The 144179-nt window shown below is 39.0% G+C and overlaps 1 protein-coding gene, 1 long non-coding RNA gene and 1 pseudogene across 9 annotated transcripts; 2 read left to right on the top strand and 1 right to left on the bottom strand.

Annotated features, from left to right (window-relative positions):
- Positions 1-602: 602 nt before the first annotated feature.
- LOC101961803 (general transcription factor IIH subunit 5 pseudogene) lies at positions 603-830 on the top strand (annotated as a pseudogene).
- A 34084-nt stretch (positions 831-34914) lies between these two features.
- LOC120886547 (uncharacterized) lies at positions 34915-37416 on the bottom strand. The gene is made up of 2 exons (XR_005729558.2): positions 36333-37416; positions 34915-36221 (listed from the first exon to the last, which is right to left on the bottom strand). It is a non-coding gene; the product is annotated as an uncharacterized LOC120886547 (long non-coding RNA).
- An 86-nt stretch (positions 37417-37502) lies between these two features.
- Positions 37503-134984, top strand: Dcaf5 (DDB1 and CUL4 associated factor 5). Of its 8 annotated transcripts, XM_078050118.1 has the most exons (11): positions 37650-37776; positions 66247-66366; positions 67619-67762; positions 70352-70388; positions 71272-71411; positions 73472-73601; positions 93402-93615; positions 103610-103642; positions 110431-110497; positions 123157-123284; positions 130354-134984. In XM_078050118.1, the coding sequence occupies exons 3-11, from the start codon at positions 67651-67653 to the stop codon at positions 132103-132105; spliced, it is 2613 nt and encodes an 870-aa protein (XP_077906244.1). In that variant the 5' UTR covers positions 37650-37776; positions 66247-66366; positions 67619-67650; the 3' UTR covers positions 132106-134984. The 8 variants fall into 8 exon arrangements, with proteins under 8 accessions (XP_077906243.1, XP_077906240.1, XP_077906238.1 ...); XM_078050117.1 differs by lacking the exons at positions 37650-37776; positions 66247-66366 and adding an exon at positions 37503-37597; XM_078050114.1 differs by lacking the exon at positions 66247-66366 and having other exon boundaries at positions 37506-37776; positions 71275-71411.
- The last annotated feature ends 9195 nt before the right edge of the window (positions 134985-144179 follow it).

Below are 144179 nucleotides of genomic sequence, written 5' to 3'. Positions count from 1 at the left end.
AAGACCAGCCTTAGAAACTTAGTGAGGCCCTAAGCAACTTAGTGCCTCACTGTCTCAAAAATAAAAAGTAAGGGCTGGAGATGTGGCTCAGCACCACATACAAACAACGATGTTGTGTCCGCCAAAAACTGAAAAATATATATTAAAAAATTCTCTCTCTTTAAAAATAAATAAATAAATAAACATAAAGTAAAAGAGGACTTTTATTTGGCTCAGTGGTTAAGCACCCCTGAGTTCAATCCCTGGTACTAAAATAAATAAATAACACCTGCTGCCCTCTGAAGAATCAGGATTGATTTCCTGAAGAGGGTAAAGGATGCCTTGTCAAGTTAAGGAGAGAGTCCTACTGAAAATGAGGATTCAGTGAAAATCATTTACTCTTAAAACTCCTGCCTGACTCCCCTAAATCAGCAACTAATGTCAGAAGCCAACTGTTACAGAAAAAAAAAATATTTGATAATATTTTGTTTTGTTATGAACCTGAGCCTGAATCAAAAAATCATTGCTGCAATTTGTGGGCAACACCGAGGCTCTGCTGGATCTGTGGGCGGAGGTCTGCTGGGGAATGTGTGGATTATTGAGGTCATCAGCACCTACTGACTGGAAAAAAATGGTCAACATCTTGAAAGGAGTGCTTATAGAATGCGATCCTGCCGTGAAGCAGTTTCTACTGTACTTGGATGAGTCCAATGCCCTGGGGAAGAAGTTCATCATTTAAGATATCGATGACATTCATGTCTCCATAATAGTAGAGTTTGTTAATGAATGTTCTCCAGGAGCTAGTAGGTGCATTAATGGACCAAAATGCTTTTTCTCTTACCCAGAAATAAAATACTAAATATTGACTTCTTAGGAATTGTAAGCAACAAATAGGAAAGACTGTCCCCGTTCAGTGGCTTATGTGGCTGTGGAGCCTGCTGTGGGAAAGACTATAATCATTTGTTCAGACAAAAACCCCAGAACTGATTTTTGTTGTATTTCAGTATTAAAAGGAAAAAAGAGAGAGGGAGGGAGGGAGGGAGAGAGAGCACTCGAGAGAGCGCTTTAACAGTTGGCTGTAATTTGGCTTTTATTATCCTTTAATAAAATAAAAACATAAAAAAAATTCATTGCCATCTTGCAGCAAAGGATGAGGTATATAGGAGGATGTAAGTGAAAGTGTGAACAACTTTTAAACGGACCAAAAGATTATTGGGAAGTGCTGACAGGTATGGTAGTGTATACCTGTAAACCAGCAAATGGGGAAGCTGAGACAGGAGGATCACAAGTTCAAGGTCAGCCTCAGCAATTTAGCAAGACACTGTTTCAAAATTTAAAAAAATAAATAAATAAAATTAAAACAGAAAAGAAAATTGATTTCAGAATTTCTAATAGATTTATATATTAGTCTGGTCATTGGATTTTCCTTTGCACTGATTGTAATAGCATTTCCTCATTAATTAGGGCATTAAGTAAAAAATCTTTGACCCATATTCACTTCATATCTGCATGAGAGTCATGATTTTACCGCTTTAAAAATTTTTCTTCCTTTCATAAGTTCAATTCAAATATTCACTTTTGAAGATATGTTTAGGGAAAAGAGATTGGTTAGAAAATCATAGTTAGATTAGATACAAAAATGAAAAGAATATTTGGTAAAAAGTTACTCACTACTCTCAACTGAAAGATAAATTAATGAACGATTGATTTCTTAGAAGTCTCAATCCCCTTAGTTTACTAGAAATTTGTGCTTGAATTTTATCAGAAATTCTAATTTCTTCCTAGAAGAAAACTGTCACATCATGCAGAAAAATTCATTTTAGTCCAGGTTTGAAATTTGTTTTCTTTTATAACTCCCAAGTCTTTAGCCCAAAGCTGTATCTCTAAATACCTCCTCTACAGTTCTGCTTAAAGTTCTAGAAAGAGCAAATCTTCCCCCAAAATATTGAGGGCACTAAACATGGTTGCTTAGTGACATAATTGCTTTAGATACTGGCACAAGCTTTTATCCTGTTGATGACTGATAAAAACAAATTGCACAAAACATGGTCCATACATAACAATAAGTCTCGAAATGTAAAGGGGCTGGGGTTGTAACTCAGTGGCAGAGCATGTGTGAGGCACTGTTTTTGATCCTCAGCACCACATAAAAATAAATAAATAAAATAAAAGTATGTGTCTATCTACAACTAAAATTTTTTTTAAAAAAAAAGGTAGCCCATGATAATTTTTTTTCAAAAAAGGAATGTAATTTTGACACATGCTATAATATGAATGAAGCTGGAAAACATTACACTAATTGAAATAAGCCAGACACAAAAAAAACCAAATATTGTGTTTCTACTTATAGGAGGTATCTAGAATAGTGAAATTCAAAGAGCCTGAAAGTAGAATAGTGGTTACCAGGGCCTGAGAATGGAAATAATGGGGAATTAGTATTTAATAGGTATACAAAGTTTCAGTTAGGATGATGAAAAAAAGTCATAGAGATGGTGGTGATTGTGGTACAAAAGCATGAATGTACTTAATGTCACTGAATTGCCGATTTGAAGTGGTGAAAATTGGAAGTTTTATATTATGGGTATTTTCCCCACAATTAAAAAAGGATTAAAATGAAAAATTTTATGAATATAAAATTATATCTATGTTTTAAAATAAATATTTGAATTATATAAGTATATGTATATATCTGGATCAGGAATGTCTCTCAAAGGCCCACGTGTTGAAGACTTGGTCCACAGCTCAGTGCTATCAGAAGGTGGTAGAACCTTTAGGTGAGGCCTAGTAGAGGGAAGTGAAGTCATTTGTGACATGCCCTCAAAGGGAATATTGGGGCCCTCTGCCTTCCCTTCCTCCCTCTCTCTCTCTACTTCCTGGCTAAACTGTGGTGAACAGGCTTCTTCTGGCCTGTACTCCAACTGTGATGTACTGCCTCACCACAGGCCCAAAGGTAACAGGGCCAAGTGACCATGGATTGAAACCTCTGAAACCACTGTAAGCCAAAATAAATCCTTCTTCCTAATAAGTTGATCATCTCAGGTATTTAGTCACAGTAGTCACAGTGGCAGAAATCTAAAACATGCACAGGAGTACATGCATACCCTTTTTTTTTTTCTTTTCTTTTTTTTTTTTTTTTGCATACCCTTTCTTAAATCAAAATTTTTTAAAAAAATTACAGACTAGGGGCTGGGGTTATGGCTCAGGGGTAGAGCACTTGCCTCACATGTATGAGGCACTGGGTTTGATTCTCAGCACCACATATAAATAAATGAATAAAATAATGTCCATCAACATCTAAAACAAATTTTTAAAAAATTTCAGACTGGCCAGTCAAGAGACCACAATTGTAGTACAATTGTACTATATTAGACTCTAGGTTTCTCTAACTAAATTTCTCAATCTCAGCAGATCTTACATGCTATAACTAGTTCCTTCCAGCACCCCTCTCCATATATATTATAGCTCTCTCTCCACTATTCCTTTAGATACTAAGGCTAGAAGCTCATGAAATCTTACTCTGCTGCCTCTCCTTCATTATATATATATATATATATGTTGTAGTTGGCACAATACCTTTGTTTTATTTATTTTTATGTGGTACTGAGGATGGAACCCAGTTCTCACATGTGCTAGGCAAGCATTCTGCCACTGAGCCACAACCCCAGCCTCTTTCCTTCATCCTTTTGTACATAATCTGAACGATGATCAGTGATCATCTAACCGTGCTGATTATGAAGAAATGTTCCTCAGCCTCACACCCACTCTTCTACAGGCTGTGCTGTGGAGCTGAAACTGGAACTCTGCAATCCAAGATTTCCCTTTGCCAACCTGGCTCTCTGTTAGGTTCTGCCAGTCGTGGGAGATCAGAGGCAGAAAGAAAGGAGAAGGGACTTGCTCCTTCCTGTTTGCTTCCTGTTTCTTTTAGTGTCGCCCAGGCAACAGCTCTTCAAGCCAACAGCTCTGGATTTCTCTCCACACTCTCAGAACAAACCTCATTACATTCCCTCAGAGACTCTGGCACCAGCCAGGCCCCCGCCCTAACTCACTTTTTTTTTTTTAGTTGTAGATGCACTACCACTGAACTACAAACCCAGCTCATAGGGCTCCTTTATTAAAAGTGTTTGGTCCCAATAATATCAATGTTATTTTTTTTTCTTCCCTTCCTCACCTACTTTTTTTTAAAAAATAGTGCTAGTAGAGATTTAACCCAGGAGTGTTCTACCTCTAAGTTATATCCCCAATCCTGTTTTAAATTTTATTTTGGGACAGGATCTTGCTAAATTGTTTCAGCTAGCCTTGAACTTGTGATCCTCCTGCTAAAACTTCCTGAGTTGAAGGCATTACAGGCATGTACCACCATGCCCAGCCCCCATCTACTTCTTACAGTTACCACCTCTTTGTTTAGTTTCCATTTTTAGTTCTCCAATACATGTAATATCTCCAGCAACACCATATATATATTTTTTAAATGCACATTTATTTATTTATTTATTTATTTTTATATAGTTGTAAATGAACCTTTATTTTTATTTATTTATATGTGGTGCTGAGAATCAAACCCAGTGCCTCACACATGCTAGGCAAGCACTCTACCACTGAGCCACAATCCTAGCCCTCCAGCAACACTTTATATTAGTTTTCTCAGTTAAGAATCTGCAATGGTAAGGTACTTCTTCAAAAAGTTAAAAAAAAAAAAGAATTATCATATGATCCAGCAATTCCATTTCTGGGTATATAACCAACAGAATTGAAAGCTGGGTTTTGTACATCCATATATATAACATCATTCTTCATAATAGCTAAAACATTAAAGTAATCCAAGTGTCTATTAATATATGAATGGATAAGCAAAATGCCATATTATTCAGCCTTAAAAAAGAAAAAAAAATCTGACATATGTTATAATGGATGAAATTTGAAGGCATTATACTAAGTGAATCAGCCAGTTACTAAAAGACAAATATAGTATCACTCTACTTATAGGAAGCAGTTAAAACAATCAGAATCATAGAGATTGAAAGTAGAATGGTGGTTTCTAGGCACTTGGAGAAGAGAGCAGTGAGGAGTTAGTGCTTAATAGGTATAGAGTTTCAGTCTTGCAATATGCAAAAAGTTATGAAGATAGATCGTGGTGATGATTACACAACATTGTGAATGCATTTAATACCACTGAACTATACATTAAAAAATGGTTAAAATGGTACATTTCATATTATGCATACTTTTACCACAATAAAAGATGGATTTTTTTAAAAAAAGATAACTATTATAGTTTCTGCCTGTGTTATTCCCCATTCCCCATTAAATCCTGATTAATACAGAAAATGGTTCCAGGAGTGGTTCTGGGAAACAGACTTTCAGATACTGCATTTCAAATTGATTTGTTCATACTCAGGGGTGCTCTACCAAATAAGCTACATCCCATTCTTTTTTATTTCTTATCTTTTTTTTTTAAAAGAATTTTAATATTTATTTTTTTTTTAGTTTTCGGCAGACACAACATCTTTGTTTGTATGTGGTGCTGAGGATCAAACCTGGGCCGCACGCATGCCAGGCTAGCGCGCTACCGCTTGAGCCACATCCCCAGCCCCTTTATTTCTTATCTTGAGACAGGGTCTCACTAAGTTGCTGAAGCTGTACTCAAACTTGTGATCCTCCTGTTTCAGCCTCCCAAGTAACTTGGATTACAGGCACATATCACCATGCCTGGCATGATTTTTGGCATTTTCTTAAACTTAAATGCAGGGCTTAAGATGCAGCACTGTGGTAAGCGTTTACCTAACACATGTGAGTCCTTGGGTTCAATCCCCAGCACCACAAAAATAAAACAAAAACTAAGAAAAGCCACAAATGCAATGCTGAGCAATCCATCAGTAAGAAGGAGAATGTAGTTGGGGTAGAGGCATCACCTTTAGTCGATTGCAGTGAAGTACTTACTAAAGCAAGTGCTTTGGAGCCATATTTGAATATGTCAACTGTTTGATAGTAATGCTGTCTACAACAAATGTTGGCTTCCTTTGAAAGCACTGAAGAACTGGAAGAAATTAAAAGTTCAGGTCTTGAAGCATGCAGTTCAAGTCGCAGTCAGTGAACAAAAACTTCCACGGTTGCTGATTATGGTGGCACATGCCTGTAATCCCAGTACTCTGGAGGCAGAAGGATCGCAAGCTGGAGCCCAACCTAGTAACCCAGTGAGACCCTGCCACAAACCAACAAACCAACAAACAAAAACTTCCATGTAACCCTTTAAAAAATCATTTATTTCCTATCCCTGCAGACTAAAATCAAACATAAAATTTAATTGTTCAGGTTTCAGAATGGCAACGTAAGTTGATTTGACAGCCTTACCAAATCTAAGACAGGACACTGCTGGGAACAGTATGACACTGAAACTTAGAATATTAGTGACTTGAAAAAAGGTAAGATTCCATAATGCCCAAATCTCTCCAAACTTCCAATGGCAGAGGAAGCAACTCTCCTTCCTTTGCTTAAGCCACTGTAGTGGCATTATGTGAAGGATGTCCATTTTCCTAATGTTTTATTCCAACACGCCACTGTTACCTGTAGATCAGAATTTCTCAACACACTGGGCAGGAAAACCATTGGGAAGGCTATCCTGTATATTCTAGGATATTTATCATCACGTTTGAACTGTCTCCACTAGATCCAGCAGCATCTTCCCATCCAAGTTCTGTCAACCAGAAATTTCTCCAGACTTGTACAAAGGTATCCTGAAAGACAAAGCCATCCCCATTTGAGAAGGACATAGAAGACAAAAATTAACACTGAATTTGGTTGAATTGTTGATATACATGTTCTTACAAATTCTGAATTTAACTTTTTCCTTTTTTTTTTTTTTTTTTTTTTTGGTCTTGTTCTCACTAAATGGTGTGGCTAGCCTCAAATTTGCAATCCTTCTGGGGATGGGGTTGTGGCTCAGCAGTACAGTGCTTGCCTAGTGCATGAGAGGCTCTGGGTTCAATCCTCAGCACCACATAAAATAAATAAATAAAATAAAATAAACAAAGGTACTGTGTACAACTAAAATAAATAAATATTTTTAAAAAATCATATTCTGTTTAAAAAAAAATTTGCAATCCTTCTGCCTCAAACTCTTGAGTAGCTGGTATTATAGGTGTGTGCCGGAGCAAGAACTCCAAATTCTGAAATTAATGTGTTTATGCAGCTGGAAATGGTTCTAACATTGTTTGACTGAAACTTTGTTTCAATAGTGGGCTGTTTACTTTCATTCTTTTCCTTTTTCATTTTGTAGCTGGAGTTGAAAGTAGGAACCTTGCACATGCTCAGCATGGGCTCTACCCCTGAGCTACATCTCTGTCCTAATAGTGGGCAGTTGGAATGCAAGAACTTTTTGATCTTTTTTTAAAACCCTGGCCTTATGCATGCTAGGCCTCTCTCTACCACTGAGTTACATCCCCAGTCCTTTTTTTTCCCCCTTTTTTCTCTTGCTGTAGTGGAGATTACACCCCCTGTTGCTCTACCACTGAGTTACATCCTCAGATCTTTTAACTTTTTATTTTGAGACAGGTTTTCACTAAGTTACTCAAACCAGCCTAGAACTTGTGATCCTCCTGCATCGGCCTCCTGAGTAGTTGGCAGGTTTGTGTCACTACACCTGTCTTTGACAAAAATTTTGGAGAATTCAAAACCTTAAGGAGATAGATCTTCATGTAAGTTTATCATTTATAGATTGCCACCATCTCCTTATATCACCTAAGAAATCTCAGAGGACACTCCCTTCTCTAAGGCATGAGAAAAACATTAGTGGATGGATATGGGTATGCTTGTAAACTCTGCAGTGACTGTTTTCTGTAGATGGATATAATGAAAGATTACAGTTGAGATGGGCTCCCTAATTCCAATGGAGATAATAGGATCCAGGAGCAAAGATAATATGGATCAAGAGACAATGTGGGGACTCCTTTCAGGGGATTTTATGGAAAGGAAGAGGGAAAAGAGTAACTTGATAACACAGACTCTTGACAAATGCTTCCTCAGTCAGTGGTCAAAGTGGGGTCATGCTGACAGTATGTAGTCTTCATGATTTGAAGAGAATGACATTTTGCCTCTGGCTTTCTGACCAAAAGCAAATAACACTAGTCTAATCATGAGCTAAATATCAATCAAATCCCAAGTGAATGTTCTACAAAATGCTAGACCAGTCAGTGTTCTTCAAAGCTGTCAAAGTCACCAAGAACAAGGAAAGCCTGAGCAACTTCCACAACCACAGGAAGCTCAGGAAACCTGATGACTAATGTGATGTTATCTTTTTTCCTTGCTATTGTTTTTCTTTTTAGATATACATAGAGTGCAGTGCTGTATATCCTTAATATCCTGGAGCAGAAGAAGGACATTAGTTAGGTAAAATGTAAGGAAATCTGAAGAAAGTATGAACTTAGGTAATAATAATAATGCAGCAATATTGGTTCAGTAATTGTGACAAACGCACACACCATACTAAATTGTTAATCAGAGAGGAAATTTGAGTGTGGGGTCGATGAGAACTCTATGCGATCTTCATAATTTTTCTGTAAGTTTAAACCTATTTTAAAATAAAAATCTCCAAAGAACATTAAAAACACAATGTGGGCACAATGATCACCATGAGTCATAGGACTAAAGTCAGAAAATGTTAGTAGGTAAGAATCTTTGGCAATGCTAATTGATCCTGGTGTCCCTAGTAACATAGAGAGCTTAATAAAATGTTCCTGGAGTTCTTCTTATGCTATGTCCTCAGAAGCCCTTGGTAGACCAGAAGTAAACTCTGCACAAAATATTAAAAAAAAAAATTCTCTGAAGGCACAGAAGAAAGGAACAGAAGCACATAGATTTTGACAGGGAGTTAATACCTAGATGGAAGCAATAGCATGTGGTAAATTCTCCCATCTTTTATAATCTTTGGCTTGAGGGCGGACTTCAGTCAGCACTACAGGAGTGCAAAAATACTGATAGAAAACCCAGAGTCATTCCTGTCTTTAAAAAAAATATATATATATATAGGGGCAGGGATTGTGGCTCAGCGGTAGAGTGCTCACCTAGCATGGGTAGGACACGGGTTCCATCTTCACCACATAAAAATAAAGGCATTGTGTTAAAAAAAATGAGCTATTAAAAAAAAATAGAGGAGAGACTTGGGTGAACCCACAGCTGCCAGACAGTGAGAGGGAATCAAGAAATGAGAGACTCAGAGAGGGGAAGACATATTATTTGTGTTGAAATACTGTTCAGCTTTCTGGAGAAGCCCTGAACCATATATAGGGTAGATATGTGTAGGGTAGACTGCAAGCAGCCTAATCAAAGACTCAAGAACTAAACTGATGTTTGTTCTGTGGCCCAGAGACAGACATTGCAGATTGAATCTACTCAAATTAATGGCATGCTTAAAACAAATAAACAATCAAATGAACACTTTAAAGAATATAATAGAATCTGGGGCTAGGATGGTGGCTCACAGGAGCACTTGCTTAGCAAGTGTGAGGTTGGATTTGATTCTCAGTATGCATATAAATAAATAAAGGTGACTGCCAACTAAAAGATATCAAGAGGAAAAAAAGAATATAACAGAATGTATCTCTACAATTTAACAGCCACATTGTCCAAGAAACAATTCATAATTATTTGACATGGAAAGAAACAAAACTATGTGTCAAGAGAAAAGATGATCAACAGTAACTGATATGATACAAGCTGTGCAATTAGCAAGATTTTTAAGACAGATAATACAACTATATTCAAGTTGTATAGGAAAAATGCGCATGAGTAAAAAGGAAATCTCAGCAAATTGAAATGACAGAAAAGAAGCAAATGGAAATTGCATGAATTAAATGTAAAATTAAATTAAATTTTATGTGCATTTAAAAATATACTAGGTGATATTAATAGCAAAATGAAAATAACAAAGCAAAGAATCAATTAAACTTGGAGAGAGACTAATAGAAATGATCCAATATGGCCAGGCATGATGGCACACACCTATAATTGCAACGATTTGGGAGGCTGAAGCAGGAGAATTGTAAGTTCAAAGCAAGCTTCAGCAACATAGTGAGGCCCTCAGCAACTTAAGACTCCATCTCTGAATAAAACATAAAAAGGGCTGGGGAGGTGGCTCAGTGGTTAAGTGCCCCTGGATTCAATCCCTGGTACCAAAAGAAAAAAAAAAGGAAGGAAGAGAGAAAGAAAGAAAGAAAGGAAGGAAGGAAGGAAGGAAGGAAAGAAGGAAGGAAGGATTGATCCAGTATGAAAAACAAATAAAAATTCCAAAAAGAAGACAAACATCCCCAGCACCTCCACCAAAAAAAAAAAAAAAAAAAAGCCAGTATCAAAAAAATAAAACAAAGCCTCAGAGATAAGAGACAATTCCAAAAGATATAATGTATATCAAATTGGAGATTCAGAAGGATAAAGGAGAAAGGAACAGAAAAAATATGTAAAAATACAATGATAAAAAGATTTTGCAATTTTTTTGATAATCATGTCTTTACATAATCAGGGATTTCAAAGACTCTCAGCTGGATAAATTCAAAGAAAACCATGCCTACCACAACATATTCAGACTGCTGAACACCAGACAAAAAGCATACCTTGCAAGCAGTATGAGAAAAATGATTTCACATATACCCGAAAACAATAAACCAAAGATCTACCAAATTTTCATCCGAAACAAAGGAAGACAGAAGACAGTGGGCTAATATTTTTAAAGTGCTAAAAGAAGAAACTGACAAACCAGAATTCTATATACAGTAAAAACATCCTTAAAAGGTAAGGTAAAGTTGGGCTTCATGGTGCATGCCCGTAATCCCAACACTTTGGAGATTGAGGCAGGAGGACTGCTTGGGTCCAGGAGTTCAAGGCCAGCCTGGGCAACATAGCACACTCTGTCTCTTAAAAATAAACAAACAAGAAAATCAACCAGTGTATCATGTCTGATGTACAGATAATTCTGCAACAAGCAGAAAAACCTACTACAGCCTTACAGCCTCTATCAGGGATATCCTTTAAAGACAATGTGAAGCAAAAAGCTCCCAGTAGGCAGATCTTCAAGATCTGCTACCCCTTGCACCCCACAAAGGCATACACAGAGGTTTTGAAGTAGATACATATTCAAGGGAGAATATGATCTATCTCAAGAATAAGAAAAAGCAAGGAATACACATTCAAGGAAGAATGTGGGCCATCTCTAAAATTATTGTCCATTTTTTCTACATTGAGAAGTTGCTAGAAGAACAGATCTAACTAATCACTGGGCTGGTGCTAACAGTTTTATTGTATCTTCAGGGAATCTGAAAAGAAAGACAGCTTCAGAAGATCAGTAGAAAGGATCTAGGGGTATGGCTCAGTGGTAGAGTGCTTGCCTGGTACGTTTGAGGCACTGGGTTCGGTCTTCAACACCACGCAAAAATAAATAAATAAAACAAAGGTTAAAAAAATTAAAAGATCAGTAGAAAGGAGATCTGGGAAAAGGTATGTGGCTGGATCTCTCAAACTGGCAGAATGAAATAACAGTTGAGTCCATAAAAATGCCTTCAAAAGGGCATCCACTGCAGAGGAGGCTCTCAATTCATCAGGCATAGAGTACAAATGTCACTCTGCCTCCCTCTCCAGACACAACAGTGTTTGCTCAATAAACTCAAGCATAAGGTGGCCCTGTTGCAGGGATGGAGACTAAGTATAGACCCAACAATGTGGATTTCCACAATGTGGACTTCCCCTCAATAAGGCTGACAGGGCTAAGAGTACACAGTTGTCTCTCCATCTCCATGGAATATTGCTTCTAGAACCCTCCCATACCAAATTCCACAAATTGCAAAGTCTTCTATGTAAAATGTTGTAGTATTTGTATATAACCTCAGCACATTGTCCTATATACTTTAAATCATGTCTAGAATACTTCTAATACCTAATACAGTGGAAAGGCTATGTAAATAATTCTTATGCTATATTGCTTAGGGACTAATGACAAGAAAAAATTCTGTATATGTTAGTACAGCATTTTTTCCCCAACATTTTTTGGAGGTATTGGGGATTGAACCCAGTGGTATTTTATCATTGAATCATATCCCCAGCTCTTTTTATTTTTTTTATTTTGAGACAAGGTCTCACCAAATTTCTTAGGGCCTCGCTAAGTTGCTGAGGCTGTGGGGATTTTTTGGTTTTTGCTTTTTGGTACTGGGGACTGAACCCAGGGACACTTAACCACTGAGCCACATCCCCAGCCTTTTTTTTTTTTTCTTTTTCAGTGAAAGGGTCTCACTAAATTGCTTAGGGCTTGCTAAATTGCTGAGGCTGGCTCTGAATTTGTAATCCTCCTGCCTCAGCCTCCTGAGTCACTGGGATTACAGGTAGGTGCCACTGCCCCCAGCTTTCCCAAATATTTTTGATCTTTATTTGGTTGAGTCTGTAGGTATGAAATCCATGGAACCTGTGGATACACATGGTTATATGTACTGCCAGGTACAAATCCTCTGTCATTTCCTGAGGGGATCAGTTGGCCAATTCGCTAGCAAATTGTTTACGCTGGACCTCTTACATCACAAAGTTAATAATTTGATTCTTACTGGGATATACAAAATTTTGGGTGTGGATTTGCCATCCTGCTCCTATGTTATGTTTCTTTCAGCAGTAACATCAATGGACTGAATCAGTTTTCTTTCTTCATTTTATTCGCTTGCAGTACTGGGGATTGAAACCAGGGGTACTCTACAGTGGAGCTACATTTCCAATCCCCACATTTTTTTCTTTTCTTTTCTTTTTTTTTTTTGGTTCAGGGAATTGAGCCCAAGGGCATTCTGCCATTGAATTACATCTCCAGCCCTTTTAATTTTTTTTTTTTTTATTGTGAGACAGGATCTCCCAAAGTTGCCAAGGCCAAGACCAGCCTTGAACTTGTTTGTGATCCCCTGTCTCAGCCTCCTTAGCTGCTGTGCCACTGCACCTGCCCCACACTCTCTTTTTTTATTATTTTTTATTTTGAGACAGTATCTCACTAAGTTGCCCCGCAGGACCACAAACTAGCAATCTTCCTGTCAGCCCCCAGAATCTCAGGAATTATAGGTGTGGGCCTCCATGCCCAGCTGGAATGCCTTATTTTCTGTAATGGTATTACCCATGGTGTTGCTTCCCATCAAAAAGTGTTACAATGAGCTTGTGTGGGGGGAATTCATTGATCTTTCCACATATCTCATTACCCAGAAGCCACTGGGCTGATGGAATGAAAATAGCCTACTGGTAGCTTGGTTTCAGCACCAGCGCCAGTGGGAGGATAGCATCCTAAAAGACTGAGATTCTTTCTTACAAAATTCAATATATATATTTCCATATATGTTGTTGTTTCTCCCACAGATTACATGGATCCAGAATCAAAGGTTGGAAATAGAAGTGGGATTTCTTATTCTTACATTCAACAACCTACTTCCAGGATTCTTATTTTTCACTGCTGTAACTCAGAGGTCTGCTGGTTTGAAGGTTTTAGTTCTCAACAGAGAAATGCTTCTAGCATGAAATACAACAATAGTTCCATTGAATAGGATGTCAAGATGCTACCTGGCTATTCTGGGTTCCTGATACCACTGAACCCATACCCAAGAAGAAATTGTTAAACTGGTTGAGATGATGGATTCCAACTACTATGGGGAAATTGAGTTTTTGTTGTACAGGGAGAACTGGACCCAAGAGTTTCTTTAGAATGAAAGACATTCTCTGGGAAACCTCAGAGTACTTTCATGTTTAATAGGAGAGATGAATGAGGAATTAAAGAAATCAGAAAAGGGCAATATGCTAAAAGGGATTTAGATCCTTCAGGAATAGGTATTTGGTTCATATAATCTAGGCCAGTAAAAGAGATTATAGTGGAGAACAAAAGAAATAATGAGTGGCCAGGCAAGGTGGCACATGCCTGTAATCCCATTGACTTAGGGAGGCTGAGGCAGGAGGATCAAAAGTTTGAGACCAGTACTCAGCAACTTAGTGAGTCCCTAAGCAATTTAGCAAAACCCTGTGTCAAAATACAATATTTTTTAAAAAGGTCTGGGGATGTGGTTCAGTGGTTAATTGCCCCTTGTTCAATCATTGGTACAAAAAAATAAATAATGTGTGGATAGTGGGAAAAAAATTTATAAATGCAAGTTTGATCTTCCAACTTCTTACAGAAATGAGCATGTCAATAGTTAAGCATGCTTCTTCTGACATTTTGTGTATATGGAGAGCAAAAAAGAATTTCTCTGGTGATTATTCTTATTTTATTTGTCATTTATTGAGTTGGACTTTTTGGAGGGAGAACTAGGGGTTGAACCCAAAGGTGCTTTACCACTGAGCTATATCCCTAGCTCTTTTTATTGTTTTTATTTTGAGGCAGGATCTCCCTCAGTTGGTAAGTGTCTTGCTAAATTGCTGACGTTGGTCTTCACTTGTAATTCTCCTGCCTCAGTGTCCCGAATCACTGGGATTATAGGCATGTACCATTGCATCCAGATTCTCTTACGATTTTAAAGAGAGGATTGCTGGTGATGATTGAATTTACAATTTGTCTTTAAATTTCAATATACTCAAATAGGACCTTAACTAAATTTGAGAAGTAATTACCATTGTTCATATATGAATACTGCAACTATAACTTAGTGACAAATATTCTGTCTCAGGACATTTGTACTTGCTGTTTTCTCTGTTGAAGACTGTTCTTTCCCTAGATATCCAAAAGGGCTTTTCCCTCACCTTCTTTAAATCTTTATTCAAATACTACCTTTTTCAGTAATACATTCCATGACCACTTTATTTAAACTCCTTAGTATTTATCATTATCCAATATATTGTATATTTTACTTGTTTACCTTGGTTACTTTCTGTGACCTCACACTTTGGATAGTGAGTTCTTTAATGGGAGAGAATATTCATCTTGTTCACAGCTCTATCCTCAGTGCATAGAATGGTGTAAACATTCAAAAAATATTTGAGGACTATGAAACTTTATGCCATGAAGACATTTAAAATAATGAAGGGTGTCACAAGCTGTCTGTGGGCGGTGTGTGGACTATATTGCACATAATAGCCCCTATGGGGTTAAGTCTGGCACTGGGAACTCCCTGGGGCACCCCCCACAGGGATTGACCACCTGATGCAGGTGAACTTCCCTCTCAAGTTCTACCTAAAATTCCACACAGCACCTGAGATGGGTATGATTTGCTGAGATGTCAATTAACCTGCTGATTGCAAGATATCACAAAGCAGGACTCTACCTCTGAAACTTTATCCCTGCTTTGATGTACCCCCTTAAATAAACCACCAGAACCATTTTCTCTTGGTGAAGTTCAAGAACCCATGAGGACTAGATCTATCAAGGGCTTTGCTGTTTTTAAATATATTTCTAAGTGTTTGTATCTTATTATTTGTTAATTATTTGTGATATTAAGATTTAGGGTGGCTTGGAAGAACTACCCAATGAGACACTGGCCATCTTTGATCTTGAAAAAAGGGGTTCTGTAAATACTAATCAAACTGTTAATCATGGTATCCTCTTGAAGGTTATAAGTGGGATTGGGTAAAGGGATAAATATAAAATATAACCTATTACCTATTTTTTTTCAATATTGGGAGATATTTGAATATACTTATCAGCTTAGGGGAAAAGGCCAAAAGAGCAGTGGAGTGGAATAATATACAGGAGAAAGAAGGGGTGATTGATGGAACCCGGCCTGCGAGGAGATAAAACAGGATGGTTCCTGGACATGATGGTGTTTGGATAAGAGGAGGTTTGCAGTGGGAAGACCTGAAGTTGAAGGAGTTCTGAATGAAGGCTTCCAATGATCCTTGTGAAGCTGATGGGGGAGTTAAGGTTGAGGGCAAGGGCTTGGGGACTTAACTTATGAGGGTTTAGAAAAGACATTATGGTCATGTTAACAAAATTCTATTATTTCATCCTAGCTCACCTGGTGTGATGGCTTGTGCCTGTAATCCCAGCAACTAAGGAGGCTGAGGCAGGAGGATCACAATAAGTTCAAGGCCAGCCTCAGTAATTTAGTGAGATCCTGTCTTTAAAAAAAGGACTGGGGATGTAACTTGGTGTTAGAATGCCCTGAGTTCAATCCCCAAGTACCACCAAAATAAAAAGGGGAAAAAATCCTAGTATACTCCCATGAGATGTTATCATATCATCTCCATTTTACAATAGTATTCCACATTAAAATGTGGACACAGGAGCATAGTAGCCACTTCATTTGCACAAGAACTGTATAGCTGATGAATGACGGAGCCATTTTTGGAATGTCTAGCCCAGTTCTCTTTGATGTCAATTTACTGACTCTGTCTAGAGTTCACATTCCTTTTCATCAAAGTGGAAACGGTCCCAAGCTACTCAATCCCCCTAAGGTGGATTGGGAAGGCACATCATGGTGTGCCTGATGATCCATCAGTGTTTTGGAAGACAAGGTTAGATTTCTATTTATATTTTTTAAATCTAAAAAAAGAAAGTGATTCCGCTTTGCTAATACTTAATGTACAGATAGATGCCAGCATTCTTATTTTGACTGGATGCCAGCTGGTTATGAGTCATTTTGATGTCTTGGGAGAGATAGGAGTTCCATGGCACAGATGGAATGATGATAGTGCTTCCCATGTTAACTTTTTTTTGCCTAAGAAATGATATCAAGATGTTAATTTTTGTAGAAACAAGAGCTTTACATAGTAGAATCTTTTTTTTTTTTTTTTTTTTTTTTTTGTGGGAGGAAGTACTGGTACTGGGGATTGAACACAGGAGTGCTTACACTGAGCTACATCCTCACTAAATTGCTTAGGCTGTCCTTGAACTTGTGATCCTCCTGCCTCAGCCTCCTGAGTCACTGGGATTACAGACATGGACCATGCAGTCCAGCACGGAATCTTTCTGATACAGCCGGCCGTGATGAGATGGTGATTGATGATGAAGATATTCAGCTGCACTCAGAGGCTCACTAGGAGTTTTTTATCAGAGTATTACAATAGTTGTCAGAATTCATAAGTAACTTGCACTTTTCTTTTACAAAAAGACAAACATTTGAACTTTGCTGACTTTTTCAATGATAATAAGATAGCTGACAGCAGAATGCTACTTTATAGATGCTAACAATATTTTAAAATTCTGTTCTTTCAAGGTAGAATTGGTATTTTGACAAGCAAGAAAACGACTGCTTCTTGAAAATTATTCCAAAAGAATATTTTGAAAAATGATATTCAGAGTGTTTCCATTATGGTGTGATGTTTTTGGTGAAAAATATAAATGACATTTATAAAAATGCTCATATTTGGGACTGAGGCTCAGTGGTAGAGCACCTGCTTAGTATGCAATCCTCAGCATGTGTGGGATGCGTGCACTCGTCCACACACACACACACACACACACACACACACACACACACACACCACCTAATATTTATACATATAAAACCCTGGAAATGTTGTCAAATGATTGTCAACTGTGTTTAAGAATCTCCCCCACCTCTCCCCTGAGCCAAAGAGTGCTATAATTCCCATCTTAAATATTCCCCCGAAGGCCCATGAAATGGGCTTGTTCTTCAGGGTAGCAATACAGAAAAGAAATGGGGCCTCAGAGGATGTTTTCTGGTCACTGGGGGAAAGCTCTTGAAAGAGCTAGCTAGACCCCCACCCCTTTCTGGGTTAGTTAGGTTTGTTTTGCTGTGCCCAAAATGTCTGCCAAGGGCAACTTAGAGGCGAGAAAGTTTATTTTGGCTCATAGTTTTAGAGATACAGCTCCAGGTGAAGCAGAACGATGGGGGGAGGGGAGGAGCCAGGAGGAGGAGCATGGGAGAGAACTGAGGGGAAGATGCATTCTTAAGGGGCACCTATGGGGACCCACCTGTGCCATGTATGCCCACCTGCCTACAGTTATCACCCAGCCAGTCCATTCAAACAAGGATGGGCCAATCAGGTTACAGCTCCCACAGTCCAATCATTTCACCTCCAAACATTCCAGCATTAGCATGGAGATTTTACCTTATATTCAAACCATTGAATTCCTCTTTGTCTCTTTTTTGCTTCTCAGTCATGAAATCCACCACAAGCTCCCACCAGGATGTTTGGCCATGGGCTGAAAACTGTGAGACAAAGTAAACTTGCTTTTTATAAGTTAATTATTTCAAGTATTTGTTACAGTGATAGTCATGAAAAGGAGGTGGGGGTGGGGGAGAGGGTCAGTGGATTTTAAATATATTTGTTAAAAATGCAAAAATTGCTGGGCTTGGTGGTACATGTAATATGTATATGTAATCTCAGCCACTTGGAAGGTTGAGAAGGAGGATTGCAAGTTTGAGGCCAGCCTCAACAATTTAGAGAAACTTTATCTCAAAATAATAAAGGGCTAGGGATGTCGCTCAGAGATGGAGCATTTGCTTGGCATGCATGATGTCCTGGTTCAGTCCCCAGTGCCACAATAAAAATAAATAGACAAATATAATATATTCTGATTGCAAATACAGTAGTTTGATATGGAAAACAAAATGCGAATGAGGTAAATTCAACAAAAGCCTTCATAAAACTGGTAAATGAGACCAAAAAATTAATTTCATTATTGAGTAAGCCCAGCCAACTGTTATTTTGGTTTTAATTGGTTCTTTATATATATACATGACAGAAGAATCTATTCTGACATATTTACACAAGCATGGAATACTCTGATAAAATCCCAGCATTGTGAATGTACACCATGTGGAGATTCACGTGGTGTCTTCATATATGTACATAAGAAAGTTATGTCAGATTCATTCCACTATCTTTCCTATTCCTATCTCCCCTCCTTTCCCTTCATTCCTTTTTTTAAAATGTGTGTGTGTGTGTGTGTGTGTGTGTGTGTGTGTTGCTGGGAATTGAACCCAGGGCCTTATGCACACAAGGCAAGCACTCTACCAACTGAGCTATATTCTCAGCCTTATCTTCTCTTTTTCTAATCCACTGAACTTCTATTCTTTCCCTACCCCGCTTATTGTGGGTTAGCATTTACATATCAGAGAAAATCTTTGGCTTCTTGGATTGGCTTATTTCACTTAGCATGATAGTCCCTAGATTCATCCATTTACTGGCAAATGTAATAAAGTCATTCTTCTTTATGGCTGAGTAATATTCCATTATGTATATATGACACATTTTCTTTATCCATTCACCTATTTATGTGTATTTTGTCTCTGTCTCTTCTATTTTATTCCATTGGTCTTCATGTCTGTTTTGGTGCCAGTGCCATGCTGTTTTTGTTACTATAGTTCTGTAGTATAATTTAAGGTCTGGTATTGTGATGCCTCTTGCTTTGCTTTTCTTGCTAAGAATTGCTTTGCCTATTCTGGGTCTCTTATTTTTCAAAAAAAAATTCATGAATGCTTTTTCTAATTTCTATGAAGAATGTCATTGGTATTTTAATAGGAATTGCATTAAATTGATACAGTGCTTTTGGCAATGTGGTCATTTTGACAATGTTAATTCTGTCTATCTAAGAACATGGGAGTTGTTTCCATCTTCTAAGCTCTTCTTCAGTTTCTTTCTTCAGTGTTTTGTAGTTTTCATCATAGAAGTCTTTCACCTCTTTTATTGGATTGATTCCAAAGTATTATTTTATTCCTTTTTTGGCTATCATGACTGGCTTAGTTTTCCTAATTTCTCTTTCAGCTGATTCATCATTGCTGAATATGAATACAATTGATTTATGGGTATTAATTTTGTATCCTGCTACTTTGCTGAATTCATTTATGAGTTCTACAAGTTTTCTGGTGGAGTTTTTGGGTCTTCTAAATATAGGATCGTGTTGTTGGCAAACAGAGTTCTTCTTCTCCTATTTGTATCTAGAGGCCAGCCAACTATTCTTACGTTTGGATCCTTTATATTTTTGTCAGGTTTATTTATGAAGTCAACAGAACATAGAAACAAACCTTTGAAATCACAATATCATAGCATATGATAAAGTATAATCAATTGAATTGCTTTTAAGAAAAAGTGAGAGTAAAAAATGTGATTTTCATGTACACATAATAAAATAAGAACTTTTAATATATTGTGTTTATTTCAGCATTATCTCATTTTTTAATTTTAATTTTTAAACATTTTTGTGATTTTAAAAATACACATAAACCAGACGCAGAGGCACACACCCCAATCCTAGCAACCTGGGAAGCTGAGGTTTACGAGTTTAAAGGCAGACTGGGCAACTTGTTAGACCCTGTCTCAAAATAAAGAATAAAAGTGACTAGGGATGTAGCTCAGTGGCAAAGTATCCCTGGGTTCAATTCCCCGTACACACACACACACACACACACACACAGTACATAATGTATTGGGACTGTGTTTATAACATGTAAGTAACACAGGTGCATGTTAAAAATGTTTAAAAAATGGTTTGTAATAAAATCCTTTAGACCATTGTTCTAATTCAGGATTTCTCAACCTGGGCAGTACTCACACTTTGGGCTGGATAATTCATTGTTGTGAAGAGTTAACTGTCCTGTGCAGTGTAAGATGTTTAGCTGTATACCAGGCCTCAACAGTAGATGCTAGTAGATTTCCCATACACATAATGTGAAAATAAAAAATGTCTCCAGATATTGACAAATGTCCCTTAGGGTGGGGATGTCAGGTTTAGCAAAACAAAACAAAAATAATAAATAAAAAGACAAACTTATGAAAATAAATTATCTGAAATGCAAATGTAACTGGGTGTTCTATATTTTATCTAATAACAATAAGACAGGAGGGCAAAGTGATCCAAAACCTGCAAAAGTCTCTGTCCTTCACAAGCATTTTTCTTTTCTTTTCTTTCTTTCTTTTTTCCTTTTTTTTTTTTTTTTTTTTTTGGTACCAGGGATTGCATTGAACTCAGGGGCACTCAACCACTGAGCCACATCTCCAGCCTTTTATTATATTTTATTTAGAGACAGAGTCTTGCTGAGTTGCTTCGGGCCTCACTAAATTTCTGAGGCTGGCCTTGAATTTGCAGTCCTCCTTCCTCAGCCTCCCAACCTGCTGGTATTACAGGCAGTGCAACCGCGCCCAGCTCCAATTTCTTTTCTTTATTAAAATCTGTCTCTCTTTAAGACACTGTTTTTCCTTTGCCCATATGTTATATAGTGTGAATATGAGGTGTCCCTTGAAAGCTCCTGTAATATTGCAGAAATGTGCAGAGGTAAAATGACAGGATTGTGAGAGCTGTAACCTAATCAGTCCATCCTAGTTTGAATGGATGGGCTGGGTGGTAACTGTTGGGAGGTGGGCGTGGCTGAAGGAGTAGGGTCCTTGCTTTTGTGTCCTGGAAAGGTGCATCTTTCTTGTGGCCCTCCCCCCTCTCTGCTTCCTGGCAGCAGCATTCCTATACCACACTCTTCTCCATTAATGTTGGGCTTCACCTTTGGCTCAGGTATTTTGGTTACAGCAACATCCAAATGGTGGCTGTTTATGCTGTCAGGTTCAATATACCTCAGGGAGGAGAAATACAAGAAAATTCAGAATAAGTGAAAAATATAAGTGGTATTTCCAATAGAAATTCATAAATTCTTTAGAGCAGACCTTTCCGATTCTAGCCTTTTATTTCTTTTGAGATGTTTTAGAACTCTGTAAATTGCGGATAACTGAGAGCAGTGAGAAATTATTCTTGTTTATAGACATGCAAATAAATTCTATGCATTAGAAGTTCAATTGAGGGGATGTGGCTCAAGCGGTAGGGCGCTCGCCTGGCATGCATGCGGCCCGGGTTCGATCCTCAGCATCACATACAACCAAAGATGTTGTGTCCAAAGATGTTGTGTCCGCCGACCAAGAATGTTGTGTCCACCGAAAACTAGAAAATAAATATTAAAATTCTCTCTCTCTCTCTCTCTCTCTCTCTCTGTCTCTGTCTCTCTCTGAAAAAAAAAATTAAAAAAAAAGAAGTTCAATTGACTTGTTTCTCCATGGTGGAAAGAAACAATTTCAAATTTGTTTCAATATTTCTTTTTCATTATTTCTTTTTTCTGTTTTTGGCACTGGGGATTGAACTCAGGGACATTTACCACTGAGCTACATCCCCATCCCTTTTTATTTTTTGTATTTTGAGACCGAAAGTCTTGCTAAGGCTGGCCTCAAACTTGTGATCCTCCTGCTTTAGCCTCCCCAGCTTTGCTAAGTTACTGAGGCTGGCCTCAAAATTGTGATCCTCCTGCTTCAGTTTCCCCAGACTCTGGGATTACTGGAGTGTGGCAACACGCCTGGTTTAGTACCCCTGTCTTTAAACTGTACTTTCAAGCTGGGTGTGGTAAATAGCTCCAGGGTTCAATCCTCAGTACCAAAAAACAAACAAACAAACAACAACAACAACAAAAACTCTATGAAGCCAATGTGGACTTCCAGGAGCCCCAAGGGGAGGGAAGAAGAGGGAATCAGATCCTGCAGCTGCTCAGAGATGTTGGAGCACTCTGAGCCAGTTGTCATTTTAGCTAATCTGCTCAACAATCTATGTTAAAGGAGAAGGAAACTGGAGTTGGTGTGGCAACAACTTTTCTATAGTCCTAAAGCTGCTAAGAGGCAGAACTTGTGATTCCTCTTGTCTGAGCCTCTAGAGTCCCTGGGATTACAGGCATACACCACTAAGTATTTCTTGTCCCTAATATGGATTCCCTTTTGGACATCTTACTGGTTCTACATTAATAATGAGTTCACTAATATCTTTATATGTTTCATCTTATATCTAAATGACAGATATAATTTTACCTTTAAAATTTTTCTTTTATCAGAGATGTCTTGCTATTCTTTGGCCTCCATCTGCTTCTTCCAAATTTTATTCTTTTACATGTATTAAAAAAGAAAAAGAATAGGGGCTGGGAATGTGGCTCAGGGGCAGAGTTCTTGTCTAGCACTTGTGAAGCACAGGGGTCTATCCTCAGCATTCCATAAAAATAAATAAATAAAATAAAGGTATTGTGTGGGGGGGAGCCAACCCTGAGCTATTTGAGTGTCTTTATTTGGCCTTGGAGCCAAGGAGATTATGGTTTGGCATTGCAAGCTATTTTGTGACTCCTCCCACTTAATGAATTGCACAATGTATGTGACCTCTGTTGCATGACCTATTGGGAACTAGACAGCCCACCTCCTATCTTAATTGGCTAAAAACATTCTGTAGAAAGTCTTTGAAGTTTATAAATAAAGCAAATGCGGGCTCTTGCTCTCTCTTTCCAGGGAAACTTGACTCTTAATTGATAGCTCTTAACTTGAAGTCCTCCTTCCTCAGCTTCCCAACCTGCTGGTATTACAGGCAGTGCAACCGCGCCCAGCTCCAATTTCTTTTCTTTATTAAAATCTGTCTCTCTTTAAGACACTATTTTTCCTTTTCAAAGAGTTATCCTGCCCCTCCCCTCCTTTAAAACTATTTTCTGTGTCATGTGATTTTTGGCTGTATTTCTTAGCCAGCCCACTCCACACAGGGGAACCCAGCTTCTGTTGCCTGCGTAGGCCTCTGGGGGAGGACTGTGCCTAGTGGCTTGGGGGGCTGAGGGAGGAGGACTGCAAGTTCAAAGCCAGTCTCAGAAACTTAGTGAGGCCCTGAGCAACTTTGTGAGACCCTGTCTCAAAAACAAACAAACAAATAAAATTAAGAGGGCTGGGGATGTGGCTTAGTGGTTGAGCGCCCCTGGGTTCAATCCTCAGTATCAAAAAAAAAAAAAAAAAAAAAAAGGCCAACTTCTTTGAGGCCCATGCCGCTCACCTACCCGTTTGCTTCTATCTACTGCTCTCCCTGTAACTTCCCAGTCCGTCCAGCAAAGACTCCTCTCCATCACTCTGTCACAAGCCCTGCCATTATCCTGGGTGACTTCAACAATCAAAAGGGTGAAACCATGCACTAGTGATTCCTCCAACCGCTCAACATCCTTCTCTTTAGCCACTCCTTCCCTCCCTCCTTGCACTGGTTATCATCTCTAATTGTGCCACTTTCAAAATCTCTAATTTAAGCCTTTTGACTACAAACTCCTCAGGACATCCTACCCCAAAATAGAACACCTTAGCATTCTGGATATTTTAGTTGAAGGAATTTGAGAAAATGGCAAATGTAGGAAAGTCACTCCCATTTTCCCCACTTTCCTCCTCCCCTGTCATTCCATCTAGAAAAGATGTGCTGACCTTCCCCTCAAGCAGGTCATAAGTCATCATTTGAGAGATGCCGTCCCTTTATCCAGAGAAAAGGAACATTCTTCTCTTTGAAGGCAAGGGGACATAGAATCTGAATAAGCAGGCCATGCTAAATTTACCCCCAGTTTATAGCTATGAGATTATACTACCTTTTTTCTAATTATATTTCTCCACTACTCTTTACTTTTCATTAAATTTAGCATAAGGCTGGGTATGGTAATACATACCTGCAATCTTATCGATTTGGGAGGCTGAAGCAGGAGGATAACAAGTTTCAGGCCAGCCTGGAAAATTTAGGAAGATCTTATCTCAAAATAAAAAATAAAAAGGGCTGGGATTTAGCTTAGTGGTAAAGTGCCCTAGGTTCAATCCCTAGTACTGAAGGAGGAAGAGAATAGAACAAAACACACAGGTTTAACTGTTTCTACGGGTCGCTTCATTATGTGTGCTTTTTGCCTTGTTAATATGCCTCTGGTTATGGGGGCCTCAGCCTAGGATGATGGAAGGAAAGATCTTTTCCATCCTCTGCACCTGTTAACTACTCCCGCAACAACTTTCATTGACCATTACCTCACTGGAACCTTCATTTGTTAACCTTCTTCAGTTTCCTTTCATTCCTCTCTTATTTTCCCTCCTGATCCAGCTTAGGTTTAATGGCCTATGATTTCAGTTTTTTGCCCAGAGTCTAAATTCCATCCTCCTTCCAGTTTTCCCTCTCACTTTATTCACCTAGAACCCTCCCCCTCCCCCTCCTTCTCTCTCTCTCTCTCTCTCTCTCTCTCTCTCTCTCTCTCTCACACACACACACACACACACACACACACACACACACACACACACACACTTTATTGCACCTAGTGCTCTGACTCCTTTCTTGTTTGATTTTTTGGGACTATGGATAGAGCCCAGGGGCACTTTACCACTGAGCTACATCCCCAGGCCTTTCCTATCCTTTTTTATTTTTTATCTTGAAATATGGTCTCACTAATTTGCTGAGATCTCTCTCTATTCTAAAATTTGACTTCTCCCATTACAATCCCCAGGATCAAAGGACTCTTTAGATCCCATTCTGATGAGTTTCTCTCTCTCTCTCCAGGGGCACTTAACCTCTGAGCCACATCTCCAGCCCTTGTTATCTTTTTGAGACAGGGTCTCCTCGCTAAGTTACTTAGGCCTTGCTAAATTGCTGAGACTGGCTTTGAACTTCAATCTTCCTTCCTCAGTCTAGTTTCATCTATATGTTTTCAACTTTTCCTTCTGAGTGGAGTCCTTCTCAATGGTTTTTAAGCCTTGTCATTTTTTGTTAACAAACCTTCTTGAATGGTATCCCCTCTTCCAGGTATTCATTTTACTCTTTCCTTTTCCTTCCACTCCTTGTTGAGCCCTTTGCTCTTTGGGGTCCTTCCCTATAATTTTTTTTTTTTTTTTGTATCAGAGATTGAACCCAGTGGCACTTAACCCCTGAGTCACATCTTTAACCTTTTTATTATTATTATTATTTATTTTGAGACAGGGTCTCACTAAATTTTTAGGGTCTCATTAATTTGCTGAGGCTGACTTTGAATAGGTGGTCCTCCTGCCTCAGCCTCCCAAGCTGCTGGGATTACAGGTGTATGCCACTGTGTCTAGCTCTTATCACACTCTTGAAGGAGTTATGATTGAGATCACTGGTGGGTGCCTCACTGATTTTGGTGTCAACAAATCCAACACTTTTAAATCATTTTACCAACTTTTCAGCAACAATTGATATAATTGACTACTTCTGCCTCTTGAAATACTCATGTTTCTGCTTCCGTGACACAATTGTTTTCCATTTTTTTTTCCATTCAGTATATTTTTCTTCTCCTGACTTCTTGGTAAGTATGTCTTCCTCCACCCCAGCATCAACCCTAAACATCCCTCAATGCTTAGTCCTAGGCTCGCTCCTCTTTCTTCCCACTAGATGCTTCCCCTGAATATTCTTATAATGCTGAGACTTCTTCCCCAACTATCTCTGTATTATTAAACCAAAACTCCTTGACCATGGGAAGTCTGAAATAAAAAGGCTTATTGAGCCCTTACAGATGCTAATCAGGTCCTGGGACAAATTTCATGACTCAGAAATATGTCCTCCAGACCTAAAAGCCAGAAACATGTTTAAAATGAAAACTTAGGAAAGAACAAATTATTTACATGAAATCTACATTGGTTATAGATAAGAAGAATGGAATAGGTGAGATGAGGAAAGTTTGGGAATAGTACTACCCTTAAGAAGAAGTGCTTCTTGTTTCTGATTAAAATAGTTCAGAAAGTTCATTCATTAGCCAGATACAGTGGCACCTGGTTGTCTACTGCCTGGGGTCAGAAGTCGAGGTTTCAACATACATTCAAGAATGTGGAACAGCAATAGTCTTTTGTTGGTGCAGCCCACAACTGTTAACTGATCATTTTCCTGTATCTTTCCTTCCCTTCATCCTCAGATCTTGCAATTAAATTGAGGACATCTTAGAATTTTTCTAAATTTTTAGTATCAATGACTCCAGCCCCAACCATGAATCTGAACTCAGGCTACCAGTCAATTATTTTTGAGACTCACAGGGGAACCTCAAACTCAATATATATGTTAATTGAATTCAAGGTTTGACCCTCTCAGTGCTGGGTCTTCCCAGGAGTCCTACTGCAGAGAACAGCTATACGAATCAGAAACCTGATTCCATCAGGTTTGTCTCTCCTCTGCCACTCTCTTTAATATATCACCAAATTCTACTTTTTTAAAGTCTTAAATCTGTCTACTCTTTTTTATACCTTTAATTGTTTTTATATGGTGCTGAGGATTGAACCCAGTGCCTCACATGTGGGAGGCAAGTGCTCTAGCACTGAGCCACAACCTCAGCCCCACCCCACTGACTCTATTACTCCACTGTCACTAACCTCATCTAAGCTACTCTTCATTGTACTACTGCAGAACTTCCTAATCATCTACCCAAATCACTCTCAGTACACTCCAATCCGTTCCCTTTGAAGTAGCCAAAACAATCTTTTAAGATGCATATCTGATCATGTATGCCCTCCGTTCAAAAAGACTAAAATAGATAGCCAGGTATGGGCACGGTGGTGTACACCCGTAATCCCAGTGATTTGGGAAGCTGAGGTAGGAGGATCACAAATGCAAGGCTACCCTGGGCAATCAGAGACCCTGTACCAAAATAAAAAGGCCTAGGTGCTCTCAATGGTAGAGCACCCATGAATTCAAACCCACACAGAGAAAAAAGAAAAAAAGCTGATATTGATCTACAAGTCAGGCCTGATCCAAGGGCTCTACCAGTAAGAATTCATTAATTTACCTTAACAACTCTATTCAATGTAAATGGAAACTGAGACAACACACATTTCTATATACCACAACTTCCATTTTCTCATATGCAAAATGGGATAATAATAATCTTTTCATGAGGTTTCTTCATAATTAACTCATTAATAATAGCTATTAAGGACTTAGAACAGTGCCAGTCTCATAGCAAGTACTAATTACATGATAGCAGTTGTATTATAGTAATCTTATATTTACTGTGCGAATCTTTGATTAAAATGTGTCTGTTACTGTCTTATAAACACCACAAAGCTGGGAGTGGTAGCATATACCAGTAATCCCAGAAACTTGGGAGGCTGAGACAGGAGGATCCTCAGGTCAAGGCTGGCCTCAGCAACTTAGTGAGACTCTTTCTCAAAATTAAAAAAAAAAAAATTAAAGGGCTGGGAATGTGACTCAGTGGTTAAGTGCTCCTGGGTTCAATATCTTTACAAATAAAATAAAATAAAATAATCACCATGAACTCTGCTTAGGGTCTCCTTTCTTTTTTTTCCCTCACTTTTATATTTCTTTTGTGTGGAGCTGGGAATGTAGCCCTGTGGTAGAGCATTTGTCTTACACAAGACACTGGGTTCAATTCCCAGAATCACAAAATCTAACAAAAAAGGGCTGGGGATATAGTTAAGTGGTAGAGTGTTTGCCTAGCATTCATGGAGTCCTAGGTTCCATTCCCTGTACCTCAAAAGAATTAGTAGGGGCTGGGGTATAGCTCAGTGGTAGAGCACTTGCCTAGCATGTGTGAGGCACTGGGTTCAATCCTCAGCCCCACATAAAAATAAAAATAAAAAAATAAAGACATTGTGCCCATATACACCTAAAAATATTAAAAAGAAAGAAAATAGTAAATGTTGTGTGTGGTGGCATATGCCTGTAATCTGGGGAGGCTGAGGCAGGAGGATTACAAATGGGAGGTCAGCTTTGGCAATTTAACAAGACCTTCACTCAAGATTTTTAAGAAGGCAGGAGAGGGGGTTGGGGATATAGCTCAGTTGGTAGAGTGCTTGCCTCACATGCACAAGGCCCTGGGTTCAATCTCGAGCACCACAAAAACAAAAAAGGCAGGAGAGAGGATCAGGATGTAGCTCAGTGATAAAGTGCCCCTGTTTTCTATCCTTTTTAGGTGTAGATGGACACAATATCTTTATTTTATTTTTATTTTATGTATATATATATTTTATGTATATATATAATATATATATATATATAAAACATATATACATACACACAAAAATAAATCCCTATCTATCTCCCTGTGTTTAACGAGTGCAGCCACACATAGTACATGCTCTGTTGAATTAATAAGATACAATTCATGTCTGTGGTGTAATAGGAAATATACTTGTCTTTTTGTTCCTGGTACCTGTCAGAAAGCTCCTAAAACTTACAAATTCTTGAGTGCTAGGAGTGCCTTTTGTTACTTCCAATGAATCTTGTGTGTGTGTGTGTGTGTGTGTGTGTGTGTGTGTGTGTGTTTCTGGGGGTTGAATCCAGGGGCTTGTACATGCTGGGCAAGTACTCTTACCACTGAGCTACCATCCTCACCTCAATAATGAGTCCCTCTTAATCCCACCTGAGTTTATACTGTTGAGGTGATTATAGTGGGGGATGCTGGAGAGCCTTGGGATGGGGCTAATCACCCAGAGACCAAATGATTAGAGGATTAGAGCACTGGAACTTTGAGTCCATTCACCTTCAAAAAAAGAAGGGTGAAGCAAGGCTGGAAAAGAAGCTTTATAAAAACTCTAGAACAGAACTGGGGCTGTGGCTCAGTGGTAGAGCACTTGCTTGGCATGTGTAAGGCACTGGGTTTGGTCCTCAGCACCACATAAAAGTAAACAAAGTGAAAAATCCATTGGCAACTAAAAAATAAAACAAAATAAAAAACTCTTGAATAACAGATTTTTTTGGGGGGAAGGTGGTACTAGGGATTGAATTTAGGGGTACTCTATCACTGAGCTACATCCTCAGCCCTTATAAAACTTTTAAAAAATGTTTGAAACAGACCATGAGGTGCTAATTTTCTGAAGTTGGCCTTGAACTTGCAACCTTCCAGTTTCAGCTTCCTAAAGCACTGGGATTGCAGGTATGGGTCACCAGGGCTGGGTTAACAACAAATTTGATGAGCTCCCAGGTTACTGAACAAACATGAAGGTGCTGGAGGGTGGTGTGAGCAGAGAGAGTGGGAATCCCACCTCCCATACCTTGCCCATGCAGTTCCTCATCTAGCGGTTCATCTGTATCCTTTGTGATGTCCTCTATAATAAACCAATAAATGTAAGTAAAGTGTTTAACAGAGTTCTGGGAACCATCCTAGCACAAAATTGAATTCAGGGGGTGGGATGGGTCACAGTAAACTTAATTTATAGCCAGTTGGTCAGAAGCATAGTCTTGTGGGACTGGCCCTTAACCTATAGGATCTAATGCTATCTCCAAGTAGATAGTACAAAATTGAATTGAATTAGAGGACACCTACTTGGTGTTCTCTAGAGAACTGCTTAATATGTGTGGGAAAAAACATCCACACATCTGATCACAAGAAGTGTTCTGTGTTGAGTGTAAGAAGAGAAAAATTTTGTTTTTTTTCCATTACTATGTCCAACCTGACAAGACTATATTTGTGTGTCTATATATGTAAACAAATATACATAAGCAAACATATGCCTTTTAAAACCACAAAAGGATATAGAAATGCTAAACATTTAAATGATTAAACTATGATGCTAACTGTAAGCAGGAGAAAAATCTGGAAAGGAAAACTGATGTGGTCTAGATTTGTTAGAGAAGGGGTTCATAGAAGGAGTGGATTTCAAAGGATGGATGTGTAGGATTTGGATGGATGGAAGGGAGATCCATTCTGAGCCAAGAGAGTAGTGTGAGCATAGGGGTATGTAGGCAAGAATGGGCCACCAGCCTTCTTGGTGGTTGTGATGAAGAGTAATGGAAATATAAGTATAGAAATGGTGAAGACAAAGGATATAGGGACTTGATAGGCAGGTAAAGGAGTCTGACCTGACATGACAGAACAAAAGGAAGAATCTTGAACAGGCGTATTTCAGGAAGACTCATTCACCCAACATGGAGAGTCACATAGTATGTTCCAGGAATTCTGCTTGATGCCGGAGGTGTAGTGGTGATTGAAATAGACCATGAAGAGTGAAGGAATTCAACCAGGTGATTTCTAAGATCTTCCTGGGTTATAACATTTTGTGATTTGAAATAATGATTACCTTCTAGAAAACTCATGGATCATCAGCTACACCATAGATAGCCACACACCAGCCCCAATTTAAGGGACATCTGAAGTCTAGTGTGCTGATTTGGCATACATTGTGAATTCATGTAGTTTATTCAGAAGGAAGGGGGAACAAGTTTATACATATATAATGTGGGGCTGTTGATGTAGCTCAGGCGTAGAGCACATGCTTAACATATGCAAGGCCTGGGTTCGATCTCCAGCACTGGAAAAACAAAAACAAAACCCAGAAAATTCCCACACTCACCCCCCAAAAAACTTTGTTCAGTTCATATTTCAGGAGCCTGTCCTGAATGATCATGGAGCCCATAAAGACAATATACATTTACCTCAGTAACACAGATCTGTTTGCTTCTCCATGGTCTATTTTACTTTGGGGAGTGGCATTATTCAATTTATTTTTAAAATGGTATTTAGGACACTGAAGATGCATTATGTATGCATGGAAAAGAAATCTTGCCTAGGTGACTATATGCCCAGTGCAAAAAACACTAACTCTTTTAAACAGTTTGCTATTCATGTGGATCCTAAAATTAAAAATAAATAAAAACAGCTGGCTCATGATGATTTTGTAAAGAAAACTTCAAATATACAAAACCCAGATGGTTGGCATTGAATAGTAAAGGTAAATATCACTGAATAAATATCAAATGAATAATCCTGGCCAGTGAGAATTTCTGCCCACTTTCATTCCATGAAGATTATTTTTAAAGTAGATTTCTTCATTCATCATGAAGAAATATGCATGACAAACTTGAACCAAATGCCTGAAAAGTTGAAATGTATTAGAAAATTCTAGTAGCAAATAATAACTGATTCCAACTATTTCATAGCCTGAGAACTCACTTCCAGACTTGTGAAAAATGTCTCCTTTAAAAAATAAATTAGAAATCAACAACAGGCAGAGATTTTGGAAATTCACAAATATGGGGAAATTAATACATATTTAAGTGAATGAATGAATGGAGAAATCATAGAATGATTGAAAAGAACAAAAAAAAATTAAAAAATTAAACATATCTTTTAAATTTGTTTTTAGTTGTGACTTATAGTTTTATATTATTGTGAGGTTGATTTGACATATTAATAAATGCATATAACATAATTTGTTGCATTTTTAATTCCCTCTACTGATTCCTTCTTTCCCCTCTTCTTCTTCCTGATCCCCTTCCTCTCCTTTATTGCTCTTTCTTCTAATAATTTTGTTTAATAAGAAAGTAAACTTTTTTTTAGTTGTAGATGAACACACCTTTATTTTTATTTATTTATTTTTATGTGGTGCTGAGGATCAAACCTAGTTCCTCACACATGCTAAACAAGTACTCTACCACTGAGCCACAACCCCAGCCCTAATAATTTATTTTTTAATTGGTACATTATAATTAGACATAAGAGTGGAATGCATTGTGACATAGTCATACATGTGTATAGCATAGTTTGGTCAATTTATTTCAGCAGTCCCTTCCCTTTCCCAGAAAACATCTATCTTAAAAAGGGAGAAGCTGGGTGTGGTGGTGCCACTACTATTTAATTCCAAGGACTCAGGAGGCTGAGACAGGATAATTTCGAGTTCAAAGCCAGCCTCAGCAATAGTGAGTGCTTAGCAACTCAGTGAGACCCTATCTCTTAATAAAATACAAAACAGGGCTGGAGATAGGACTCAGTAGTTGAGTGCCACTGAGGTCAATTCCTGATACCAAAAGAAAAGGAGTGTGTGGGGGGGGAGAAAGACCTCAGATCATTGGAAAAGATGATTAAATTCAAAGCAAGCAAAAGGAAGGAAATGAAAAGACTAGAGCAGAAAAAAAATTTTTTTCCCTAGGGATAAGAAAAATAGAATCAACAAAATCAGCAATGAAAAGACATGTCCACAGCTTGGCATGGTAGTGCAAGCCAATAATCCCAATGATTTAGAAGGCAGGAGGATCACAAATTCAAGGTTAATCTGGCCAATTTAGTGAGACCCTGTCTCAAAATAAAAATATAAAAGGGTTAGGGGTACAATTAGTAGTAAAGTACCCCTGGATTAAATCCCCAGTACCACAAAAGAGAGTCAGGGGAGTAAAAGAGGACATCACTATTAACCTTATAGAAATAAAATGGATTATAAAAGTTGGGTGTGGTGGCCCACACCTATAATCCTAATGTCTAGGGAGGCTGAGGCAGGAGTAATGCAAGTATAAGGCCAGCCTCAGCAATTTAATGAGTCCTTAAGCAATTTATAGTGACCCTGTCTCAAAAAATAAAAAGGGCAGAGGATGGAGCTTGGTGATAAAGCAGCCCCCTGACTGAATTCCCAGTAGCACCAAAAAAAAAAAAAAAAAGAAGAAGAAGGAGGAAGAAGAAAGAAGGAAGGAAGGAGAAGGAAGGAAAAGGAAGAAGGAGGAAGAAGGAGGAGGAGGAGGAGGAGGAGGAAAAAATGTAAACCTACCAACAAGTTAGGTAACCTGGATGAAATGGACAAACACCTAGAAACACACAAACTCTCAAAACTGAATCAATAAGAAATAGAAAATCTGAAGGAAATTATTCAATAGATTTAATCAGTAATCAAATACTTTCTCACTAAGAAAATCCCAGGCTAGATGGCTTTCCTAGTGAATTCTACTAAGTGCCCAAAAAGTAATTAATACTAATCCTTCACAAGCTCTTGCAAAAACAAACAAACAAACAAACAAAGAACCAGAGATGCCTGGATTTCCTAACTTATTCCAAGATACCAAAACTAGACAAAGCTATTAGAAAACCAAAGTTATCAAGAGAAAGAAATCTAGAGACCAAAACCCTTTAGGAATAGAGTCACAAAACCCCTCAACAGAATATTAGCAAGGTATGTCTAGCAACATACAAAATGGATTACATACCATGACCAAATGTAATCCAGGTGTAAGGTTGGCTTAACATATAAAAATCAAAAGGACTGTGTGTGGTGCTACATGTCTGTAATACCCGTGACTGGGGAGGATGAGGCAAGATTTCAAGTTCAAGCCCAGTCTTGGCAATTTTGTCTCAAAATAAAAATAAAAGGGGCTGGGGATGGGTTCAGTGGTAGAGAGTCCCTGGGCTCAATCTCCAGGACAATGCCCCCGCCCCCCAACAAAAAAATAAAGAGAGATTGTTAATGTCGATGGGTCTTCTTTTTCAATGATGAAAATGTTCTGCAATTAGATAGTGGTGATGGTTGCACCAGTTACTAAGTATACTAAATTACACACCTAAAAAGAGTAAATTTTATGGTACATTAATTATATCTCAAAGAAGGTGTTATTAAAAAAAATCTTGGCCAGGTGTGATGGCACACTCCTGGTAACCCCAGTGGCTTGGGAGGCTGAGGCAGGAGGATCTCGAGTTCAAAGCCAGTCTCAGCAAGGATGAGGTCCTAAGCAACTCAGAGAGATCCTGTCTCTAATTAAAAAATATAAATTGGGCTAGGGATATGGCTCAGTGGTTGAGTGCCCTTGAGTTCAATCCCTGGTATTCCCACAAAAAAATGTCCTGAGATGCTCAGTGACACACACCTATAATCCTATTGACTCAGGAGGCTGAGACAGGAAGACTGAAAATTGAAGGTTAATTTAGCAAGGCCCTAAGCAACTTAGCAAGACTATGTCTCAAAATAAAAAATAAAAAAGGGCTGGGGATGTGGCTCAGTGGTTAAATGCTCCCAAGTTAAATGTTAGATATCCAGTACTAAAAAATTTTAAAAAGGCAAAGTTCATATGATTATTAAAGATGATTAAATAATTGTTATATAGTCATTTTTTTGAGAGAGAGAGAGAGAGGGAATTTTTTAATATTTGTTTTTTAGTTCTCGGCGGACACAACATCTTTGTTTGCATGTGGTGCTGAGGATCGAACGCGGGCCACACGCATGCCAGGTGAGAATGCTACCGCTTGAGCCACATCCCCAGCCCTATATAGTCATATATATTATTAATTTGCAATAAACAATACAATGAAGCATGTTAAAATCTTAATAAAGGCAAATAGATACCATAGTGGTTTTCTTGATCATCTGAAGTTGGTTATATTATACGTTGCCAGATTTAGCAAATAAAAATATAGGATACCCAACACGATTTGAATTTCCAATAAACAATATTTAAGTATACCCCAAATATTGCATGAGACATACTTGTACAAGAATGTAATTATTTATCTGAAATGCATACTGACATATTTTATCTGGCAATCTTAATTATAGAAATATATTTTATTAATTCTCTTTACAAAAAGCTGCTCAGAATATCAAAAGAATATAAACAGAATGGGTAGTCCTATGTTTGTGTCTTGGTTGGTCACTGAATAGTAGGAAGTTTCCAACAAACTCCTAAAATTGGGTTGTCATGTGACCAGATCCTAGGCTATTTTTAAGCTGAGGTAAATGGGATCTTTTTTTTTACAAGGATTAGGAAAAAAAGTCATGTTTATTTAGGAGGGAGGAGAGGGTGTGATATATATTGCCTCAGGGAAGACCACTTCAAATACACCATTATTATACTTATCTCTCCCACCCCACGGAAATATATGATTGCTTATTAGATGGAAGAAGCCAGAGGGCTCTGTGTTTGAATGTGTGAGCTGAGTATGTCAAGGTGAGATGGGAAACTGATCTTGCAATGAAGAGGTTCATTGGAATGAAGCACAGATACTTCAAGCACAGCACATCCAAAACTCCAATCATTATCTTAGCCTCGAAACTCCTCCGTACTTTCTAAGTTCATTCATGTATTCAGTAAATATTGAGGTGGCCATTAATTGCCAGTATGTGCTGGCTCTTTATATTTTTTCTCAGAACTGGGGATGGAAGCCAAGGGTGCTCAGTAGCACCTTTTTATTTTTTATTTTGAGACAGGATCATGCTAAGTTGCCTAGACTGGCCTAGAACTTGGCAATCTTCCTGCCTCAGCCTCCCAAGTTGCTGAGATTGTGTCCAGCTATGTGCTGGGTCTCAAATATGCCCTTGAGCAGAACAGACAAGGTCCCTGCTCTCAAAGAGCTTACAGCAGAGCAGGGGAGACAACCATATAATCCCCCAAAAGACTAATCACACATTATTACTATGAAGGAAAGATGTTTGAGGCTATAAATCTTTGGTCAAGCTGGTATACTAATACTGGTCTCTACCTGACAACTATAATGATTAGACACTATTATTACAATATCCTAAGAATAAACCTTTTTAAAGAAAGCACTATGAATTTTACTATTTAGGGGTACAATAGCCCATTTAAACTCTAATTTCTGGAATTTGGTGAATTTATATTAAGTTTAGCAGTGTTTGTTACAATAGGGACTTTCAAATTCAACATTTATGTATTTGTTATTAGTATGGGTAATCTTATGTATCATTGTGCAAAAAAGTAGAAGCAGGTAATTTTGCTTGACAGGAAAACTTCTTCCATGTTCAGCCCATCTTTTTCTTTTTCCTTAAGTTTTTCTTCAGTCTATTTTTCCATGGTGATTATACTCAACTGCTCCTGTGCCATCTCTAGTCCAGAGGTCCTGAGAAGTTGAAGGGCAAAACTGACTTCAGTAGCTTACCGCTATTTAATGATGGGAGGATCACTTCTAGAAAAAGTACTATAATGAAAAAGGGAGTTCCACAGCACTTACCCAGCTTCCTCACTGGGGTCAACCCCTTGACTCCCATCCTGTTGAAGGACAGGCACTTTTGCCTGGTCTGCAGCTGCTGGTTAACAGCTGTACAACCTCAGAGCTCAACATTTTTATGATGAGCTCACCGCTCCCAATTAAAGAACGAATATCGCTGTGTTCCAACACGGCTTCTTGTCTTACAAATGTATCTGGAACTAATGGACAGAAGTACTTTCTACTTCACAGGACTTTCTCAACCTGATTTTGGCAATTTTCTTCTCACTTCTTATTACCCCCGCCCCCGCCCCAATGCTGGGGATTGAATCCCGGGGTTCCGCGCTTGCAGGGCAAGGGCTCAACTCCCGAGCTGCATCCCCAGACCCGTCTCACCAATCCCTTTCTCCCTCTTTTCCTCATACACCACTCGATTTCCTATCAGACCCAACAGTTTAGCCTTTTTTACTGGAGGGAGAATGAGAGAGCCGAACTTGAGGGATGAGGTGGTGTTAAAAATGTCTTGGGGTCGGGGGAGAGGGGGCAGGTGCACTAACAGGATCCCCGGACAACCTTCCTCCAAATGGTCAGTCTCAACTCTCCGTCCTCTTCCCTTGGACCCGGCTACCGCAATCCCAGGAGGAGGCGAATCGAGCGAGGAGGACCCGATCCTCGGCCCGCCGTTCTCCTCCCACCTCGGGCCTCATTCTCCCCCGAACTCGTCTAGGCGCTGAGCCTCCGGGCTGCTGAGGAGCCGCGGCGGCGGCCACTTTGATTGTTACGCTCATTCAACTTCACGGAGTGCAGGAGGCCGCCGCCCAGCGCCGCCCGAGTCCCGGCGCGCGAAGGAGCTGAGGCGAGCCAGGCGCAGCCGCCGCCCGCGGTCTCCAGGCAGCAGCCCGCGTTCTTCCGGCAGCCGCCCGCGGTGGGGGAGGGGCAGCGGCGCCCGCGTTCTCCCGGCCCCGGCGGCCGGCGGAAGGGCCGCGCGTCGCGGAAGCGCGACCGCAGCTGAAGATCAGCTGCTGAGGGAGGCGGAGAAGCGGAGGGAGGAGCCTAGGGGGGAAGGGGAGGGAGGGGACCGTCAGGAAGCCGCGAACGCCACCGAGTGTCTGCACACCTCTCTCTGTCTGCCATGGCTGGTTAAAGAACCATCCGGATCGCAGCGCGGGGGGAGGGCCGGGTGGGGGGAGCGGCGGCCGCGCGTGAGGCCGAGGGAGGGGCGGCGGCGCGAGCGGCGGCGGCGGCGGTTCCAGCATGAAGAGGAGAGCTGGCCTGGGGGGCAGCATGAGGTCAGTGGTGGGCTTCTTGTCCCAGCGGGGCTTGCATGGGGACCCCCTGCTCACTCAGGACTTTCAGAGGAGACGCCTGCGGGGCTGCAGAAACCTCTACAAGAAGGACCTCCTCGGCCACTTCGGCTGTGTCAATGCCATTGAATTCTCCAACAATGGAGGCCAGTGGCTGGTCTCAGGTAAATCAACCCCCTTCCCCTCCCCGCGCCTCCCGGCCCCCTTCCAGCCTCCCCTCTCGCTCTCCCTTGCCACCCTCCTCCTGCCCTCCGTCCCCACCCCCTCCCCTCCATCCCCTCTCCCGCGGTGGGAAGATTTGGTGTCAAATTAAAACCATTGCAGGGGGAGGGAGGGAGGGAGGGAGGAAGGGGAAGGAGAGGATGTCTTCTATATATATATATATATATATATAAAAGACCTAAAATGGTTGACAGGTCCTTAATTCGCTTTATCCCAAGTGCAAAGTGATCTCCCCTGACGACTGCCGCGGGAGTGTGGGTCGCGGAGGGGTGCGAGGTTACCGCTTGACAAAGTTTGATGGCAAACTCTTCCTCCGCGTACTTTAAATGGTGCGGGGGGCATTTTGGGGGATTTGGAGGGGGAGGAGGCCGAGGTGCGCCGGAGGCAAGGGGGTGTTCGAGCCCCCGTCGCTGGTGTCATGGAGAAGGGACCGAGGGCCAGGCGGTTACAGGGCCTTACGCCCAGGATCCAGGGGCTTCGACCTGGGGCTTGGTGGGGTCGGCCGAGGGGAGGTGACTGGCGGGTTCCTGTTAGCTGCCCCCCCCCCCCCCGTGCTCTTAGGGCCCAGCTCCATCTCCTGTGGTGCCGTGGTTGTCTCTTCCGCGACTTGTTTTTATTATGGTTTTGAGAGTGACGAGGGCTCTGGAGGATGAAGGACCCCAGTCTGAACTTGAATGCGCAACTCACTAGGCAGGGGGTCGCTGAGCGACCCCCGGGAGGCTAGTTGGCGGGAGCCAGACGCCCGCATCCCTTTTCCCCCCGAGATTGCCCTTGCAGGTGGTCTGTGCTTCTCCTCCCCCCCTGCCCAGCTGGGCCTGATTGCCCCCAAGTTCCCCCTCCGGTGTGGGGAAAGTGGCGAAATCGAGACCGGGGCTCCGGCCGGACGGTGTAGGCCTCGCTCTCCCGGGGCTCCTAGCGACAGGCAACTGAATCGATAGCCTATTGCTCCCGGGGAGGCCCCGGCCGGGCTGGCGGCGGCGGCGACTTCTGCCCCGGGCGAGGTGCGCGAGCCGCCGATGGGGGCGCTCGCCGCCACCGCCCCTTCCTCCTGGGGGTCGTGGCCCGAGGCGAGGCGGGTGGGGATGAGCTTACGCAGGGGAGGGGGCGGCTCCCCGAAACCCGGCTGAGAGGAGGAGGGCGGCCGGGCGTTCCTGCTCGCCGCCTGTCCTCTTCCGTCCCTTTTCCTACATTGGGAAGGATGAAGGGGGAGCCCAACGCTGGACGTGGCGCTTAGCTGCACCCAGGTCGATCCTCGATGGCTTTCTAATTTGCGTCAGTAGGCAGCTCGCCAGAAACTTCTGGGATCATGGCTTAGCATCAGTCTTAGTAAGTTACAGTCGGAAGTGACTTGGGGGGTAGGGTCCAGTTTGGGGGTACAGAGATAAGACTTCTGTGATGTGATCATTGCACGGTAAACTTGGAATTTCTCCAGAACTGACCTGACTTTTCCACCCCAGATCGTTTTCTCTTTGACTATGTAGACTTTGGCCCTAGAACATCAGCGGAAGAAACCTGATATTATGCTTCAAACAGACCCCCCCCCAAACAAAAGCTTCCTTCCCCTACACCTCCCATATAAATTTTTACCTAATTTCAAAACACAAACGGAGAGAAAATCTCTTTATTAAAAGAAGGAACGTCCAGTTTTCCCCCAGTTGTTTCTTCTGTATTCATAATACTCATGTCTTCTCAGACCGATGTATTTCAACAGAGGTGTTCCCAGACACAAGTCAACTTTTCTGCTGACCTGAGGGGAATATCAGGGTACTCTTTCACAGTCAACTGAACTAATCATGTTAATTAAATCATAACTACTCATACATTGCCCGGTTTAACACATTTTAAAAAATAAGTTTATTGAGATAATTTACATAACAGAATTTACCCATTTAAAATTGAACATTTTAAAGAGCACTGAAAAGTTCTCTCCAGTACTCTCGCACTGTGGCTGCCTGTAATCCCAGGGACACAGGAGGCTGAGGCAGGAGGATCACAAGTTCAAAGCCAGCCTTAGCAATTTACAAGACCCTATCTATTTATAAAAGAAGGGCTGAGGATGGGGTTCGGTGGTTAAGCGCCCTTGGATTCAATCCCCAGTCCCACCCCTCCCCAGAAGGAAGTTCTCCATATTCCACAGTTATTACCTCCCATTCTCTCTGTGTGTGCAGTGGGGGCGGCGGGGAGGGAACGGGAAGGAGGAGAGGACGTATTGCTGGCCATCAAACCCTGAGAGAACCTGGCGCATGCACGCTATATCTGTAGCCTCACTCCTCTTATCCTTATGTAGGATCGTTTTCTGTCTTATGTGAACCCCAATTTTTTTCTAGTCTTGGCTAGTTAACTTCCTTTAGCTTAATTTTAGCCTGTAGAAGAGAGGGGTCCTTTGCACCGGGCAGGCTCTTGTTCTAGGAATTCATTTCCTTACTTTTTTTGGTCTGAACTACCGGTTTTCATCAGTGCTTCCTGGGTTCCAGACTCCTTTGCCCATTGCTCCTCCCTCCCCCACTCTCCTCTCAGTTCTTCCTGTTTCCTTTTCATCTACTTCTGCCCTAGTTCTTAGTCCTTCCAGCAGGTTTTTCCACTGACACCTCAAGTTTGGCTCCAAAGAACATAGTTTTGTTTAAAGCCTTTTAAGCCATTTGCCTTCTATTATGAGTACAGCTTGTTAGAAAGTTCCTCCTATTTGCTTCAGATAAGGAATCCCCCTTTGGGAGTTGTAATACACCTTAACTTGGTTAAAGCCAATTAATTTTTTTTTCCTGGAAAGTCCTTCAATAATCTTCCCAAGTTTAAAACTATTTCACCAGCCATGTTTATGTATTTTTTCTTATATATCATTGTCACTTACTAATTCACAGTAGATTGGTGGGATACCAGATTCTGGGAGGTTTTAAGATTTCTTTTGTGCATTTTGTTCTGTGTCTTGCCTGGGTTAGTTAAAGCCCATTAAGGGAGGCAACTAAAATGATAGATTGTTCATAGTTTGTTCAGTGTTTTCATTTACTAATTGGGTAGCTCACTTTTTTTTCTTTTTTCTTTTGTAACTGACATATAGTATTTGATATAATTAACTTAGACCCAGGGCAAAAATAATATTTGTATGATTCTTGTGACCATATAAAATGCTATTAATTAAGGGTTTTATCAGGCCTGCAGTGTTTAAGAGTAAACCAGAGAAAATCAGGACCCAGAAAAGTGCTTTATTAGGAAATAAGATTATGGCAGTGACAAGTAGGAGAATGATTATTTGACACTTGAAAACATTAAAATATTTCAATATAAAAAGTGTTTTTCTTTGTTGTTGGGCAGAAAAGGGTGTCACTGTGATACCATGTTAAGGCAGTGTAATATAGTGGACATGTCATTAAAATCATTGTTGTCATTTAAAATGTCATTTTTTAGTTGTTACTAAGCATCTCTGAGCCCATTTCCTGAGGTATACAGTGGGAATACCAAGGCCTACCTGAAAGGCTGCTGTTAGACCTATGTTAGGCAGAGTATGGGTTGGGTTCAGCACAAAATGCCAGGCCTTTCAGAGCAAAAGCTGAGATTTTCTTTCCCTTTTGTGCTTATAACATATGGTGTCATTCATAGTTGGCACTTGTTCTTAGAGGATTGGTAATAGATGACCTGTGCAAACTGGGTAACCAGGATAGTTTTGTGACTTTTAGATGAGAAATAAAGAGGTACAATGTAGTGTGGAAAGCACCTGGGATTTGATGTTATTTGATTTGAGTTGGAGGCTCTTCTAGTCACAGATTGTATGAATTTAGGCAAACCACTTCATTTCTCATCCATAAAATGCTTGTAACAGATTGCCCTAACTACCTGACAGGATAGTAGTAAATGGTCAATGAATGTTATATGTGAAAGTGTTTAATAAGCTACTTGTAATAAATAAATGTTACTTTTTATAAGTCCAGCTTATACTTGATGATTATTGTCTTTTCTTAGACTATATGAGTATTAGTCCTTTAAAGGATGAGAGAACAACATTGTTTGTTGAAGTGCTTCTTACAAGAGATCTTAACAACATTAAGGAGGTTGGGATACTTTACATATTTTGGGGATAATTGTTTTACCTTTTAGGTCTTTGGTTGCATTTAGAATGTACTTTAATTATTATTGTGCTGGAGATTGAACCCAGGGCCTTGAACATGCTAAGCACATGCTCTATCATGGAACCACATCCTTAGCTTCTAGTATGTACTTTAAATTGCCTTCGCTGCCTCCTCTTATGCTTTTCCTTTTCCCTATAATGGGGTCCTTTATATATTTTCCTTTTTTTGCAGTACTGAGAATTGAATCCAGGGGTGCACTACCACTGAGTTACATCCTTAGCTCCCTTTTTATTTTTTATTTTTTATTTTGAGACAGGATCTTGCTAAATTGCCAGGGCTGGCCTTGAACATTAGATCTTTCTGCCTCTGCCTCAGCCTTCTGAGAAGCTGGGATGCATCACTGCACCCAGCTTATGTTTGCTGTTTTCTTTGAGGAGAAGATGAACATTTTGGGGGGGATTTGATTGAAAGGCCAGTCAGAAAGCAGTTCTGTGTGTATATGATTTGGAATATAAATTGCCTTCCTACATTTTTTAAAGGGTTTGTGCAAACGTGCATCTTAGAAGCAAACAAAAATAAAGATTCTGCTCTTTGGTGATGAGAGTTGTTATAATAATATTTCCCCTTTATTGAAGCTTAAGGCATTGGAACCTGTAGAGCTAGGAAATTAATAGCCCATAAGTATGAAGTTTTGAATTACAGTGAGAGATTATGATCTCTTTTTGTGCCTATGACTAAATGTAGGAAAAGTACCTTCAGAAGCTTTTCAATAGCAACTGTGCTGTTTTAGCAACTATGCTGTTTCAAAGTGTTAATTAAGTAGGAATTGTGAATGGGGAGAGACATTTAGTTGCTTGGTCATAATGTTTATAATGGAGATAACTATTAAGCCTCTATCTGTCTCACATGGGCCTCTGACTCGATTGATCATAATAGGTATTCATAATTATGTAAAGATTAAAACTATAAGTCTTGGAGTCAGACTGCAGGGATGAATACCAGCTCAACTACTTGCTTGGTAACTGGGTTACCTTTGACAAGTCTCATATCTTCTTTGTGTCCATGTAATAAGGACAATTCCTCACAGTGTTGTAGTGAGTAGAGAATGAAATAACCCAAGGACCTAGCCAGTGCTATTACTCTGTGTGCTACTGCATCTGTTATTGTTGTTTCAGTGGAACCTCACAAAAAGTTTTTAGGAAATTGATGTCGGTATCTAAAATTTATTGCACATGGCACATAGTACAATGTGACAAATTGAGATCTCCATGAGGAGAACTGTTGTATATGTTTCACAATAAAGTCATCAAAGAGTATTTTGAAGGATCAAGTAATAGCAATGATTATAATTATATGTTTAATTTGATCTATTAATTAATAGTCATTTCCTGTTGCCCAGTCATATTTTATGGAATCTGTTTATTTTATTTTGGGAGGGTGGGTAGATGAATTAGTTTATTTATTTCTTATTTTTATTTTTGGTACTGGGGATTTACCTAGAGGTACTTTAGCACTGAGCCACATCCCCAACCCTTTTTGTGTTTTATTTTGAGATAATCTCACTAAGTTGCTTAGGACCTCACTAAATTGGCCCTAATATGGATGCAGCTCAGTGGTTAAGTGCCCCTTGTTTCAATCCCAATATCAGAAAGAAAAAAAAAAGCACATTGTCTACAAGTAAAATGTTTGGGTTTAATCAATTAAATAAAGTCTAACTATCAAAACTGTTTCATATGTTTAATTAAAATGAATTATTTGGTCCAGAGTTATCAGGAAAAATATGGCCAATGATGTGGCAGATTTCAGCTTTTGAAAATCTGTCATAGCATACACATTTTGACAAAGTGATTGGGCAATTGATTCATTTTTTTTTTGTTTTAAAGATTTTTAGTTATAGATGGATGCAATATCTTTATTTTGTTTATTTAGTTTTATGTGATGCTGGAGATTGAACCCAGGGCCTCACATATGCTAGGCAAGCGCTCTACCACTGAGCTACAACCCCAGCCCCAGGGCAATTGATTCTTGAGTTTTTTTCTGGACTTTTCTATTTACTGATATCCTCCTTCTGTGAAGGTGTTACATTTTATTCTTTGATCTCTTAGTTCAGCAAATAACTTGAGTTTGTGAGATTGGAGCTTTGGAAAGAATGAAGATGATGAATCAGATTAAATTATGCTCTCAAAGCAGACATGATGACACATGCCTGTAATCCCAGCAATTTTGGAGGCTAAGGCAGGAGGACTGCAAGTTTGAGGCCAGCTTCCACAATTTAGAAAGATTCTGTCTCAAAAATAAAGAAAAAAAGAAAAGAAAGTGTGGGTATGTAGTTCAATGGTAGAACGCCCCTGGGTTCAATACCTAATACTAAATAACAATAATAATAATAGAAAGATGATTTTCTTTTAGGAGTGTTTAGTTCTCATTGTAATAATGCTTGACTCTTTTTAATTTCGCCCCCCTTTGCCTCATGGTACTTTAATTGGTATTTGATTTCTCTGGTGTGCAATACTTAATAAAGGAAAAATACTCTTTTTTATGGAATTTGGTGGGAAAGAAAGAGGGTCCAAAGAGATGGCCTTGGGGTTCATTGCTATAATAAGTCAAAGGAATCATGTTGTAAGGGTAAAGTAATATGAATAATCATGGATATACATTATTTGTTCCATTTGTTCTTCACAAAGATTGCTAAATTCAGAATTATATCAGGGTCTGTCACTTTTATTTTAAAATAACCAAGTAAGATGACCATCAGTCTTGTTAGACATTATTCCTTTTTTTTTTAAAGTATTTTTTGTTGTATATGGACACAATACTTTTATTTTCTTATTTTTATGTGGTGCTGAGGATCAAACCCAATGCCTCACACATGCTAGATGTACAGTCTACATCTGAGCTACAGCTCCAGCCCTAGACATTATTCTTAACATCAAAAAGTTGTCTTTGTGTTCAGTATTGTTCAAAGGATTGTTATGCATTTGGTTTTCACTAGTGTATTTTTGATTGCTAAGACTTCCTAAGGAGAACAGTTGCCCTCAGTAATATATCCTGAATATTACATTGAATGGAGGTATCAGCCCAGGTACTCATGTGTGCTCATTCACTGATGGTGATGATGATGATGGTTAATATTATATTTTTGGTGCTGGGGATTGAACCCAGGGCCTCTCCTATGCTAAGTATCTGCTCTGTCACTGATCTATACCCCCTGCCTAATTCACTGATTATTGATAGATTTGGTTGTAAATACAGTTGGAATCATTTAGATAAGGGAAACTTTATTGACCAGTAAAACTTGATGCACATATGGATACTGCTTTCTGAATTCCAAATAAAGAAGTGAGTATATTTATTTTCTCACACATTGAGTAAGACAAAGAGCATGCATGCTTGGTATATTAATAATTTTGGTACTGGGAGTTGAACCCAGGGCACTTTACCGCTGGGCTACATCCCCAACCCTTTTTATATTTTATTTTTAGGTAGAGTCTCACTAGGTTGCTGAGAGTCTTGCTAAATTGCTGGGCCTGCTCTGCCTTAGCCTCATCTCTGGGATTACAGGTGTATGCCATAGCACCCCGCTAAGAGCATCTTTATAAGAGCACTTCCATTGCTGGTGCACATGTCAATTTTTTTTTCCCCCTTTGGTACTGAGAATGGAACCCAAGGTTCCAGGCACTGTAGGCAAGTACTTTATCACTGAGCTATATATATTCCCAGCTTAAAAAATTTTTTTTTAAAACTGGAGATTGAACCAAAATGCTCTACCTCTGAGCTATATCCCCTGCTTTATTTTATTTTGAGACAGGGTCTTGCTATATTGCCCAGGCTTGAAATTTTGATCCTTCTATTTCAACCTCCTGGTCACTGGGATTATAGGCCTGCACTACCATGCTATGACCTAGCTTTTTAAAAAGTTTTATTTTGAGACAGATTCTCACTAATCTGCCCAGACTGGCCTTGAACTTGGGATATTCCTGCCTCAGCCTCGAAAATCACAATAATTGGAGATTGACATCTGCAGAAAGTATGTGATTGAGTACATTTGGCTGGATTTTAGCCAACAGTCTTTTTTAATATGATTATATGGATGAGAAGAAGCTAGCTTGTGCCAAAGGCTTAGATGAATTATGTGCTTTAGAATAAAGTGCCTTTTTTTTTTTATTACATCTCCAGCACTTATTTATTTTTTGTGTGGTGCTGGGGATTGAACCCAGGGCCTTGTGCATGCAGGCAAGCTCTCTACCAATGGAGCTATATCCCTAGCCCAGAATAAAGTGCCTTTTAAAAAAAGGTATAAATGTGTAACGTGGGCTTATTTGCTTAGAGAGTAATGATAAGTCATTTGGAAGTACTTTTCCACAGGTAAAGCATCATAAAGGGTGTTACTCCTAAACCAAATGATAAGCCTGTTTAATCCTTAATGAACTTGAAGCATAGTGTTCTTGCAGTGAAATTTACTTCTGTCAAGAGCAACTGTTCTATTTCTGTGAAAAAGCATTTCATTTGTAGGGTCATTCACTGATTAGGTGGGTAAGAAACATTGCTCTATATGTTCTGGTGTTGGACTCACTCTGGTCTTCACATCAATTTTCTTATACAGGGATTTAGGGAATGACTTGAGAATAGTTGTTTTTTACTTGTGGATTCCCACCTTTCCTTCTGCTTCTGCTTGGGCTCCTGCCCAATGATAAGGTGGAGGTAAGATTACGTTATAAAGGTGATTACCTTGTGCTGGTCCTTTATAATTACGTTTACCAAATATCCGGATTACTTGGGATTGTCCTAAGTTCTCCATTGCCCTGGTATAATTGTTATAAATAAAATTCTTATTTTTTAAGGAGGAGATTTCTCTCTTTTCATTTTTAAAAAGTTTGGGTGACAAATTATATGGCCACGTACTTATTAATTATCTGAGTTGTCTGGTATTCAAGTAAAACCAAAGTCCTAGTCTTTTTATCTCTCTGCATTCACCACTGAATGCTTCTGGTGGATAATCCTCCAAGCCATTCTCCACACTGCAGGTCTTTCAGTTACCACTTTTAAGGTGCCACACACAGCTTGACAGGCAGAGTCATTGCTTAACTATTTGTCCTCTCTTTACCTTATTATTACTAGGTTCAGAGGGTATTAAGTTTCCTGTTCCTTTCTATATACCTCCTCTTATATTTCTTGTTCTACTGTTCACTTGTGATACTTTTCCTTCTCTCTCTTTTCAATATTCCTGTGAGTTGCTGCTCTTACCTGTGTTGATTTTGAGGAATGACTCCACTGAATTGTTTTTTTTCCCCCTGAGGAGTTTTTAATCAAAAGTAGATATAAAAACATACTACGGTCTTAATTTTATGGAGTATCTGTCCAACATTAGGGACCATTTGAAATAAAAGCCCTCAAACAAATAGATTATCCCTGAAAAGGGTTTTCAAGAATTGTACTTTTCAGGTATATGGCCAGTTGATAATAGACTGTTTTTCATGTTGTGAAATGTGATGATTAAATATATTTAAAGAGATATGGTTAGAGTTCTGATTTTACCATTCTCACCTGTGAACTTATGCTTCTGATATTCTATCTCTGTAGAATCACAGAATTTCATTGCTGGAAAGGATGAATGATCAGGTAACTGAAGTCTGTACTTTTGCATACAAATTAAATGCCCCTAAACCAAAAACCTGAAGTCTGAAATGCTCCAAAATCCAAAACTTTTTGAGAGCAAACTTCAGGAAGGAAATTAGACACGTGACTTAATATGACAAGTCACAGTCAAAATGCAGATGCATGCTAGATGTGGTGGTGAACTCTTGTAATCCCAGCAAGTCAGAAGGCTGATGCAGTTTGAGGCCAATCATGATAATTTAATGAGACCCTGTCTCAAAATAAAAAAGTATGAAGGACTAGGGGTGTAGCTAAGTGGTAGAGCACTCCTGGGTTCAAGCCCCAGTACCAGGAAAAAAAATATGCAGGTATACTACTGGGGATGTATTTCAATGGAAAAGTACCCTAGATTTAATCTCCAGTTCAGGGAGGAGGAAAAAAAGATTGTAGGTATACTAAAAATATTGTCTACTATTACCTTAGGCTACATATCTTATGTATATGAAACATAAATGATTTGTTTAGACTTGGATTTCATCCCTAAGATATCTCAATGTATGCAAATATTCCAGAATCCAGGAAAAAAAAAATCTAAAATCCAGAGCACTTCTGGTCCCAAGCATTTTGTGTAAGGATTTTTTAATTTGTATAAGAAAATAAAGGCGCAGAGAAATAAAATGATTTGCCCAATAGTTTATAACTAATATGTAGTACTATCAGGATTAAAATTGAGGTCTTTTGACTTCCCTAAATAGAAAAAGTCATGATGTTCTGCATTTATTTATTTATTTATATTTTTATTTTTGGCAGTGCTGGGAATTGAACTCAGGGGCACTTTACCATTGAGCCACATAGCCCTCTTTAAATTTTTTTTTTTATTTTGAGACAGGGCCTTGCTAAGTTGCTGAGGCAGTCCTGGAACTTGTGATCCTCCTGCCTCAGCCTCCAGAGCTGCTAGGATTATAGGCTGTTTTGAGATTCTGCAAATAAAGAATTTGCTCAAGTTAAGTATTAAACTCCTTAAGTGGTTTACTTTGCTTGTACATTCTACTGTCAGTTTGTTGTCCCTAAACATAGTTGTTTTGATTAAATTTGTGGTGTCCCATTATTTTACAGATGAATAAATATTTTCTAGGGTGGAGGCAGATTGTCACTCTGGCCAAGCGTCCAGTTTTCATTCTTAGCCTGCTTAACTCTGTTTCTTACTTTGCAAAATCTTTTTTTCCTTCCAAGAAAGTTACTTAGGAGGAGGGATTCTTTACAAATCCAAATGCCTGTCAAAATCTTGTTACACAACTTCTCTCATTCTGAATTCCCATTCAAGTCTTATATCTAAATTCCAATCATATCACTTGGCTTTACTACTTAAGTATTTAGGGCTTGCTACTAATTAGAACCTCTGAAGTGTTTTTTTTTTTTTAATAGATGACTAAATTTTTTGGCTTAGTGCATATACTTTATTACTTGTTGCCATAGATGGCTGAAGCATGTGCTTTGCTTTAGACATACTGGCAAGAAACAAATGAAATTTTGATGTTTGGCAGGTACCTTCAAGCAACCCTTGACTGAGTATCATTGACATCTCTGTTTATACCTGTTGGTGGGTGTGTTGGTGTAGCGAGTTTTCCTAGGGGACTGTGAAAACATTAGAGCCTGTATTGATTCAATCTTTTTATAATTGCCCAAGAAGAGGGAAAAAAACTTTATTATTATGTCTTTTTTTTTTTTTAAAGAGAGAGTGAGAGAGAGAGAGGGGGACAGAGAGAGAGAGAATTTTAATATTTATTTATGTTTTCTTAGTTCTCGGCGGACACAACATCTTTGTTGGTATGTGGTGCTGAGGATCAAACCCGGGCCGCACACACGCCAGGCGAGCGCGCTACTGCTTGAGCCACATCCCCAGCCCTATTATTATGTTAATAATAATTATTGTTAATTTAATAATAATAATTGTTAATTTTGTTTATAAAATGAATTTTGCAAAAGTCTAGGCAGGCAGTTACTGAGGGCACTCTAACACTGAGCTACATCTCCATTCCTTTTTTTTTTTTTTTTTAATGTTTTTAAACTTGTTTATAGACCTTTATTTATTTATTTATATGTGGTGCTGAGAATCGAACCCAGTGCCTCACACATGCCAGGTAAGTGCGCTACTGCTGAGCCCCAGCCCCAGCCCTCCATTCCATTTTTTTAATTTTTAAATATTTTAGTTGTAGTTGGACACAACTTTATTTTATTTATTTATTATTAGATGGTTCTGAGGATCGAACCCAGCACCTTGCACGTGCTAGGTGAGTGCTCTACTACTGAGCCACAATCCCAGCACCCATTTCCACTTCATTTTTATTTTGAGACAGGGTCTTGCTTAAGATGCCTAGGCTGGCCACAAACTTGTGATCCTCCTGCCTCAGCTTCCCAAGTTGCTGGGATTACAGGTGTGCAGTACCACATCCAGCACAGGAAATGTTCTTATATATAAAAACCAAAAATTCAGAAACTTCACAGAATGAATGATGAATATCTGTAATATAATTAGTAAAGCAGATTGTCTAGGTTAGTTTCCTGTGTCAGAAAAAGTAAGACTAGAGATGAAGAAAACCTGTGATCCAAGAATACTTTACAATGAACTTACTGTGTTTTTTTTTTTTGTGTGTGTGTATGTGTGTGTACTGTGTTGAAGATTTAAACCTGGGGGCCTTGCACATGCCAGGCAAGTGTTGTATCATTGAGCTACACCCTCAGCCCCATCCCTATTTTTTAAAATTCTTTTTTAACACACACACAAACACACACATATGTATATCTATATATACTAATTTTTTTAGTTGTTGATGAACCTTTATTTTATTTATATGTGGTGCTGAGAATTGAACCCAGTGCCTCACACATGCTAGGCAAGCACTCTGCCACTGAGCCACAATCCCAGCCCCCCATCTCTATCTTAATAATTTTCCTGTGTGCCCTTAACTGTTGTTGAGGCCTTAAGAACCTGTTTTTAGTGTCCTAGTAGTTCTATTGGAGGAGCTTTTGTTCCTTGACATGTTACTAATTCTTTAGTTTTGTAAATGTACTATTGAATCTTACAAATCATCAGAATATGACACTTAGAAGACAGGCTCTTCTATCCATTCATAATTTTTTAAAATGTGATAATAACAGGAAATTTGATTTAAAGAAAAAAAAGAAGTAATTCTGCCTACTTGGGATGACCATTGTTAACATTTGGGACATATTTTAGCCTTTTTTAATATGCATATATACATATTTTAAAAATGAGATTGGAATTAGGCATCTTGACTTTTACAACTTGTTAAATTTATTATTTCTTTCATGTCATAGATATTCTTCTAAAACAGGGTTTTTCAGCTTCTACAGTATTGATATTTGGGGCTGGATAGATCTTTGTTCAAGTAGGCTGTCTAGTGCATTATAGGATGTTTAGCAGCATCACTGGTTTTTACTCAGTTCACCAGTAGTATCTCCCCAGTTGTGACAGCCACAGATGTCTCTAGGTATGTCAGATGCTCCCTGGGCAGTAAAATCATATTGGTTGAAAATTACTATTTAAAAGTAAAAGCTGAAGAAGTCAGAAGTCAGACATCTTCATACTCTTAAAAATCATTGAAGACCCAAAAGAACTTCAGTTTATGGGAATTGTATCTATGGTTTTTATTGTATTAGAATTTAAAACTGAGAAAGATTGGGCTGAGGCTAATTTAGCTCAGTGGCAGAGTGCTTGCCTAGCATGTGTGAGTTCTATCCTTAGCACCACATAAAAATAAACAAAATAAAAAGGCATTCTGTCCATCTACAACTACAAATTTTTTTCTAAAAAACTGAGAAAGCTTAAAAATTTACTTATTTAATGCTAATAATAATGAACTTTAAGATAATATTTTAATGGAAAAATATTTTTTCCAAAATAAGTGATAAGAATACCATTGTTAAATTTCCCAAATCTCTTTCTATTATGTCTGTCATAATAGATAACATTCATATATTAATTTGTTATGACATAGAGACTTAGAATATATGAAGAAAATTTAGCCTTAAACAGATATATAGTTAGAAAAGGAAAGAGTATTTTAGATAAATTCCCCTTATCAAAAACAAACAAACAAATGTCCTAAAATTCACTTGGAAGCATACAAGACCCAGAATAGCCAAAGTAATTTTTTTTCTTTTTGGTACTGGGAATTGAACTCAGGGATGCATAACCACCGAGCCACATCCGCAGTCCTTTTTATTTCGAGATAAGTTCTCTCTAAGTTGCTTAGGGCCTCACCAAGTTGCTGAGGCTGGCTTTGAATTTGCGATCTTCCTGCCTCCGCCACCTGAGCTGCTGAGATTACGGAAAAAAAGCCATGCTGGTAGTGTCACAATATCTGACTTCAAATTGTACTACAGAGTTGTTGTAACAAAAACTGCATGGTACCATCATAGAAATAGACGTATAGGCCAGTGGAACAGAATAGAAGATACAGAGACAAACACACATAGAATCATCTGACTCTTGACAAAGGTGCCAAAAATATGTGTTGGAGAAAAGAGAGCTCTTTTTTTTTTTTTAGTTGTAGTTGGACACAATAACTTTTATTTTATTTATTCATTTTTTAATGTGGTGCTGAGGATTGAATTCAGTGCCTTACACATGCTAGGTGAGCGCTTTACTGCTGAGCCACAACCCCAGCTCAAAGAGAGCCTTTTAAACAGATGGTACAGTGAAAACTGGATATCCATAGGTAGAAAAATAAATCTAGATCCCTGCCTCTCACTCTGCAAAAAGTAAACTTAAAATGGATCAAGGACCTGGGAATTAGACCAGAAACTTTGCAAATGCTAGAAGAAAACATAGGGTCAACATACAGATTCTAGCAATGATTTCTTCAGTAGGACTCCTAAAGCTCAGAAAATAACATTAAGAATAATGGACTGGGGTTGTAACTCAGTGATAGCTGAGGGTAGGGTTTGATCCTTAGCACCACATAATAAGTAAATAAAATAAGGTTATTGTCCCATCTACAACAATATTAAAAGAGAAAAAAGAATAAGTGGAATGGCATTAAATTAAAAGGCTTCTGCACAACAAAGGAAATAATCATGAAAAGAGAACCTACAGAATAAGAGAAAATTTTTACCAGCTACTCGTCCAACAGAAGATTGATATACAGTATATATAAAGAATTCAATAAACTTACCACCAAATCAAGTGCAGTGGCATACACCTATAATCCTAGTGACTTTGGGAAGCTGAGACAGGAGGATGGAAAGTTTGAGGCCAGCTTCAACAACTGAGCAAGAATCTGTCTCAAAGTAAAAAGGACTGGGGATATAGCTCAGTGGTAAAGGGCCCCTGGGTTCAATCTCTGGTACCAAGTCATAAACAAAGAATAAGAACTAAAAACAACAACAAACTTATCACTGAAAAGCCAAATAGCCCAATCAGTAAATGGGCAAATGAACTAAACAGGACATTTCTTGAAGAAATCTAAACAGCCAACAAATGTATGAAAAAAAAAATGTTCAATATCCTTAGCAATCAAGGAAATGCAAATCAAAACCACACTGACTTTTCATTTCACCTTGGTTTAAATGGCAAGTATAAAAAATATAAATAATAAATTCTAGAGAGAAAATGGGGAGAAAAGAACACACATTGTTGATAGGACCGCACATTAGTATAAACCATTTTGAAAAGCAGTATGAAGGTTCCTCAAAAGACTAGGAATGACCCAGCTATTCCACTCCTTTGTGTTTATCCAAAAGAGCTGAACTCAACATACTATAGTGATACCTGCATTCCAATATATTTTTTTTATTCCAATATTTTTAACAGTGCAGTTTATGATTATCAAGTTATGAAATCAGTTTAGGTTTCTGTCAATGAATGAATGGATAAAGAAAATGTGATATATATCTACAATGGAGTTCTACTCAGCTATAAAGAAGTATGAAATTTTGTCATTTGCCAACTGGAGAATATCATGCTAAGTGAAATAGACTCAGAAATTCAAGGGTCAAATGTTTTGTGTGGAAGCTAGAGAGGAATAAGGAATTGAAAAAGGCGGGAATGATCATGAAAATAGGAGTACAACAAAGGAGAAGAATGGGATAGAGGGAAGGAGGGGGTGGGAGAGGTGGAACTGCAGAAGGAAATTGACCAAATTATGCTATTTATGTGCATGCTTGAATGTCAAAATGAATTTCACTTTTATGTATAATGCACCAACTAAAAAAACAGTAAATAAATAGAAAACCAATAGAGCAGAGGAAGGAGATCAGGGGAAGAGAGAAAGGGAAAGTACTAGTGATTGAAATGGAGCAAATTATGTTTATGCATTTATAAATATGTCAAAATGAACCCCACTATTATCTATAACTATAATACACTAATAAAAACATAAAAATATATTTGATATATATTACATATATTACCAAATGGCCCTCCAAGCTTGTTGAACTAATTTATTTATACTTGTACCAGTTTATTATCTCCACATCATCTATTGCTAGATATTATTTCATATTTGCCAGATCAGCCAGTATATGAAAAATAGCGTCACTTAATAAATTTTTTATTACGTAAATTCTTATATAACTGGCCTTGATAACCAATGAAGCTGAATATTTTTGTCTTAAGTTGTGGTCATTTACAGTCTTCCTTTAGGCAGATTATAGCATAATTTAGTAGTTTGTAACTTTCTTTGTTAAAATAATCACATTGTCCTAATGCCTTCTGAGATTATTTCCTAGTTACCTTATTTGCATTTGGGTACGTATCTTAGCCTTAGATTAGAGGCCCTCTCTTAAGGAGGTAATAAAGGTATCTGATAATCTAGTCTCCAAATTTCAGAAGTTTGAGCCCTACTTTTTTTTTTTCTCCTTGTACTGGGAATTGAACCCAGGTTTGCTCTACCACTGAGCTACATCCTCAACCCTTTTATTTTTTGAGACAGGGTCTTGCTAAGTTGCCAGAGCTGGCCTCAAACTTTTGATCCTCCTTCCTTAGCCTCCCATGTTGCTGGGATTACAGGCATGTGCCATAGTACCTGGTTTATCCTTACTCTTAATATTGTCAGGTTCCAGCCAAGTTTTTACACAGATCTATTTCACTAATCCTAACAATAATACCATGAAATAGATAGTTTTCTCTATTTTTCAAGTGGGAAGACTGCAGTTTAGAGAGGTTAAGTGCTCTGCCTAAAGGTACACAGCTAGTAAATGGTAGCAATATTGGAGAAGTCAATCTGTATACTTCTGAGCCTGTGGTTTTGAATGCTGTGCTGCCTTGTTATACTTATTTATAAAACAGGTTGAAATATAGAAGTGTCAGGCTTGGGTAAATAGAGATTAGTGCTCTTGTTGTTTTAGTAATTTTGAGGACAGAATATATATAAAATTTCACAAATTTACATATGAAGTTAGTTTCTTTAGGTAGTGAATGCTTCCAGTGTGGATAAACTGTAGGTAACTTTTTGTTTGGGGGGAGTGAGCATAAAAATAGTAACTGAATTCCTGGTAGATAAATGTAGAGTAATAAAGAAAAATAACTCAAAGTCCTTGTAGAATGAGGTACTCCAAGATGTCAATAAGGACTTAATGGGCTGGGGATGTGGCTCAAGCCGTAACGTGCTCACCTGGCATGCACTGGGCGCTGGGTTCGATCCTCAACACCACATAAAAATAAAATACGATGTGTCCACCGAAAACTAAAAAATAAATATTAAAAAAGTTCTCTGTCTCTCTCTCGCTTAAAAAAAATAAGGACTTAATAGTTACTTAGGTTATTTATGTATTTATTTTTGCATTGTTGGGGATTGAACCCAGGGCCACTTTACCACTGAAATTACATCTCTAGCCCTTTTTATTTTTATTTTGAGACAGGGTCTAGCTAAGTTGTCAAGGCTGACTTTGAATGAATCCTTTTGCCTCAGCCTCCCAAGTAGCTGGCAGCATTACTCCTTGCTAGGCTATTTACTTGAAGGTCAAAAAGGCCAGTACCTATTAGGATGACAGAAAAGAACCAAGTGTTGCTGAGGATGTGGAGAAATTTGAATCATTGCGCATTGCTAGTGGGAATATAAAATGATGCAGTCACTGTAGAAAACCCTATGGCAGTTTCTCAAAAACATAAACACAGCCAGACATGGTGGCACATATTTGTAATCCCAGGAACTAGGGAAGGAGGAGAATCACAAGTTCAAGCCAGCCTCATCAATTTAGCGGGACTGTCTCAAAAATTTAAAAAAGATTGAGACTGTAGCTCAGTGGTAGAGTGTTTGATTCCTTGGTACTGCAACAAAACAAACCCCTTCACAGAATAATTACTGTATGATCCAACAATTTCACATCAGGATATATGCCCAAAGGAATGGAAATCAGGGACTTAAAACAGGTATTTGTTTTGGTTTTGGTTTTTGGTACCAGGGATTGAACTCAAGGTACTCTACCACTGAGCCACATACCAAGCCTTATTTTACAGGTATGCGCCATTGTGCCTGGCTCAAGTTATTTGCAGATCTATATTCATAGCTGCGCTATTCACAGTAGCCCAAAAGTAAAAGCAACTCAAGTGTCCATCAATGAATGAATGAGTAAACAAAAAATAGACTATACATACAATGGAATGTTATTCAGCCCTTAAAAGGAACAAAACTCTGACAAATGCTACAACATGAGTGAATTCTGAAGACATTGTGCTAAGCTAAATAAACCAGTCACAAAAAGGACATGTATTTATATGATGTACTGAGAGTAAGTAAAGTAAGGAGACAGAAATGGTATTTATAGAGGAAGAATGGTGATTGTCAAGGACATGGGGAGTGATTATTTAGTGTTTACAGAATTTCAGTTTGGGAAGATGAAAAAGTTTTAGAGACAAATAATTGTGATGGTTAGATAACAATGTGCTAATGTGAATATAGTTCATGCCACCAAACTCTACACTTAAAAGTCATCAAAATTGGAAAAAAAGCCAGTGAAGTGCGAGGCATTTCTAGAAAAAAAATTGTATACAAAACGGAAAATACTTTTCTTTTTTTGTATAAAGCTGCAGAACATCCTCATTTGGAATTCTAGGTGGTATTCTGGCCTCAGCATGATACAATGAATGAAATAACTTGGTTTTAGGCTCCAGGTCCAGCTACTTGGACTATTAGCAAGTCATTTTGCTTCTCTGGTCCTTATCTTTAAAAAGGACCTATATAATCCTTACCCCAGAAGCTAGGATTCAGTGACATGTATTAAAACCCTGGAACTAATTCCATGGTGCCATTTGCTAAAAGAAAATGATGTTTCGAATAGTTAATACAGTCACTAACACTTTAGATCATAGAGATCATTCCATGTCAGAATCAGGCTTTATTTATTTTTGGCTACATAGTACAGGCATGAAATTGTGGCAAGCTAGGTGCAGTGATTCATGACTATTATCACAGCAGTTTGGGAGGCTGAGGCAAGAGGATTATGAGTTCAAAGCTAGCCTCAGCAGTTTAGCAAGGTCCTAAGCAACTAAGAGAGACTCTCTTTCAAAATAAAACTTAAAAAGGGTTAGGGATGTGCCTCAGTGGTTAAGCACCCCTGGATTCAATCCCTAGTTCTAAAGAAGAAGAAGAAGAAGAAAAAAAGCTGGGTGCAGTGGTACATGCCTGTAATCCCAAAAGCTAAGGCAGGAGGATTGCAAGTTCAAGGCCAGTCTCAGCAACTTGCTGAAACTCACAGCAACTTAGTGAGACCCTATCTCAAATAAAAAAATAAAAAGTACTAGGGATGTAGCTCAGTGAGAAGGCACCCCTGGGTTCAATCCCTAGAAACAAAAACCAAAAAATTGTGTTTAAAAATAATGTATGTATATAATACAAAATTTACCCTTTTAACAATTTTTAAGTGTACTTACTATTCAGTGGCATTTAATACATTATTTTGTAACCATCATCATCTTAAGAACTTTTTCATCTTGAAGAACTGAAACTCTTCTCATTAAACAATCCCTCAGTCCTGTCATGGGCTTGGCTGCCTTTTTTATGTGTGGTACTGGGGATTGAATTTAAGGGCACTCTACTAGTGAGCTACATCCCCAGTCCTTTTTATTTTATTTTGAGCTGGTCTTGATAAATTGCCCACGATGGCCTCAAACTTGTAATCTTTCTGCCTCAGTTTTCCAAAGAGCTAGGATCACAAGTATGCGCCACTGTGCCCAGCTTGATTGACTGACTGAGGAAACTCAAATTCTTCTATGTCTCAGCTTTTCCAGCTATAAAATAAGAATACTTTTGTTACAGTATGGTATAAGGACTTTCATAGTTTCTGCTTTGAGCTCAGGACCTTTGGGAAAGGGCATGTTTTATTTTTTAAAAAAATTTTTGGGGTGCTGTAGATTGAACCCAGGGCTTTGTGCATGTGAGGCAAGCACTCTACCAACTGAGCTATACCCCTAGCCCAGAAAGAGCACATTTAAAATATGTATTTTGTTAGTTTTTTTTTTTCCTGGTATTGGGAATTGAACCCAGGGAATTGAACCCAGGGCTGCTTTATCACTGTATTATGCCTCCATTTATGTTTTTATTTTGGTACAGGGTCTTACTAAGTTGCTGAGTTCAGTCTTGAACTGGGGATTCTCCTGCCTTAGCCTCCCAAATAGCTGGGATTACAGGTGTGTACCACCATACCTGGCTATATAAAGGTTTTTGTAACTGCAAAACTGCTTCCACATGTGATTATAGTACTGTTTTTTGATGAATTAGTGATTTTAGTGCAAAATGAAATTAATCAGAATCAGAGTAGCTACGTTCTCTTGGCCTACCCAGATAAATTGAAGCTAAACAATTGTGAGAAAATCAGCTCTGAAAGACAAGCCTTTGCTTGTCCTTTGCCTAGCACTGGCCCCTGTCCCAGCACTAGCACCAGCACAGAGTTGAAAGGCCTGGCCTTCCTGATAGGTCTCCGACATGCTCTGTCTCAGGGACCCTGGAGAGTCTGGGACTGGGCTGTCTTTACTGAGGAAGGCCCCATAAGCACCCAACTGCCCAACTCAACAGCTGCCTTAATTTTGTCGTATTCTTCATTTGTACTATTTGCAGGTGAGTCTCTCTTTGTGGACCTTTATAATAATTTTCCCATTTTCTAATTGACTAGTGATTCAAAGGGGCAGAACTATAGAACTTCTTTTGCATCCTGTAATGGCTTATCTTTGCTTCAACAGCCCTCCTATGCTTTGTGGGGTTAGAGGTTTGGACACAGCTGTCCTGCTCCCTCTGCTGCTTAAAAGCAGCCCAGTAGTTTCAGTCTAGGTCTTACTTTGCACCCAGAGTTTTATTGCCAACAAATGGTTAAAAATGATTGTCTTTGCACAGGGCTCTTAATATCTTGCCTAAGGAAATGCAGGAAGGGTATGGGGAGATGTATCTTGTCTTCTTATACTTTGGAGGACAAAGTGAAGAGGTGGTTGCTGCCACAGTGATAATTTTTGCCTCATTGATTCTAATCTCCCATGGACTTGGGCTGTCATCATCATGTTAAGTACTAAGATCATGTCATTGTAAGTGATCCAGGGCATTCAACAAATAGCCATACATTTTGAATTACTAACTACTTGGTAAAAGTAAATCATCCTATAAATGCCTGGAGTGAACATTAAAGATAGTGCTGTTTGGGTGATGGAGGAAGATCTTAAGCTACAACTTTTGAGTGCAAATAATTATATGCTGTTTCTCATTCCCCCACCCCCTCATGGTACTGAGGATTGAATCCAGGGTCTTGCACATGGTAGGCAAGCACTGTACCACCGAGCCACATCCCCAGCCCTTTTTAAAATTTTTTAATTTTGAGGTAGGGTTTCACTAAATTACCCAGGCTGGCCTCAAATTTACAGTCCCTTTGCCTAAGCCTCCCAAGTAGCTGGAATTATAGGTATGTACCTCTGTGCCTAGTCTCCTTTTTTAATTGAACTTTTTTTTTGTACTAGGCATTGAACCCAAGACACTTAACCACTAAACCATATCCACAGCCCTTTTTAGTTTATTTTTTTAATATTTATTTTTTTAGTTGTAGTGGACATAATACCTTTATTTTATTTTATTTATTTATTTTTATGTGGTGCTGAGGATCAAACCCAGGGCCTCACATGTGCTAGGTGAGTGCTCTATCACTGAGCTACTACCCCAGCCCCAATACCTTTATTTTATTTTATTTTATTATGTGGTGCTGAGGATTGAAACCAGGGTCTCACATGTGCTAGGTAAGCACTCTACCACTGAGCCACAATCCCAGCCCTTTATTTTTGATTATGAAACAGGGTCTTGCTAAGTTTCTGAGGCTGCCTTTAAACTTGTGATCCTCCTGCCTCCCTAGCTGCTGGGATTATGGGCATGTGCCACTGTACTCTGCTGAACATTTTTTCTTCAGCTCCTCCAATTCAAGAAGAATTGTGCTGTTAAAAGTTTTACTGAATATGGGGCTGAGGTTGTGGCTCAGCGGTAGAGCACTTGCCTAGCATGTGTGAGACACTGCCTTCGATTCTCAGCACCACATATAAATAAATACAATAAAGGTTCATCAACAACTAAAAAATTAAAAAAAAAAGTTTTACTGAATAAATATAGAGATGTCCTTGGTTACTTTTTTCCATGGGTATCCAAAGCCTATTTTGCCGAGTCTTGTTTTATTTTTCTCTTATGGACATTAAAAATATCCAAAATATTTTATTATTGAAATCCTTAAGCATACATTTGTGTTAATCACCTATTCCTCTTTACTTTCTTTCTTTTTGGAACCTTTTAAAGGAAATTCTAAGTATATACAGTATCACTCATCTCTATATGCATCACTAACTGATAAGGACTTTTTTTTCTTTCTTAACCACAATGCCATTATTATAACTTATAAATATAGTGATATTTCCTTAATATGAAAGATTTAAATTAAAGAAGTATATATAGAGAGAGATCAGTCAAATTTGACCAAATGTTGATTTGTTAAATTTACTTCTAGTCTGTTATTTTTTTATTTTAGGATTATATAGATTTTTAGAGTGGGTTTAGGTTCACAACAAAATGAAAAGATACTATGGTTTTTCCATTTCTCTCTTTTTTAAAAAATATTTTTTTTGTTGTAGATGGACACAATATCTTTATTTGTTTATTGTATGTGATGCCAGGGATCTAACCCAGTGCCTCACGCATACTAAGCAAGTGCTCTGCCACTGAGCCACAGCCCCCTTCTATTTCTCTCTTATCTCCACACATACATAATCTCCCTCATCAACATTCTCTAACATAGTGGCACATTTCTTAAGATTTAACCTACATTGGCACACCATAATCACCCAGTGTCCATAATTTACATCATGCTTCATTTTTGGTGTTATGTATTCTATGGGTTAGGATAAATATATAATGACATGTTTCCACTATTGTAATATAGAGGATTTTAGTGTCCTTAAAAATCCTGTGTTTGGGCTGGGGATATAGCTCAATTGGTAGAGTGCTTACCTGGCATGCACAAGGGCCTGGGTTCTACTCCCCAGCACCACCAAGAAAAAACAAAACAAAACTGTGTTATACATATTCACACCGTTCCCCACCTAGTACTTGCTGATCTCTTTGCTCTCTCCATAATTTTGCCTTCTCCAGAATGTTGTATTCAGTGATATTATCTATTGCTCCACATTCCTGCTAACATTTGGGGTCATCCGTATTCCAGGTTTAGACCATTCTAAGAAATATATAGTAGTATCTTATCTTAATTTACATTTCCCTGATGACAGGGAATATGTGTGGAACATATTTTCATGTGGTTATTTCTCATCTGTATGTATTCTTTGGTGAGGTATTTGTTTAGGTCTTGGGACCATTTTTTTAATCCCATTGTTTGTTTCTTATTGTTTAGTTTTATAAGTTCTTTGTATATTTTGGATATCAGTTCTTTGTCAGTTATGTCTGCAGATATTTTCCCCTGCTCTGTGGCTTGTCTTCTCATTCTTTCAACATTGTCTTTATAGAATAAAAATTTTTAATTTTAAATAATCTAGCTTATCCATTCTTACATGAATAATGCCTTTGGTGTTCTTTCTTTCTTTCTTTCTTTTTTTTTTGAGAGAGAATGTTTTTTTAATATTTGTTTTTTAGTATTTGGCGGATACAATATCTTTGTTTGTATGTGGTTCAGAGGATCGAATCCGGGCTGCACGCATGCCAGGCGAGCATGCTACCTCTTGAAGCCACATCTCCAGCCCCTGGAGTTATTTCTAAAAAAGTCATCATCATACCCAAGGTCATCTAGATTTTCTCCTGTTATCATCTAGGAGTTTTGTAGTTTTGCATTTTATACTTGGTTCTATGATCCATTTTGAATTTTATGAAGGGTTTAAGGTCTGTATTTAGATTTAATTTTTCACTTGTGGGCGTTCATTTGTTCCAGCACATTTGTTGAGAGAAATCTTTGCTCCAATATTTTGCCTTTGTTCCTTTGATAGTATTTATGCTGGCAATTTTTGCCCTCTCAGTGTTGAAGTCAGGTAGTGTCAGCCCTCCAACTTTGTTGTTTTTCTTCCATATTGTGCTGTCTATTTCAGTCTTTTGCCATATAAGTTTTAGAATCAGTTTGTCAGTATTCATGAAATAGCTTTCTGGGAGTTTCATTGGGATTGTTTTGGGTCCAAAATCAAGTTAGAGAGCCAGGCATGGTGGCTCACACTTGTAATCCCAGTGGCTTGGGAGGATGAGGCAGGAGGATCGTGGGTTTAAAGCTAGCCTCAGCAATCTGGCAAGGCCCTAAGCGACTCAGCAAGACCCTATCTCTAAGTAAAATACAAAAAAGGCTTGGGGATGTGGTTCAGTGGTTAAGCACCATTGGGTTCAATCCCTGGTACCCCCCCCCCCCAAAAAAAAAAGGCCTGGGGATGTAGCTCTGAGTAAAGTGGTTCAATCTCTAGTACCAATAAATAAATGAATATTGTAGGAATTCTTTATATATTTTAGATAACCCATTGCCAGTTTTGTGCATTGCTAGCACCTTATACTTTCAGGCAGTCCCATCCAGGACCCTTATTTTACTCCAGTTAAGTCTGCTTCCCATTTTACTTCTTTGCTCTTTTAATCATACCTAGACATTTTTGAAGTGTGTTACAAGGCAGAGAATTCCTTCAGTTGTCCATCAGATGAATTTTCTTTGTCAGTTATGATTCATTTTTTGATCTGTAAGATAGTTAATAGTAGTGATGAAGAGTGAGGGCCTTGGAGTCTTAATGAACTGCTGGCTCAACCACTTTCCTTACTGGATGATCTTGGTAAGTTACTTAACTCCTTTGCACTCGACTTTCAATTTATAAAAATCTGTATGAGTACAAGAACTGTTATGGTCACCATTTTATATTTGATGAAACTGAGGTGTAGGGAGATTATAGAAACATGAACAAATAGAAAAAAACATATGGCCTCTCTTTAATTTTCCATTTTTGATAGAGACATAGGTATAAAGTATTTCTTTAATATAAAAAAACACAATAGCAGAAGTGGTAATAAGTCCCTGACTCGTGGCTACATTGTTGGGGGCAAGCAATAGGGATGTGGACTCTGGAAAACTGAAGTGTTCACAGCATGTCTAGATCTGTTAGTAGATCTATAATTTTCATTAAAATAAAATAAAACAATAAAGACTCCAAACCATTATTTTCATAATTAACTTGATGTTTTACACCATGGTAAATTTGTATGAGGTAAAGAATTTAGATTCTTTCCCAGGCCAGAGAAGTTGTAGTTGAAGTACAGAAGTCGTAAACACAGAATGCTGTGGGCCACACTTGAGGCATGAATCTGGTAGAAAATGATACTTCAGAGGAGAATATAGAACTTGATCTTGCCTGACAGTGAAAGGAAGAGAAAACTCATGAAACAAAGGAATTCTTTTTAAAATTTTTAAAAATTTTATTGTTTCTTTTTAGTTATACATGACAGTAGAACCCCCCCCCCTTTTTTTTGGTTAGAAACTTTATTTACCAATTCTCAACTTTTCTTTTTGGAGGTTGCTTCTTTTTTATTTTTTATTTTTAGTTACGGATGGACACAATATCTTTATTTATTTTTATGTGGTGCTGAGGATAGAATCTAGTGCCTCACATGTTCGAGGAAGCCCTCTGCCACTGAGCCATGGCTCCAGCACAGTTGAATCCATTTTAACATAATTATAAAAGCATGGAGTATATCTTGTTCTAATTCCACCCCTTCCTCTTCCCTTCCCTTCTTTCCACATTCTGCTCCCTTCCCTCTGCTCTACTGTTCTTTCTGCCATTTACTTATAGTTATTTTTTAATTAATTTTATTGTGAATGTATGCAATGGTGAGATTCACTGTGGTATTTTCATATATGTACATAGGAATGTTATGTCAGATTCATTCCATTGTCTTATCCCATCCCTCCTCCCTTTCTTTCATTCCCCTTTGTCTTTTCCACTGATATCCCTCCCCCACACATCTTATTATGGATTAGCTTTCACATATCAGAGAAAACATTAGACCTTTGGCTTTTTGGGGTTGACTTATTTCACTTAGCACGATAGTCTCCAGATCCATCCAATTACTGGCAAATGTCATAAATCATTCTTCTTTATGGCTGAGTAATATTTCATTGTGTATACATACCATGGTTTATTTATCCATCTGTTGAAGGGCACCTCAGTTGGTTCCATAGCTTAGTTATTGTGAATTGAACTGCTGTAAACATAGATATGGCTGGGTCAGTGTAGTATATTTCTTTTAAAATCCTTTGAATATATACAGAGGAGTGGGATAACTGGGTCAAATGGTAGTTCCATTCCTAGTTTTTTGAGAAATATCCATACAGCTTTCCAGAGTGGTCACACTAATTTGCAGTCCTACTAACAATGTATCTTCTTGGATGTGTGTGTAGTATGCTCTATTAATTTTTAAAAAATATTTTTCAGTTGTAGATGGACACAGTGTCTTTATTTATTTTTATGTGGTGCTGAGGACTGAGCCCAGTGCCTCATAGTATGAGGCAAGCACTCTACCATTGAGCTACAGCCTCAGCCCTGCTCTATTAATTTTTTAAAAAAATATTTTTAGTTGTAGATAGATAGCATACTTTTATTTTATTTATTTGTTTTTTATGTGGTGCTGAGGATTGAACCCAGCGCCTCACACTTGCCAGGCAAGTGCTCCAACACTGAGCCACAACCCAGCCCACCTTCTATTAATTTTAATTGTAAAAGAAAATATGTCTAAGAACAAGGTCAAGTTGTAATATAGGATGAAATAATGTAAAAATTAAAACATAAAAGTTTCCCATGCTGTAATCCCAGTTACTTGGGAAACTGAGGCAGAAGAATTGAAGTTTAAGGCCAGCCTGAGCAACTTAGACCCTGTCTTAAAATAGGAATTAAAAAAGGGCTAGGGATGTAGCTCAGTGATAGATAGCTTACTTAGCATTGCTTGGGTTCAATTGTTAATACTAAATAAAACAAAAGAAAACAAACAAACAAAAAACCCAAATCCCTTAATAGTATATATATTCAAAATAATTGAAAGCAAGTTCATAAGGAGATATTTGTATACTCATGTTCTAAGTAACACTAGACACAGTAGCCAAAATATAGAAACAGCCCAAATGTGCATCAGTGGATGAATAACTAAACAAAATATGTGTGTAAAAGCATATAAAACTCAGAATACTATTTAGTCTAATAAAGGTGTAAAATTTCTGATGCATGCTACAATAAAGATGAATATTTAAAAAGTTATAAGTGTTTTATCCTTTTGAGTCTGATTTATACATATTATGTACCTAGAGTAGTCAAATTCATAGAGACAGAAAGTAGAATAGTGGTTACTAGGGGCTGGGAGAAATTAATGTTCCTTAGAATTTCAGTTTGTGATGATAAAAGAGTTCTGGAGGTGGATAGTATTAATGATTGCACAACAACACAAATGTACACTTAAAAATGGTAAAAATCTTTCTGTCTCTCTAAAAAAAAAATTAAAAAAAAAAAAAAGGCTGGGGATGTGGCTGAAGCAGTAGTGCGCTCGCCTGGCATGCATGCGGCCCGGGTTCGATCCTCAGCACCACATACAAACAAAGATGTTGTGTCCGACGAAAACTAAAAAATAAATATTAAAATTCTCTTTCTCTCTCTCTCTCTCTCTCTAAAAAAAAATAGTAAAAATGGCTAAATTTCATATTATATATATTTGACTACCAAAAAGTCTCCCAATTCTGGCCTAGCAGTTATAATGCTCACTATAAACAATTTCTTTATAACCATCTTGATATAGCTATATAAATATAAGCATAGATACGCAAGCATAAGCCCCTTCATTCAATGTCTATTCTCTTGTGCCTTGATTAGATACTGGAGATTCCACAGTGAACAAAACTGACAAGGTTCTTGCTGTCCTGGAGCTTTTTTTTTTTTTAAAGAGAGAGAGAGAGAATATTTTTAATATTTATTTATTTTTTAGTTTTCGGCGGACACAATATCTTTGTTTGTATGTGGTGCTGAGGATCGAACCCAGGCCACATGCATGCCAGGCGAGCGCGCTACCGCTTGAGCCTCAGCCCTGTCCTGGAGCTTTTTAAAAAATTTGTTTTACAAAAGTAGTTGTAAAAAAATATACACTTATTTTTTCCTCTTAACAAAGACCTTTGGCTATCTCACTACATTAGCTCGTATCTACTGACTTAATACTTATGGTATACCCTTGTGTGATGTGCTATAATTTGTGGTTATTGTATTTATTTTTTTAGTGTGCTTCCAGGGCTGGGTGCAGTGGCACACTCCTGTAAATCCCAGCGGCTCGGGAGGCTGAGGCAGGAGGATCGTGATTCAAAGCCAGACTCAGCAAAAGCAAGGCGCTAAGCAATTCAGTGAGACCCTGTCTCTAAATAAAAATTCAAAATAGGGCTGGGGGTGTGGCTCAGTGGTAGAGTGCCCTGGAGTTCAATCCTCAGTACTGCCCACCAACAGAAAAAGTGGGGAGTGGGGTGGCTGGGATGTAGCTCAGTAGTATAGTGCCCCATGGTTCAATCCCCAGTACTGCACATACACAGACACAAAATATGGTGTCAGGGATGGAACCCAGGGCCTTATGCATACTAAGCACATTAAGCACATTATAGAGCTATATACCTAGCCTTGGTGGGTATTTTTTTTTTTAATCGAATAGAGGTGGAGAGGCAGAGGTACAGAGTTTGCTGATTTGCTGCTGTTGTCATTTACATTTTTATTGGAAAAAGAATATCTTGTTGGCTTATTTTAAAAAAGTCAAACAATGCCAAATTTTTAAAAATCAAGCTTTCTTCTACTTTCTAATTCTATTCCTTAGAAGTAACCATTGTTAAATATATTAATCCTTCCAGACATTTTTGACACATCTTCGAGTATAAATATAGTGGGATATATCTTGGTGGTAGAGTACTTACCTAGCATATGGGAGGTACTGTTCCCCAGTACTACCCCTACCCCCCGCAAAATAAAAAGAGAGAGAGAGAGAATATATAGACCATATGTGTTCTCATTCTCTAGGAGGTAGCTCATGCATTTTAATATTGCTTATTTAGTTCAGACTGTTGGGAATTTTGTGAAGGTAAGAGCCCATCTAAGGATCATGAGAACTGGGTTTTGTCTGGCACCTACTAGAGTCAGGTAGTTTTTTAGTTGTCATTTGTACACTGTCCTTTAGACAATGAAAGCATATCAAAAGTAGTTGCTTTGAAGGCTATTATGTTAGAAATATTACTTCAGAGTTCTTTGAGTGCAAGTAATAAAAATTACCTTTGATTCTGTTAGACCAGGGGAAAAAAAAGGACCTTATTAGAAAGATTCTAGGTAACAATTTAAAAAACTGGGTCTCCGGAAAGACAGAAACAGGATTGCTTTCAGGGTGAGTTTCAATATCAGAACTTATCCCTTTCAATTTCTATATTATTTAATATTTGATTCATGGGAGAGAGTGAGTGGCCTAGAGGTCATGTACCCATGGTTAAGTGGGGAGAGTGCTAAGGTACCATCAGAATCTTATGGAGTTGGGGAGGTGGAGTTTTGGAAAGAATGATATTTGAGACTGGCAAAGCCAAATGCCAGCTCTTTTAACCCTAGACTCTTAACTTCCTTCTCAAGGAGGAGATGACCGTCGGGTTCTGCTGTGGCATATGGAACAAGCGATCCACTCCAGAGTCAAGCCCATACAACTGAAAGGAGAGCACCATTCCAACATTTTTTGCCTGGCTTTCAACAGTGGAAACACCAAAGTGTTCTCTGGAGGTGAGAAGAAGGGAAATTCCTTTGTGGGAAATTCACTATGGTTGGAATTTTAGAGAAAAGAATTTAAGTAATTCCTATTTTTCTTCCTGTATCTTAATTGAACTGTGGTATTACTAGTTTACTCTAGCTTGTCTTTTTAGCAGTTTAGATATGTGATATAGGGTTTGTCTTTCTCCTTCCTTTCTTCTCTCTCTTTCTCACTGCTCTGGTACACAGGAACACATATCTCTCTCTTTGTCACACACACACATACACACATACTTTTGAAACATTTTATTTCATTTTTGGTACTGGGGATTGAACTCAGGGGCACTCAATCACTGAGCCACATCCCCAGCCCTATTTTGTATTTGATTTAAAGGCAGGGCCTCACTGAGTTGCTTAGCCTCTTGGGGTGGCTGAGGCTGGCTTTGAACTCATGATCCTCCTGTCTCAGCCTGCCGAGTCACTGGGATTATAGGCATGTGCTACTGCGCCCAGCCTTATTTTTTATTCTGTTTTATTAAAGATGTTGGCTGTTGGGCTAGGGTTGTGGCTCAGCAGTAGAGTGCTTGCCTAGCACGTGCAAAGGCCTAGGTTTGATCCTTAGCACCACATAAAAATAAATAAATAAAGGCATTTAAAAAAAAAAAAGATGTTGGCTGTGACTTAATTTGATGTCATGACCCTTGTTTGAAAGCATTGTGTTAGGGAACAATTGGAATGGCTGGTGCTAAAGTTAACCTCTTGGTGATGGCTTCATCAACCACCCCTCTCTGTTCCACAGTTTTAGCCCTGACCTTCATTTGGAGTTACATATTTTCCCATTGAATGTCTACCTATTTTCTAAAAGCAATTTAAATATTGGGCTGGAAATATAGTTCAGACTTGCTTACCATGTTAGGCCCTGAGTTTAATCTCCAGCGCTGAAAAAAAAAAAAAAAAAAAAAGCAACAGAATACTAAGATAGAAAAAACTACTGACTTTGGCCATATAAAAATGGCCTTATACAAATGGCAATTTTAAATGGTTCATTTGAAATTCATCCTCAAACCTGCCTTTCTTTCATTTGCATATATAGTCAGTCACAAAGTCCTGTCAGATCTATCTCAAAAGCTCTTTCTACTCATCCTTTAGTTTCTGTTTTTTTTTTTTTTTCTATACCCACTTCCCTGATTTAGATCCTCATCTTTTCTATTCCCACTGCTCTGATTTAAGTCCTCATCTTTGGCCTCAACAATTGCATTGGCCTTGTGTGATTTTTGCCACCAATCTCTACCTCTCCTTCTCATGCATTTCTTTTATAAATTTTCATTTAAAAATAAAGATTTGACCACGTGAATCCTTGACCTACAGTGCCCACCATTTACAGTCTAAACTCCAATCTATCCCTAGCCTATTTCCCTTGCCCATGAAATGTACTTGGTCCACTAAACTACTATGCATATGCACTATAGTATTTTACCTTTGTGCCTTTTGTTCATATTGTTCTTCCACCTTAATAGTGCAATTGGACTATCAGCTCCTCAAGGACTGGGCAGAATCTTAATCTTATAATTCTCCCAATACCTAGCATGTGCCTGGCACCAAGAAGGTACCAGTATGGGTTTATTGATTTCATGGTAGAATTTACAGCTAAGGCTTTGAAATTTAAGATGACCTGAGTCACATCTTTACTGCTCTTTGTGCCTTTCTATCTAAGTGACTGTTGGTTGTCTATTTAAGCATACAGTAGGATATTTTTTTACTCTCTGCCTTTTCATTTAGATTTTTATATTTTAGCTATATGAACCATTTGAAGATGTATAATGAATGTACTGTTTTTAGATCCTTTAATGGAATGAGGAGAACTGCAAAAGAAAAATGTTGTAGAGAAAAACTATCCCATCATTTAAAATCACATTACCATCAAATTTTAATGCTATAAAATATAAAGAGGATAGGAATAGTAGCAGACATTTATTGGGGACTTATCAAGTGTTCTGCCCTATTTTGAATGCTTTTACAGACTCATATGCTCACAATAGCCTTATGAAGTAGAAGCAGTTATTATCTCTATTTTCAGATAAACAGCTGAGGCATAAAAATGTTAGAGATTTCATTCCAGGTTCATAGTTAAGGAGAGTTTTGCTTGTGATGGGCAGGAAGCTAATTTGGGTGAATGAATTATTAGATCATTTACAATTTCCTTGAAGGTTCTTCCTAATCCACTAAATACTACATTTTGGGAACAGTTATTATGTTATCCTTATTATGCTTAAGTTTTTAAAAATCTCTATAAGAATGTCCTATCCTGGGGCTGGGGTTGTGGCTCAGCAGTAGAGTGCTCACCTAGTGTGTGCGAGGCCCTGGGTTAGATCCTTAGCACCACATAAAAATAAATAAATAAAACAAAGGTATTGTGTCCAACTACAACTAAAAAATAAATATTTTTTAAAAATAAAGAATGTCCTATCCTTAAATTATTATAAACCTTTTCTTAGTAAACACTCCTAACTTGTATTAACACTGACTGTTCATATTTTTACCCTTAGAACTTAAATTCTTCATGTAATGTGGATAGGGACCAACTAGCAGGAATTATCAGATTCTACTTTTTTTCCTTTACAGGAAATGATGAGCAAGTTATCCTTCATGATGTTGAAAGGTAAATATGTTGTTGGTGTGTGAAGGTGATTGACTATTTTTCACAGGAAGAGAGGAAAATATCTCTTTAGACCAAAATTGTTTTTATCTTTTGAAGAAAACAACATGAAACATTGGTCCTTTTCTAAATACATTCCATAATAATTTTGAAATAAAGTTTGATTTATAAGAAGAAAAAGGAATTTGCAGAGTTGGTATGAAATTAGTTTTTTTAGGTGAAAATTTTAAGGGAATGATTGAAAGAGGATGAAAAATAATATTTAATAATAATCACAGCTAATATTTATTGACTTCTTACTGTCATGTGCCAGACATCATTCTAAGTGCTTTGTAAGTATTAATTCATTTAACCCTCAATCATTTTGTGAAGGATAGTGTGATCTGCATTACAGAAGTGGAAACAGAGGCACAGAGATGTTAAGTCACTTAAAGTCAAGTGACGCTAGGATCTAAACTTAGGCAGTCTGGGTAGAGCTGTGCTATTAATCAACATGCCAGACTGCTAGAAGATTCTCTCCCACTTCTGCTATATTACTTCAGCCTGCTTTAAAGCTTTCCTTTGCTTTTTGGAAATCAAATACCACCCTCAAATCTGGACATAAACAGATGCATTCTGTAATAAATAAAAAAACAAAACTTCACCATCGAGTCACTTTTAAAATTCTTATGAAATCTATAAAAATAGTGCTTTGATAGTACTTTTTTTTTTTTCATTTGCAAGTTGAACATTTACCTTTTAGGAAATACAGTATCCTTTAGGTTTAGCTAGGCTGACTTTCTCCTAAGAAGAGAGACTGCACCCTAGGTGCCAGAGAGCTGGGACTCTGCTATGTTTGTGTGTATGTGTGTGCCTGTGTGCCTTTCTCTTGCTCTCATTTTCTCAGCAGCGAGACCTTGGATGTGTTTGCTCATGAAGATGCAGTATATGGCTTATCAGTGAGCCCAGTAAATGACAACATTTTTGCCAGCTCTTCAGATGATGGTCGGGTTCTCATTTGGGACATCCGGGAGTCTCCCCATGGAGGTAGGGTCACTGGACAAAAGACTACTGGATTGTGTGTACAGTTTGATGTCAAGTTCTTTGCTGTGACCTGAGTATTTGAGTGTGAATGTTGTCAAAGGAGAGAAAATGTGAGTCACATGGCAGCACAGTGTCTTTGGAGGTCCCATACTGCCCTAAGTAGTCAGAAGTGGGGCATCTTTGTCAGCTCATCTCCACCCACCTGTGAATTTTTATGCACCCTTGCACTTGGCTGGTAGTGGCTCCAAGAAGCAGAAGATGTGGCACTTCATTGTGGAGGGTAACCATCAAAGGCCAGCTATGTGTGGTGCTGACATGCATAGATCCTTAGTTGTTTACAGAGAACGGGGGTGCTGTACACTTTCTTGCAACCTTAGTTGCAGGCTTGTTCTTTTGTTGAAGAAACTCACAGAACCTTGCCTTACCTGCATGTAGGATTGTAAAATGATGGCAAATATGTTCTGTATGAAAATTGTCTTGTGAATGCCCCCAGGTGTGCTCTTTCAGTCTCTGATGTGTGATTGAAGAACTTGTTTTGATGACTTTCTCTGAAGTTCTTCAGGAAATGGCATCTTCTTAGCTCATTTCCTACAGAGGGATTTCTCTCTCTGTCTTCAAAGGCCCTTTCCTCCAGTGCCACTGTCATGCCCACCTTTCCCCTTTAGTTTGGCTGTGTAATGATAACACCTATGTACACCGAGTTTACTAGCCTGCCTGCTTCATCTGGCTGGGTCTAGGTCTTTTTATTTTTCTATATTTCAAACATGTAACATGCTGGGCTGTGCTTGTTATTGAGGTTCAGGCTATCATAGAAGCTTGTCCTTAGGGTCAGGCAGGTCAGGTTACAGCAAGAAGCACTTATAGCTCAATCTCTATGTGATTAGTAGATGAGATTTTCCTTTGTTTGCACTGCCTGATGACTGCGAGTACTTCACCTGCTTAGAGACTTATGTAGTAATGTATTTGGAAATCATAGACTGAAAAGTGCTTTCTGTGTTTCACTCTAACAGGTTCCATAAAAGTGATTCCTTCCTCACTTGGGGCCTGATAATTAATACAGATGGACACAGGGGTTGTAGGTGAAGTTGACTGGGACCTGACTGAATGCAAAAGAAGTTCAAGTATTAGGTTTTTAAAAAAAATATTTTTAGTGGGACATGGTGGCACATACCCATAATCCTGGTGTGGATGCATGCCTATAATCCCAGCAAATCAGGAGGCTGAGGCAGGAGGATCTCAAGTCTGAGAATATCCTGGGCAACTTAGCAAGACCCTATCTCAAAATAAAGAATAAAAAGGACTGCAGATGTAGCTTAGTGGTAGAATGCTTCTGTGTTCAATCCCTAGTACTGGGTTGGGGGGGAAGGTAAATAAATGAATAAATAAATAAAATAAAAAAAGGACTGGGGCTATAGCTCAGGGGAGAGTGTGTGGTCATGAAGCCCTGGGTTGAATCCCCAATACCTACCCTCTTGACACACATTCTAAAACTGGAAGTCAAATCATAAAAATAAACACTAAGCCATTTAGGCATTGCAAACCATAAAAGAAAAATTAAAATTTTAAAAAACAACCTTTTACTATTGTTTTGCACTATCTTAATTTTTTTCACTGTTTGGCTTTGTCTTCACTGAATCTACTGCAGTTTTAAAACTTTTATTTTTTTAGACTAATAAATTTGGATTAAAGTTGTAATAATTGTACCAGAAACTGATCATGAATTTTTTTAGCTCATGTGGAATTCAGTTTTACTAACTAACTGAAAAATAGTTTACCTTCCCCTTTTCAGGTACTGTATGATTTCTAAGTATTGTGACTTAAAATTTGGTTAAATGTGTTTAAATTACTGTTGTTGTATTTTCTGCATGAAGAAGTGTTTGAAGGACTCAGGAGGGAATTTGAGGAAAGGTATCTGTGGTGATGTGTACTATGTTGGGGTTCTGGTTCTTTGGGGGGATTATGCAAAAGTATGCTCCTACTTGGATTCATACGTTTATACTCATCTGACTGCCATTGACCCAAAGATGACTAGAATGAACCAATCATAATTTCTCTTTTCACAGAGCCCTTCTGCCTGGCAAACTACCCATCAGCCTTTCACAGTGTCATGTTTAACCCTGTGGAGCCCAGGTTATTGGCCACAGCCAATTCAAAGGAAGGAGTGGGACTCTGGGATATCCGAAAACCTCAGAGGTGAGCCCCTCTTAATTCACATTTTCCCCTCCCTTATTTCTCAGGTAAAGTGATTAGCCAGCAAGTGTTGTGAACTTGTTTGACAGCTGGTCTCAATTAGGCATCTCTTAACATGCACTGATGTTTCTGAAGCCAAAAGAACCTATTTCCAAGCAGGCAACAAAATGAGAAATCCACAGACATTGCTGATGAGGAGTTATAAGTTGTAATCTGGATTCTGGATGGGGTCAGTTCTAGGCAATTACATGAAGTAATTGCCCCAGCCACTTGAGCTGCTGGGATTATAGGCATGCATCCACACCAGGATTCTTATTTTGCTTCGAAGCAGGGTCTCCCTAAGTTGCTGAGGCTAGCCTTGAACTTGTGATCCTCCTACCCCAAGTAGCTTCAGTCCTGCCTTTTTTCTTGAGGCCTGGCATTCCCTACATGTGCAGTCCACGGGGAGAAGGATTTGCCAGACTCACTGCTGTTAAACCAGGGGTTCTTAACCACAGGAAGGAGTTCCTCTAAATTGTGAGCCCCCAAATTATATAAATGTAAGTGTATTTTTCTGAGAAGGAAATTTGTTTGCTTTATCAATTTCTCAAAAAGGACCAGTGACCACAAAAGTTTAAGAGCCACTGCACTGTAATTTTGTGGACCTAGTATATTTTCCTTCTGATTTCATTATTAAATAAGCACACCTTGGACAATCTTGACCTAGTGGTATAAGTCATTAATGGGTGAATTTTAAGCATCATTAAAAGATGTGGAAATGGGGTTGAGTAGGTGGTTCTTTCATGAAAATCCCATGAGGGAAGGATAACCTTTATGGCACCTGTACATAAAGCTGACCTTGCTTTATAAAAGACAGCTAGCTTTTCTGGAAATCCTATAGGGAGGCAGTTTCATTTTGTAAAGCAATATTATAGAAGATGGGGCTGGGGCTGGAGCTGTAGGTCAGTGGTAGACGCGTGCCTAGCACATGTAAGGCCCTGGGTTCGATCCTCAGCACCACATATAAATAAAATAAACATATTGTGTCTAACTGCAACTAAAAAATAAATATTTTAAAAATATATAGGGGCTGGGATTGTGGCTCAGCAGTAGAGCTCTCGCCTAGCACAGGTGGGACCCGGGTTTGATTCTCAGCACCACATAAAAATAAAAGTATTGTGTTGTGTCCACCTACACCTAAAAAAAATAAATAAATAAATATTTAAAAAATAATAAAATAAAAATAAAGAATATATAGAAGAATGTAATGGAAGTAAGTTAGTTTATACTTTATGGGCCTCAGATGAAAGAGCAGTTAAGTATAGAGAATTATCTTCCTTGACTTTTTGTCTCACCTAATTCTCTCTATGAGGCAGTCAAAGGGAGTTGAAACTATTACAGCAGATCTGTGTAGGCAGGGAGTGTCCCTAGTGTTGAGCAGGGCTCCCTGAGGTACCACAGGACAGCAAAGCTTTTGCTAGGCCTTTCTGTTTTATATACACTTGGCTCTTGTTTTTCCAGTGCATGTAATGGCAGGCCCCTAATGTGCCTTTGCACTGTGTGCTTATGGAGATCTGCTGTCTTCAAGGAAGATAATATTCATCAGCAGAGTATTCTACCACTCACGCTTTCTAGGAACAACTGTTCTGCCTTATCCACACTACAAAAGGCAGGGTTTGGACTGATTATGCCAACTTTCTCCTAATGTACTATCTCCTTCACTTAAAATTGCAATGAATAGCTGGCAACAGGAGTGGGGCACTGAGCTATTTCATCTCCAGTGGAAAGCTTGAGTAATTCATGTCAGCAGTGTCTTGAGAGAAGAGGGGGAAGGAGTGTCTTAATTCTACTCTTGATTCTCTTCCAGTCTTCTCCACTAGTTTATTGCTGTGCATCGTATGGGCCCTTTTCCCCTTTCCTTGTTAAACTTACAAAGGGCTTCTTTCTTAATAAAATTTCTAAATGATGATTATTATTTTAGTTTTACACTGACATTTAGAGTTTTATACATACAATTATTTAAGTATTTAAAGGTAAACAAAAAAGAAAGAAGAACCCTGACATGCGTTTTGAATGTTTGTATATTAAGATGGGCTCTTCTACTTCCAGGTCTCTAATTACTTATTCTCTCCAAAGGTAACAACAGTGAAAAAAGTGTCTTTCCAAGACATAATTTAATGCAGATATTAGCATGCATATGTATACTTTAAAAAAATTAGACTGTTGGCCATGGTGGCACATGCCTATAATCCCAGCAACTCAGGAGACTTGAGGAAGAAGGATCACAACAAGTTTGAAGCCTGCCTGGGCAATTAAATGAGACCCTATCTCAAAATAAAAATGAAGGTTGGGGATGTGGCTCAGTGGTAAAGTGCCCCTGGGTTTGATTTCCAATACCACTAAAAAAGAAGAAAAAGAAACTGAAAGAGCCTGTAATATCCACTATTCTCAACTCCTCCGAACCTTCAATTAACATGTCCTGGAGATCTTTTCTTATCAGCACTTACAGATTTGGCTCATTCTTTTAATGGCTATGTGATGTCCCATTAATGTGACATATCTAAAAACCAGTACTTGTTTCCAATTTGGGGCCTCTATAAACAAGGCTACGTTGAACATGTTTGCACACCTGTTTTGGCCTACTTTTGCAAAATATCTTTAGGAATTCAGAATAGTATTTTTTGTTTTTTGGGGTTTTTTTTTTTTTTTTGGTGGAGGTCTGAATCCCAGGCCTTGTGCATTCGAGGCAAGCACTGTACCAACTGAGCTACATCCTCAGCCCAAGAATAGTGTGTTTTTATATTTTTGATAAAAATTGTCAACTATACCCCCACCACCAAAGCTGCATTGACTTACAAACTTACCAACTGTGTTTGAGATTATGTGTTTCTCCAGACCCTCACCAACATTGAAAGTGTTTCTAACATTTTAGAGGGAAATTATAGCTTCTTGTTTTTATTTCTTCTTTAGCTATGGTTGAGGTTTTGTGGTTACTTTGGTAACATATAATTTTCAAAGCACATGAGGGAAAAGAGTCACCTAATAAAGCTATTTGGTAATCTTGACTGATTTTTTTTTTTTAATCAAAGGAGGAGCACAGTGCCAAGGGAACTAGGATGTTTTTGCCTGTTTATTCTAACCCTTCTAATATTCAGTGATGCTCTCTGGGCATCAGGTAGAAAAGAGCATGACATATTCTTAGAATACTTCTTAATTTCACAAAGTGGATTTTGTGAATTAAATTACAGATCTTTTCTGTTCAGATTCCCTCAGTGCAAGTTGGTATGGAGGAGGGAGAGAAGGCGCTTTGTCTTTTCCATATAGGATTAATTATGCTGAGTTGCAGTAGATAATTTGTCTCTTGAGCACAGCTGCCTAGAAACCCTATCCCAGATCTTGGGGTGATTCTGAGTCCCTTGGGTGGGAGGACAAGCCTGGAACAGGATAGGTGCACTTTAGGGATAAAGTATAGGGAGAGATTTTAGGGTATTTGTGAACCCCTTAAAATTACAGGTGAAATTATAGGTGCCTATTTGAGCAATCATATGTAGCATTTTTTTTTTCCCTTGGAACAAAAGCTTTGTCCAGGTTCTCATAGAGACCCTTGGCCTCAAAAGGATAAGAGTTGCTTGATGTTCTGACCATTTTAGGTTTAGAGCCTATTTTGTTTCCTTACCAGCCTTATTAGTGACTTCCAGCTTATAATAGCATGGACATGTAGGTGGGTGAATTCAGGGCCTACTTGGAAGGGCTATTGGCCTTCTGGAAACGAATATAACCTCCTTGAAGCCATGAGGTAAGCCTTATGTTGAGTCCTTTCTGGCTGAACCTATGGATTATTCAATTTTTAAATGATTTCTGTAGCCTATTTCAAGCCTAATCAATAATGTTCTACTTTAGTTTGATAGCCTATAAATGTGTGAGCAGAGACATTTATGTTCAACTTCTGCCCTGAAATAAACTGATTAGAGAGCTAGCAAGAAGAATAAAATGTCAGTTGTAGAAAAGAATTTAGTTTTCACCGATTTCCTCATTGTACAGATTAAAAAACTAGCCTAGCAAGGTATGGGAACACAGAAAAACTTAATGGCTTATAGAGTATGGGATCCAAAGCCACACATATGGGTATAGATCCAGGCAGTACGTCTTAATAGCCACATGATCCTTAATAAACTACTTTACCTCTTAATGCCTTGAAATCATAAATAATAGCTAACTTTTTGAACATTACACATGCCAGGGGTAATGACAGTTACCTGAATAGCCACCTTATTTAATCCTTACGACAGCCATATGAAATAAGTTCTTATTGATTGATTGATTGTACCAGGGACAGTCAATCACTGAGCCACATCCCTAGCCCATTTTTTATTTTGAGACAAGGTCTCATCAAGTTGCTTAAGCTGGCTTTGAATTTGCAATCCTCCTGCCTCTGCCTCCTGAGCTGCTGTAATTATAGGCTTGTGCCACTGTACCCAGCACTCTGTTATTATTTTAATGACAAGGAAATTAAGGCATAAAGAGGTGAAATAACTTGTGTTTATTTACAGATATATCCCCACTTTCCCCTTTTTCCCCCCTAAATCAGATAGCGTCCCTACACATTCTAGTTTTTCTTGACCTATGCCTCCTTGCAGTAGAACTTTTCCAGAATTCCTGTCAGATTTTTCTGATAGACTTTTCCAACTCCTTTAGACTATCTGCCCCTAAAAATTAACCCCTTTTCCCTGACTCATTGGCCCAGCCTCTGTCTTTATGTTGGCTTTCCAAGATTCTTGCTTTTCTCATCCTGGTAACCTGCATGTACTATTTATTTTGCTGTGAAACCTTAGAACAGAAGTTGGAAACTAGCTGCCTATAGGCTAGATTGAACCCACACAGAGTCTTTGTTTGTTCTACATGATATAATAGAGATTGGCATATTACACAAAAATGGCAGTTTCTCACATCTCTTGAAAAAGTCACAAGATCTCATATTCTCGGACTTGGTTCTCATATGGTTAGTAGTCAGCCAAAACTTAGTCACAGGCTCTCCTTTAAATTTGATGATGTGTCCAGGTCCCACCACTTCTTTATGTCTTGATATAGATAAAACCCCTCATTATTTGCCTGGCCCTGTAGATATTGGAGTTGGAAGGGTCGGTTTTAGAGATTTCGAAGGTGATGAGTATAATTGACTGAATAAGAGAAAATGTCACATATATAAGAATATCTTGAATATTTGAACAAGGTTTCATTTACTTCATTTAGATTATACCTGCTGTTATCTTTTTACAACTGTCGTCCCTTGTTGCTGCCAGCATCCCACTTATGTCTTGCTTAGACTATTGCAGTGGCCCTTGAACAATTTTCAGAACTGAGATCTTCTAATGAGTAAAGAATCAGGAAAAAGCAGAATTCCCCCTGCTGTCACTTTGCTTATTTCACCCTTTTCATTGCCTGTTTTAGCTGTCTGCTCACCCATCACCCTTTTGATCTTTTTAGTATCTGTCAGGAACTGTTAGTTCTGTGACAGGTAACAGTGTCTTGCTTTGACAAGGATAATAGAGAGAGTGGTTCTTTCCCACTCAGTAAAACTAGGGCAAACCAGGAATCCATACAGAGACTTACTTTATGATGGTGCTTTTAGGTGTTGTATATACATGATATAACAGAAAATGGACAGTAGGTGCAAATTCCCATTTTCAAAAGAAATTGTTCTTAGGACCTTGTCTGCCTTTGGGGATCTCTAAGTTAAAGAGATCTCTTTCTCTCTTTAGGGCCTATGTCAATCCTGCTTCTGTAGAGATCATATTAAATGTAAATCTTTGCCTTCTATACAAGCCGGACAATCTCTGCCATATTGCATTTGAAGGTTGCTCATGCTATTGTGGGAAAATGGAGCTCAAGGTTCAACATCAAAGGCTGGAAAAGGTGCTTTGACATTTGTTTAAACTTTAAGGAATGAAGATTTTTCCTTATCTTGACCTTCTTCTTTTCATAATGTAGAACCATCAGAGTGGACAGATTTCTTAAAAATTTTTTTAAAAAGATCCCCAAAGCACTATATATGAAAGAAAAAAATTGATAAATTGGATTACATTCAAATTAAGAACTTCTGTTTGTCAGACTTCGTTTGTTAATAGATAAGGTAAGGATAATAACATATTTGTAATACATATATTGAATAAATTTGCTATCCAGAGTATATAAAGAACTATAAACCAAAGACAAAAACCTCAGGTTTTTGTTTTGTTTTGTTTTATTTTTCAGTGCTGGGGATAGAACATCAGGTCTTACACACACATACTAAGCAAGTGCTCTGCACTAAGCTACATCCCTAGCCCCTAAATTCAGTTTTTTAAATGAGCAGAAATGTTGAACAGGTGCTTCACTAAACAAGATATCCATATAGCTAATAAGTGCTTGAAAGGTACTCAACTTTGTTATTTATTAGGTAATTGAAAATTAAAACCATAATGAGTTATCACTATATGCCCAGATAGATAAAACTTAAAAAAGATGAATAGTATTGAAAAGAGTGTGGAACAAATGAAGCTCTCATACATTTTAGGTGAGTCTAAATTAGGGAAAGCTACTGTCAGTCTCTACAAAAGCTAAACATTTCACTCAGCAATCTCACTCTTAGGAATACCTAAGAGAAGTGTACACATATTTGCATCAAAGTCATACACAAGAATATTTCAGCTGCTTTTTTCATAATAGCCAAAAGCTAGAAACAACTTAAATGTCATTTAAAGAAAATGAGTAAATAAACTGTGGAATAGCCATACAATAAAATGCTACACAAACATAAGAATGAATTATAGATACACACATTGACATGGATGAATCTCATAGTCATAATGTAGAATGAAAAAAGCCAGATACTGATCAAACAGATCTATATTATAAGTTCAATTTGTGTAACATTGTGGTTACCCAGTCCCTAGAGTATTGACCTAGGTAGTCATGTCTTGGTCTGGCTAGTGTTTTCATGGTTGTATACTTATATGTATTCACCTATATACATGTAGTATTAATGCATTGATCCTATCATATTGTTAAAAAAATATCGAAGGCCACTATTGCTTCAAGTGTGTATTTACATTCTTCCCTGTGATTCTAGTGGTTGTAAGAATATAATCATTTCTTTAGGGAGCTAGCTTAAAGGGACAAAAGAAGAGGAGGAAAGAGAGGAGAGGCCAGCATTTTTTTTTTTAGTTTTTTTAGGTGAACACAATATTTTTTTTTTATTTTTATGTGGTGCTGAGGATAGAACCCAGTGCCTCACGCACGCCAGGCAAGTGCACTACCACTTGAGCCACATCCCCAAGCGGAGCCAGCAGTTTAGATGGTTAGAAAATTGCAGTGGCCAAGTCTGGGCTCATTGAAGTTTGATTTTCAGAATGATGAGCTCTAGTCAAAGGATATGCCTTCTAGTTAGCTACTCTTTTCTTTCTTTCTTCTCCCACTCACTCATCTTTACCATACATAGTCATACAATACTCATGCAAGCATCCTATCCACTGAAACCCTTAATAAAAGCCTTGTTTTGGCACTGGGGATATAGCTCAGTTAGGTAGAGTACTTGCCTTGCATGCATAAGAACCTGAGTTCAATCCTTAGCAACACACACACACACACACACACACACACACACACACAAAAGGCCTTGTTTTCTCCCTAACACTGTATTCCTTTTTAAACTTGTTTTTATTAATGTTATCATCACTTTTTAATCATTCTGGCTGAAGTCTCAGTCCTGTGTAATTCTTCTGTCTCTCCCTCTGCTGTAACCAGCCTTGTTCTGTTAGTGCCTGGTCATTCTTTGCCGTTCACAAAGCTGCCACCGCATGTTACATCCATATCAGACTTTGCATAAGGCAACAACACCCTCTCTCTCTCTCTCTCAGAGAGAGAGAGAGAATTTTTTAATATTTATTTTTCAGATTTTGGTGGATACAACATCTTTTATTTTATTTTTATGTGGTGCTAAGGATCTAACCCAGCGCCCCGTGCATGCCAGGCGAGAGCATTACCGCTTGAGCCACATCCCCAGCCCCAGCACCCTCTCTTTAAGTTGCCTGTTTGTTTGTTTAGGAGAGTACTGGGGATTAAATCCAGGGGCACTTAACTGAAGCCACATCCTCAGCCCTTTTTATTTTTTATTTTATGACAAGGTCTCACTAAGTTGTTTTGGGCCTCACTAAGTTGTTGAGGCTAGTCTTGAACTCTAGATCCTCCTGCCTCAGCCTTCCAAGCTGCCCAGATTACAGGTGTGCACCACCATGCCTGACTTGCCTGTTTCTAATAGCAGTGTCCTTAAACATAATTGTTACTATTGCCCTATGCAGGAGCTTTAGCAACTTCTTATGATCTTTGTTTAATTTGCATCCATGTCCAAAACTTATAATATGAGATGTTCTAAGAAAAAAATAATTTTGATTTGGAATGAATGTATGACCTACTTTACTGGATAAAATCAAAACTCCTTAAGCAGTCTGTTCTTTCTCCATGCAGCCTCCCTTCTCCCCTTGTATTACTCTCAAACATACAAATAAACAGAGGAGAATTTTTCATTTTTTCTTTAACTATTCAGTTCCTAGTTGCTGAGGTCAAGTGAAAACCCATAAGGGAGAACTTCCTTGCTAGACCTCCCTATTACATATTCTTCCTTTACTCACTGTGTCCCTAGGACCCAACAGTTAAGTATCTAATGAACAAAACTTAGCCTTAGGAGGGGAAAGGATTTCTCTGTTCGCTACTTCTAAAAAGTAGTTATGGTCTGTGGCATTCATGTTGCATGTGTTAGCCACTGCATTTACCATTATTAATTGTTAAATGACTATGTTTTTACCTCTAGCTGAGTACTGGGAAGGATATCTCTAATCCTTCCCAGTACTCAGTGATTGCTTCTCAGAAAGGAGGTACTTGTGCTAATCAGTATTATTACTTGTGCTTTTCTGTGAATTTTAAAGGACAGAGCCATGTGTCATTCATCTTTAATCTCTAGTCCCTAGCACAATTCTTGCAATGTCATAGAAGCTTAGTATATGTTGAATGAATGCATAGTATTGTGCTTATCCCAAATCCCCAAAAAAAACAAAGGTCAGATGTTCTCTCTGATATGTAGCCACTAACACTCATCAAGGGGCAGGGTGGGGTGGGGTGGGGAAAAGTAGAAATTCAGTGGATTAAACAAAGAGAATGAAGAGAATGATGGGGGGGATAGGAATAGGAAAGGCAGTGGATTGAATCTGACATAACTTTCCTATGTATACATATGAATACACCACAGTGAATCTCAACGTTGTGTACATCCACAAGACTGGGATCCTACTTAGAATAAAATATACTCCATATTTGTATAAATATAACAGAATAGACTGTACTGTCATATATAACTATAAAGAACAAAAAAATTTAAAAATAGTCTATTTTCAAAGCTAATTTTTTGTAATGTTTCTGGACCTGAAATCCCTGAGTATAATGCCAGATCAAAATGTTGTTTCTGAGGAAGTGGAGGTAAAAAGGGTTCTTGCTGGGCTTTGAACACCTTGTCATTTTTGTGGGAGAAAGCCAGGTATTCTAGTGAAATTGTTTTCTAGTTTTTAAGCCACAAGATGGAGCTATAGAATCAATTTTGCTCACTGGAGAACTCCAAGCTCTGGTATCCTAACTTAACTTGGTATCCTCAAACTTCAGAATTACCTTGTGCTCCATTTTGAAGTCCATAAATAGAGATTAAATTGTTTGTCAGGAATGGGACCTGTGAATCTGCCATTTTTTAAAATATGACCCAGGTGATTTCACAACTTTACTTGTCTTGCATGATGGAAGCAGAAGTCTGTGATGAATTTGCTGCCAAGTTCAGCCAGACTCAGGGTCTTTGGGCTTTAGGCCAGAGCTTCCCTGTATCTATTCCTTCACACCAAACACAGATTGAAAACCTTAGATTCAGACCATAGCATCAGGGGAATATTTAGTGCATGGATGGGAGATTTAGAAGCATGTACCATTTCTTATGCATCCTATAATAACTCTAAGTCTAGTTATTCAGGAAGAGATGATATCAGAACCCTAAATCAAGTGGACTTTCTTATTTTTAAAATCAAATGTTTAGCTGGGTGTGGTAGTGTTTACCTATAATCCCAGCAGCTTGGGAGGCTGAGACAGGAAGATCAGAATCACAAGTTCAAAGCCAGACTCAGTAACAGCGAAGTACTGTCTCTCAATAAAAATACAGAAAAATAGGGGTGGGGATGTGGCTCAGTTGTTGCGTGCCCCTGAGTTCAATCCCTGGTAGCCTCCCCCTATCTCCCAGAAAAAAAAAAAAAATCAAATGTTCACATTTTCTTTTTAAAGCAGTTTACAAAATAATTTTCAAATTTATATAAAAGTAGGATAGTAAAATGAACTCCTATACCTACCACTCAGCTTCATAAATTGCTGATGGGAGTGTATAATGGTATAGCTACTCTGGAAAAGAGTTTGGTGGTTTTTTTATAAATTAAAGATGAACTTATGACCCAGCGATTATACTCTTGGGTATTTATCTAAGATATAAACACTTATTTTCATACAGAAGTTCATACATGGTTGTTTATAGCAGATTTAATCAGAATGGGTCAAAGTAGGAAACTATGCACATATCCTTCAATGAATAAATAGCTAAACAAATTGTGGTATATTCATACCATAGAATATTACTCAGTGATTAAAAGAAGAAGAAGGAACTATTGACAGATGCAATAACTTTAATGAATTTCAATAACTTTTTTTTTTTGGTACTAGGGATTGAACCCAGTGGTACTCAACCACTTAGCCACATCCCAGCCCTTTTTTGTGTGTTTTATTTAGAGACAGTGTCTCATTGAGTTGCTTAGGGTCTTGCTAAACCACTGAGATTACAGGTGTGTGATGCTGTGCCCAGCTTCAAAGAGATTTTGCTGAAGGAAGAATTTAATCTCAAAAAGAATGCTTACTCCTTGGGTTCCATTTATGGGATATTTATGAAATAATATAAAGATGAGAACAAATTAGTGGTTTCCAGGAGTTAAGTTGAGGATTAAGAAAATCTTGTGATAGTGCAGTTAAGTATCCTCATTGTGATGGTGGTTCCATGAAGTCACACATATGACATAACTACATGTGTTCTCACACAATTGAGAGTACACATATAAATGATAAAATGTGAAAAAAAAAAACTTCTGAGGATGTGCCACTATAAATTTCCTGCTTTGTTTTGTTTTGGTTTTCATCTTTTTCTTTTGTTTGTGGTACAGGGTATTGAACCCAGGGCCTTGTGCATGCTAGGCTAGTGCTCTACAACTGAGCTAAGCCCCCAGACCTTTTTAAAAAATTTTAATCTGAGACAGGGTCTTGCTAAATTGTCCAGGTTTTCCTCGAATTTGTGATCCTCCTTTCTCAGTCTCAAGGGTAGTTGGGATAATAGACATGTGCCAGAATACTGCCTGGCTAAAATTTAAAAAAAGAATACAAATAACATAATAATATTCTCCTTTTGAAATTGTCAATAGGGTTAAAGTTTCCTCTAATTACCTCTTCTATCCCTGGTCTGTTTCCCCTTCCCTTCATGGTAATGAGTATTATGAGTTTATATTATTACATCCAGAAGTTTTTTTTTTTGGCTTCTATATGCTTGTACAGATTCCCTTAGAAAACATATGGTATTGTTTATGTATACATGTGGTTTTTACACAAATGATATACTATTCTATAATCATTGTACAACTTTTTTGCTCATCAGTACATTAGGAATTTATGGATATATTAACATATCCAGACTTATCTTGTTTATTTTGCTAATTAATAATTTGAGTCAACTCACCTACTTTCTCTGTTAAGAATCAGCAGAGGGGTCAGGCACAGTGGTGCACACCTGTAATCGAAGAGGCTTGTGAGGCTGAGGCAGGAGGATCACGAGTTCAAAGCCAGCCTCAGCAACTTAGTGAGGCGTAAGCAACTCAGTGAGATCCTGTCCCTAAATAAAAAATAAAAAGGGCTGGGGATGTGGCTCAGTAGTTGAGTGCCCCTGGGTTTAAAAAAAAAAAAAAAGCAGAGGTTGTTCTTCCAGAAATTCTTTAAGACCACTCCCACTTCTGTCTCCCCAGTGGAGAATACTTATTGTTCCTATGTCCTCTCATAGCACACCCCTCATTACAGCACCATTCCCATTCACGTTATGGAAGGAAACTGGTGGATTTCCTATCCTTTATTAGTCGTTGATGGGGTTTTATTCATCTTATCTTATCTTTTAATCAATGTGCCTGGCACAGTACCTAGAATAAGTTAGCAGGTATTCAAAAATGTTTAAATTCTTTGTTTTGGTTCTAAGGATTAAACCAGGGGTGCCTTACCACTGAGGTGTATCCTTAACCTCCCCCCTTTTTTAATTTATTTTTTTTAATTGTAGAGGGACACAATATCTTTATTTTTTATTTGTTTTTTATGTGTGCTGAGGATTGAACCTAGGGCCTCATGCAAGGCAAGTGCTCTACAACTCCAGCCCCCCTTTTTAATCTTGATATAGGGTCTCTCTAAGGTTGCTTAGGGCCTCGCCAAGTTGCTGAATCTGGCCTCGACTTTGTGATTCTCCTGCCTCAGCCTCCTGAGGTTAAAAACTTGCTTAAATTCCTTTTTTTTTTTTTCTTTTCTGTTTTGTACCAGAGATTGAACCCAGGGTGCTTAACCACTGAGCAACATCCCCACCCCTTTTTATGTTTTATTTTGAGACAAGTTCCCACTGAATTACTTAGGCCTCATTAAGTTGCAGAGGCTGGCTTTGAACTCATGATCCTCCTGCCTCAGCTTCTCAAGCTACTGGGATTATAAGCTAGGCATACTTAAATTCTTACTTTTTGTTGGCCACGTAAGTGATTAGCAATGGATTCATTTACCTCTCTTGAAGGATGAAAGGGGCATCATGTGAAGAGAAGGAAACCTGAATTGTCATTCGCAAATTTTGTGAGCCACAGTTGTGTACCTACTCCTATTTCTGAAACTTTTCTTTTTTTTAATATTTATTTTTTAGGTTTTTTTTTTAGGTGGACACAATCAATGTCTTTATTTTACATTTATGTGGTGCTGAGGATCAAACCCAGTGCCTAGTACGTGCTAGGTGAGCACTCTACCACTGAGCCACAACCCTGGTCCCTATTTCTGTAACTTTATGCTGCTCTGCTGCTTGCCTCTTAGGATTGAGTTTTGTGGTCAGACAAATATCAGGAGCTGTGTAAACCTTGAGCATTTTTATTTTAATGTTCTAAGTCAAGAGTTTTTCATACTGCTGCTGTTCATGATCTATTAGGTCATTTACTCAACAGCTATTATTAAATGCCTATTACGTACCTAATATTATTCAAGGTTCAGATGCACCCAGAAAAGATAACTCATATTTGGGAAGGAACATTTCAGGCTATAGAATCTATGAGTGCAAATGCTCTATAGCAGGAGCATGTCTGGCATGTTCTAGGAACAGTAAAAGAGGCACCATGTGGTTAGAGTAATGTACGAAGAGAGTTCTAGGGTCAGAGACATAAGGGATGAGGGTAGGTGGTATTATCTAAGGCCTTATTGACATTGTAAAGAATCAGGGTTTTACTTTGGATGAAATGGGAAGTCATTAGAGGTTTTTCAGCAAAGCAATAATGTGATGGGATTCAGGAAGAGTGGAAGCAGGGGGACTAGATAGCATGCTCTTTCATGGTAGTGGGTCATGAAATCAAAGGAAGGAAGGAAGGAAGGAGGGAGGGAGGGAAGGAAGGAAGGAAGGAAGGAAAGTGCATTGCATATATAGTAGATGGTAAGCATCATTTGACAAATTTATACTGAAAGAATGTGGGTGTACTGGGATGCTATGTAAAATGTATTTAGTACAAAGGATTACTATGAAAACATTTAAAAGCCGTTGTTCTGAAACATTCATATTATTGCCAACTTTGGTTTTCAGATGTATTCTCAGTGAATTGTTCCTGTAGGAAAGAAGCCATTTTCCTGTATTATCCTGTCTCATCAATCAGCAGTTTGAAGAAAGACTTCTTGCCTTGACCTTCCTTCCTTATTTAATTATTTATTTTAGTTGTAGTTGGACATAATACCTTTATTTTAATTGTTTTTACGTGGTGCTGAGGATTGAATCCAGGGCCTTGTATGTGCAAGGCAAGCTCTCTACCACTGAGCCACAACCCCAGCTCCCTTCCTCTCTTCATTTGTTTTCAACTCTTTGTATAAGAGTTAATTTTACAAAGTACTAAATTGTAATTTTTGTTTTCTGACCCTCATCTGCTTAGGATTCCTCCCTCGGCCCCCCATCCCCCACCTGACTTTGCTTCTTTCCTTCTTTAACATTCCTCTAGTTTTGTGGCCTTGTCACCCAGCACTCGGTGAACCCATCCCAGTTTCTTCTCCTGCCATTAGGAACTGCCTATTTATCTGCATATCTTCCCACCCACTCCTGCACTGTTACTGTTGCTGTAGCAACTGCCGTCCTAATCTACCTCCTTCTACTTGCTTTTTTCTTCTTCCTAACAACCACTATTCATTGAACTCTCCCTCCCCAGTTTTATACACTGTGAGGTCAGGGCTGATGCTATGTAAGATGAAGATTAAGTGGCTGCTTACCAAACTCCTATTTTACAAAGCTTGTGGTAAAGGGTTTTGTTTTTGTTTTTAATTAGCCAGGCCATCTGATGAACTCTAATGACTAAATATTAAGTTCTTAATCCTGTGAGAAAGTCGTAAGTATCCTAGAAGATAACTGTTATGGTACTGCCTCTTAATTTATTTAGATGCCTGTTTTGACGCTGTGTGACTTTTGGGATCTCTGGGCCAGAAGCAATAACCTGGCCTCTAGAATGCATTAGCTCTGAGCATGATTGGTTCTGGAAGATGAAGATTAGAAATACCACGTTGCCTGCCATTCATGTTTGCTTAATGGATGGGCCATATATGCCATTTAATTATTCAAAGACCTCCTAAACAGGAATTGAGTCAAACCCTTCTGCCAAACTCTGTAAAACTTAAATTTCTGGATACTCAACAAGTATACCGAACTCATAAATATATTTTAAGCCAGAGAAGCTTAGTGGTGAATCATATTCAGGGAACAATAAATTTGTTTAGTCACAGAATACCATGAGTTTTTCTTGGACTAGTTGCCCAACAGTTTAAATTCCTTTAAAGACATTTCAGTCTTGAGACTGAGGATTGTACTGTTTTAGAAAAAGAGCAAAAAGTTAGGCATGGTGGCATAAGCCTGTACTCCCAGTTACTTGGGAGGCTGAGACAAGAGGATTGCTTGAGCCTAGAAATTCAAGTCTAGCCTGAGCAACATAGAGAGACCCCATCTCAAAAACAAAAACAACAACAACTAAACAAACAAAAAGCCGAGAGAACCCACATGCATACCCAGGTTCTTTAGCCCCCTTCCAGCTTATATAAAGGAAATGACTAAAGGATTATTGGGACCCTAAGCATACTTGAATTGGATGAGTGGTGGACTATGACTCCCTGAATTTGCTCACTTTTACCTAGTTCTAGTATCTTCTAGGATTTGTTGTATTCTAAGAGTTGTGTTATAGGAAGTACAGAATATCCCATGTCCCTTATATAGGTCATCCTGTCCTGATGTAGAAACTGATGAAAGTTTTTATCTTTCCCCCAACCTGGAAGACCTCACTTATGTTTCTTTGCATGTAGTATGAACCAGTTCTGATGTCTGAGTTGGAGTACTGCCTTGATTCCGTATGTTGCACAAGTCTTATAGAACTTTCACATAGAAAATATGGGGAAATTCATGCCAGTGGGTTTTGGAAAATCTTGTAGACACTATCAGGCAGCATCAGATAAACTACTTAACCATGGTTTTATGGTAATCTAGGTTTATAGGCTTGGAAGGTTTTCAGTTTCCTTTATTGTGCTAGATATAACACTCTCTTTTCCTGGAAACAGCCTCAGCCTGCTTTCTTCTATTCCAAGGCTTTAACCTTGGTTAAGTACTTTTACACTGTTAGAACAATTAAGAAGTCCAATTGAGGGGCTAGGGATGTGGCTCAAGCTGTAGCGCGTTTGCCTGGCATGCGTGCGGCCCGGTTTCAATCCTCAGCACCACATACAAACAAAGATGTTGTGTCCACCAAAAACTAAAAAATAAATATTAAAAAATCAATCTCTCTCTCTCTCTCTCTCTCTCTCTCTCTCTCTCTCTCTCTTTCTTTCTCTCTCAAGAAGTCCAGTTGAGTTTTTGTTATTGTTTTTGTAACTTCAATAAGCAACAATAAACTAAATGCAGTGAGGACTTTTTCCTGATATTCAGGGGTACTCTTGCTTTTTTCCCTCAGGTCTTTTGCATGCTGACCTTTGGATCACCTCCTACTGCATTCCTGTTGCATTTTACAGCAAATAGTTGGTTGAAAGATAGGTTGGGAATTTTATTTTTCCTATAGGAATGTTTTTATTTGAAGTCATTTAAACTTGCTTGGCTAGTTCTTTCAAGATACTGCTCATATCATCGGGGTTTATGATTTCTCTAGAGGAGTGGAGATAGAAGCATCTCTCTCATCAGGATCAGTATCCAGAAAGCAAATCAAGATTGAGGCATTCTTGTTACATAGAAACACCTTTGGTTCTCCCAGAGGAAATGAGAAATTTCTTCTCCAACAGGGAATATGTTGAGGACAGAAAAAAATGGTGGTGTGTGAGTGTGTGTGGGGGGGTGTTGTTAGTAGAGAGTAACTCTGACCTTAACAGGAATTGGAGTCATTACTAATAGACTTGGCTGTAAAAATCGCCATATTGTGTGATTGTGGCTAACTTTTCATTGAGATTCTGGTAATCTATCATTTCTCTGTCTTTTCATTTTGCCTCCTTACTCCCATTCCAAAATGGGATCACATTTCTCAAAGTGTCATTAGAGAGTCACCTGCATCAGAATGAACCAGGGTTCCTTGTTAAATTGAAATACCTGGGCCCACTTCCCAGACTGAATTAGAATATCTGGGGGTGGATGCCAAGTATCTATATTTAAAAAAAATTCTAGATGATTTCTTATGCCTATTACTCTTGAAACCACGAACTGTGGACTCTTTGACATTATATATCCTAACTATGAGGACAAACTACTTTTAAGCCTTTTCTCCCTAGTGAACTAAAGCATCCTTATTTTCACCAGGAATAACCAGCTCAGAGGCCCTTCTGAGAAGTTATAGTTAATCACTTTCTGTATTTCAGGTGTCATTCATTCCTTTGGAAGGAATCAAAATTTTGTACCCAAACATGAAAGATTCAATGTTGGTAACTGCTGTTCTGTAGATTGCACCCCTAAACATTCTAGGAGCAAGATTCCTATGCACCTTCATTGTGTGAATCAGGTTCCCTGCCTAGAAGTGTAGGCAAGAGAGAAGTTAGTAACTATCCTGAAGTCCACAAACATACCCCTGTAGTGTGGCCGTGTTGCAAATGGTGGGTCAAGTAGCTTAGACCAAGATGAGATGGGCCCACATGCTTGTTTGGGGCAGATTCCTCTATACAGGCCTGACTAGTGAGGCAGAGAATGGGCAGAGAAAGTTCCTGTTAACAGACAGGAAGAGCGTATTCTAGAGTCCCCAGTTTCCTGTCAAAGTGCTTGGGCTGATGCAAATCCTGCTGCTATGGCTAGTGGGGCAGGCCAAGTTTCTTTCTGTTGAGTCTTGTTTCTACTCCCCTCCCCCAGTCCTATGAATTCTGGTTTATTTGCACACCCCAAGCTGATCTTGGATTGAAAGCCTCTTATTGTTTTTGAGCTCAGTGTTTAGATAACACCACATGCCTGTGGCAGCCAGGGCACCCAGTAAAGGAAATGCCTGGATTCTAACAGCCCTGTCATTTGTTCTCTGTGTATGTGAGTGAGTGTAGTCTGTGTTTAGGATCATTATAAAAGCATTTCTCTGCAGGGATTATTACTTGGGGACTACAGGGGTACCTGGCTATTCCTTGATGTCTGGAGTTCTAGGGATATTTTTCTGTCTCTTCTTTTTTTCTTCCCTTTATTCCACTCATAAGAGGATTTCAGGCTGTTCTACCCAACCCTGTTTCTACAGAGCCATAGCACCAGAGCGTTCCTCCTTTGGTGAGAAGACTGATTTGTGAGGATGGGGGGGACACAGGATTGAGTGTAGTGGTAGTACAGGTTGTTTTTATGACCTTGCTATGTTTTAAAGTTCCCATAAAATATCTCCTTTCTTGTCCCCTTAATCTGTGGTATCACTCTCTTGCCAAAAAGAAAATGTGTTATTTCTTCCAGTAACAAATAGCAGTTTAAGTTTTCTCTGGTTAAATGCTTCTAAAACTTCTTTAAAATGTTTCAAATCTGCAAGGTGTGATGGTGCACTTCTATAGTCCCAGCTACTCAAGAGGGTGAAGCAGGGTGATCTTAAGTTTGAGGCCAGCCTTGGCAACTTAATGAGACCCCTGTCTCAAAAAAATATAAAGGATTAGGGATATAGCCCAGTGGTAGAGCACTTTTTATTTCAATCTGTAGTACCACACACACATACAAAAAAATTTTAAATCTGTTAGGCTCTAGTTAGATTCTTGATGTTCTTTCCATTGCTGTAATAATTTGTAGAATTTATGAGCCTTTTTTTCTCTAAAACTGCTTCCTTTTCATGACAATGTCTATGTGAGGCAGAGCAGGTTATTAGCTCTGACATGGCCCTCCTTTTTCCAGTATATCTGACATATATACTTAGCCTCTCTTTCCTACCCAGTAATTCAGTGCTCCAAGAAGTGAACATAAAATACAAAAGAGAACTTGGTTATGGCATGTTGGCAGGCAGTCATCCCTCAGTAATAACATCTGGACGCTATGTTACTATATCACTGCCAGGAGGACATGTGACATACACAGACATGTGTATGTCAAAACGAATACTGTATAAAATGAGTACTGTGTAATTTTTAAAGTTCATGGCTATCCTAGTTCACTGTAATATTGAAAGTATCTTATGAATCAGCAGAAGAAATTATTTAGAATCATACTATAACTTTTTTTAAAATGTTATGAACATCATGAAACTATAGAAGGAATTTTAGGTTAACCAAAACATACTACTCCCTAGTGAAGCTAGATAAATGAAATTGTGTGCATTTACCAAAGTAGATTTCAAAGCTAAATATAAATATGGGAATTATAAAGGGAAACAAGTCATCTTCCTTTTTCAATTGTTATACTACTTTTTCTGCATCTAAATTAAATTTTTTCTTTAATAATTTCTCCCTGGTTATGCCATATGGAATTAAAAATTGTGAGAAAAGACTGAAAATTAAAAAATAAATGCTTGTTATGCTTAATTATGATTATTATTGAAAAAATATCCAGAATAGAATAAAATGTCTATTGTTCTTGCTGATGGTTCTTGTATCTCTAATACAAAGGATAAATATGTCATTTTACCATCCATGATTTAGCCATTAAGGTGGACATGACTCCTTTCCAGGGTCTTGATGAGTGTCTCTTAGAGTATGCACTTAGCTTGGGTAAACAAAATATCTAATGATTTTAATATTTCTCTTTTTTCAAAGTGTTTTATCCTTTTCTTAAATTTGCCTTTTGAAGATTGAAGGAACCTGACATTTTAAGTAATTTGTTTTAATGCAACCAAGGAGCAATTCTTATCCTCATTATTACTTTCTAACTGATTTATAGAAATATCCTTTTGCTGAAATTTCGATTTGTAAGCCTGAAGGAGGTTTTGGGCACATGTGAAGAAATAAATTCAGTGTGTTTTGCAGACTCTTGTCTAGCCTGACTTATGCCGAATCCCTATGCTTTCTGCTTTCTAGTTCTCTCCTGCGCTATGGTGGCAACCTGTCTCTCCAAAGTGCCATGAGTGTGCGATTCAATAGCAATGGGACCCAGCTCCTGGCCCTGCGGCGTCGCCTGCCCCCTGTACTTTATGACATCCACTCCCGCCTGCCAGTGTTCCAGTTTGACAATCAGGGTTACTTCAACTCATGCACCATGAAAAGCTGCTGTTTTGCAGGAGATCGTGACCAGGTAAGTGCCCTCTATCTCCTACATCCATATCTTTGTGTCCTGGTCTCTTTTTTCTTTAGCACCTGGTCAGCTGGAAACAGTTGAGGGCAGTGAGAGTCTAGAGACATTCTGGTTTCCTAGTGAGTTTCTTCATGCACGCTACCAGTGGGTATTATGAGACACAGCATAAACCAAGACTGGCTACAACATAGTTCTTAGTAACCCAGTTCTACCACATTTCTGAACAGATTTTAAAATTCCAAGCATGTGCCATTTCCAAAGAAAGGAAGGAGTTTATGGAAAATCAACCTAATGATAAGGGACAGTTTTAGTTTTCTTATATCAAAAAAACACAGTGATGAATGAAATATCTTAAGTATCATACAGGAGACATGTATCTTGAATGACTTGTTGAGATGGCATCTTTTTGAAGGATGAAATGGGCTGAGCAAGTTTGTTTAAGAGGCAGCCAGATGCTGACTCTGTTTGTTGTTATTGCCATATCACAACTGGGTCTGCAGAGCCCAAGCTGTGAGTTTCCTGCCTTTTCTCAGTGTCACTGGGAATAGAGATACTGATGTTGCTTTAAAGCTGGCAGTTTAAAAGCATGCATGGCATTCTTGGTGCTTGTCTGTCTTAGCCATAGAAGTTCTGAAATGGGTGTTAGTGACCAGTTGTACTGACCTGAATAACTGATGTCAGTAAAGGCAAATCAAATAAACAATTTTTTTTTCTTCTCAAGGAAAACCAATCTTATTGCTACTTTACATTCAGATTAAAAAAAAGAAAAGAAAAAAACCTTTGTTTCTTGCTGGTGCTTAGTATTTTCATCTTTGGGCTCATCAATAATGCCGCATTTTGACATAACATACCCCACCTCTTATTGTTATTTTTGGATAAGAAGCCTAAACAAAAAATTTTTTTTCAGTTATATGTTGAACCCAGGGGTGCTCTACCACTGAGTTATATCCCTACCTGTTTTATTTTCTGTTTTGAGACAGGATCTCACTAAGTTGCCCAGGCTGGCCTCAAACGTGATCTTCCTGCCTCAGCCTCCTGAGTTGCTGGGATCACAGGCATATGCCACTGTGCCTGGCAAAAGAAACAATTCTTTGAGAACTTTTCAAGACCCTACTTTTTAAAGGGTAGGATTTTTCTCTCTAGGCTGAAGTTGCTAGAGACTCCCTAAGTAGTTTAATGATTTGTATATGTAGTAGGAGTAGAATAAACACTTGTTGAATTGAGTTGCATGTAGGTAGATAAGAATATTCAAGTTTTCCAAGATAGATACTTCCCCCTTTGTAGATAATATATTTATTTTGCTGAACTGGGGAATTAACCCATGAGTGTTCTACCACTGAGTTAAATCCTAACACCACCCACCTTTTAAAAATGTTTATTTTTTTGTAGGTACTGGGGATTGAACCCCAGGGGCATTTTTCCATTGAGCTACATCCCCAGCCCTTTTTATTTTTCATTTTGAGATAGAGTCTCACTAAGTGGCTGAGGGTGGCCTCAGATTTACAAGCCTCCTGTGTCAAGCTTCCTGCGTTGCTAGGATTACAGGTGTATACCACTGTGCCTGGCTTAATTTTTCATGCTTGAAACAGGGTCTTACTAAGTTGCTAAAATGACCTTGAATTTCCATTCCTCCTTAATTAACCTCCCAAATAGCTGGGATTAAGGGTATGTGCTACCACACCCAGCCAAATTCAGAATTTGTACTCCAGTCCTATGGCCTACTTAGCTTCAGTCCACACTGGAAACCACTAGATGGCCTCAGTTATATAAATGTTATCTTTGGAGGAAGCCATAGTACCTATATGACTTAGTTTTTATTTGCTTATGTGGTACTGTAGGCAATTTGTTTCTTAGGTAGGAAGAATCAGTTTCTAGAGAAGAGGTGATCAGATTCTCAATAGAACAGAGAATTGTCTGCTATGAAAAATAGTTGATTTAGCTTAATATGGCTGTGGAAATGGCAACCTAGTCCTGCAACCACTACCTTTGTTTATTCCTTCAGTCTTCTTTGCTTTTGTTGATTCTTCTATCTTCTGTCAACTTATGCATGTGATTCTTATTTCATTAAATAATAAAAAGCATGCAGAAAATAATAGTTTTTAAGACTTTATTGCCATGAACACTGGCTGAGAAGAAAGACAAGAGTTGAAAAATATGGATATTGTGTTTTTCTTCAGACTGTATATTAGCAGCCAAAGCCTGTCCTTGTGGAGTCCTTAAAAGACCCAGATCAAATTCCTCTGGCCAAAATGTAGACAACATCTAGACCATTGTTTCTGAACCTTAGCCCTGTTGATGTTTCAGCTGAATAAATCTTTGTGGTGTGGGGTTGTTCTGTGCATTGTAGGATGGGTGATAGCATTCCTGGCCTCTCCTTACTAGATGTCAATAATATTATCCTTTGTTGTCCTCCACACAACCAAAAAGGTTTCTGGGTATTACCAAATGTCCCTTGAAGGGAATGTTGCCCCTGGTTAAAAACCTCTGATCTAGATTATATTTACCGATTTTGCTCAGAAAGCATTAGGGCTGTTGCAGAGGCAGAGCCAGGCAAGGTATTTTGTGATGGTCCTGGGTATGTACATTGAAATTATAGTTAGTTTTGCCTTGCATTTATATTTAATGAAAAAAAAAACATTGAAGGACTTTTAGTTTTCTCTATTCAGATTTGACTAGTTCATTATTTATGACTTTTGTTCTAAGGGGAAAGCTTATGGGAATCATATTCTTTCTGATAGGCTGCACTGTTCTTTGGTTGGGGTAGTGGTTTTTCTTGGATGATGGAGAATGCAGTCATTGACTCTGACTTTGGACCAGACTAAGTCTCTTCTTATCCCCCATATAGATTATTAGAGGCATCTAAGAGAATAGGAAATACAGAGATTTAAACTTGGCTTTTCTATTAATTACTTAGCTATAGGTCATCGTGTGGTATTTGGCTTTCTGGGCCTAAGGCTCCTCTAATTCTAAATGCAGATAAGTATCATATTTCCTGTTCAACTTTCAGGGACTTTTGGGAGGATGAATTAATAATGGGTTTACAGTGAAGCTATCAATTGAGTTTATAATTTTTAAGTGCCGCAAAGGAGACCAAATATATCCCAGTGCTGGAAAATGTCTCTCACAGGTGATTTAAAGACTCTTGACTTTTCGCACTCTGGGCTAAACAGCAGCTGCCACAGTTTGGTATGATTTGCAAGACTGAAATGTGTGTTTGACTAGTCTAGACAGTATCATTTTTGCTGCCTTTAGATTCCAAAGTCTACCTTTTCCTTATATTGATGTGTATGTATGTATTTGGAGATGGGGTCTTGCTGTATTTCCTTCCAGCTAGTCTAGAAACTATGATTTTCCTGCTTAAGCCTCCCAAGTAGCTGGGATTACAAAGTGTCACCTCATTCATGTATAGATTAGGAATGCCTGTAGCCTGAGATTCTGTGCTCTGAAACTCTTCATTTAGTCAATGGCTAGGTAACCATTCCAGAGAGGAATCTTGAGAATTCCCATAATAGGAATGAAAATGGATGAGAAAAGCAAAGTAGATAAATGATCCTATCTATCTGAGATAGTCTTCTGGCTTTTAATTACAAAGAGATTAGTCAGGCCACACAAATGGATCCAGATATTATTCCAGAGGACCTGTGCTTCTTTTTAGACTATTCTAGGTTTGCTAGGGATTCATTAACCTCAAAATTAAATTGAAATTTCAAAAAATTTGACTCAGAATAAAGTATGAAATATGTTGAAACTACTTTGTGTTGTCTTCATTTTCATTGCCCCCATTATAGATGATTTCAAATCATAGAACCACTAGAGAGCATTTTGTACAAACTCTTCCTTTCAGCATGAGAAAACTGAGACTCATAAAGATTAGGTAACATAAGTAACCACATATACAATTTTGTAGCTGAGTCAGGACTAGAACCCAGATTTTTGAGCTCTCAGTAGAGACCATTTTTCACTGTATAAATGGCCATAACTTAATGCCACTAGTAGCAAGGCAGACGGAAAAAAAAAAAATGAATGAATTAGGCTGGGAGTCACAGTAAGGAGTGGTGCAAACTGGCCAACTGTTCAGCCCACATTTCATCAAAGTGGGATAGCTTCTACTCAGTTTAAGCTCATTGTTGTCATGTGAGCCTCCATGTTGCTAGAGGTCTGATTTTCTTAAAGGGGAAGATAGATTTTTATGTGAAGTCTCATTTTTTAATTATTGCAATAAAATCAAACTTTATTGTATGGATAACACAAACCTGTGTATTGCTTTAGAGCCACCATTTGAAACCTCTGTGCTTCTTTCATAGGATGCCTTTTCTCATGTTTAGCTCTATGATTTGTCATGAATTCATAGATGAGTTAAGACAAGTTCTTTTTTCCTGACTCCTGCTGAATGTTTCCTAACTTAGTGTCTTTCTTACCCTCCATCTTTTAAAATATGAAAGCAGTTTTTTTTTCTTAGAGAATACTTTATTAGTTTCTATAATCAAACCCATGTAGATAAGACCTTACATATTTAATACAGTGCATTACCCCTGTACAAATGGAAAAAAATTAAGTTTAATGTTTCTAAACCAATATGGCTGTTAATTTCTGTACAATGCCAACTCAACACGGTAAACTAGGATACTTTTTCCAAAGTTGACAGCACAGCTAAAGATGAAAGCAGTTCTTTTTTTTAATATTTTTTTAGTTATACATGGACACAATATCTTTATTTTGTTTATTTATTTTTATGTGGTGCTTGAGGATCAAACCCAGGGTCTCATACATGAGAGGCAAGCATTCTACTGCTGAGCCACAACCCCAGACCAAAAGCAGTTCTTTACTGGGCATTTGTCTTTCTTACTTGTGGCTATAAATACATGTTTTATTTCTAGTTTAATATTTTAATTATTCAAGTTTAATAACTTACACCATTGAATTAGGTGACAGGAGTAACATCAGATTGGCTGGGTATCAACAGAAACAACCCCAAATTAAACACTTGAACTTTTGGGACCTAATCTTACCATGTTGCTCAGGCTAGCCCCTAACTTCTGGCCTCAAGAGGTCTTCCTGTCTTAGTTTCCTAAGCAGCAGAGACTATAAGTACACATCATGCCTAGTTCCTTGCCTTTTTTTTTTTTTTAATCCAGGCAACTTTCTAGTCTTGTAATATAGTGAAGAATCTTATACTAAAACATTTCTTCTCCTGGAGATTTCCTGAACCCAGGTGTTCTCTTTGCTTTCACATCATACTTAGATTTTTTTTTTTCTCCCTAAAGCCTAGATGGGTATGTTCTTTCTTTTTTCCTAGTTTCATTCCTCTCTGTGCCTTCAGTGAGTCAGTTTCTTAACAGAGTTTAAAAAGAGTGTTTCCACCTGCTAGCTTTTTGGCACATACTTGTAAGGCAGCACTCAGCTTTTGTTCCCTTTCTTTCACAATTCCTTAAATGGCTCTCATCCTAGATTGTGAGTCCAGCAGAGCAGTTCAGGCTTCTGGGAAGACAGTCTTTCAGGCGAGAGGCATGTGTGTCTGAAAGTGGACAGGCTTATCATTTTAAAAATTTCTCTTGCATTAGTCTCATCTAATGGTAGGCTTGATAATCCCCATGTCTTACTGAAAGAAGGATCAGGAAGGAAACAATAGTAAAACTAAGTTTTCTTGAAAGGATTGAGCACTCGAGCATCTGAGCATTGAGATCTATATAGGTCTTTTTAATTTGACAGATGGCAGGGATGCCCCAAATCATGATAATGAAACCAACCTACCCCATCGCCTGAAGAGCTGACTTGTACTCTGTAAATCCAGCAAAATGGCCTTGATATGTGGCCTGGCCTTAGACATATCACCATTCAAACTCTGTGTTGGTGGTGCCTGGGTAGAGCAGAGATACATGAATGTACCAGTACTCTCCAGGCCAGAGAAGCTCCCTATAAAGTTATAACTTTGCTTTTTTTTTTTTTTTTTAATAACTCCATGCAGCCCTGATGATGCCTCCATGGGGGCCTGGTATGCCATGTAAATATGAAATAAAAATACACTTTTTTGGGGGGTGGGGATACCAGGGATTAAACCCAGGAACACTGAACCACTGAGCCACATCCCCAGCCCTATTTTGTATTTTATTTAGAGACAGGGTCTCACTGAGTTGCTTAGTACCTCACTTTTGCTGAGGCTGGCCTTGAATTCGTGATCCTCCTGCCCCAGCCTTCTGCTAAAAATATACTTTTAATAAAGGAAAATTCAACTTGGGTTCCATTCTTTTATTTGTATTGGGTTTTTAGACTTATTTTTATTTTCATCTCCTTGACTTTTTTTTCCACTATTATATTTAAAGCCTCTTGCAGACCTTTAGGAATAGTTGGATAGGTTTCATGTCCCTGTGAGACTGAGGCCCAGAATAATTTGAAATGGCTGATCTAATCAGTAGCAGGACCAAACTAAGTTTAGGATTAATTTTGCTTATGAGTACACCCTCTTCCTCATAGACATGCTGCCACCTGTGTTGAGATCAGGTGGTGATGTGGTCTTCTTTGGGGCAATGGGGAAGAATCAAATACAGAAGGTTGTGGAAGAGGAATTCGTTCGATGTATTATTTAGGGAGTGAATATTTTAAGAAACTTTGTTTTATAGAGAAAAGGTAGAACAAAAATTATTTGTTTATTAAGGCAGCCATTTTAACTCTTTCTTACCATGGAACTTTTTGAAAGAACAAAAGCTATAAACATTCATCTCAGAAAAATGCACATTTCCACATAGTTTTACACATAATAATTAAGGGATTTATGGGACTCCTAGAACCTAAGAGACTCAGGTATTATCAAGTTTTGATTAAGATTTTTCCCTTGGATAAGATCATCTCAGTTCACTTACTGACAGATTAAAATTTAAAAATTTAAAAGATTTTGGAATGTGTACAAGTCTATTAGAGATGGTGTGGTTTATAATTGTTCGGTTGAAAAGGAAATTTAGGCAGCCTTGATTTCTTCTTAGGAACAAGTGAAATTGATGTGATCTAGTGACATGACATAATAGTTCTCTTTTAATGTTTAGCTCCTGCCTAGGAGCATGAGCCCTACTAGTATACCTGGTTGATATTAATGATAGCGGATAGATAGAACCTCTCCTACTCTGCCCGCCCAGCCATCTTAGAGACATGATTCTCAGTAGCTCCACTTCTTTTTCTGGTGTCTTTAAGCTTTGGAGAAACAAGGTAAAATAATATTCCTTCCTTAGAATACTTGGAGCCTTTTGTTTGAATGAAGACTGTAAGTACTCACAGATGGACTGAAGTAAGCTATGTAATCTCCCTACTTCCCAGTCCCAAAATGGAGGCTCACAGAGGGGAGACAGGGTGCTGAACGCCATTTGATTGATGGCCTCTCAATCCATGTCTAGTTTTCCAAAATGAGTTTTGCTAAATAAGGATTCATCTTTAAGTAGCTACTTTGTTACAGCAGCTGTTGATAATTTAGAGCATTTTAAATTTCTTCCCTACTGAGTATTTGACTATTATTGGCTGCCACTATGGAATATTTCTTTATTAATAGAATTTTTCCTACTCAGAATACATAAAGGTTTGTTATTTTAATGAACCAAAGGATTCCAGGAGCCTAATGGAGATAAAATGGCAAGTGATCCAAAGAAGCAAGAACAATGTAACTTCACATGTAAAAATAATATTAATATTATGAGTATGCATATTTATGTGCTTTTATTGGAAGCCAATGAAATTCTGTTTCTCTTACCACAAATAAAATAAATCCGAGGCTTTGTCCCGTTCCAAAGAAAATATATGTAAATTACTGTGGATAATATTTATGGCAGGCTCTTAGTATACTATGATATGATCAAAGGTGTATTTTATACCAATTATCTAACCTTTTTTCCAGAAATGGTCTTCTAGAGAACACATCACAAAGTTCTTCCAACAAATTTTCCCCCTCCTGATAAAAGGTCAAGGGAAATAAGAACTGTGTTTGATTTAAATGTTAAATAGCAATCTCTCTTCTGTTACTAATCCGTCTGTTACAGAGCCATCTGGTTTTTCTGCCCTTGTCAATATAGTTAATCAGACAGGCATGCCATTTATTGGAGAATAATTAATCAGTTACTATGGAAAGATCCTTTGGAGAGAACTGTGTAAACTGACCAGTACTGAAGGAAAATACATCTTTCAGCAGATGTTTGAGAGTATTAAATGCAGACCCCCCACACACATACCCCTTTATGTGTGTATCTGTCTGTCCACCCCTCTATCCATCTTTCTATTGAGAGAGCAGTGAGAGATTTTTTTTTCCCAAAGGTTCTGAGTCATATTCTTAGAGCATATAAGGTAGATAGATGGCTTATCCCTTCTGAAATTTTCTTTTTATCTCAGATTGGGTTGGGCATTTTTTGTTTATATATATTTTTTTTTTAGAGAGAGAGAGAATTTTTTAATATTTATATTTTAGTTCTCGGTGGACACAACATCTTTGTTGGTATGTGGTGCTGAGGATCGAACCCGGGCCGCACGCATGCCAGGCGAGCACGCTACCACTTGAGCCACGTCCCCAGCCCTTTTGTTTATATTCTTATTTCTACCAAACTTATAACAGTAGGAAGTTATCTATATTTCAAATTTTGGGTTTTTTTGTTTGTTTGTTTAACCATTAATGTTTAAACAAAGGTGTTAGGGAGAGCCAAATAGTTGCATTGCTTGAGGGTGCTAATTAATTTGATTTTTTTTTTTTTTAATCCTGAGGAAGCTTCTATTTAATGTGGCAGACCACATTTGACCTTCTTTAAACTTACGTGTCATTAAACCTTTTTTTGTGTCTTGGGTGACTATGAGCTTCTTGGGGTATTCCAGCTAGCAAAACACCCTGCAAATAGAAAGAGCTCTTTCTAGAGAACATGTATAATATAAGTGATGAAGAAAGGTGTTTTAGTCATCATTTCATTGCTGTGACTAAAAGACCCGAGGAGAACAATGTAGAAGAGGAAAATTTTATTTTGTCTTACAGTTTTAGAGGTTCAGCCCATGTTCAGCTGACTCCATAGCTATGGGCCCTAGGTGAGGCAGAACATCATAGTGGAAGGGCATGGTGGAGGAAAGCAGCTCAGGACAAGGCAACCGGGATGGAGAGAGAGAGAGCGCGCTTGCGAGAGAGAGCGCGAGCATGTGTGCCAGCACTCCACTCACCAGAGAAAAGTATAAACTCCAAAGACATGCCTCCCAGTGACCTACTTCCTGTAGCCACACCCCACATGCCTACAATTACCACCCAGTTACCGAATCAGTGGATTGATATAAGGAGTAGGCTATGCCTCTCAGAATCTAATCATTTCACCTCTGAAAATTCTTGCATTGTCTCCCATGAGCTTTGGGGGAACACCTCATATCTAAACCATAACAGTGGGCATTACAACAGTACCAGAGAGCAGAGAGTATTATTCAAGTAGCTGTTTTCTGTAAAGGTTAATGGATTAACAGAAGATATTTGGGCAAATGAGACAATGACAGTGCTAATGGGATAATCTTTTTTCAGTGTTATTGTTGGTATAATCGTGGTGTGTTTCTTGAAATCCATTAAGAAGGAGCTGCTGTCTATCTTTCCCTATGCTTGAGCAAGTTATATCTCCATACTGACAGTGGATTAGCTAAAAGCCCTCCATTGTTTGGCCTCAAGTTAACTTTACTTAAAATGGCTAGACTGCTTTCAGATCAGTAAATAGGTTTTCCTCTTGGATCACAGAATGAATGAAGAGTGAGGTGGGTCAGAGAATGGCCAACCGTTAATCTTTATGGCCAGCTGGAAAGGATTATGGTTAATAGGGATCCACATAACAACCCAGGCTCATTTTTACATTGGTATCAGCCATCTTGCCCACAAACCCAAATTAAAATTAAGTATGTCTTCTCCCTGATCATCTTCTGAATTCTACCTCGTCCCTCAACTCAGAACATTTTTGGTAAATGGGGATTCAATTGCAGAGTTTTTAAAACATTTCTTTTCCTTCTTTAGAGACCTCACTGTTGTTCTCAGTCAGGATACAAGGTAAAGACTCATAAAGTGGGTTTTTTATTTGTAGTTTACCCCACACTGTTTAGAATTTAGAGGTACACCAAAAAATTAGATAAGTGAACCAAATTCTTCATACTTGTGTCCCACTCAGCCACAAATTTAATACCACCTTAATTTAGTTTTTGTCTTTTCTAAAACTGAACAGCCATCATTAGACTTTTTAAACTTTATTTTTATTTTTTTAGTTGTTGATAGACCTTTATTTTTATTTATTTATACGCGATGCTGAGAATCAAACCCAGTGCTTTACACATGCTGGGCAAGTGCACTACCACTGAGCCACAGCCCTAGCCCCCCATCATTAGGCTTTTTGATGTTTTATTTATTTATTTATTTATTTATTTATTTTTATTGATTGTTCAAAACATTACAGAGCTCAAGACATATCATCTTTCATACATTCGACTCAATTGGGTTTTGAACTCCCCAAATACATAATACAGACTCACTTCTGTTACATACTCACATTTTTACATAATGGCATATTAGTGACTGTTGTATTCTGCTACCTTTCCTATCCCCTACTATCCCCCCTCCCCTCCCCTCCCCTCCCATCTTCCCTCTCTACCTCCTCTGCTGTTGTTCAATTCTCCTTTTTGATGTTTTAAATGCAAACATTGATTGTGAAGTCCTGTATCACAAAAGGACATGAAAATATTAAACAGGAAATCGGGGCAACCATTTTTTCTCATATCTTTTTATAGTTTGTCTATTTATAAAGGGCTATCTTGTGCCAAACTTTTCTCTTATCTAGACCAGAAGCCCTGTACTTTGGGTGAGCTTCAGGCCCCAAACATCAGACTCCCTTTGGTAAGAATGTGCCCCTACTGTTTGAAATTTTACATATATACATGTATGTGTGTGTATATGTATGTATATACATACACACACACACATACACACACGTGTATATATATATATATATACGTGTGTGTGTGTGTGTATAAAGATAAAAAGGAAAAAGGGGGTAGGCATGAAAAGAGGGACTCAGTGGTAGAGCACTTGCCTTACATGGACCAGAGCCATGGGTTCAACATAACAACTCCTCTGTCAGTCCCCCTCCCTCAAACACACACAAAAGAAAGAGAAAAGGAAAGGAAAAGAGAGGAAAAAAACCCTTTATCTCCATTTTTACCACTTGGGGTGAAGTTCAACTTCATGGTTTATTAGAGTAATTGGTGTGTTTTATGTTTTAATATAATTTTATACTATGAATTTCTTTTGGTAGTGGTTTGCATTGGAGCTATTTTGTTTTCTTGCTTATTTTCCCTTGAATCCCATAGCAAATACTTGTGTGATAGCCCACCAAAACATGCAGTGCCCTGTTGGTCCTCTTGAGCACTAGCCATTAGCAGGCCTCAGTCTGAAGCTGTAACGAGCTAGGTCTAGGAAGCAATGGCTGTTCCAGCATAGTTTTTCAAAAAAGGACTCTTTCTTTTTTGTTTGATACTGGGGATTAAACCCAGGGGCACTTAACCTCTGAACCACATCCCCAGCCACTTTTTTTTAATTTTTAAATTTTGAGGCAGGGTCTCTCTAAGTTGTTTAGGGCTTGCTAAATTGCTAAGTCTCGCCTCAAACTTGGGATTCTCCTGCCTCAGCCTCCTGAATCACTGGTATTACAGGCATGTGCCACTGTGCCCAGCTAAAAGAGAGGAATCTTTCTGCCTACTCTGATGTCAAATCTCCACCAAGTCCACTTGAAATAATCTTCTCTCTCTCTCTCTCTCATACACACACACACACACACACACACACACACACACACACACACCACACACACACACACACAACACACACACACAAGATCAAAGAGCTCTTAATGGCTACTTTATATTATTTTTAAATAAACCAGAACTCCGCCTGTTCTGGAGTACTTGTTCCCCAGATATGCACATAATTTGCTCCCTCATTTCCCTCAGGACTCTGCTAAAAATGCCATTTTATCAGAGAGGTCTTCTCTGACCAGCCTGTATAAAATGGAACCTAATTCTTAATATGCATTAACCTGCTGTTTAGTTTTTCTCTTTAATACTTCCACCACCAGATACACTATCTATCTATCTATCTATCTATCTATCTATCTATCTATCTATGTTATTGTAATTGTTGAACTTTTTTTCCTTTATCCATATTATATGTGTGTACCTATTTTTTTCATCTTCCACTCATAGAAAGTAAGCTTCATGAGGGCAGGGACAGGGTCTCTTTTGATCAATTCTATATTTCCTTCCCTGGTACAGTACACAATACATAGTAGACATTCAATAAATATTTGCTCAGTAAATAAAGGAATGAACTCACTTTTATTTCAGTCTCTCACAGTCAGCATTATCCTAGGCAGCCAACTTTTATGCTGGCAGGGGTCCAGCAGACAACCACCAAATGCCATAAATGAATTCCTCAGGGCATTTTGTGATTCTTGTGTGTGTAAATACTTAAACTGTCTGACTAGACGTCAGAGGGTCAAGACCCCCTCCTTGGAAATCATCCCAAGCCATTCCATTGTGGTAGGTAGAAGAGTAGTTTTAACAGGAAGAGAGATCAGGAGTTGCCTTTATTCCTGAGAGGAAGCATGGACATTCTATGCATTTTCTACATATTTTAGGATCTGTCATATTAAATCCAACAGACTTGAACTCTGTGGGAGAGTTTTCTTCCTTCTAAGGCAATCTTCTGAGTCAGCATTCTCTCTGGAAGTCCCCCTTTTACCTTTTCAGGGCTCTGCCTTCTGAATAGCTGAACAAATAGGAAAGCTCTGACCCTTTGCAAAAAAGTAGTAAAACATACCATAAGCCCAGACTTGAATCGCTCTTTTTTAATATTTATTTTTTGTTCATTTGTTTTGTGAAGGTCTGAGTAGGGAGGCAAAATAACAGGAATTCTATACAAAATTTGTAGCTTCTCTTAAACCGAGCATGAAATGATGAGATGTTGAATCATAAATAAGTTATATATCATATATACAAATAATTAATGGACAGTTCTTTTGTGTTCTGTAATCCCCACCCCATTTGTCTTTATTTGGGTTCAAATTTCAGGTGCAACTGGTTTATTTGTTAGTGCAGTAAACCTAGAGCAGAGAACTAGAGAAGTAAGACAAGGAAAAGAAGGAAGATTTCGTGGCTACAACTGTGTGCAATTAGAGTTTGACCCTGAGGAGGAGAGGGCATAGAACACAAACACCAGAGTTTTTCTCTCTGGGGCCAGGAAAGGTGGACTGTTGATACATCAACTTGTCTCAGTCAGTCATTGGTTGAAGCCTGCTCCAAAGGAGTATTCAGGAGTGTTCAGTCCCTAGAACAGACTCACAGGCTGTAGAGAATGTCCTCAGGCAGACATGTAGATACAGGCAGTTAGAGTTCAGGCAAGTATACAAAGAATAAGGCCTGAGGGATATGAGAGGGTGTCAAAGAGGGAGCTGCACTTTGTTTTCTGTTTATATTAAAACTGTAGACTTCATGAGAGCCATTGCTTTATCTTTTCTCCTTCTATCCCTTCTACTTTTAAACTATATCTTTATCTGAAGCTGACTCAGTTCTCAAATCCATCTTGTCTTGTCTCTTCTAAGGATCACCAGGACTCTATTATTACTCATAATGGCAAGTAGCAACTTCTCCTTCAGCTTGAACTTCTGCAACTTCAACATGTTGAATACCTAACATGTTTTATATTTTATACTTTGTTTAAGCTCCTTAGGGTATTATCTTACATGCTTTTGTAAGTGCCTTAGAACAACCAGCTCAGTTCTCTCTTTTGCAGGTAAGGAATCTGAGCTTTTCCCACTGTGTCTTGGCCTAATCACTAACCCTGATGGATAGCGTTTGCTCCATCTTAAACCTACCTGCCTTTGCCTCTTTTCTCATTTTCCTACAAATGTTTTGAAGGCTAATAAGTTGATTTTTAAATGATTGCAAATTACTTAATTAAGTATTTATGTTAGGCACGAGGTTTTAAATATATCTCAAATTTATATTTGTTGGAGGATATGTTTCCAACAACCTTTTCAGAGTAAGAGATTTTTTTGTTTTTGTTTTTGTTTTTTTTTTGTTTTGACAGTGGGGATTGCTGAGGATTGAACCTAGTGGCACTCTATCACTGAACTATATTTTCAGCCCCCTTTTTATTTTTAGACAGGGTCTTGTGAAGTTGCTGAGGCTGACCTCAAAGTTGCAATCCTTTTGCTTCAGCCTCCGGAATAGCTAAGATTTTAGGCTAGTGCCATCAAGCACAGCTTGATTGAGTAAGAAGTGTTTTGTTTGTTTGTTTATTTGTTTTTTAGAAAATTGTAGGCCTTTCTTTTTCTAGTGAAGTAAGCAAGCTGGGGCCAAAAGAGAGGAAGTAATCCTGACCTCGACTTAAAGTAAAACATGTGCTAATACGTGGAAATAAATGAGCTCCCCAGAGTTGTTCACTTGTTGCTATTAGACAATGTTAAGATAATACTTTTATGAATCTAAATTATAATAAACCTGGGTATAGTGTTTTTATTAATTTTTACTAATTGTTGATGGACCTTTACTTTATTTATTTATATGTGGTGCTGAGAATTAAACCCAGTGTCTTACACATGCTAGGCAAGGACTCTACCACTGAGCCACAACCCCAACCCTAGCCTTATATTGTCTTTTTTTTTTTTTTTTTTGGTATTGGGGATTGAACTCAGGGGCACTCAACCATTGAGCCATATTCTCAGCCCTATTTTGTTTTATATTTTATTTAGAGACAGAGTCTCACTTAGTTGTTTAGTGCCTCGCTATTTCGCTATTGCTGAGGCTGGCTTTGAACTTGAGATCCTCCTATCTCAGTTTCCCAAGCTGCTGAGATTACAGACATGTGCCTGGTTAATAGTGTCATTTTTAAGATAAGCAATTTTAAGCTGACATGTAAAAGGAGACTGTTTATGCCCGTGGCACTAATTTGTGGCTGTGTTGACAATGACTTCCTCTCAAAGATTCCCTGACAAGAGGGAAGTATAGAATGCTTGACCTTATGTGAAAGATCCCTGGGAAGCTCTTACTTCTTTATTTTCTGAATTAAAAAATTTTTTTTACAAATTGTGGTAAAATAAGCATAACTCAGTGAGACCCTGTCTCTAATAAAATAAAATATAGGGCTGGGGATTGTAGCTCAGTGGTCAAGTACCCCTGAGTTCAATCCCTGATGCCAAAAAAAAAAGTGCAGGTCAGGGACTGGAGCTGTGGCTCAGCGGTAGAGCACTTGCCTAGGATGTGTGATGCACTGGGTTCAATCCTTAGCACCACATAAAACTAAATAAACAGGGTCTGGAGTTATGGCTCAGTGGCAGAATGCCTACCTCGCATATGTGAGGCACTGGGTTCCATCCTCAGCATCACATAAAAATAAATAAAACAAAGTAAAGAGATTGTATCCATCTATAAATAAAAAATATTTTTAAAATAGGTAAATAAACTAAGGTGTTGATTCCATCTACAACTAATAAATAAATAAATAAATAAATAAATAAATAAATAAATAAAGGGGCTGGAGGTGTAGCTCAGTGATAGAGTGTGCTTAGCATGCATGGGGCCTTGGACTCAAACCCTAACACCAAAAACTAGGTAATTAATTGAATAATAATGAAAATGTTTACTCAGTGGCACTAAATATATTTACATTGTTGTGTACTCATTACTACTGTCCATCTCCAGAATTTTTTATTACCCCAAATTGAAATCCTATACCTGTTAAACACCAACTCCCCAACCCTTGTCAACCACCATTTTACTTACCATTTTTATTAATTTTATTACTCTCAGTACCTCATATAAATGGAACCACTTAATATTTATCTCTTCGTGTCTCTTATTTCACTTACTATAATGTTCTCATGGTTCATCCTATTGTAGCATGTCAGAAGTTCCTCCCATTGTATGTAGTGTTATCACATTTTGTTTTTCTATTCATTATCAGTGGACATTTGGGTTACTTTCATCTTTTGGCTATTATAAATAATGCTTCTATGAATGCAACAGTATATCCTTACAGGTTCTGATGACTTCAGCTTGTACATATGGAGATATTTGTATAGATATTTGTTAGAATCTTTGCTTCAATTCTTGAATGTATATCTTTGAAATTGCTGAATGAAATTGTAGCTCTATATAACTTTTTGAGGAATTGCCATATCATTTTTCTTCAGTGGCTCAAAATTTTACATTCCCATACTGGGGTTGTTGCTCAGTAATATTGTGGCTCAGGTACCTAGCACGCATGAGGCACTGGGTTTAATCCTCAGCACCACATAAAAACAAAATAAAGGTATTGTGTCCACCTACAACGAAAAAAATAAATATTTAAAAAAATTTTTTTTTACATTACTACTATCAATACTAGTAACATGGGTTCCATTTTTCTCCATATCCTAGCCAGTACTTTCTATTTCTTTTCAAAATAGCCATCCTAATACATATGCAGTAGTATTTCATTTTGGGTTTGATTTGATTGTTAGTGGTATTGAAAATCTTTGCTTTTACTATTGAGCTTGTACTTCTTATTCAAGCCCTTTGCCCATTTTTGAATTGGGTTGTTTCTTTGTTGCTAAGTTTTAGCCACAAGCCTTTGAATTTGAGGTATTTTAATGAGGATGTTTGCTATGTGATAGCTTATCTTGTTTATTTTTTAAAAGCTTCTTTCTATGTAGATAGCTACATATTATAAATCTACATGTGTATATTATTTTATATTATCTATCCAATTATAAAATAATATATTAAAATATATATTTTTTGTCCCAACAGTATATCCTTTCAGGCTCTGATGACTTCAACCTGTACATGTGGAGAATTCCTGCAGACCCAGAAGCAGGTGAGTATGTTCCTGGTATGAACCCACTGCTATGGTTGGTTCTGTTGATCTTTTATCATTACAGTGCCCTGAGAGGACATACATATGTCAACAGTTGTTAAGGCTCTTTCCCTCTTTTGGCCTCCCTATTGAAGTTAATTAAAGGGAGGCTTTCTTTGTTGACAGACAGGTGTATTTCCTGGGGTTTTGGTAACTCCAGACATGAAACAAATACTTCTACATTTATTCTAATATATTCTGAGAATTTGGATCTAAACCATCTGAGTTTTCAAATAGGATGGATCATCTTTCTTCATTTTTGGTAATAGTGTCCTCATGTGCTGAATGAGTGTTGCTGGTAGGAAAATGTCTTATTTTTCACACTGAGATGTCTCAGTACAGCCCTCTACTCTGGGCAATGCATGGTATCAGACTGAAAAGCAACATTAGAAACAGAAAAGAGGACTATGCCAATTTCATGACACAAAATATGTCTAGTGCTCAGAGTTAAGGGAAGTTTTTGACTGCCTGTTGCTGAATTAACCATATTGTTACCAAACCTCTGTCTTTCAAAACTGGTTGGGGCCCACTTTTGGCCAACTATTGAGTTGCTCTGTCCTAACTACTAAACAAGTTACAGAAGAGCTTTTCTTCTTCTAGAATATGAAAAACACGAGTGAATTTTCCCAGATGGGACAGCAGCAATCTACCTGAACAAAGGGTAGCACTAAGTATCATTCTGGATGAAGTCTCCCACCCTTATAAATCCTCAATTGATTAGCTCAAATGTAATCTTTGGGCTTAATTTTATTTTTTACCTGATCTTGAAAAGCTTTCAATTAAGTCAGTGTGCCTTTTAAAATAGAAATTGGACAAATCTCTTCTTCTTTGGTACCACACTCTGGAGATTTTTTCACATTCGTATAATGAAAGACTGAAAAAGAATTAGCAATAGGTTTTTTTCCACTCCCTGGTCATTTCTGTACTGCTTTGGTGGGGGCCACCTAGTCAGCCAGAGCTATAATAACAGAATACCATAGACAGGTATTTATTTTCAGAAATAAGAAATTTATTTTCTTGCAATTTTGGGCTACAAGTTTATGATCAAGGAGTCAACGGGTTTGATTTCTCCTGAGGCCCCTCTACTTGACTTGCAGATGGCCACCTTCTTGCAGTATCCTCATCTGTCTATAGGCACATGCATCCCTGGTGTCCCTTCCTTTTCTTAAAAGGTAGCTATCTTGTCCCCTTCTAGATATTTTTCAGTGATAGTACCTTCACGTTTATTTGGTAGTTCCTCAAAGAAATTATATTCTTCTGCTGTATTGATTTCTCTCCTCTGAATTTGTCCTACCTGAGTTAAAGATTAACTGAATACATTCAGTAGATATAATCTGACTAGACTAGAGAAAAATCTCTGGTTCATTGCTTCTAAAGTGTGCTACGTGGTATTTCAAAAAGTACACCCAGTATCACTTAAGCTGGGATCTACTTAAATTATACTTAGAGTTGGCTAGAAGCTCATTGTTTCCACACAGGCTGTGGCTGGTCGTGGTGCTTGGGTTTTTCTGTACACAAGGAGAGAACCTTATGATTATCCCTCTTGTTGGATTCACTAACTGGTAGTTGAAAGGCTTGTTTTCTCTTGTGTCTTTCTTCAACATTACATCATCAATCACAGAAAGTCTGTTCCTTTTATCGTCATCTTGCTCTGCATGTAACAGAAGCATCATTTTAAGTTATTTTCAGCAAACCTCAGCTCATATGGGGATTCAGCCTTCCTGCTACTATTCTAACAGAAACCACCCACATTCTTTTCTTATTCACAAATCTTTACACTTTCTATGCACTATACACTTTCTTGTTCTTTTTTCTTCCACTTCTGCTATTATTGTAATTAAGTACTTCTTTCCAAGTAGTATAGATATGTAGTTTTAAAATCAATATTATAATAAAGAGGTTTTTTTTTTTTTTTTTTTTTTTTTTTTTTTTTTTTGTGGTGCTGGGTATCAAACCCAGGGCCTTATGCATGCAATGCAAGCACTCTACCAACTGAGCTATATCCCCAGCCTATAAAGCTTTAAAAAAATAAAACACCACAACAATCTCTCTCTATACATAACATGCTCATAATTTTTTTGAATTTTTAACTTTGGATGTTTTCTTGGTTTTCTACTATTGAAATCATTCAGTTTTCCAAAAAAGAATCTTCAATCTCTCCTATTTAAAGGGTATTCCCTGCCCCCCCCACTTTTTTTTTTTTTTTTTTTTTGATACTGGGGATTTAACCAGGGTGCTAACCATTGAGCAACATCCCCAGCCCTTTTTTAAGATTTTGAGACAGGGTCTTGCTAAATTGTTTAGTCTTCCTAAGTTGCTAAGGCTGGTCTCGAACTTGTGGTCCTCCTGTCTCAGTCTACTGAGTCACTGGGATTTTAGGCATGCACCATCATGCCTGGCTCATGTCCCAATTTTAAAACCTTTTTAGGTCAATGTCAGTTAGTAACCCCCCTGGGCCTCTGCTTGTGTAGGGTAAGCATAATTTCCTGACCAGGTGGGCTCCAAGGAAGAACATTATAGCGGAACTGTTTTTTGTACATGTTTCAACTTATCCTGTTTTCAGCTGCCCCCCCCCCCTCATCCTATCTTCAGGGATACTTGGTACCTTTCATTTTCTTTATGTTGGTATTTCTATTTTCAAGTGTTAGCAATCATTTTATAGTTTACAAAAATATTCAGCAAGGTTCGGCAAGCCAACCAAAACAACAGAGAGCTATATGTAGCTCTTGAGTTCTAGTTTTGAATGCTTTGAGGAAGATGATCTTTCAGGAAGCTCTTAATTCAAGCTGCTCCCTCTGTGACTTAAACAATTATGGATGAGGATAAGCATGTCTGTGTATGCTCACATGTGCTTGCTGTCTCTCTCTTTATTGAATATAAGATACTAAGGCGGGCCAGTAAGGGGAATCTGGCTTGGTGTTACATACCTTAATAATATAATCAGTACTTGAATATAGAAGGCAAGCAGTCAGCATTTATTGAATGCCTGCTGTGTGCTTCACAGCGTTGGCCAGATGCTTAGAAAGTCCTGAATATGAGCCAAAGGCAAGGACATCTTTTTCTTCTCTACTCTCTTGTTCAGAAAAACTGTCCATCATTTCTTCTTTCTTTTTTCTTTCTTTTCTCCCAATATTACACAGACTCCAAAGAGATAGAATTTATTTATTACATAAACAGTTCTGATTTAGTTGGCTAAGTATTTCATACAGGGACTCCCTAGAGGGCCAAAGAGATAATTTCTAGATATAAGACCCATACCCATTGTAAAACTTGCTACCTTGGGTCCCATTTTTCAGTTGATATCAAATAATAACTCATATCTGAAAGCCCTTTTGAAAATCAGAGGAAGGAATAGAATGGAACTTTTGCTGTGGCAAAAAACAAAAACCATCAGAATGCTTTGTACCTTTGAAATAGGTAGGTTGTCTTGAGTCTCAGTTTCTTCTGTAAATTGCCCCCACACTTGCTTACATTATGTGTCTTGGAAACTTTCTAAAAACGACATGCACTCAAATGTAAGACATATTATTGCTAGGAATGGTAAGATTGGTGGATCTCCATGATTTCCAAAACATTTTCTCCCTAGTAACTTAGGTATAGAAATGATGGAGTTGACAGAGTGGGGGAGGTGGGTGTCTCTTGAAAACATTTATATTTCCCTTTACTTTTCCCTAATTCTTATTAGAAAGAATTTTAAGTTTTTCACAGATAGAGTGACTTTCCCTGAGATATGCCACTACTCTAAGATCTTACTATTTATGGAAAGAAGTCTAATATTATAAGATTTGGTAGGCCTGATTTTCAATTCCTAATCCATTCGTCTTCTAGTTGTGGACTTTGAAAAAATTGCCTAATCTTGCCCAACTTCTGCTTTTTCATCTGTAAAATAAAGATAATAACATCATCAACAGAAATAACTACTACCTTCTTAGGGTTACTATAAGAGTACTTAGTAGCTACTCAGTGATTGCTATTCCTCATTAAGAAATCTTTTTCCCTTTTTTGACACTCCTTAGAGAACAAAAACGTTGTCCTTTGGTGCCCCCGTGAATGGCTGGTTGAGTTGTTCTTACATGAAGACTGCTGTTTGACTCATCGCTAGTTTAAATGGTTCCCTTATTTGACAAATTTTTCCGTGAATGGAAGAGAGAAACATACATTTTCATTGCCAAGTCACTGTAGCCACCCCCACTGGCAGTAGGCTGAGGAAGTAGGCTGGAAACAGCTGTAAATGTGTATTCGTGGGCTGGCATATGTGTGTATACTTTGTCCCTCTTCCTTTTTCTAGACATGTATTCATTCTCAAATGAATTAGGCCTAGGCATCTGGGTTTTTTTTTTTTGTTTTTTTTTTTTTTGTCCCATGTAATTAGATAACAAGTGTTTTTGATTGGTCACAAGTAGTTGGTTGCAAACACATGTGAAGTACATATGATGAAAGAACTCAGTAGAATTGACATTTTTGTACAGCCAAGCATTGCTTCATATGGAGCTCTTTGAGCTTTCCTGACAGCACTGGCTGCCCCCATCTGACTTTTCTCATCTCTTAAGTGGTTACATGGTCCCAAGAAGCAGCCATTGCTCTGTGTTGTCAGTACTCTTGATTGTATTTCTCTTTGTGGTTTGAAACTTGAAGACACTGAAAGTTTTCTCAGGCCTTTTGGAAATGCTAAGAGATTGTTTGGGCACCTTATGTACCAAGAAGAGGAATAGTCTTTTGCTCCTCATGACAGTAAGCTTTGATTCTACCCATGGAATCAGGAATGAAATAGATTATTTCAATGACTACTTAAAAACCTAGCAAGTAGTAGCTTTAGCATTCTCCCTCAAGCTTTCTTCTAGAGAAAATGGTGAAGGATTTTCTTCGATTTGCTCACTTACTGAGTGTTTTTAGACAAGACATCATGCCAAGTTATGTGGGCCATCAATAGATAATCCTTCAAAGGATTTCCATTAAAACAATTTAAAAGTGAATTCCAAAGTCCATAAAAAATAAAATTAAAGGGGGCCAGATTTTGGGATGATTGATAAAGTTTTCATAGAATCAACATTTTAAAGGACCCTGAATAATAGATAAGGTTTCAGCTGCTTTATTTCTCTGCTCATACTGCAGTAAAAGTGCTATAAAAGAAACATCTGAAATTGGCAGCAGGAAGATAGAGACAAGAGAAACACATTTGGAAATCCACATGATAGGTAATAAAACCACAAATAAGAGGGGTTTTTTCCTACACGCTCAAATTTCATCCTTTTCATTAATTCATAGGGTATTTATTGAAAACCTGTTATGTGCCAGGCACTGTTCTAGAGATTTGGGATACAGTAAAAACAAAGGAATCCTGCCAACATGGAGTTTACTGTCTAGCTAGGGAAACAGTTAAAAATAGATAAAATAAATAATGTGTTTAAAAGTTGGATGAATGATGGAAAAAAGTAAAGCAGAGTAAGGAGTATAGTAAGTGGTGTTGGAGGGGGTCAAGGGAATTTAATTTTTGCTAGGATGTTCAGTATAGGCCTCATTGAGAATATCACATTTGAGCAGAATCATCAGAGGGAAAGAGAAAATAGTGAGCCATGTAGCAGTCTAGAGGAAGAGCATTTCAGAGACAGTCTGCATGAAAGTCCTGAATTAAGAGTGCACCTGGTCTGTTTGATAAATTATACAGAGACCAGTGTGTTGAGGCAGAGTAGAGTGTTGGCTAGGGTGAGTAATAGGAAATGGACTTCAAGGGAAGTGTGGTGCAATAAGTATCCAACCATTTATTCTAATAGTCCCCCATTTACTTGTACTGAGTACATGGGGGAACTTAAATGGGGAACCATTAGAGAATATTGACCAGAGAAGTAACATGTTCTGACCTATTTCAATAGGATCACTCTGGCAATTCTTGGGGATAGATGGTCAGAGTAGGGCTGCCAAGGACAGAAATGGGAAGAACACTAAGAGTCTCATAGGAGAGTGTTGGTGGCTTGCACCAACAAACCAGGGATTAGAGTCTAGATATATTTTGGAGTTAAAACCATCAGGATTTCCTGAAAGGTATGCAATGGGTGAGGGTCAGATAGTTTGAGATGTTTCTTTAAACATCCTGATAGAGAAGTTGAATAAATAATTTGGAGATCTTATAAGAGTAAGATCTGGACTAAAGCCAGGCTTGGTGGTACACACCTGTAATCTCAGCAACTTGGAAGGCTGATGCAGGAAAATCAAAAGTTCAAGGCTTGCCTTGGCAATTTAGCCAAGACCCTATCTCAAAAAACAACAACAACAACAAAAAATGGACAGGCTGGGCAATGTAGCTCAGTGGTAGAGCACCCCTGGGTTCAATCCCTAGTACCAAACAAACAAAATTCTAGAATGGAAATAAAAATACAAGTTTTGGAACCCTATAGGTAGTCATTTAATTAAAAGACTGGATGAGCCATACACGGTGGCACATACCTGTAATTTCAGCAGTTTGGGAGGCTGAGATGGGAGAATTGTGAGTTCAAAGTCAGCTTCAGCAATGGTAAGGTAGTTAGCATCTCAGTGAGACCCTGTCTAAAATAAAGTACAAAATATGGCTGGGGATGTGGCTCAGTGATTGAGTGCCCCCGAGTTCAATCCACACTCTCTCTCCCCTCTCCCCCCCAAAAATATGTGAATTAAAAAAAAAAAAAGACTGGATGAGTTCAAGCAAGTGAATGTAAGTAGTCAAGAGAAGGGGATCAAGGACAGAGCCCTAAAAGTGTTCCAATACTTAGAAGTTAGAAGAAGAGCAAAAAAGAAGATCAAGAAGGGGTGACCAATGAGGGTACTAGGAAATGCATGAAGAAAGCAACTATGTTGAATCTTGTATAGGTCAAGTAAAATGAGTTAGAAAACTGAATTGATGTCCATTGTATCATTTGAATAACTATTATTAACTGATTTTTCAACTCCTCCTACAAAATTGTACCATCTTTTATTTATTTGCTCACAGTTTTGCCTTATCAATATATTTTGCAGGATTTTCTTGATGCCCCAATGTAAAGCTACCAAATATGATTCTTCCATGAAATACTGAAAATATTTCCTGCATCATAATCTGTCTCTCTTATCTGAGTATATTTTTCTATACCACTCCTAACAGTTGTTCTTCATTAATTTCCACTTAGCAATCATGTCAAGTCCATCTTATTTTATGCCTGACTCTTTTCTTACTAGCTTGATATGTCAGCATCTAAATCTTCCAGGATCAAGGTTATTTGAGGCAGGAAGATTGAGAGTTCAAAGCCAGCCTCTGCAATTTAGCAAGGCCCTAAGCAACTCAGCAAGACTCTGTCTCTAAATAAAATATTACAAAGGGTTGGGATGTGCTCAGTGGTTAAGCACCCCTGGGTTCAATCCCCAGTACCCTAAAAAATAAAGTTTATTTTCCTCTTCACAATGGCCAGTGCTCTTCCTTGGAAATACAAATTTTATCTTCTGTTTTTTGTCTTCCATCAGCACTTTCCAATCATCTGATTCTCTCCCTCGCTACTGCTTCATACTTTCCCTTCCATGATCTCAGGGAAGTTTTTTTTTTTTTCTCAATGGTTTTTCCTTCCCATTGTCACAAAGGTGTTTGTCTTAGACATCTATTAAATAATGGGTTACTAGGAAAGGGGAAAAAAAAATCCAAAGATTCTGATAAGAAAATCAATGATGCTATTTTATCTAGGTCACATTTGGAATTGATTTCAGTACAAAATACTTAATTGTCTTCTTCTATAATTCAAGTGCCATTGAGGATCACTTCCCAATATGATTGATATGTTGCTATTAAACCAAGACCTCAAAAAATCTTGACCACATTGCTTTTAGCTTTTAAATTGAAAGTATAATCTTTCTTGGAGGACTTTGTGAAATCTATGGCATTGATAAGAAAGAGATTACTGACATTGTCTAAAAATGGAAGTGCTGTTCTGAGAGAATAAACCTCTGGCTGAATGTGGTGAAAAAAGAATAAATAGAGAAGAAGAGAGAGATCAGGACCTTCATGCTTACCCCATCTTCTCGTGAGATGCTTGGTCATAGATTTTGTGTGTGTGTGTGTGTGTGTGTGTGTGTGTGTTTTACGGGGGATTGAACCCAGAGCACTCTACTAATGTTCTACATCCCCAGCCCTTTTTTATGTTTTGAGAACAGGGTCTTACTAAGTTGTCCAGGATGCCCTAAATCTTCTTCCTCAACCTCCTGAGTCACTGGGGTTACAGGTGTGTACCACTGTGCCCAGTAACCAAAACATTTTAGAAAGGCCTTTTGTTTGGATTCTGAGCAAGGAGTTGTTTGTATCCTGGGGTCCCCTAAGGTAGCAAGTGAATTCCTCAAGCTAGAATTCTATGAGATGGCCTGCTCTCATTTTCTTCTTTGGGGTCTTGAAATAGAATAGATAAGGTGACTTATAGCCTTCCCCGCCTCTCTAGCATACCTTCCAAACCATAGAAAGATAACTACATGAGAACTCCACCTTTGACTTTTGAATAAAACCAAAAGTACCAGCATGTTTTACTAAACTAGCCAGAGTAGATGGCCCTAAAAAATGACTATTATACAGAACTACATAAACAAATGACAACTGAAGAATAAGTGAGGTCCTTTTTTCCTGGATATGTGATATTTTATTCATTGGTGCTCATTATTAGTAATTAGATTATGGCTCAACAACCATGAACTGAGGTTAAATCCTTACCTGGATCTTCAGAGATGACCTTGAAAGAAATTTACGTAGATTGTAACAGTTTTTATGGGGGAAAAAAAATCTTAACACCTTCCAATTTGACCCTGCTGCTTATCAGAGGGTCTAGCAGTAAGAACCTCAGCTTCTTACTCATATTGGCATCTTGACTTTAGCCATTTCAAATTAAAACAGAAACTCTGGTGATCATTGTATCTAAGCTCAATTCAATCATTTGAAACACAAGTACCAAGAAAGATACTATAGAGAACCTCTCAAGCCTATTCACTACTATGATTCTTTGTATAGAGCCTTGGTTACCTGAAACAAATGGCAGCAATAATGCTTTTTGAACCTATTTTATAGAGCCATCAATTCCTTTGCTCTGTTGACTTCATCCTCTTTTAGATTTCTTAGTACCAGTGGTACCAGTTTATGTGGAAAGGAAGAGAAAAAACAGTATTAAAATTACTCCTTAAGCCAGACACAGAGGTGTACAGCTGTAGTCATAGCTATGTGGAAGGATGAGGCAGGAAAAGCACTTGAGCCCATGAGTTTAATACCAGCCTGGGCAAGACCATGAGATCCCATTTCAAGGGGAAAAAAAAAATTGCTGCCAAGAAGAAAAATGAGATGAGGTCACAGTACATAAAATAGTTTTTCCATGATCTAAATTTTTAGGCGTTGATACCCTTTAATTATTCTTTAGATTTGGAAGTTAGTATGATTGTATTCCAAGTAACCTCTAACAGAAAGATCATTTTTGTCAGTCATGAGACCTTCTATACATCTTTCTTTGGTGTTACTTATTCTAAAATTGCACTCTGCATTTAACAAGTATTTACTGTGGCCTGTTCTACTTTAGGGCTTGTACCCAAGGTTCTAGATATGCAGGAGTAAATAAGACAGATCCAGCTATACTTGTATGGAGTTTTTAGTATTGACATCCTGATGAAATGTCCTGTGGTGATACTCTATAGCTCAGAATACCATTGAATAGAATCTGAATCCCTCTGCCTTTATTTAGGATTTCAAATTAAAACCAATCTATTTAATAACTGCCAGAAGATTTAAAAATTATTATAAGCCTCTAAATCCAGTTCTATTCAAACCCTGTACTTCCTAAAGGCAGTTGCTATGGAAAGGAAAATGTATTAGACATTGTAGCTAAAACAGAATGTGGTTTAAATCCTGCTAGTTGTATGACTTGGGATAAATTCTTTCAGTTACTTAAATTCCCCCCCCCCTTTTTTTTTAATAAGGCAGTAGGATTAAACGAGATTGGTATTAGGTTTAACCTAAAGTTTATTTGCTATTGCCATCCAGTGTTGCAGTAGAGGCAGGAATAGGATATCAAAAATGCAGAATACAGAGAATTCTAAGCAGGAATGATCCCTGTCAGATCAGCCTTACCTAGGAAAGGTAAGGGAATTTAAGTAACTGAAAGAATTTATTCCAAGGAGTTCCTTGGGATGCTGAGATCCCTAGACAAATGTTTTTAATTCCCATGGATCTCTCTTTTCTAATTCTCTCAAGTGTATTTTTATTTTGATAGGCCCCAGTCACCTTCCTTCCTCCCAACCACATCCAAGAAACTCTAGAAACCTTCAAATTAGGGGATCCCACCATAGCAGCCTTCCTCAGTGCCAAACCTTTCTTGATCCTTTTTCTCTGTTAAAAACCCTCCAGTTCTGGGCTGGGGTTGTAGCTCAGTGGTAGAGTGCTTGCCTCGAACGTGTAAGTCCCTGAGTTCGATCCTCAGTACCACATAAAAATAAACATATAAAAATAAAGATGTTGTATCCATCTACAATTTAAAAAACAAACCCTCCAGTTCTGTGTCCTAGTCAGTCTTTTTTTTTTTTTGAATTTTAATATTTATTTTTTAGTTTTCGGTGGACACAACATCTTTGTATGTGGTGCTGAGGATCGAACCTGGGCCGCACGCATGCCAGGCGAGCGTGCTACCGCTTGAGCCACATCCCCAGCCCCACTAGTCAGTCTTTTTTTCCCTCTTTGTAGTTTATTAGCAAACCTGATGAAGTTGGGCTTAGACATGAATAACTTTAAATATATTTTCTGTCCTGGATAATTCAAATATTAATGTAGCCAAATATAGGAAAACATTTAGTCAAAGGACAATTTGTCACTCATCAAATTGAGTAAGCACCTAAAAGTGGCTAAGTTGGCACCACCAAGAAGCAAATCAGTACAGTCTGAATTTTGCTGTCAAATTTTTATTTATTTATTTATTTTTAAAGATATGTCTATTGCGCCAGACATGGTGGCACATACCTGTAATCCCAGCAGCTCAGAAGGCTGAGGCAGGAGAATCATGAGTTCAAAGCCAGCCTCAGCAAAAGTGAGGCACTAAGCGCCCTGTCTCTAAATAAAATACAAACTAGGGCTGGGGATTTGGCTCAGTGGTTGAGTGCCCCTGAGTCCATTCCCCAGTTCCAAAAAAAAGATAGATCTATTGCAATAAAAGGGGATCTCTTTCCTGAGGCAAAATAGAAGTCTTATTGGCAAGCCTAAAGCAAAAGACACCTCTGCAACCACATTATGTCAGGGAAAGAGACATTGTTTTACTCATTTTTCCTTAAGACATGGAAACATCAAGAACTCTCTGGAATTAATGTTTGAACAAAGTAGAGCTGGGAGTAGGATGGAGCAGACACTGTGCCTAATAATACTTTGTACCCTTGTGGTGCCATACTCTGGTAGGGGCTAATAAGGTAGTCATTGATTAAGTGAACTCTCATTTGTATGTGTCTGGATGCATCACATTTTATACCTTGGCCAGGGATGTAGTTGCCCTCCTGTGTGTGCTGTGCTATTGATGATTGTGCAGAAGCAACTTTTCAGAATTTGGGTGTTTGTGTTCTATAAATGTGATAGCACTACCAGTGGAGTCGGAACTCTGAATTATCCCAGGTTCATAATGATGATATCTTTAACCTACTGTAAGTTTCTGGCCTCTGGTATTTTTGTAATTCACTTAAGAGGAAAGCTTTTAAGATCATCCTTAAAATATAGCTTTCTATCTGTGGCCTATTTAATTTAATCCATACATGATGGGAGTTTTGTTTTGTTTTGCTTTTTGTTTTTCGTTTGTTTTTTTCAGTACTAGGGATTGAACCAACGGCCTCACTCACACTAGGCAAGTGCTCTACCACTGAGCTACATCCCCAAACCTTTTTGATTTTGAGATAGGGTTTAATAAATTTCCCAGGCTGGTCTCACACTTGTTATCCTCCTGCCTCAGCCTCCTGAGAAGCTAGAATTAAAGGACTGTACCACAATGCCTGGCTCATACACAGTATTTTTAAGACCCACTTTCTAGTTCACTTCTTAATACTTGGACCTTGCATATTATGGAAGTGATCTAAATCTCCTTTATCTTCAGCTCTCCCTGCTATTAGGGAGATAGGGATGCTCTCCATTATTTTCCCATGGGCTGTTTTTTTTATTTTCATTTTTCCTGTCTTCACCATATATTGAGGGCAAATTAATCTAAGATGCCATTTGTACATTAAGTCCTGCCTGTTCCTGCCTCAGCAGCCTAAATATTCACAAGCAGTGCAGTTCTCATTTTGTTCAATTGGCCTTTTCTAAGGTAATACTTTATTCCAACTTGGGGATCAAAAACTTGAGGAACATTTTAACTGGCTTTGGTTTTATTGACAATGGAATTGCAGTGGGTGGGCGTGGGCAATGCTTACAAGCTAAATAAAGGCTCTTGGTAAGAGCACATATGCTGAGGGTGCTTTAGCCCTCTTTCCATAGCAACTTTATCTGTAAGTTTAAGCATCTTCCTGGTGGCATAGTTAACAACAACAATAAAAGTCTCTGCTCCTGTACAGAACTGTTTGTCAGGCATTACCGGAACATATTTACTTTGATCCATCTCATTGTTTGTTTTTGTTTTCTTCTGTCTTTCCAGGTGGCATTGGCAGGGTGGTCAATGGAGCCTTCATGGTGCTGAAAGGGCATCGTTCTATCGTTAACCAGGTCCGATTTAATCCCCACACCTACATGATCTGCTCTTCTGGTGTAGAAAAGATTATCAAGGTGAGATTCTTCCCCTTCTGTCCTTTTGAAGAAATTAAAGATCTATAAAAATTCTCAATTTGACATATTATAAAATATTGGAAAATTTATATTAAAAATCCTCCTTTCAGTACTAAACAATGCACAAGTAATCTGGGCTGTTTCATTCCTGGCATGAAAACTTTTGGATATTAGAGAGACCAACAATATCCTAAGAATGTGATCACTAGGACTGATTATTTGTGAAATCCTTGTGAGAGAGAGAGAGAGAGAGAGAGAGAGTGTGTGTGTGTGTGTGTGTATGTGTGTGTGTGTGTGTGTGTTGATGGAGAATTGGGTGTGAGTGTTTTGAATATTCAGGCAACTTAAATCTATAAAGCCAGACTTTAAAAAGTTGTTTAGAATGTTATGTAACTTTTCAATATTCAGCTTTATTGTAGGAAAATGAAATAGTTTTACTTTTGTTTTGTTGTTTTTCAGATGACAGCTACCTAAAATAAAATGCTAGAAGTTTGAGATTAGCTTTAAATAAATGCAACTCCTCCTTTAAAAAAAACTCCTCCATTCAGAACTATTTGTAATATGTGTATTAAGAAATCAATATAGGGCCAGGTGCGGTGGCACACACCTGTAATGCTAGCAGCTTGGGAGGCTAAGACAAGAGAATCATGAACTCAAAGCCAGCCTTAGCAATGACAAGGCACTAAGCAAGTCAGTGAGACCCTGTCTCTAAATAAAATATAAAATAGGGCTGGGGATGTGGCTCAGTGGTCAAGTGTCCCTGAGTTCAATCCCCAGTACAAAAAAAAAAAAAAAAGAGAAAGAAACCAATATAGTTTATATGCATCTCTTTTTTATTAGAAATATCTGTGCCTATGCATGTATATAATTCCAAAAAAAAGTGTAAGATGGCTTTTCTATCTCATTTTGGTGAAAGACCACAGACTAGTGAGAAGAACTACATATGTATGTGAATAAATTTCTACATTTTACATATATATGGACTTACATTGTAGATATATGCATATAGATATGTTCCCTAGATATCTCTTTGCATGTATATAAGCTAACTGTTTTTCAAACATGGCTGTTTTTAGGAGGAGGCCATACAGTTCTCAGCCTGGCATTAATGACCTCATAAACATCTCTAGACTTCCCAGAGCTGCTGATCCAAAGATCCCTAGCTTCCTGTGGCTTGGATGACTCAAGAACCGTTTTTAAAACTAGTCACTAGGCTTTGAAGCAAATGGTGTCTTTTAGACACTACCTTGTATGCTGTTAGCATTTCCAGTGGCCTTTGAATATTTTCTTTTGGAGGACAGGGACTAAGGATTGATCCTAGGCGTGCTCTGCCAGCAAGTTCTATCCCCAGCCCTTTTTTATTTTTTGAAACAGGGTCTACCTAAGTTGCCAAGGCTGGTCTCAAACTTGGGATTTTTCCTACCTCAGCCTTCCTTTGATTTTGAGTTCTGCTTCTCCAACCTTACCTGGGTGGTTAGGAGAGCCACTATCCCTGAAGTGATTGTCAGAACCAAGATAAGTTGTCTCTGGATACAGCAAAAAAAATGTGGTTGTGATTGAGGCTACTTGTTTGTAAATACTAAACACATCAATTGCACATCAGCTGAATGAATATTTTTAATCTCCACAACAGAGGAACCCAGCCTGGCCTATGTCCACAAAAGGATAGCCCACTTCCCATCACTCACATTCCAGTTGCTAGTGACCCTTTTTCCACATCTGAGGAAATGAGAGTTCAGGAAAAATGAGAAATTTTTGAGAATCCTATAAAGTAACTTGAGTTAAAATAGGATAAATAATACTCCTCCCAAAATTTAAAGTTTTTAAATTTTTTTCTTAAAGTGATTTTGAAATGTGAGAAAGGTTTCAGAGAAAAAGTAAAAACTGGTTTGTGGTGATTTAGTAAATTTCCAACTATCTGGAATTAAATCAAGTTATACTTGATGGCAAGAGACAGCTATCAGAAATATTATATTGGTGTGTGGGTCAATATTTTTATTAGCTCTTAGTCCAACCTTCTCTACATAGGCTTTGTTAGTCCTGGGAATTAGGGCTGACTTTATTGGCTGCAATTGTTTCCCCAGAGAGATAGAGTGAGTCTTTTAGGTCATTTCTCCCAATTTTTTCTTTTTACAGGTGATGAAATTTAAATTATGAATTTAACTGTCTGAGGTCACACAGATAATTAGTTATAAAGCTATGATAGAGCCCTGTCCTTTGTTCCACCACATTCTCCATGCTGGGAGAAGGCAGCAGACAGCCTGATTTGATCATCTCAATATTCCTTCATTTGGGCTGTCATTGAAATGGCCCTGCCCCTTACATTGCTTTCTCCTCTCCTTTAGCCTATGACTAATCGGTTGGCTCTATAATGTCCTCTCTAGGCCTGTTGAAGTCAATTCTTTCTTTCAGAGAGCTCTGTGCTTGGGCATCTCCTTTAGAAGAGAATTCCTGTTTGGCCGCGTACTCTGGGATGCTTCTATGCTAAGTCTCCCCAGTTATTGTTTAGTCAATTGAAGTCCTTACCCTAAAGGTCATAGGTTGGAGACTAGCCAGGTTCTCAAGAAAGAGAAGAAAATGTTTTCTCTGTGAGGTTATCCAGACTGAGCTATGGAGCTCACTGCTTCCAGGTTCCCATAGGAACCAGGAGTTGTTTAGCCATTTGAAACCTTAAGTATGCACAGATGACCACAGTGAGACTGAAAGCTGAAAGCTCTGGAGTGCTCAGCTTTGCTCTCTCACAAGTATCTTCCCCATTCACCATCTGGTTGGGAATGGTGTGATGGAGGGGAGGTGAGAAGGAGGAGGATGAGACACCTAGTACAGCGCTGCAGCTACTGCCTTTGCTGATGCCTACATCACCCTGAAAAGTGCCAGTGAGTCTCAGCACTTGGATCAGTCTCCCTCTGTAAAGTGAGGACTTGAGACACCCAGGAGTGCCTTGGGAATGACCTGTGCATGACAATTTCTATTTTAATAAATTTTCTATTTTAATAAATAGAAATTTCGTAAATAGACCCACTTCTGAGAGAGTCAAAAGGCTCAAAGAGTTCTCACGTACCGTGTTCTAGTCCAGCCTGAGACTTGCTTTTCTCTTTCCACTCTACCTTTTCCTTGCCCTTATCCTTTGCTGCTACCTTTTTTTTTAATACATTTATTTTATTTTTATGTGGTGCAGAGAATCGAACCCAGGGCCTCACATGTGCTAAGCAAGCGCTGTACCGCTGAACCTCAATTCCAGCCCCTGCTGCTACCTTTTTAGCCTAGAGAAGAATCTCTCTCATCAGGGCCCGTATGTTCTCACCCATAATAGGCCTTCTGCCACTGAATGCCCACACAAGCCTAATGAGGAGGTTCATTTTATGGTTAAACATGTGAAGGAATGAGGCAAATCCTGGCTTTCTTCCCACCGCCCTCAAAGCTCAATATTCATTATTCATCCCATGTTTGTGATGTACCTACAGTGTGCCATTTGTGCTAGGCCTTGTGGGGAACGTAAAATGGTAACACAGATCTCCCTAGGAATTGATGACCCAGTAGAAAAGTCAAAAAAGACAATGGGAAATGCAGTGTGTGCACAGGACAATATAAACAAAGTTTTGTGAGAGAAAGAAGAGATTTTTCTCATCTGGGGTAATTTCAGTATAGGTTAATATTTGAGCTAATTTTGAAGAATAAATTAAAGACCTCAAAAGGAAAGAGAAGCAATATGGGAAGAACATTCCAAGAAAGGGCTTGTATATTTATTTATTTATTTATTTTCCAACAAATATTTATCAACTACTATGCATTGTGCTTATGAATAAATTATTGCATTTGGCCAAAGTAAAGAGGACCAGAAGAAGGTGGGTCTAGGAGATAAGGCCATGAAGGCAGACTGTGGACAGGCCCAGACAGTGTTGGAAGCCACATTGAATGTGATAAGCCCTTGAATAACAATTTAGGACCTTATCTTTACATTTCCTTGGTTGTAGACAAATTCTAAATTCAGTGTAACCACTCAAGGAGAACAAAGGGCTTTAAGTTGCTTCTTCCATGTCGTGGTCACTCAGTAGCTCACTTGCCACTTAATTGATCATTTGGATGATATGTGAATAAGAATTGAGCTTCATCCTTTTTCCTCAGCAGCTCTTGAAAAAAACTCTTCACAAGGCTTAGAGAACTAGTTGTCATTCTTCTTCCTTTTCTCAGAGTGTTGCCCCACAAAGAGGCATACCTAGCCCCCTAGCCACATTTAATAGACAACAGGAAGTTGTTTTTTTCTTTGCCTTATTTCTAAGTTATTGACTTTCAGGATAAAGAAATGAACAATTTCACAAATGATTGAAATTGATGTTTTAAGGATGAAGACCAAGATCATAGGGACAGTCAATATTTTTGATGTACAAAACTCTCTCTGGGGGTGGGTCTAAATCTTTGTGGTTGCGGTATTCAGTCACCAAATGAAAGAAGAAGCATGTCTGTTGGTGCTTGAGTATAGATTATGCATTTCATCATTCTTATTTCTACAGATGAGAAATAGAGGCTTTCAAGACTGAAGTCATTTGCTCAGGGTCATGAGAAGTGGTGGGGCTAAGGTTCCTGCTCATCCTGTAGCTCCGTAACTTCCTTGTTGAAGTCTGGCTGTTTTGTTTTACTCTGGATCAGGATTAGATGAAAATCCATCTGATTCCCTGGTTAGGTGAGGGATCTGAGCCTTCCTCAGGATCACCAGCTGGCTCTTACCTCTTGATCCTGTTTTGTTCCATTACCACAGTCTTCAGGAATGGACTGTCTGCCTCCGTTGAATACATTCCAGGGCCCAAACAAAAGCCAATTTTCAGTGTTGTGATTTTCATTCCTGAAGTGAAAACATTGGGATGGGAGACTGGGTAGATTGGAACCTTAAAAAGGTTTGCAAAGTAGTTAGGCCAACATCTCACCATTATTATTTTGCACTACTGGTAACAAATTCAGAGTTTCTTTGAAAGACAAATAGATTTCTCTTCATATTAGGGAACATGGTTGATAACATTTTACCTTTTTTTTTTTTTTTAATTGGGGTTTGAACCCAGGAGTGCTTAACCCACTGAACCACATCCCCAACCCTTTTTTATTTATTTAAATTTATTTATTTATTTGTTTGTTTGTTTGTTTGTTTGTTTATTTATTAGTACTGGAGATTGAACTTCAGGGGGCACTCGACCACTGAACCACATCCTCGGCCCTATTTTGTACTTTATTTAGAAGCAAGGTCTCACTGAGTTGCTTAGGGCCTTTTTGCTGAGGCTTGCTTTAAACTCACGATCCTCCTGCTTCAGCCTCCCAAGTTGTTGGGATTACAGGTGTGTACCATCCTGCCTGGCACCCTTTTGATTTTTTTATTTCGAGACAGGGTCTCACTAAGTTGCTTCAGGCTTCAATAAATTGCTGAGGCTGGCATTGAACTTGCGATCTTCCTGCCTTAGCCTTCGAGTCACAGGGATATCAGGCATGTACAAATGGCTCATTTTGCCATTTGTAAATTGTGGAGATGAGAGACTTAGCTCAAAATTAATAATAAGATTCACCTTGGGAGGCTGAGGAAGGAGGATGGCAAGTTCAAAGCCAGCCTCAGCAAAAATGAGGCACTAAGCAACTCAGTGAGACCCTGCCTCTGAATAAAATACAAAATAGCACTGGGGATGTGGCTCAGTGGTTGAGTGTCCCTGAGTTCAGTCCCTGGTACCAAAAAACAAAAAAATAAGACCCAAAAAACATCCTAAGAAGTTGACCTTTTGGACCCCTCTGCTTCCTTTCTAAGCCACTAAACTTTTAGTCCCTTAAGTACTTTTCTACAGAGATAGTCATCTATAGCTTGAGCCTTATGCTAGATGTCATGTCTAAATGTTTCCCAAGAGTGGGTCTTTCAGAGTCAATCTTGTAGTTATTCTTCAGGAGATTCTTGGGCACTCACGTTTAAGAATAAGTGCCTTAAAACTCCTGGTGAGATTATGAATCCAGAGAGGGGAAGATACCTGGGAAGAGGAATTGTGGACAGTGAATAAAAATAAATCTGATTTGGAAATTGGTGGGGAGAAGCTATTCTAGAAGTTTTCTTCCGTGTCCTTTGAAATGAGAATACTCCAAAGAAACACCAGCTCCCAGGAATTGCCAAGTAAAGCACAACAGGAATTAGCCCCATAAAGTTCCCACAAGAAGGTGAATTTGTCTTCTGATAGCTTTAGGGCAAGAAAACTTTTGTCTTGATAGCAGATGGGGAATGAGAGACCACTGTTCTCTGGGTTGGATGCCATCTAAAGATAGACACCAGCCTGTCAGGCAAGAAAATCGCCTGGAATTTCATTGAGTTGCCATGGCTACATGCTGATGTAACTGAGCTTCTCTGTGCTGTTTTGTGGACTAGTCTGGGAGTCAGGTGGAGCTAATCCTTCTCTTTTGCAGTGACAGCTTAATTACCTTGAACTTGATTTTTGCATAATTTATCCAGGATGTAAAGTTGGGCCTTTGAATCAGACAGCCCTGAGTTGGAATCCTAGTTCTGCCATCTTTTAACAATGAGCCCATGTCCCTGACAGCAGAGTGGGAAGTGTTAAGGGATAGGGCTGCAGTAACCTCTATTCTTGCAGTTAATAGAATAACTGGGGAGAAAGCCAGTAGCTCCCTGGTTAAGAGAACCCAGTTTCCTGGGTAACTGATGCCTGCATGTCCGAGAAGGAGCTATGGTGTTGGAGTTGGCTATTCTTATCAATCACCAGTAAGCAATTCCCATTAGCTAAAAAATAGAAATGTTCAAGACTGGGCATGGTGTCACACACTTATAGTCCCAGCTACTAGGGAGGCTGATGTGGGAGAATTGTGAGTTTGAGGCCAATCTGAGCCAACATAATGAGACCCTCATCTCAATAAAATGTAAATGTTGCTGGTGAGAAGTGGAATTGTAGGCTGAAATAGTAACTGTCACAGAATTTCTGACTGCTGGTTTTATTTTCACTTTAGAAAAGTGGTCTCTCTGTACTCGGCTTCAACCTGCTGAAAGTTTTTAACACTTTGGCCAATCTTTAAGATATCTTGTTTTTCATCTATGTAGATCTGGAGCCCATACAAGCAGCCAGGATGCACCGGAGACCTGGATGGCCGAATTGAGGACGATTCCCGCTGCCTCTACACCCACGAAGAGTACATTAGCCTTGTGCTGAACAGCGGAAGTGGCCTGTCGCATGACTATGCCAACCAGTCGGTCCAAGAAGACCCCCGGATGATGGCTTTCTTTGACTCTCTGGTACGCCGAGAGATTGAGGGCTGGAGCTCTGATTCAGACAGTGACCTCAGTGAAAGTACCATCCTTCAGCTACATGCAGGGGTCAGCGAGCGCTCAGGCTATACTGACTCTGAGTCTTCAGCCTCACTGCCCCACTCTCCACCTCCCACAATAGATGAGTCTGCTGACAATGCCTTCCATCTGGGTCCCCTGCGAGTCACCACTACAAATGCAGTGACATCAACCCCACCAACACCCACGTGTGAGGATGCAGCCTCTCGCCAACAGCGCCTGTCTGCTCTGCGTCGCTACCAGGACAAGCGCCTCCTGGCCCTGTCCAATGAGTCTGATTCTGAAGAGAATGCCTGTGAGGTTGAACTAGACACAGACCTCTTCCCCCGACCACGATCACCTAGCCCTGAAGAGGAATCCAGCAGTTCCAGCAGTTCCAGCAGCTCAGAGGATGAGGAGGAGCTGAATGAACGCCGAGCCTCCACCCGACAGCGAAATGCCATGCGGAGGCGACAGAAAATACCCAGAGAAGAGAGGCCCAGTGCCCCAGCCAAGCCCACCAACACCTACATTGGAGAAGACAACTATGATTACCCCCAGATTAAAGTGGATGACCTTTCCTCTTCCCCTACCTCCTCCCCTGAGCGGAGCACTTCCACTCTGGAGATTCAGCCAAGCCGGGCATCACCAACTTCTGACATAGAATCAGTTGAGCGAAAAATTTATAAAGCTTACAAATGGCTGCGCTACTCCTATATCTCCTACTCAAATAACAAAGATGGAGAGACTTCCCTGGTGACAGGAGAGGCAGATGAAGGGAGAGCAGGAACCAGCCACAAAGACAGCCCAGCACCTTCTTCCAGTAAGGAAATCTGCCTAAACACAACCATGGTCCCGAGGAACCAGGACCTGCCACCTGAAGGCTGCAGTAAGGATGCTTTTAAAGAAGGGACTTCCACTAGAAATCCCAGCAGTGTCCCAGGCTATGAGCACAGCAGCCAACCTTGGACCGAGGCACCAGAGGGTACCTCTCAGGACGGTAACAATGGTGGCTCTGTAGAACACTCATTTGAAACCAAGAAGCTCAATGGAAAGGCCCTGAGCAGCCGGGCTGAGGAACCACCCTCTCCTCCTATGCCCAAGACATCGGGCTCCATTCTCAACAGCGGGTCTGGAAACTGTCCGAGGACCCAGTCTGATGACAGTGAAGAAAGGAGCCTTGAAACCATCTGTGCCAATCACAACAATGGACGCTTGCACCCCCGACCCCCTCACCCCCACAACAATGGGCAGAACTTTGGGGAGCTAGAGGTGGTGGCCTACTCTTCCCCAGGACATTCAGACACTGACCATGATAACTCATCCCTGACAGGGACACTCCTACACAAAGATTGTTGTGGGTCTGAAATAACCTGTGAGACTCCTAATGCTGGAACAAGAGAGGAGCCCACTGACACCACAGACAGCAGCAGGGCTGTTCATGGCCACAGTGGCTTCAAAAGGCACCGAGTCGAATTGGAAGACACAGATTCAGAGAATTGCTCCTCAGAGAAGAAATTTAAAACATGATAAATACAAAGGGAAAAAAAGCTACAAAAAGTAGCCTTACAAAAAAAAAATTCTTGTTTAGTGAACACAGAGGAAAGGGAAAAAAGTATTAAAGGCACATAAAACCAGGGCCTGAAATTTCGTTTCTGCTGCTGCTCCCTTCTATTCAACATTCAACAATGGGTCTGAATGTCTAACTGGCCATAGGCTTGTGCTGTGTAAAGAAAAGGGGGAAAATCCAAGTTATTCCTTTTCTAGTGAGATGTGAGCATAGTGTACCTGTGCAAGGTTCTGTGAAAGTGAATCCTTGTTGGGATGTTTGATTTTGTGTGAGTGTGTGTACTGGCGTGTGTGAGCTCATTGTCTCATGAGACCTTTCTTTTAGTTGTCGGGGTCTATAGTTTTTGCCATCTCACCCTGTTCACGTGTCATAGGTGTTCTGGTCTCAACGAGGAGCACCTGTTCAATCAGATTGTGCTGCCAGTGAGTTGTAGACTTGAGCTGAGAGCATGGAGAGGAGAGTAAAACAGGCCTGCAGCCCATGGGCTGTGCTGGAAAGGAAAGCATGGTTCCTTTCTTAAAAAGAAATATTCCATGTTTTCTCTAAGTAACACTTCTTCATTGAGCATTTAATGTGGACATACTAAAAGTGGAACATTTTTAATGCTAATGGAGGTTAGCACTTATGATCTGATTCAAGAGCCTATAGATCCCTGATAAATTTCTCTGTTTGCAAATCGAGTGATGCTGCAATATGTACTGTATGGAGGCCATAAAATATGACTAGTTGTGGATAATACATTAACCAGTTAGGTGCTAGTTCCTAAAAGGCACTCAAAAGGCCAGCAGGTGCTTCCTTGGCTCCATGTGATGGAGTTTAGACATACTGAAGGGAGGAGAAGAGACAGCTCTCAAGAGCTTTGTGCTCAAACTACTAAGGTGGATGTTAGAGGTGTGTAAATGAACCAGTGTAGTGAAGAGCAGAATGTGCTACTATGTTCTTTTAATTCAACCCAAAACTATTCATCAGAATTGGTGGGACTGGCATTTATTTTCCCCCAGGCTTGCCCTTGACAAAGACTATGACGTTCTGACTGAACGTCACAGTGCAGCAGGCATCTCAAGCTGACAGATTCAGCAGGACCATCGGGAGGCAGAGGGTATGTGCAGAGGAGTCACTGGTTTGACAACTGGCTTCTGGAAGAGACTGAATTCCATGGAGGCAGATAATGGTTGAGAGAGGAAAAGTCCAAGAGATTTTCAGCCTTGTGGTGTTACCGTCACTCAGTTATCAAGGTAGGCTGTGTGAGACAGGAAGACCTAGGAATGACCAAATGTCTTGTTAGCATATGTGTCACATGTGGAGGGTAGAATGCTGGCAAGAAATGAGGGAGAGAGAAGAGTTTAACTTTCTTGAGCACTAAGGTGCTAGATACCTAGGAGCCAGCTGGGATTATCATAAGGACCTAACTGGAGACTACTGTGGCCTCACTGACCCAGCATTCCTCTTAGACGAGGACCTGTCCTGATGGAACTAGGACCAAGGGGAGGCCACCTGAAGACTTGGATGAAATCAGGCTCTTGGGGAGATGGTTCTTCAGAAAAGGAAAGTGGTTGGCAAGTCGAGAGGAGATGACATGTCACTAAACTTCGCGGAAGGTCGGACGTGCCTAATATATGTGTGATGTGACTGGGGTCCACACTAGCACTGTTTTAGGCGAGGGAGGTGGAGCAGGAGCAGAGTGAGGATGCATCCAATTCAACGACTGGACTCTTACTGGGGGAGCAGGACAGCGATTCTGTAACCAACATTAGAATTACTTTGGATTTGTAATCAAAATGGTTCTATGATTTGTCTTTGACTATTCACAGATAATTGTAAATTCTGGTTTTATAAGCCCAAGTCATTTTACATTTGCTTTTCCAAAATGTATTAAATTGAAAATTTTTAATCCTTTATATACAAAAAAAGATATAACCACTCACTGTGTGTTTCTCTTCCCCTTCTTAGTACACCCAACCCTTATGTTTTGTTTGATTTTAATCTACTCACCAGGTAGCCTCTTCTGGCTTCTGTAAAGACAATCCACATATCCTCCTGGAGAAAAAGAAGTTAAATTCCCTTGGGAACTTGCTATTGGTAGTTATAGTTGCCAAAAGCAGAGCTTGGTCTTTCTTATTAAAAGCCTTTATTTCACTTGATTACTCAGAAGAGAAGTCAAAATTCATTTTGATTAATGTTAGAAGCCAAGAAAAATCATTGTTAGAAGGATGACTTCCATCCTTGGGAAAGACATCCCAGCATTACAGATTCAGCTGAGACATACAGGCCCCATGACATAGCCACTGGAGCAGGCTGAGAAATGTATGTCTGTGGCCACTCCATCCTCACTTCCAGGGATCTTGTATGTGTGGCTGTGGTCCTAGAAATCAAGAAAGGAACTACTTCTCAGTTCTCTTTGCTTAAACTGTTATAGAATTGAGGCCCCAAATTTAGAGGTGCATTTAATCCCCAAATTCTTCCACAATGGTATTTTTACTAGCAGAGCAGATAGCACTGATAAGATTAAGAACTATTTGAAAGTACCTCTTGGGTTTTTTCCTGCATCTTGTACATAAAGTTTTAAGTAGCAGGTCTAAATATGTAAAACTGTGTCTCTCCACTGTTTCCCATCTGGTTTTGTAAATGATTCTTGAGGACAGTAGGTAAATGGTTAAATGAGTTGTTGGCTTGGGGCAAATGAAGTTTGCAACTGTGCTTGACTTAGCTGAGAGTCTCCTGTTGTCTGTCCAGGTGCCTTCCTCTGATGAAGCCTTACCTCCTCACAGCCCTGCCTCTTTTCACCCAGCAACGTTAACTCTTCTCTTGTGTATATGCAAATAAACCTGTTATTCACTTCTCTTGTCTTCCTCTTCTCTTCCTGGGAAGACTTGGTTGCCTAGACACCCCTCTTCCTTTAATTCTTGTTTTAATTTTTGCCCAGTTGGAAATTTGATCCAATACCTTGCTGAAGACTGAAAGACAAACTCTACATCCATGACAATGGTCATTGTCAATTCTAAGTATTGGGACCAAAGTCACATCTGACAAGAAAATGTAGGATAGGAAGGTGGGTATCTATTTGATTTCCTTTACCATGCTAACCAGAACTCAGGATGGTGAAATCCGAAACTGACTCCCCCCCCCCCCCGCCCCGTACTGGGGATTGAATCCTGGGGTGCTCTGGGCTACATCTCCACTTTTTTACACTCATATTAGTTGAAACTTAGGGAGTATTACAGTAGAGTGACGTAACAAACACCTCACCCCAATTATGGTTTCTTATGTTTCCAAATATCAAATTGCTTTCCCTGATCTGTCTCAGGCATGCATTGTGAACTTTTTTTAGTACTGAAAATTGAATGCAAGGTCTTGCACGTGCTTTACCACTGAGCTACATCCCCAGCCCACAGACTTTTTTTCCTTTAAAAAAAAAAAAAAAGTGGCAAAATTCATATGCCCTGCCTGTAAAGTGGTTTACTGCGGTTAACCAAAAAGTTCTTGCCAACTAATACTCTTGTCAGGAAAACAGATACTTCCAAAGCACAGTTGTCCTTCCCTTATGACCTGAGCAAGGCCTTGCAATAGGGTGGAAACATCAAGATATGTGGAGGCTCAGTGAGTCCCAGACTTGCCCCCAGCAGCAGGATCATGGCTTTAGACAAGTGGTGTTCTCAGGTGGGGTGTTTCAGTCAGAGTGCTCATTTGTTCTTGAGCCCCATGCTGGAATGAAAAGACATGAATTCAAATAAAAGTTATTTTGAATTTGTAAAAAGAATCAGTGTTTCTTATGTAGATTGTAAATGAAAAATCTGATCCATATGCACCCTAATTGCTTTTACTGTTAATACAAAGGTAGTTTGATATTTCTCAGGATGGAGGTTCAGGCAAGGTAAGCTTCAGCCGGCCCTGCACTAATATGGTTAGGGACAAGCAGGAGGATCAGTTCCTAACAGAGTCTACTTGGGCTCTACACAAGTTTTATGCAGAGCTATGGTAGTATCATGTTGTAAGAAAATATTCAAAATTACTGAATTTTGAAAATGAATTTTTTCATGGGCCCAAAGCCTTGAGCTCATGGACTCTCTAGCTGAAGTACAGAATGCCAACTTCAAATCTGCCTCTGTCAGCACTCCACCAAAACTAGGGAAAGAGTAAAACACTAAGATCCTTGGGTGCTCCCACAGAGTCCTCAGGCATGAGCTAAGTTCTTGTGGTGTAGGGATGTTAGGAGGGAAGACATTCAGGGGGAAGGTGATCAAGAAGACTGCAATGGAAGAAATGAAGAGCTGGCTGGGTTCAAGAGCTTCCTGGATTCATATTAACTATCATTTAGTGTGCCTTGGGACTGGCATGGTCTAAAACACTTGGTCATCAAGATTCTCCAACCAAAATCCCCAAGCATAATCCCTAATTTATAAAGGAGGTCAAAAAATGTGGTGTTGGTTTGGAAGTAATTATCTACAGATCTCTTTACTAGGGTACATAAATACCATGGCGGAAGGGGGAGAGTGTATAATGACCCAGACATGACATACTTAAACACGCACCAGAAACGTGTGTGGTGGTTAGTGATTGGCATAAGCTCTCATAGGGTAACATACATCTCCCTACTCGATTATCCCTAGACTGATAGTGGCAAAAATTTGAGGCTTGCCCCAATCTCCTTTTTTTCACTTATTTTCTCTTCATGTCTCAGAGACGGTATTTTCTAAGATCCCACCTTAAGTAGTTAAGGTTAATTTCTTTCCTAAGAGACTTGTGAGTAGGAATGGCTCTGAACTAACAAGAGAATTCTAGACCTGTTTTTCAATGAATTGCTCTGCCTGGGCCTTGGGCAGGTCACCTAATCTATTGGGAACTGAAATAGATCCCTCAGATTCTAAAATCTGACTTCTTCCATTACAATCCCTGTGATCAAAGGGTTCTCTAGATCCCACTCTGAGGAATTTTCATTTTTGGGATAGGGGAATACCAAGAGATTGAACCCAGGGGCACTTAACCACTGAGCCACATCCCCAACCATTCTTATTTTTTTCCTTTGAGATAGGGTCTCATTAAGTTGCTCAGGTCCTTGCTAAATTGCAGAAGTTGGCTTTGAACTTGCCATCCTTCTGCCTCAGCCTCCCAAGCCTCTGGGATTATAGGTGTGCCACTGTGCCCAGTGAGTGCTTATTTTCGAAACATCTGTTTACTACCCACCAGAATCAATTGGCAAACTAAGATCTTCTGGCAAATTACAACTGCTCAGAGTTGCAAACTTATCTGTAAAATGGGGAGAGTGCCTACACCAGGAGCACATTCTCAGAGGGTTGAATGAGGACATAAACTATAAAAGCAAATCAGCAGTGGCACACACCTGTTGTCCCAGCTACTGAAAAGCTGGAGTGAGAGAGTCACTTGAGCCCAGGAGTTTTGAATATAGCCTGACAACATAGTGGGATCCCATCTCAAAAAATAAATAAATAAATAGGCTGAATGTAACACTTAAAATTATATATAATTTAATATCTTAAAATAATCCCTGATGAGGGTGGGGGTTAGGGCTCAGTGGTAGAGTGCTGCAAGTGTGAGGACTGGGTTCAATCCCTGGCACCACATAAAAATAAAAACAAAGGTATTGTGTCCACCTACAACCTAAAAATATATATATATTAAAAAAAAATAGAGCTGGGAATGTGATCGAGTGCCCCTGAGTTCAATCCCCAGTACTCTAAAAAATAAAAAATCCCTGATATATAAAAAGCACTGAAAGGTTTACTATCATTAGCACATCTTTTTTACTCTCGTTGCTTGTTGCTACTTATATACCTCCCACATAGAAGGCTTTTTTGGATGGGATCTGTCAAGGGAAATAAAGTAAGCTGTTCAGAGAGATAACTTACTATTTAAGCAAATCTTCTGAAAAAGAGTAAATTGCCGAGTTCACTGGCACACACCTGTGATTCCAGCAGCTCAGGAAGCTGAGGCAGGAGGATCTCAAGTTCAAAGCTAGCCTTAGCAAAGGTGAGGTGCTGAGCAGCTCAGATCCTATCTCTAAATAAAATATAAAATAGGGTTGGAGATGTTGCTCAGTGGCCGAGTGCCCCTGAGTTCAATCCCCAGTACCAAAAAAAAAAAGTAAATTATCTTCATTATAACGGACCTGACAAAGCTGAGTTTGGGGCCTTTGGCACCATCTCTGACTTGAGGAGCCAACTCCATCTGAGAGCTGGGAGATTTGAAAAAAAAAAAAGCCAAGCCTGACTGACAAAGGCCTCATCAATCCTTGCTTATGACAGCAAATCTGCAGGGGTTGGGGTGGGGGCAACAGATTTTACTAAACTCTAGTCTTAATATGGTGGTTCTGGAGATGACCCAGACCTCAGCCGCTTGGACAGCAAACTTCTTTGGCCTTCACTCTGACCTGGCCCAGAGCCAGTGCTAAGAGAACCAGGAAAGGGGTAAGCCATGGAAAAGTTCTGTGTGTGCCAAAGGACAATGTTGACTGGAGTTTTCCATGCAGGGTGTTTGTGTGTGTGTGAATGTGTGTGTAAAATACTCTGTACATCTGATTCTAGAAGAAGCTAAGCCAAAAAAAGCCAACAGGGAAGTCTGACTAAGCCAAAGCCGGCCCCAAAGTTCAGTGCTGGCCCCCAATCCTCAGGACAGAGCTGGAGGTCCAGGAACACAGGCATGGCACTTGGAGAGGGCAGGTAGAGAAATGTGAGAGGGAAGGGTTTTGCCTCGTTAGTGGAAAAGAAGCACTGGAATTACACTTAGAGGAACAAGCTTTTCAATTAAAACACATCTGCCAGAAAAAAAGCCAGCACGTGGCGGGGGAATCTGAGAAGGCATAGAGTCAAGGCCTAAAGAAGTCTTTTTGGGTTTGCCCTGAAGGAGGTGTGTATGTGTATGTCGGGGGTGGCGGGGAGCAGTTAGCTGCATCATCTTGTTCCACTCCTTCATTTTGGAGATGGAGAGGCCAGGGCCAGTTAGTGGTGGGCCTGGCCTCTAAAGCTAGTGCTCTTCTCACAGCTGGCTGCTTCTTGGATGTGGTTCCTGGTGGAGGAAGGTGCATACCTGATTTCCCCACCTACACCCAGTGTGACTCTGGCTGGGGCTTTGATTACAACATGCAGCAATAGCAAGAGATTGAAAATGTCTTGTGAAGAGGCAGATTCAACTGAGTAGAGCCTTTGGCAAACAAAAGAGAGTCAACCAAGCTGGTACCACCCTTTCCCCTAGAAAAACCACACAAAGTCCGATGCTCAGGTCCTGTATCTCTGTGGGCTCTGACCACTGTGGGTTGCTGAATGCTGTCCTGGTGTTTCAGCATCTGGAAGATGTAAATAAATCCTTTGGATGGCTTTCAGAGAAGAGTAATAAACACACTGGGAGACTGGAAGAAAGATAAAAGGGATCAGAGGATGGGAGCTGAATTTTTTAGGTTTTAGGTATGCAGGAGCATAAGAATAAAACATTGTCTTTCAAGTTGTTTAAAAAAAAAAAAAAAGAAGAGGAAGGACAAGTTTAAAATAAAATCTGCCCAATTGCAGGCCCAAGAAAACTGGCTCAAATCGACATTTTCTTCCTTTTTTTTTTTTTTTTAAGATGGACACAATATCTTTATTTATTTTTATGTGGTGCTGAGGATGGAACCCAGTGCCTCACATGTGCAAGACAAGTGCTTTACTGCTGAGCTATAACCCCAACCCCATCGATATTTTCTTCTTGACAGCAGTCAAGAAGAAAGATCTTTTTTCCTAAACTCCTGTGATAAGCAGTTTGTAGTTCATATTCCTTTATCTTTATCCCAGTGTTAAACATCCCTGCTTCACAGGGAACCGCAGAACTTTGTTCCTTGAGCAGTTGTCTGGGTTGGGATTCCAACAAGAGCTGGTGGAGTGTAGCCTCAGTGGGAAGGTGTGTTAACACCCATTCAGATCTGGCTGTGGAGGTAAGAGCAACACAAAGGCCAGTATCCATATCCCACAACTCCCCCAGATTGTTCTCCTATGGAGAGACCCCTGGTGATGTCCCAGGCCTCGGCCTCCTCTGAATCAGGGTACTCTTTGTATTCCTCGGAGGCCTCTTGAGTGTAGTCAGCAGCAACTTTCAACTTCCTTGCTGTCCTCCCTGATTTGGGGTGCAGTAGGCGAACACTTTTAAGACCAGCAAATAACTTTTTATCCCTGAGTTCTGAGTGTTCGGCACCCCTGCCTGCCGAACACTGTATTTACACCTCTTCACCATTCAGGCTACCGTACATGAAATAAAGAATTTAAGACAAGGTGAGTTCTTGAGTTCCGCTTAAAAGGAAGGAAAAGATGGGGAGGCTGATCTTGATGTTGGTGCACTGGACAACAGAGGAAGGGTGAGCTGGGAGGAGGAATGGGAGTCTTGGAAAATAGAGGACCAGTGGAAAGTGTGCCTCTAGGGTCTCCTTCAAAAAGAAGTCAAACTTTTAAGACAAATTGGAATTGCAGGAGCAGTAGGCATAAGAAGCCAAGTATATCCGCATTTAAGATGGGCAGCTCAGGGCTGGGGCTGCAGCTCAGTGGTAGAGCTCATTGCCTAGCATGTGTGAGGCACTGGGTTCGATCCTCAGAATTGCAAAAAATATATATAAATAAAATAAAGGTATTGTGACCATCTACAACTAAAAAAAATTAAAAACATGATTAGCTCATATGTGTCAGATGAGATCATTTAGACTTTCTATTCTAATTGGAATTGGCTGTTGTGATTATTAATTCAGTGAAAGATCAAGAACTCTACCCTGGTTGTCTTGAGGCCAGAAAAAACACCTTGACAGGCAGGGTGGAGATCTCTGGCCTGGTCTTTACCTTGAGGGCCTGACCTCACGACAGGAGACAGACAACCTGTTCAGTTCAGAGTTTCTGGTGCCAGGTCTTACTTCTTTCAAGCTCCAGTGTTCCAACCATCAAAATCTAGTATAACAGGAAGCCTCTAGGATGATCTCCAGGCACAGAGGGCAAGACTGCCATGTGCTTCTCCAGTCTGTGTAGTTCCTAAGCCCAGGGGCTGCTATGCACTGTGGTCCTCCTAGAGCTGCGGGAGGTGCAACCTGCCCCTGCTGCTTCCCCAGTCCTGCAAGCTGCATGAGTGGGAACCACTGTAGAACAAGGTTCTGCCATTGTCCCCCTCCCCCAGTGCCCATGCTGAGTGCACCCCAGGTTCTTTCCAGAGTGTTCACACTCTCCTCTCAGCCTTCTGTGCTTCCTCTCTTCTAGCCCTATGACCAGCCAGCTCAAGAGCCCAGGTTATTGTAAGACTGGGGTGGGAGGAAACTCGATGGGCCCACAGTTCGGGAACTTTCTTTCGCTCAGTCCTCAATGTGACTTTAGGGCTCAGGAGGAGTTCAGCTGCCCAATTTCTTAACCCACTTCTGCTGTTAAAACTTCCTGCCCTTGGGCTGGGGTTGTGGCTCAGCGGTAGAGTGCTCGCCTAGCGTGTGTGAGGCACTAGGTTCTATTCTCAGCACCACATATAAATAAATAAAATAAAGGTATTGTGTCCATCTACAATAAAAAATATTAAAAACAACAACAACAACAAACTTCCTGCCCTGAGGGTTGGGGTTGTGGCTCAGTAGTAGAGCGCTCGCCTAGCACGTAGGAGGTCCTGGGTTCAATACTCAGCACCATGCAAAAATAAATAAAGGTATTGTGTCCAACTTCAACTAAAAAAATAAATATTAAAAAAAAAAACCCTTCCTGCCCTGAGCAAACACTGTGAGCCCTACACTGGGGGGCAACAAGATCAGAGAAAAAGATAAAGAAGCAGCTTCTGCACCTTGTGCCCCAGATCCTCTCTGCCCATTTCTGGGCATTGACCTCCACCTTCTCCTGCTCCTCAGTCCCAGCACAGGGAGAAAAGGATAGGATTATTGCAACTCTGTAAACTGTTTTCCTGGTCCCTGAGCCCCTTCTGGTTTCAAGAAACCTCCTTCTCTCATGCTTGGAGTCAGAGCCTGTCTGCCTCAGAAGAGCAATAGAGTGGGAGAGAGACAAGGGCCTGGAGGGGTGGAAAGAAGGGGCCCAAGTAGAATGGAGTAGTAGGAAGAAAGCCAGAGATGGACTGATGGTGTAGTTTAGTGATAGAACATGTGTTTAACAGGTGCAAGGCCTTGGATTCAATGTGCAAAAATAAAGGCAGAGAGTCTTAGGTAAACTCTTTCTGCTTTATGACATGGATCAAGTCCTTTAGCTCTTTTGAACCTGAATTTCTTCACACCAAAGTTGAGATGAAACTTACTTTTCAATACTATTGTATAGATTTGTGAAAACAGTTAAACAGATAAAGCACCTTGCACACTCATATGCAGAAGGCACTAGGAAAAAAAAAAAAAGAGCAGCTATTAGGCTAGGGGTGGCACCTGTCTGTAATCCCAGCTGAGGAGGAAGGCTGAGGCAGGAGGATCACAAGTTTAAGGTGATGCCAACCTCAGCAACTTAGTGAGACCCTGTCTGAAAATAAAAAGGGCTGGGGATGAGCTCAGTGGTAGAGCACTCCTGGGCTCAGTCCCCAGTACTGAGGGAAAGTCTGCTATTATTGTCATCATAATCATGTCTTCTTTCCGGTCCAATGATCTTTGGCTTCACTGTTCATGATACTGCTATTAAGCAAAATGTAGGGGACAAATAGAGATAGGGGATCCTGGTAACTTCTCCAAAAACGTCATCTCCTTCTCCTAATCTATCCTCTTTCAGCATTTATGAGAACATACATAAAAATACAGCTAGTTGTGAAATGCAGGGTTCCCTTTTTGACCTAAATACTTCTAAGTAGAGCTAGCCACAGACGCTTCTCTGCAAAGCTAGACTCTAAAAACTAGAAGCTGGGGAGAGGAACAAAGGGGCAGCAGCTGGAGGGAGCACTAGACAGTCATAGTCACTGCTTCCCCTCCACCACCAGCCAGCCCTCCCAGCGACGGTACCAACACTGTCCAGACACTGCCCAGTTCACTCTCGGCTTTGGTCTGTTGAGTAGGAATATGGCTTTCACTTTAAGAAAAACCAATTATGATGCTGGGAGCAGAAGCACACACCTATAATCCCAGTGGCTTGGGAGGCTGAGGCAGGAGGATCACATGTTCAAAGCCAGTCTCAGCAACTTTACCCTGTCTCAAAAAAAAAAAAAAAAAATTAAAAGGACTGGAGAGGAGCTGGGGATGTTGCTTAGTGGTAAAGTGCTTGCCTGGCATGCATGAGGCCCTGGGTTCAATCCCCAGCACCAAAATAAATAAACAGGACCAGGGAGGTAGGTCAGTGGTAAAGCCCCCCCAGTTCAATTCCCAGTACAACAACAACAACTTCACTTAAAGACCAGAATGTTTAAAGGAAATCAACGTTCTAGATGCTTGGCAAATGCTATGAGACCTGAAATGAAAAAAAGATTTGTGTCTTACTTTCAGCAGGCTATGGCCATCTCTGAACTGAGGCCCTGCAGCTGCATGAAGAGTGTGTTTTAGCTATTACTTCTGTGTGGGAAAAGATGAAAACATCAATTTCTACTCCCTGTGTCCCCAGTCTTGTCGCCTGCCAGAAGGGCAAAGAGTGTCCCGGTGCCAGCACTCCTCAGAGGAAGTGTGCACATTCTATGAACCAGCAAGAAGCCACTCCTGGGCACTCATTCTAGGCTTTGCCACCAGGGTCCTGCAGTGGACATGTACTAGGATGTCCACTGTGGGTCTGTGAGTGGTAGCCAAGATCTGGAAATCCCCATGGAAACAGATAATACAAAATGTGGCGGTGACCCATCCCTGGGGTCACATAGCTATTGGAAGTCACGATCAGAGGTATTCCATGGATGGATCCTAAAAACACAGTGCTGAGAGAGGGCAGAAATAGAGAAGAAGAACTCAAAGAGAGTATGATGTACTCGAAAAATGAAGACACACAAAAGAAGAATACACATTTTCATAAACACGAAAGGTGTGTATTGCTACTTTACCAGAGCTATCACCTATATGAGAAAGATGGGGTGAACACATAAATCAGAGAAGAGGGGTCCACACAAAAACTTGCATATGAATGTTCCTAGCAGAATT

Source organism: Ictidomys tridecemlineatus, chromosome 5, assembly GCF_052094955.1.
Source record: "Ictidomys tridecemlineatus isolate mIctTri1 chromosome 5, mIctTri1.hap1, whole genome shotgun sequence".
Classification (NCBI taxonomy): domain Eukaryota; kingdom Metazoa; phylum Chordata; class Mammalia; order Rodentia; family Sciuridae; genus Ictidomys; species Ictidomys tridecemlineatus.
This window is presented reverse-complemented; position numbering and strand designations above follow the sequence as displayed.

Bases quoted from the DNA above. Each gene is read 5' to 3' on its own strand.
- Dcaf5 (XM_078050112.1), top strand. From the start codon at position 37,563: ATGAAGAGGAGAGCTGGCCTGGGGGGCAGCATGAGGTCAGTGGTGGGC. The intron at 70,389-71,271 runs GTAAATATGTTG...TCATTTTCTCAG, and splicing joins ATCCTTCATGATGTTGAAAG to CAGCGAGACCTTGGATGTGT. The intron at 93,616-103,609 runs GTAAGTGCCCTC...TTCCTTCTTTAG, and splicing joins TTGCAGGAGATCGTGACCAG to AGACCTCACTGTTGTTCTCA.